General features: G+C 44.9%; 1 protein-coding gene across 1 annotated transcript; it reads right to left on the reverse strand.

The window, feature by feature from the left end:
- Positions 1-6,872: 6,872 nt before the first annotated feature.
- Positions 6,873-105,915, reverse strand: LOC147709274 (uncharacterized). Its single transcript, XM_086925921.1, has 6 exons — positions 105,544-105,915; positions 57,872-57,972; positions 55,889-56,196; positions 54,473-54,939; positions 7,109-7,161; positions 6,873-7,014 (listed from the first exon to the last, which is right to left on the reverse strand). Exons 1-6 carry the CDS (start codon positions 105,913-105,915, stop codon positions 6,873-6,875), a joined length of 1,443 nt encoding a protein of 480 aa, XP_086782047.1.
- Positions 105,916-144,179: the final 38,264 nt, after the last annotated feature.

The following is a 144,179-nucleotide window of genomic DNA, read 5'->3' on the forward strand; positions in this document are numbered from 1 at the left end:
GTAAAATGTAAAGAGGAAGGAGTGTGATGACGTGACTTGGTTCCATGACTTGGTTCCATGGGAGTGTTCCTGCTTGGAACCAAGTCAGTGGAATGTCGTCTATGTTCCAGCTTTGTCAGTTATTGCTGTGAGATGCTGGATGAGGTTGAATAATAAAGACCTCCTACTTAAACTATACAACTTCTAGTATGAGCTTTATTACACTAGGCTGCACCATATGTGTAATGCTTCATGCAGCACACGTGTAAGCAACAAATTGCCATTTTTAAAAAGAGGTTTGTTTATGTACCGGAAGGGACACCTTCCTCTACATAAAGAAACCTTGGCATTTTGCTTTTTCCAATAAAAAAGAACTCTGGATCAGGCTGCAGCTTTAGAGAAAGATATAACTTGGGAAGAAACGGAAGCTGCTATCCTTTCTCTTGCATTACGAAAAGCTATGGGACCTGATGGTATCCCATTATAATTTTTTAGGATATTCCGACATCTTTTGAAGGAAGATTTGTTGTTCACATTTCAAGAAGTACAGAAAGGCATGGCACCTGAATCCTGGAGGCTCTCAATAATTTTGGCCTTTTTGATGAAAGATAAGATACCCTCCCTACCGGCCTCTTATAGACCTATATCTTTAATTAATGCTGACAGCAAAAAAAATTCGAAGATTTTAGCCTCTCAGATATCAGACATAATTGCATCTATTGTTTCTAATTTCCAGCATGGATTTATACCTAACCGTGACACTACTGAGCATATCCGACGCTTAATTGCTCTTATGGACTGGGCTCAGATGACTAAGACGGCTATGGGATTTACCCTGTTGGATGCGGAGAAGGCATTCGACAGGGTAGCCTGGCCGTATTTATGGGATGTGATACATCAGAAGGGCTTTGGCCCAAATATGATCTTGGCGCCAAAGGCTTTGTATGTTTCCTCAACAGCCTCTGTTAAGTTAGCCGGTTAGGAATCCGCTTCTTTTTCTATTCTTGCCGTGGAACACGGCAAGGTTGTCCGTGTTCCCCGTTACTGTTTGCCCTTTATATTAATACATTTTTAAATAAATTGAATCATGCTGAGAATATTAAACCAGTTCAAGTTTCTCGGATGAATTAAGGGTATTCGCGTATGCGGATGATATAGTAGTAGTAACGACAGACATTCAGAGGGCAATCCCAATAATAGAAAATCTAGCAACCTAGTTTGGATCCTTCTCAGGATATAAATTGAACATATCAAAAACACAAATATTATATGTAGGCCAGGAGCCCCCCTCCCCAAATTAGAACCGTGACAGAAGCTACATATCTAGGTATTAAAATTGCACTACCATTATCCACCATTCCGGAATTGAATCTGAATATGGCTCTGAAAAAGCAAATTCAATGTTGGAGAGAATAGATCATCTTCATTTATCTTTATTAGGGCGGGCCAATGTTTTAAAAATGTCCGTTCTCCCCAAGTTTTTATAAATGTTCGTGCTATACCGTTTGAATTCCCTTCTAGGTGTTTTATACAGCTAGAGAGGATGTCAGCAAGGTTTCTATGGGGCTATAGGCAGCATAGGCGGGCATATAAAAAGATGATATTGTCTAAGGAAAGGGGAGGCTGGGGTATACAGTATTTTCTTTATTATTATTTGGCTTCTGTTTTACAGTGTATTACTCCTTTGGTGATTGGTGAAAGGGCAAGGATGTTGCCCAGCCATTCCCGATCTATTTATGAATTTGCATTGGGGGAGGAATGTCGGGGATGTCTGATTAAAGTGATTGACCCTAGCTATTTAAAAAAAAACAAATTTAAGATATTAAAATCAGCCTATATGGCATGGAGATTAATTAAGCGGCAACTAGGCATTTCACAAATAACTGTTTATACACCTTTTGCAGCACCAGGTACCCTTCCCCCAATATTTTATGATTCTGCAATGAATAGATGGTGTATGAATGGTATCCAATACTTGGGTGATGTAATTAGTGATGGTTGCCTTCTTTCCTTTTCTGACCTTCAAGATAAATTTAATTTACAAGGAACCGATTTTTATAAGTACCTGCAAATCCATAGCTATATTAATACACTAGGATCCCAGGTGGATTCACAATTGAGGAGAATTCCTCTTATCGACAGCACGTTTAGGAAAACATTGATTGGACAATATTATAAAATTCTTATGGTATCAGGTCCGGATGATATAGAGATATATATCAGAGTAAATGGTCAGCAAAGCTAGGACGGGACTCAATTAATATAGAGGAATCAATTAGATTAGCGAATAAAATCTTAATCACAGGGAGATCACGATAACAGCACTATATTTCTTTATTTGACCTTTATTATACGCCTGGTAAGATATCAAAATGGGGACAACGGTGGGCACGACGTGTAACAGATGTGAGGAATGTGCAGCCGATGCTCTACATATATTTTTTTGTGCCCAAAATTGATTAATCTATTTTCTTCTATTGAACAATTCTTGGTTATATTGTTGGGATCAGCAGTCATTATAACGGGGGAGATGGTATTGATCGGTGTAACGCCAGATATACTTTCTGAAGATAGGAAAAGCTTTTTGTTCATCTGTATGGCGTTAGCACGTTCTTGTAGCATGCGTGAGTGGATCAGTCCTGCTCCCCCGTCTTTCGAGACTTGGCGTGCTGTTTTTTTAGCTATGTACAATTTGGAAGTGGCTATATATAGAACCAAGGGCCGAAATAAAAGGACTATGGGAATGAAGATTTGGGCACCGGTTACGAATTGGATTCAAGCGGAAAGTGCATAATCATTCCTCTGTTCAGTTCTTTTCTGCTCTCTTTTCTCTTCTTATGTTTCCAATGTATTTACATGATACTGTATGCTAGTATGCTATTTTCTTTTGTCATATATGTTGCTATCTGCTCTGCTCGTCTTGCATAAAATGGGATAAATACCTAATAAAAATGTTTTTATCAACATCTGAATTATGAAAGATGTAGTTCATTAACCTCTGAAGAATGAAAGTCTGGATGAGTTTACCTGGACATTTAACCTGTGACCTCCAGTCAGATCCAATTTGGATTAATCCACCACTCAGTCTTGTTGGCTTACTAAAGAAGAAGAGAGCATCTCTAGTCAAACAGACCACAGTCCTAGCAACCTCTGCTCTACTGGGACGGACGTCGCAGTGCGTGGAGGAGCCACGCCTAGTAAGGGAATGCAGGACATGGGGCTACATCAGGTTGCTTCTACCCATGTCTTCCTGTAAACTGGTATGACCCCATCAGAATGTTAACGACGCCCCTGAGCAGTCTGCCCAAGGCGCTGACAGCGCCCTCAGATCTGTCACTCACAGCACCACCTGGTTCAACAGCCTCAACGCAGGTTACACCAGGTCACTGCGCCCAGCTCCCTCCCGGCAGCACACTGGAAGAGAAAACACAAGAAATGAACAGAGAAGGTCGAAATAAGATCTCTTGCCAAACCAGCAAGTAGGCAGAGAGAGTCTGAGTACAGTCATAATGTCATTTTCTTTTAATTTTCTTTATAGCATTACTTATAAACAATAGCAACATCAGGCTGCTTGCAACTGCTAAAACACAATTAGCACTCAATTATCAGGGGCATAGCTTCTGGGGGGTGTTTGGGGTGTTACACCCACCCTAATAAATGTATTTTCATTTGAATATTTGGATATGGTGCTTTCAGTCTCCCTTCCCACTGCCACTTAAGCCTCTCTCATGCACCCCTCTTGTCATATAATGTATTGAAGGTCGGGAAATCTTATACTCACCCTCCCCCGTCAACCTCACCCATTCTTACTGACAAAGCTACGGCCCTGTCAATTATTACTATCATACCTTCTCCAGATTCACTAAGGCTTTGTATTGGCTCAACAGAAAGCGACACAAGTCAGCACATGCTGGTTACAATTCAGCACATTATGGGGCATATGTACAAGCCCCTATTGCCACGGGAACCTCATTTTTTGTGACGCTCCCGTGCCGATAGGGGCCTTGCCTTAACCAGGGGCGTAACACAGGCCCTCACAGCCCCTGTGGTGTGGGGGGGCCCCAAGCTCCAGGGGCCCCCCTCGGCACTGCACTCTGGCCAGGGAGATCCTGATTGAGACCGGAGGGGGCCCCTCTATGTACTGTGCAGGGAGGCCCCCTCTATTTTCGTTACGCCAGTGGCCTTAACGTGGCTTAATGCTGCCTTGTATATAAGGCACCCTTTCACGCTATGTCTAGCGTGAAAGGCGCATGCAGTGGGTGTTGTGGTGGGCTTTCCACCACAACACCCATTGTATGTGACGCTGCCTCCTATGTACAAGGGTGGTGTACATAGGAGACAGCAGCAACATTATGACCAGGAAAAAAATCCTGGTCTTAAGTTGGTGAAAAGAGGAGAAATGCATTATTTCTCCTCGTTTTTGCTTTTTCCATGTGTGCTGCCTTGAGCAGCAAACATGGAAAAGCACAATGCCATGGTTTGTTTATGTACAGGAAGGTGCCCCTTTGCAGCACACATGCATTGCGTATGTGCTGCAGTTCACAACATACATCCAGTATGTGGGATTCTTCTGAGCTGGTCTACACAGGAATGTGTGCAAGCGTATGCTTCCACAACAAATCCTCTGCCATGGTGTGAGACTGCGCATCACGCAAGGCAGCCATGTTTGAGTGCTAGAGCGGGGGATGAAAGCAGAGCCAGGCCATTCTTACTAGCCATGGCTCTGAGCAGTGTCTACCTCCTTGTGCAATGCAGCACAGCAAATTTTGCTGTTTTGCTGTGTTGAGTTAAAAAATAGTAAATCTGGTCATTGATCTTTATACAGTGCAAAGCTAACAGCGGGAGAAACAAATCTCCATAAAGGAGAAAGAGCAACGGAACAGTGGTTAGGGCACAACGCAAATACCTTGCAGAAAGGTAGAGTCTGGGCCCAGAGTGGAGGCATGCTATCTTATTACGAGGCCAGGGCACTGGGATCCAGGTAGGATACGCCACATTTTGTGCTGAAATTACAACCACATGCCCATGGTGCGTAAGACATATCATATACAATTCTTTCTGCATACACCTCGGATGTGACCAATCTATTGTTGCTTTACTGCTGACTCTTCAATATATGTGATATCTTTTTTTATTTTTCACGGCATTAAGTAATTAGTTATAATGATCTGCTATCGCTAATAAAACTTTCTATTGTGTACATGCTGTCATTCTCTTAGGGGCATGCCACTCTGAACAGTGGGTATTTACCATTTTCCAAAAACCGTGGGCCTTATTTATGAAGGCCTTGCGCTGCCGGTGCGTCACTTTTAACATGGAAAAAAGTGACGCAGCGGCGGCGCAAGTCCTTCATAAATAAGGCCCCGTAACCCTAACAAACTAGGTCTTACATATGGATATATATATTTGGAGACATAATTTCCATGTGTCTCATTATGTTGTAAAACGTATGCATTGTGCCAAATGAAGTTTCAAACTGTTCAGCACTTGCTTCGATGTGACCCATCACTTTTAAATATAATGTAAGTTAACTGCTCGATTGGCCTCATGTCTCATTTTAAGGCTATGCATATTTCCGCACATCTATATTTAATTTGAATACACTCTCTAACTTTATCCAATGGCAAATGGAAATCTTTAAATGCCTTTCAAGCAGGAACCAGATAGGAATTAATTTCGGCTTAAAGGCAGAAAAAGAGGCAATGGAAGTATATACTGAGATGGGTTTTGTGAAGGGGGAGTGAGTATTGTCAAACCTAATATTATATTTGAATCTTAGTGGTGTGATTATTTTCTCTATTCAATGAAACTAATTCATCTCTACCGAAAAACATGTTTCAAATTTAACAAGAATAATTTGCAATAAACCTTCAGCAGGAATGACATGGTAAAGTCTGTATAGCTCGGTGTTTATAGATTTCAGCAGGTTTCAATCGATCTTCTAACACAAGAACCCTTTTCATAGGTGGATGTTCTGTCTTCAATGATTTAGAAAAAACATGTGAAATATTTACTCTTTACTTAAATTGCTGCATAATGTATATGTCATGTTTGTTCTAGCCTCTGAATCTTAGAGGATAGACCCTTTATTTGCCTGTATGTGGACATTTCAATAAATGTGGTGTGTGCTTGCAGGTGTGTGCTTGGCGAGCTGTAGTAGATTGAATAAAATTCTATTGGCACTGCACACCGGATGCAGCAATGTACAAGTCATATGTCAAAGCAGTTAAAGGCTACAACCTGATCTTAGTCCGACAACTAGTACACCAACATGCACAGCTCACTGATATGGTATCACTTAATGTTTGCTGGAAGGATGAGCACACTCTGCTAATAGGCTGAACTTTATAAATTGGTTAAACCAGCAAACATACTAATTGATGCTAGTACTATCATGAACCTTCGCTGTAAGTTATATATAGCATAACATAAAGCCATGGGGAGTTTGGTGATGGAGGAAAGGTATATTCATAAAGGCAACTTGCACTATAAAAGTTATGCATTCAGGATCTTATCTCAGACTAATTGAATGTGTCATTGATCAGGATTCTGAAAAACAGTATGTTTGTGGCAGAGAAGAAGTAGAGGTTAATCACAACAAGGGCGGCCTGACTGACCCAGAACCAGAGGCAATGAAATGTGTATAAACAGAAATGGTTCCAGGAAAGGGGTAGATGTTTCACAGTCAATACATATAAATGTAATAAAGTGAGGTGCCCACAGAAAGGTTAAAAAGGACAGTCAATTATTACTGTAAGCACATTTTACATATAACAAAAACACAACATAAACAATGCAATACATACGTTCTTGCTGCTCAACATATTACACAAACAAGTACTTAAGACAGTACACAGTGTAGTACAGATAAACAAACAATGGCAAAGAGGCCATCATTTTGTAGAATAGTCCAGAAATGAAAATGGAACATTGTAAGTTTTAATCTCTTCCCAAGTGCCAAAAGCCTCAACAGCATTTCGACCCCCAAAAGTCAAAGAGTCATCATCAGGACCAAAATGAGCAAAACCAAAGAATCTGAAAAAATATATATACAGAGAGCACCTTACTTAGAGTGAAAGATAAAGAAAGAAATAGAGCCAAGATCTAAAATAAGAACTATGTTACTTACATTAAGACCATCAATGAAATTAGACTAAAGGTTAGGCCCAGAGCCAGTCCTTCCTACAAAAGATCAAAAAGGTGAAAAAATTCATCTATATACCTAATCTGATTTAGGAAATTTATTTTGGATTATACATCGGATGCATGGATAATTGTCACCCCGCTGTTTCTTTGCCTTATTGGAAATGTTTAATCAATCAATGTTTAATCAATCAATAGATGATTCCATCTTTTTATTTTCTTACTACATGACTGTCACCCAGGCAAAGATGTTGCATAAGCAGGTGAGGGGAGGCGTGAGCCTCTGCTCCAAGCCTGCTCGATATTTAGCAGGGACCGGTCCTCCATGGGGTGAAGTGTACATGTCAGGTTGGACGAGTACCTTGCTCCGACCAGCCCTACATGCACACTTGAGCCATCGCCAGCATCTCTATCAATCAGTGTATTATAAGCACGCTACTCACCCGTGAGGGTTTCAAGGCGCGGGGGGACTCTGCAATGTAGGATCCAGGGGAATTGCTGCTGCAGCACACAAGACTCCAAATAGACATTGGCAGCTCCTGACCCAGCTAGTGGGTGGGTCAGAGGCTGCCAGCGCTCAGCCAATCCTTGCGCTGCTGGAATTGCGGGGGTGTGTTGGGACGGGAAGTCGACTGCATGTCTCTGGAGAGAGTGCTTCCCCTGCCTTATGCTAATCTCCAGGCAAGTCACTCAAAAGCTACTATATAGTTTCTAGATTTCTACCTCAGTGAGCATGACAATCATACATGTCCACTGAGGGTCTTCCTGTTTACATGGATTGAGACCCTAGAGCTTGGCTCTGAGGTCCAGGGGGCATGCCTAGTGCACCTCTATTTTTCAGAGAGTGGCTACTGCCCTCTCTACCCAGGCTGTGGTAGACTGACAACGGTGGCAGCAATAAATCTATAGTCAGGAGGGGTGAGCCAATAGCCACCCTCCTGAACAAGCCCCCAGTCTGGCGAATCTGTATGTTCATTCGTTCGAACAAAATCATGTACTGAACCAGACTAATCCTTTTATTGACAAATTAAAAACCTGGAAAAGGTACATCGACGACGTCTTTGTTGTGTGGCGAGGGTCGAGTGAGAGCTGCTTAGAATTCCTGGGGTGGCTCAACAGCAGAAATAATCACCTCAAATTTACCATCGAGATCGGTCAAATACAACTAGCATTCCTTGATCTTTTGATAACAGCAGGACCATATGGCCTACAATCAGAGCTTTACAGGAAGCCAACCGCAAGGAACTCCTTGCTGTTGTTTGACAGCAACCACCCACGAGCACTAAGGGAGAGCCTCCCCTTTAGCCAATTTTTACGGGTACAGAGGAACTGTTCCACAGGGACAGCTTTCGAGAAACACTCTAATGATCTAAGCAGGCAACTTGTGGCTCGTAAATATCCTCCTAAACTAGTGAAGAGGTCCATGAAAAGGGCTATGAATAACAACCGGGAAGCCCTATTGGAACCGAGACCTCCCAAACCGGACCTAGACCGCCTCACCTTTGTCCACACATTTGGTAGTCTTTCGAACGGCATTCAGAGTGCGGTCAAGAAGCACTGGCCTATATTGAACTCTGGGCGCCTTACGCTTCCCCGCCCCCTTGTCTCTTTCAAGAGGGGCCCAAATCTGAGGGACAGACTGGTGCACACCAGGCCACGCGAGGAGATGCCCAGAGCTGTGGGCACACTGTGGAACCTTCCCCCTGTTCAGGGGCATCATCCTTGTGGCAATTGCCAGGTCTGCGCACAGACTAAGAAATCACTGGAAATTGATATATGGACCACCAGACCATGGAAGCAAGTTAAGTTCACTAATTGCAATAGTGACCACGTGATCTACCTTATCACTTGTCCATGTGGTCACAAGTACGTGGGCATGACAACACGTAAGGTCCGCATACGGATATCTGAGCACAAGAGCACGATCCGTTGCGCGAGACAAGCCACCAAACTTACTGCCCATTTCCTGGAAGCTAAACACCTAGCCACTGAATTCCAATGGACTGTCCTCGAACAACCCTTCATACCCTCACACACTACTGACATAGCCAGCTATCTAATGAAAAAAGAACAGAGATGGGTCCTCAAATTGAAGACACACAAAGAGGGTCTGAATGACGAAATTCCATGGTCTTCTCTGTAACAATAGTACCATCACCTAATTACAGCTTTTTTCAATACTGCGTCACTGTTTGCCTCATTCATAGCAGGAGGGAGATAGGTACACTAGTCTCTTTGAGATAATTACATCATGCCCCCAGGCTCCCGTCCTAGCGGGTGAACCACCATCATGTGCCATATATTACTTGGCATTCAACCAATGGGCCGTAGGGTGGAACTCCATGTTAGCAGTTCATATTGGCCCTGCTGTGTCTCTAGCGTAACATCCACGTCCTACCCAGCAGGCACAGTACCCTGACTAAACTCCTTTGAGTGTACAGAGTATTCCACACGTTCTGCTAGATAGTGCTCTAAAATCACCAGCGTCTGTCACGCATGTCACTCACTTTATTTACTTTAGTTGTCAAAACCGTGCATCATCAGCACGTGTTAAATCCCCCTCCGTGTTTACCTACCCAGTTCGTTTATCCTCGTCGCTTTGGCAACCGAGGCAGACCCAGCACGAGCCACTAACACGGCCCCCAATAGGAGCGCAGCTCTGATATGCAGTTTATCCAATCGCAACACGCGCTGTGAACGCGTCACGTCACCGCGCTCCCAATAGCAGCGCTGGTTCTATTCAGCCTCCCACCTACCTGCAGCCGATCATGTTGACTCGGTTCGAACCAGCTTTGAAGGGCAGCGAGTGGCTGTTAATCAACACGGGGATATACGCCATTCCTGAAACGCTAGTAAGACGCCCCACGTGACCTCCCACCCAATGAGGACAGGGCTCATCTACACTCCCTCGCCAGCTGTCGGTACCTCCCCAGAAGGCCAGGACGCCGGCCAGGAGTACCGACGGTTAGGTAAGGCGAGCCTTCGCGCCCAGGCGCTTTTGCGAGCATATTTCCACCATGGTTATTTACTCATTTGGAGCTTCCTTTTTAAACATAACATCACTCTGACTGGTCTACTTGACCATGTATTTTCGGCTAATGGTAGTATAAGGAGCTTTGTTCTGTCACGTGCATTTTATGTGTTAATGTGTGTCCTACATGTTTTCTAGAGCGGTGCTTCATTCTTCCCCTGAGCCTCTGCCAGGTGGGGTGAGGCCAGCTAACCTTACAGATTGAGGTAAGAGCTCACTAACATTTGGTATCATAAATCTTTCCCCAAATGTATCTAAACTGCGTCTGCACTTAGTTAGTGCTTTTTCTGAACAACACCTTATGTGTTCTAGTCTAAATCATATTTGATGGTTTTACTATCTGGCCCATTTACTATTGAGAGCCTTATCTCCTCACTTTCTTTCCACAGTGATTTGCACAGACTGTAAGGACACCCGGAGCATACAGGTGACCGCGTGCACTTGTTTATGTTTCTTTGGTGTAACTTTTTTCTTGTGATTTACTTTTTCACCTGGTGTAGTAGCATTTATTTTAATTCTGGTCCTGAAGAAAGCAATGACAAAATTAGTCCTTTAATTGCTGAAACTAGTCGACCATATTGACCTGAGGCTGTCTACATAAACAGATAGTCAGCGGGTGCACTGTTTTTAACATTGGTATGTTAAGCACAACTGGAATAAATCTTTGTCTGGTGCTTTTTCTAAACCAATTTTAAACTCACTTTTCTTGGTTTCTTCCTTTCACACCTCCTTTTGCACTGCACACCCCAGTCCCACTTTTTCTGCCACTCACCAACATCGAGTGGTATACCACACCGTCGTCTCTTATACTCAGTGAGGATACCCCCTACCACCGGGTTGACCTCCTAGGAGAGTACCAATAATCTCTGACGGGTGGTACGGACAAAATCCCAAATGATGAAGGGCGGATCCGAATGGTGACTGATGGGTATTTTTCCTCATCCATGGAGAGCTCTCTGTGACATAACCTGGGGGCAAGGGTGAGTTCTTGGTTGGTTTTCTTTGTTTATGGGCACATTAATCTGAGACCCTCTGGTACCTTTGTTGTTTATTGCCATGCCTGTGGTCCTGTTGCCTTCGTCTACCTGACGTGTGTTTGAGAGTCCTTGAGAGCCCTTGGGTGTACTGGGGAAAAATGGTGAGTTGAGCCAGTGTGAGCAATGCGAGCTGTTCTGCTGGACATCCCAGCTAGCCCGTGCCCCCTCCCCATTTCCTTGGAGAGGGTTGGTGGGCTGGGGTAGACACTCACCTCTTATCTGAGTTTAGCTGCACTAACTTCACTAAGAGGACCCTCCCCCACTGGTCAGTGCCTCCTGGTCTGGAGTTAATTAAAATTCCTCTTTAGGGAATTGCACATGCTGGTACCAGGGAAGACTGTAGGCCATCTGTGCATACTTTAGCCATGCATTGAACATGCCATGAATGGTTTGTGATTGGAAGTGTATTCAGGAGGCAAAAGTAGCAGACCCTCTGATTGGATGAGCATATCAATCAGAGGTGATAAAAGTCTGGCCTGAGTGGTCAGCTGTTGTTCAAGACTGGTTTGATGACTGAAGAGGTGGCCACACCAGGTCCGTTGGAAGGTAGACAGGCGCGGCCCGCAGTGTAAAGGCAAGGGATAAGACACTTGCTCACTGCGTCTGGAACATAAGGAAGTTTTCTCTATGATGGATGAAGTCTGCCAAGAGTTCAATGAGAATCCAGGGCACCAGCAGCATGGGAGAAGACCAGCTGTTTCTGTGAGACTTGTGGAGTATGCGCTTTTGAACAAGGAAATTGCAGACAGCTGCCCAAGGTGTGGAAAGGAAGCTTACAGCCCATCAAGGGAGTTGGTGTGGAAAGGGAGCTTGTGGCCCATCAAGGAAGCTGGTGTGGAAAGGGAGCTTGCAGCACATCAAGTGAACCAGAGAGGGGGAATATTGATTCTAGTCCTTGAAGGTGAGATCAAATCCCTCTAAGCTCCTCCCCTGTGTTGTGGGAGCCTGAACAAGTAGTAGCTGGCATTCTGTCCAGCCACTACCCTCTGACAGCTAGCCAGTGGCTTTGGACTAGTGGGACTCCAGTAAACTGTGCCAAGACATCAGGCACCTGTGGTCAGATCCCTGACACCACTAAAGCAGTCTCCTCACTCAGGACTCACTTCTGTTGCTTTGGGTGGAGTTTATGGGGCTGATCAAGAACATTTGAATTCACATCATATGCTGAAACGATATTCTTTCCATCCAAAGATTGGTATCAAGGCTCTAGCGAATGAGAGAAGCCCTGTGAAATATGGTCTGTATTATGCATGCTAATTGTGTGTTTTCAAGTTAACTGTGTTTTTATAGTGCTTGGTGTCTAGCCACCATAACACTGTTTGGGGTCAGGACTCTGGCCCAGAGGTTTGTAGAGACATCTGGTTTTCACTGTTTATCCTAGTTTTATGTATAGAATAATTATCTTGTGTGTATTAAAGTACTTTTCTTTTATAAAATGTAAAGCACTGACTGGACATTGAGTTTATCACCTGGTGGTACGGTGTTCACTGTATTCTGAATGTCAACCCTACCTCACCTCCTTGAGTAAGCATTGGACTGCTCTGTCTCGCTACCCTGAGAGAGTCAAGTGCTGGAGAGAAGTACTTGGTTATCCAGTTTTAGGTCCACTAGTACTGAGGCCCCAGGACACCAATGGGGGAACACTCCAGTAGATGCGATTGGAGCGCAGTAACTCCTGAGTCCCCTGGTGCCCAGGAAGCTGGGTCTAACATGGTGGCAATCGGTATTAGATCAGAAGACTTCATTCTCAACAGACATTGAGGCCAGTTAATAAGTTCAGCAGATACCCATAAGCTATATGTAAAATGGCAGATAACATTGGAGAGGAATTGGAACTGCAGAACTTGACTGTGGAGTAATTAAAGCAAATGTGTGCTGACAGGGGGTGGAAAGTCCCAGGCTCTAAAGAACAGGGGGCACTTGATTAGCCACATGACAAAATGTTTGAGCAAGAGGTAACTGTTGTGCAGGATTTGTAGAGCAGTGTTATCACAAGCCTGCCACGTCAGTCAGTGCAGGCTTCGCCTATACCAGCCCCTAGGCTTTCTCCTAGGCTTTCCCCTAGGTTTTCCCCTAGACCTGCCCGTAGATTTTCATCTCCCCCTATCTCAAGGACTACATTTTCCCCTGTACCCGGATTCACCTCCTTGGGAGGGACTGAGCTAGCAGAGACCCTTAAACTGCAGCTGAAACTCCAGGAAGCTAAGGATTTAGCAGAGGAGAAAGCAAGGGATTTTGAGAGGGAGAAGCTAAGGATGGCCCGCCAGGCAGAAGAGGAGCAGCGAAGGGTCAGACACGAAGAGTGGGCTTGGAAGGAGAAGGGGAGGGAAAGGGAGAAGCTGGAGAAGGAGAGGGAGAGACAGGAGAAAGAGATGGATAGGGAATTGTAGAAAGAGTGGATAGCCCTGGAGAAAGAGAAGCTCAAGTTAGCAGCTGATAGAGGGCTACGAGCTGTGGCTGGTGAGTCAACTTCAAAGTCCCAGGGAAAAGAGAACACCCCCAAGGTACCAAAAGAATTGATACACATGTATGTGCCTGGCCCTGATATTCTCAGTTGGATGCATACCCTTCATCTAGCATGTACGGCTCAAGGTCTTAATGGTCAGTCCATAGCAGTGACTTTACTGAGTCGCCTTCCTCGGGAAGGGACTGAAGTAATTGAAAGGATGCCTGAGAAAGACAGTCTTACATATGAGTGCATGAAGGATGCTTTGATGAGGCGGTTTGGGTTGAAACCAGCCTAGTACTTGCAGAGGTTCCGCGAGAACAAGAAGGCAGATGGGGTTCCTTTTGAGAATTGGGTCCATGACATAGTGAGAGACTGGAGTGAGTGGGTGAGAGGGATGGAAGCAAATGATTACCAGTCCCTAAATCAGGTGATGATAGCAGAGCGTCTCTGGGAGGAGTGCTCTATTCTACTCAGACAGTATCTGTCTAACCTTCCTGAGAGGGATCCTGAGAAACTTACAGTGGTGGCAGCTAGGTGGCTTGGCAACAGAGTGAACAGGGGGCAGGGGCAACCCCTTTCCAAGCCCAAGGGAAAGAAGAACTCCCAGCAGGCTGGCCCTAAACCAGAGTGAAAGGGCCAGCACGGTTCCCAAGGCTCTCAGTCAGGACAAGAGTCTAAAGGGAAATGCGATAACCCCTGAGTGCCCTGGTGCCCAGGAAGCCGGTTCTAACAGGGAGGAACTCGGCCTGAGGTAGGTGAGCTGCACACCTGAGGAAGTGTTCTTTCCTGTGACGCCTGGCTAATGAGCTGTGTGTCATAAAACAAAGCCTGTCCCCCTGCCCTAGCTGAGGAGGACTAGGACTCCAGGGGAGCAAGAGCCCCTATACCTTGGGGCAGGAGGCTAAGCAGAGCCAGGAGAGTGGAGCATGGAGCCTGTGGCTGTTCCTCTGCTGTTGTTTGCTTAGTGAGACTGTAGACCCCAGGGGTTGTGAAGTGAGCTGTGTGGCCCCTTCCGAGCAATCACAACCCCACTGGCGTTCAAGGTTGCTCTTTAAAATCAATTACAGATGCTCTTAGTGACTGATTAAGTAGCTGTCCGCAGTGTTTGCTTTTAGGACGGCTGAATGGATGTTCATATGAAAAATGTGCTTCATGCCGAAAATCTTTGTATGTAAAAGGCTTTAAAGCATTAAGCTGCATTTGATATGACACGCTTTTGGGGAATGCAGAACAATCTTTGGTTGGATGAATAACAGCTCGTCCATGTGTCAGTGGCTTTAGTACTTAATTTGTGATAGGATGAGTGCCGGTGCCCACAGCTCTGCACAGACACTTGTGGTCTGTGCTTTGAAATGTCAATGTGCCTAATGCCAAGGATGGGTATAGACCTAAATTTATCTCATGGTTCTTCCATCCACTATCAGAATCTCCCTCATCCTCGCAGGTCCCTGTTTTCTCCCTTTGCAATGGTTCTCCCGTCTATCTCTTCCCTTTTCTTTCCACTTTGTGTGCTTTACCCTCTCTTGCTCACAGTCAGTGTTTGATGAGTAAAATAAGTGCCTGGAGGATGCCTTAGTCAGGAATTTAACAGACGTTAAATTCCTGCGTTAAGGCATACTTAACGCAATTTTATATATCACCAACCCTCCTTGGTAGCTTCGCGATAATATTCCAAGTTGTTTTCACAGCCACGCCTCCTTTGCATCTCATTATCAATGCGTGGCGAGGCGTGTGAAAAATGGGCGATAAGTCAAGGAATCACACGCTCTAAAGCGGCGATAGTATTTTTGTCACCCCTTGATGATATGCCCCTTAGACTCAACCTGCAGCATTACAGCGCTTCTAACCTTTTCCGTACAAGAGATGACGTGCACAAAGACACAAGCAGCGAACAAATCACACCCTGTGATCAAGAAAGCCTTTCTGCTGTCAATGCACGTGTCCCTGAGCTACCCTAAGTGATGTGTCCAGGATAGCAGTGCACTAATGTTTCCGTCTCTGACCCATTTCATCTCTCTCTCCAACACTTGCTTCCACTCTCCACCCTCTCCTGCACTCTCTCTTCCACTCTCCCTCCCTCGCTCAGACTCTCTTCGACTCACCCTCCCTCTCTCACACTCTCTTCCACTCCAAAAAAAAGAGAGAAAGGGGATAAGGGTGAGTAGCGGCTATTACAGTGGATTTTGTGAATCACGAAGAGATTAAGAGTGCATTAAAAAGTGTTTAAGACAGAAGTGATTTTAAAGCATAACCATAAAGGTATGATTTCAATGATATTGGCAAAACAGGGAGCTGTGTGAATACAGGACTATATACAGGCTGAATATGCTTCTTTGAACTGGCCAGTTGGAATATGAATGGCCTTCAAAGTACTAGGAATTGTAAATCATAAAATACAAAACTGTTGGATTTTGATCAGATAGTAGGTGGTTGAAATCAACTAGTGAGAATCAAAGCTAGAATCTTTGACAAGCTTTAGTACGATAGGCTACCATTACCTCTGCAGCCTTACATCAGGTGTGATTACATCTGCAGCCGGCTCATGACCTGCTGTGCATTCAACAATCTGCTGTGCCATAAAACTTTCTGCAAACTTCTGAAAATAGGCATCCACACTTTCTAAACATCCTTGTTACATAGACTTTATCGAATGCACTGTATTACAACAAATTAACACAGGCACATGCCCGGATAGCCACTAGTAGATAATCTATTGTCAACATAAGCTATGGTCTTTCTCACAGATTATTAAGAACAGGCTTTGGCTTTAAGCCACGACCCACTGTTAAATATGCCTCAGCAATCTACATTGGTGTGTTTACTCTTTATCTTGTTTCACATGGATTAATACTTACACCCCATTCTTTAGTGATTTATAAATGTTGCACCATATAACTTTTAAAGTGCACAATTAGCTTGCTTTTTTATCTCTCTGGAGTTTTAAATAGTGCAAACTTGACTGGAAGGTATTGAGTATCAGAGTACTTTACATGAGCACCAGTTGCATTACACAAGGACACATTCATTTTTGTTAGGCACAGGGAGATTAAGTGACTTGCCCAGAATCACAGGATGTTGAGCTTTGTTGTCGATACTCGCGCCCGGTTCCCCAGAATTAAGGTCAACCACCCTAGCCGTTAGGCTACATCCTCTCCCCATCCTGCTTCCAAGGCTTATTCCATTTCCATTTTATGGACCACGCATGTACACTCAGTAACTCTATATTACAAATGACTATGGTGTTATCAGTGATATCATCAATGATGTCATTTAACATGTGATGAGTGATGCAATATGTGAGGTCCTAAGTAGTGATTGACATACGCACGTTATAGTTAGTAGAGTAGAGTATAACTGGTCACACGTGCCCTGAATAACTATAGCTTTCACCCTCACCATACACTGTTGAGACCAGAAATATTACATTACTCATGACATCTTCTATGACAACATTGATAACATGACTGCAACATATGAAAATACATCATTGATGACAACACTATCCATGGTGGGGAGTGACTTATAGTTAATATAGGGTACAAGTTACAGTTACTTGAGATAACTATAACTGGTGAACTTCAGTGGTTTTGTTAGTTTAAAACAGTACATTTCAATGGACATTTTCACCTAACTATAACGCATCTTTAACCTTTGTTTTCATTGTGAAATATATATATATATAACTTTATAGTTAGCTGGCTATTACAGTGACAACATAATGTTTTAAATGTACAAAAGCACTGAAATTCACAAGTTATATTTATCTCTGTAACTAATAAGTCGTACCCTAAGGTAATTATAACTTGCGTCCCTGCCATGCACAGTTATCTCATCAATAGTTCATTGCAAATGTTGCAGAGATATTTTCAATGGTGTCATAGAAGATGTCATGAGTGATGTAATATGTAGATAATCAGCAACTGTCACCTAACTATACAGTTATGTTAATCTTTGTTTTTTGCAGTGAATTTCTAGGGATTTTTTAAACATAAAGTAATAGCTTGTTGCCATAACTAAAGTCAAATGCCCCCTACGCATGGCTGAAGGGGGCCCAGCACACATTGTGCACGAGCATTGCTTGTGTGTTAGATGAGATTGACCTCAGGGCCTGACTTACAAGCCAAGATCTGCGTCCAACCCCCCGGAGCCAACCACATGCTGGTGACAATCTTTTTTGCAAAAGGTGAGGCATATGGACTCCTCCCAGAGCCACTTCCGGTCTCGAGGTGCCCATCCGCTAGGGCCAAAAGATATTTGTAAAGTGGAGGGGTACCCCCAACAACTGGTGCAGTTATGTGGAGGGAGGGCCCCACACTCTCCACCCGAGCCAATAGTGGTCCACGGGACCCCATCCCCCTAGGCCACATGACACTAAAATTGAAAGGGGTCCGTGTGATTTCATAAGCAGAGCATTGCGGGGGTGCAAGTTATAGTTAGCTCAGCTAACTATAACTGCTGAATTTCTCTGGTTTTGTACAAGTGAAATGTCAGCCTAACTATAACATCTCTTTAACCTTTAGTTTTTTTCAGCGAATTTCCAAGGTTTTTTTCAAATTCTATTTCCTAAATATAACCTCCCTGTAACGTGACAACGTCGGGATCACTGAGGACACACAACGAATACCCCATGTGTTTGACGAAGTGTAAAACATATATGTAGACATACTTTACATAAAGTTCAGTTCTAGCTGTTTAGTAAGATATTCGTATTCCCCTTCGTATTCATTTGTTGAAAAAACTATATCGAAAATGCATTTTCCTTGATCACGGTGACACCGGAGGTCGCGATGACGTCTGTAGTAGCGAATACAAATGACAAAGTGTAAAACACATATATAGACAAATTTTGCATAAAGTTTGAGTCTAGTTGTTTAGTAACATATTGGTTTTATTTTATTTTAACAACGCATTTATAAATAACAGTTTTAAAAAACTACTTTCCTCAACAGTACTCGCAATCAGCACATTACTACCAACTAAAGAAATTTCCTTGGTGTACCCAGTTTCCTTTATGAAAAGACTTACACACCCATTTCTCCCTTCTTGAACTTTCCAGGTACTGGTTAGTGTGTTATAGGGCCTCACCCAAACTGATTTTGAAAATTGTGCTGGTTTTTAACTTTTGTTGGCTATTTCTACAAAAATAAAAAGGCATCAGAACAACAAGAGGAAGACCAACAGCTAGTTGTAGTTGTTGAATACCAGGAGGACTTAGCGACACATGAAAAGTCTTCTGATGAGGAACCAACAATGAAGAAACAAAGTGTATCTTGAGATTTTTAAACAATTCCATCTGGTAAATCGAAGACCCCAACTAAATAAATGAGGTGCACTATATGTGAGAACACATTATCTCGGGCACAGCAAAAAATATTCATGTGGTACAACAAACATGTTGTACCACTTGCAAGCATATCACAAGATGCAACTTAAAATTGCACAGAGATAAAACAAGGAGATTGATCATCAGTCTCCATACCTCCAGCCCCTGCTCCTGACAACAAATTCCAGCTTAAGTGGAGAGAAGATGCAGTGAAATGTCACCAGAACTAAAGAGTTTTCTGCATGAACTATAACACAATCGTAACAGCCGGGGAGCAGTCTGTGGATGTAATTTTGTAGAATGCGAAAAAACATACTTGTTAATTTCTTTTCCTTTTTTATTGCATCAGTTCAAGCACTGCGAAAAAATATAAAGAAAGAAAAATGTATTAGGATTTCGACAAGACAAAGCGTTCCTCTACAAAATAAGAACCCAGTAAACTTTTGCCAGTTATCATTATTTTCTTTTTCACTTTTTAAATACAAGTCAACAGTCCGTGTTTCAATCTTGCTAATTAATACAAATATACTTCCAAAGTAACCTAGGACGGTCCACCATGGCTGAGGGTGGAATTCATACATAAACGTTTAGCTAAAATTGAACTAAAAATGTGCATCAATTGTCCGGTTATAACTGTATTCATTTATCTCAGCTAACAGGGAGTAAGAATAGCTGGATGATTAGATAAGTGCATGACCAATGCCTCAATAATTCAATATATGCATAGATAATGGTTGGATGATTAAACAAGTGCAACTCCAGTGCCTCAATGATGGCATGAGTGCATAGATATTATTCAGGTGATTTATAGAGTGCAGGGATAGTGCATACATGATTGTTTAAGTGCATGAGTAGTGTTTCAATGATAGGATGAGTAAATGGCTGCTGCCCATATATTTTTGGTTGTGTGAACGGGTAGTGCCTGGTGCTTCGATAAGTATGTGGATAGTGCCTGGATAACTGAATGAGTGCTTCAGTAGTGTCTGGCTGATTAGATGAGTGCATGACTAGTGTTTAAGTGATTGCATGAGTCCATTGTTAAAGCTTGAGTGATTGGATGAAAGCAAGTGTACAGCTGGGGTGATTTTACTAGTGCAAGAGTGTTGCCTCAGTAATTGAATGACCGCATAGGTACTGGATGAGTGATAGGTTCACTGCAATGGTACTCCCCGCAGAATTAGATGAGCGCATGAGGAGTGCCTGAGTGTTTGGATGAGTGCATGGATTGTGCCTCAATATTTCAATGTGTGAGTGGGTTATAAGAGGGGGATTGGTGAGTTTATGGGTTGTGCCTGGGTGTATGAATGACTGTATAGGTACAGCCTTGGTGGTTGTATTAGTAAAGGGTTAGTGCCTGGGTGATTAGATGAATGCATGGGTAGTGCCTGGATGGTTCAATGACAACATAATTAGTGTTCTGCGTGATTGCAAGTGAGCATGTGTAGTGCCTGGGTAATTGAATAAGTGTGTGTATAGTTTGTGAGTGATTCGATGATTGCATGAGTGGTGGCTGGGTGATTGGATGAGGGCCTGAGTAGTGCCTGGCTGACTGTGAAAGTACCTCCATTGTTGTTAGATACATACAGTTGTGACTATAGCTATGACTCATTGTCTAAGTCATCTGACAGTACCAAACTACCTGTTTTAATGTATCTATCCTTTTCTACTGAGCTATGTTTGAGTGAAGTCTAGATATAACACTTAGGGGTCGATTCCGATTCGGGGAAAAAAACGTCCGTACGATTTGTATCCGGAGCCCTCTCCGTACGAATCGTACCCGTCCGTCCAAGTCGCGTAGTACGATCTGTATTCCGTGAATCCGTCGGAATCGTCGCTATCCGTACGTATTGCAAGGCTGAAACCGTGAACCGTACGACTTGTACACATGCCGTACGACTCGTACACCTGCCGTACGACCCAACGAGTATGATCCGGACTGGGGTATGAGGAGGTGATTCGTACGGTCCACGTCAGGTAAGGGCGAGTCGTACGGAAAAGCACAAACACATACACACCGTACGGTCCGTACCCCCCATGATCGCAGGTGTAAGGTGTGTACCCCTGCGATCATGGGGTGTACGAGCCGTACCCCATGTACAATGGGTGTACACCCATCATACATGGAGGGAGAAGTGTGGCTCACTGGTTAGAGGAGGCAGGCCTGGAAGCAGAGGTCAGCCCGGGACCAGGGTTCAATTCCCGGCTCGGCGGAGTCTTGAGTCCTAAAATGTTTATGGACTCGACAATTCGCGCTCCGGTGCCTACTCGATTCACGGGTTCACACTCTGTGACTCTGGGCAATAGCTTGCTTAATCTCCACAACGACCCCTCGCGGCGGGATGCCTGGCTTTCACCTTGTGGATACCCTGCCGGGGTTATCTCATAGGGGAATACCAGGACGGTTTCCCTAAGCAAGCGCTTAGAGACCGGTTGGTGATTTGCGCTATATAAATTCCTGTACATGGGGTACGGCTCGTACACCCATCGTACATGGGGTACGGCTCGTACACCCATCGTACATGGGATACGGCTCGTACACCCATCGTACATGGGGTACGGCTCGTACACCCCATGATCGCAGGGGTACGCACATACCCCTGTGATCATGGGGGGTACGGACCATACCCAGAGGGGCTGTTCTGTACCTGTTTCGGCGCGAACTCTGCTTTTACGGCTGTTTTCAGCTCCCGTAGAAAAAGGGTCATACGCTGCGTACCCGACATGTATCGTACTTGCCGGGTCGTAAAAACCAGCCGCGAACCGTACAGATGTCGCGTACAGCGGGTTCCGAGGGAGAATCATACGGGGATTAGAGTCGTACGGTCTCTGTACGACTCGTACGGAGTACGGCTCCTGGTACGAATCGTACTTCGTCGTACATATGGGGGACGTTGCAGGGTACGATTCGTACGGGAAAACGCTCCGAACGGCTATTCGGAGCAATTTTTCTCGAATCGGAATCGGCCCCTTAATATATAAATGGATACATGGCTTTCTAGGAGCATACATTGCTCTGTTACTCAGTGTAAACATGCATCAGTAATTCTAAAACTGAAAACAACAATTCTCACTTTTTCAAAGCACAAAACCTTTTCTTAATGGCAGATATACCTAATTCCTCATACACATTAAGTGAAGCTAGCACAAGAACTCTCAAGGGACATTCTGCACTAATAACCCTCCTCTATTTTAAAAACAGCATGTTTTTAAAATAGAGGAAATATACCAACCCCAACATATACAAGACATTTTCAACAGCCTTAAAGAACATAGATCACCTTGTAAACACATACGTGGTTTCAAAATAGATATATACCATCAGGCCATCTTTCAAAAAATATATAGTTGTCTATGTCTTTAAGTAAACTCAAGAGCCCCATCATACATATAACTATCTGCAATCAGAAAAACCATATCTCACCATCTAAACATATGTAAGCAGGTCATATAAGTTAAAAAACACATTGACAAACACTTCCTAATACATATCTAACAAGTATTACTACTTATAATTCATATGCAAGCACAGCACATTTTCTTATCTTTTATTTGTGACTACACTACTCCTGTTTAATAATTTGAATAAAATTGCTACAATTCCCCGAATGCAAATAACATAGATGTATCCATTCTGCACATAATGCTTAAACATTTAAAACATTCTAACCTGTAAATGCATTGTAACTTTCAACAATACTATACTGTTCTTTATCTATAAAGTACATCATGAAAAAAGGGGCACTAATTCATATTCCTAGAACTTCCCAAAACATTCGGTGGTAACATCTTAAACGCATACCTTCTGCCAGATAAAGTTCATCTGACATATTTTTTCATATCACTTTGATGTTCTGTTTAAGTAAACTCCCATATACATCGTCAAATTTAATGTAAATTTTTGAAATAATTGAAAAGTTATGTAGATACCAGTGAATTGAGTTTGTTGATTATTTTATTGTATTAACTCTTTTTGTATAGTTTTTAAGCTATAAAGATTCATAAAAACTAAGCACAAGAATGGTGCACCACTCCCTTACAAAGCAACTATAAAATGGCAACCTCTTCAACTTTCCACTCTACGATCATGAGAAAGGCAGCAAATTAAATCATGTCTTTCATTTCAAGCTACTCTACTTCCACCTGTGAATGGTTAGCACCTGTTAACCCTTTCCCTGTCTTTCAAAAAGAGATTACTCTCTATGCGATTTCTTTGCGATCATCACGGAGTAATCATGAAAAAGGGAGTCCAAACCTATACTTAGCTTCTGTTTTTTTAAATTTAAATACTGCACAGCAGTTTATTACATAGCCCTGATTTGGAAATTAAAGGTGATGATTACTTAAATTGTGTAGTAACTCAACTTAAAAAAAAATGCTCTGTCTCTTTAACACCCTTTCCCCCATACACTGTTAGCTCAGTGTATCAAGAAACCCGGAGGAACCAATAGGTCAGTTGTCAATCAAATATATATATATTTTAAACACCTCTATTTTAACTGCTTTTCTTTTGGGAAAATACCCCATTCAGCTCCAGCCTTCTACTGACTGCTATTGCTCCTTCTCTTCAAAACACTTAGAGTGTAGTTTGTTGGCCACAGCTACGTCTATTGGGCTAAAGAAGCTGTAAAAAAAACGAGGTATTAACAGGGACTTGGGGGCATATTATCAAGAACGGCGTTACAATTATCGCTGTTTTACCGGCAGGAAACTGCTGCTAAAGCGGCGATAATAGGCTTGATAATACGCCCTTGTGAATTCCTATAGCAGCCCGGGTTCACACCAGAACCTGGGCTACTATGGGAATTCACAAGGGCATATTATTAAGTCCATTATCGCCACCTTAGCGGCAGTTTCCTGCCGCTAAAGCGGCGATAATTGTAACACCATTCTTGATAATATGCCCCTTGGTTTTGCCAATGTGGAAATCTCTTGATTTGGCCAGAGAGGGTTAATTTTTTATCAGTCTGCTGGCTTTGGTTAAAACCACTGTGGATTGCTGAGCTCCTCCCCTCATGCTTATGCTCTGTGATGGCAATGACCTAGGCACATTGACTGGGGTAGGGCTAGATATCCTAATGAAGGATACCTTTGCAGAACTGATGTCGCTTTTCCCTCACACTATATTTGTATTCTCTAATATATGCCAAAGAAAGAAATTGAAGTGGTCAAATCAATTCTGTCCACAGATTGACAAAGCGAGGAACGATGTTAATAAAACTGTTTCTGCATTCCTCAGAAACCATAATATGGGCTCAATCGATTACAGCAACCTGTGTTTTGACATGTATGGAATTTATAGAAATGATGGAGTGCACTTTACAGACGAAGGCAACAGCGTGTTTTTAACTAACCTGAAACTCTGCATCCAGTCTTATGTATAGCAGTCATATACACACAATCCTGTCCAGAAAGGTAAGAGAGAGGGGAGAACATCAATATGAAACATTGGAATATCGTAAATACAGGAAACCTAGACCCTCCATGCCCATGTTTTGTCTTCAAGAGGACTCAGAATCTAAGAGATCTTCTAGTGCACACCAGACCACGACCCAACAAAACTTCCAAACAGACAACACTGTGGAATCTCTCTTCAGTGACAGGGCACTATCTGTGTGGCACATGCAATACATGTGCATCAACCAGGCTCACTAAAACACTGGATATCGGCAACTACACATGGACACATAAACAACACACTAATTGCAAGGCAAGTAATTGCATATATCTATTACATGTCTCTGTAAACTCAACTATATAGGAATAACCACAAGACCTATCAAGATCTGGATAGGGGAGCACAAAAGCACCATATGTTGCGGACGCAGCACTATTGTAATGTAAATGTAAATGTAAATTGATACTTGTATGGCCCACTACTCACCCGCAAGGGTCTCAAGGCGCTTGTACGAATACCGCTGTGGAACCCATCCTAGCTTTCCCTGTGAGGCGTCCACTCCTGGTCAGCCCCAACGTGGAGGCCAGGCATCCTTAGTGTTGTGGGGGCCGTTGTGGAGATTAAGAAAGCTATTGCCCAGAGTTGCAGAGTGGGACTTCATGATTGGAATAGGCACCGAGGCGAGAAATAGCAAGTCCGTGGAATTTTGAGCCCAAGACCCGCCGAGGCGGGGAATTGAACCCTGGTCCCGGGCTAGACCTCTGCATCAGGGTCTACCGCTCTAATCATTGAGCCACACTTCTCCTATTATTAAGATGTGCAACCATTCATTTAATCCAAACACTCACCAGAAGATGTTGCATGGACTATTTTAGAGGCCAATCCATCATGGGATGCCACAGAACTATTCAGAAAGATGCTAAGTTGGGTTTTTCGCCTCCAAATGCACATCCACGGATTGAATGATGAGGTTCCTTGGACGGAACTACAATGAAACCAGCCCGACTCTCTTGGCATACCTAGTTCAACACAACTCTTGTGTAACTGATCCATCCAACTAAGCTCCCTAACTTTATAAAACATCCAACATGGATATTGGCTATTTACTGTGAAACATACCTAATGCCCTCACATTAGGATATTCTTGTCGCAACATTTTAGTGTTGCTCACAGGATATACATCCCATGTATCAGTTTAATTGTCATGATATACACAAAATTCTTGAATAAGTGACTCAACAATGTCCCCTCAATCTAATAAGAACCAATATGTGTCATGGCAACCCAATATGAAACTAATTCACAATATGCACATTAGGATATGTGTACCACATGTTGGTGACATGACTACAAGAGATACATCCATGTACACACATGAAGGGCCTTCACATACCCCTCAAAGTTTATAAAGATACTATTGTTGATCTATATTACATCCAATTTATACTCTATCACCAGTCTTGACATCTCCGGACAACTACTATCACAATGTGGCTACACCTATGTAGGCGTGGGCGGAAAATCCGTTCCGCTCGCGGATTTTGCGGATTTTCGGGAAATCCGCAATCCGCGAGATTTGCGGATTTCCCGCAAAATCCGCAAATTCGCACGCAGCGGATTTTTTGGGCGGCGCGCGGCGTTGGTGATACAATTTTTGCGGCGCGCGGCGTTTATCATCGTTTGCCGAGTTGTTTTTTTCGATAGTTTGCGAGTGCTGCGCCATTTTGGATCTTGCTGTGTGATCCCGCGGGAATTGGCGAGCGCGATTACGTCATCGCGGCTTGCCAGCGATAGTTTGTCAACGCGAGTACGACGAGATCACGTCTCGCGGTACTTCGCAATTGCGAGATTTGAGATGCGGCGCGCGAAAATATAAATTTGCAATTCTGCACAAGAAATCCACCAGCAAGCAGCATAAACCTTCTAGAAATGATGATTTTTATGTGAATAACTCCTTAGTTTGACATTTGCCTGCACTTTTTTAGCGAGGAGTCCATTTTGGGGAGGGGGGCAGGGGGGTGGGAGGAAGGAAGTGCCCCATAGTCTTCAACTTCCTGTTCCTGTTCAGCAGGCTCCTCCCAGTGCTTTGTCCATCTCCTGGTCACTTTTCATTCGGATGTGGACCTGGAAGGATTACCTTTTGTGGATGCTGCTGGATCTTTGGATTTGAGGCCTTTTTGACTTTCTTTGGATCACTGTTGGATTAGAAATTTTACAAGTAAGTTTGTTTGGGGCATTACAGTTGCTGCAACTAAAATTTTGGGATTTTCGATTTTTGGGCTGTTTTGGGGCCTTTTCCCAAGGGTACTCAGTGGTGGGTGGACTGATTCTTTCTGTGGGTTGTCTTGAATTTAAACATCATGGAGGCCATAGATGAATTGGGATTGTGCTGATTTTTCTGTGTTTTTCGATTTTTTTTTGTTGTAAAATTTTGTGTTTTTCGATTTTTGACCTGTTGTTGGGGCCTTGACCAGGGGTAGTGAGTGGTGCATGGGGCCTAGTCTTTCTGTGGGCTGTCTTGAATTTAAACATCATGGATGGAATGGGATTGTGCTGATTTTGCAGTGTTTTTCGATTTTTGGGGGTGTTCATGGGGAGGGACATGCCATGTGGCTGGTGGCCATTTTGAGTGCAGCTACAGGCACTGGCCATGTGCTGGCAGGCAAGTGGCCATTTTGAATGCAGGCTTTGTTGTTAGGCCTCCAACCATTTTGCCTACTTTTCAACCTTTATTTATGCCAGGGGTAGTGAGTCTTGCATGGGCCTAGTATTTCTGTGGGTTGTCTTGAATTTAAACATCATGGAGGCCATGGATGGAATGGGATTGTGCTGATTTTGCAGTGTTTTTCGATTTTTGGGGGTGTTCATGGGGAGGGACATGCCATGTGGCTGGTGGCCATTTTGAGTGCAGCTACAGGCACTTGCCATGTGCTGGCAGGCAAGTGGCCATTTTGAATGCAGGCTTTGTTGTTAGGCCTCCAACCATTTTGCCTACTTTTTAACCTTTATTTATGCCAGGGGTAGTGAGTCTTGCATGGGCCTAGTATTTCTGTGGGTTGTCTTGAATTTAAACATCATGGAGGCCATGGATGGAATGGGATTGTGCTGATTTTGCAGTGTTTTTCGATTTTTGGGGGTGTTCATGGGGAGGGACATGCCATGTGGCTGGTGGCCATTTTGAGTGCAGCTACAGGCACTTGCCATGTGCTGGCAGGCAAGTGGCCATTTTGAATGCAGGCTTTGTTGTTAGGCCTCCAACCATTTTGCCTACTTTTCAACCTTTATTTATGCCAGGGGTAGTGAGTCTTGCATGGGCCTAGTATTTCTGTGGGTTGTCTTGAATTTAAACATCATGGAGGCCATGGATGGAATGGGATTGTGCTGATTTTGCAGTGTTTTTCGATTTTTGGGGGTGTTCATGGGGAGGGACATGCCATGTGGCTGGTGGCCATTTTGAGTGCAGCTACAGGCACTGGCCATGTGCTGGCAGGCAAGTGGCCATTTTGAATGCAGGCTTTGTTGTTAGGCCTCCAACCATTTTGCCTACTTTTCAACCTTTATTTATGCCAGGGGTAGTGAGTCTTGCATGGGCCTAGTATTTCTGTGGGTTGTCTTGAATTTAAACATCATGGAGGCCATAGATGAATTGGGATTGTGCTGATTTTTCTGTGTTTTTCGATTTTTTTTTTTTGTAAAATTTTGTGTTTTTCGATTTTTGACCTGTTGTTGGGGCCTTGACCAGGGGTAGTGAGTGGTGCATGGGGCCTAGTCTTTCTGTGGGCTGTCTTGAATTTAAACATCATGGATGGAATGGGATTGTGCTGATTTTGCAGTGTTTTTCGATTTTTGGGGGTGTTCATGGGGAGGGACATGCCATGTGGCTGGTGGCCATTTTGAGTGCAGCTACAGGCACTGGCCATGTGCTGGCAGGCAAGTGGCCATTTTGAATGCAGGCTTTGTTGTTAGGCCTCCAACCATTTTGCCTACTTTTCAACCTTTATTTATGCCAGGGGTAGTGAGTCTTGCATGGGCCTAGTATTTCTGTGGGTTGTCTTGAATTTAAACATCATGGAGGCCATGGATGGAATGGGATTGTGCTGATTTTGCAGTGTTTTTCGATTTTTGGGGGTGTTCATGGGGAGGGACATGCCATGTGGCTGGTGGCCATTTTGAGTGCAGCTACAGGCACTTGCCATGTGCTGGCAGGCAAGTGGCCATTTTGAATGCAGGCTTTGTTGTTAGGCCTCCAACCATTTTGCCTACTTTTCAACCTTTATTTATGCCAGGGGTAGTGAGTCTTGCATGGGCCTAGTATTTCTGTGGGTTGTCTTGAATTTAAACATCATGGAGGCCATGGATGGAATGGGATTGTGCTGATTTTGCAGTGTTTTTCGATTTTTGGGGGTGTTCATGGGGAGGGACATGCCATGTGGCTGGTGGCCATTTTGAGTGCAGCTACAGGCACTGGCCATGTGCTGGCAGGCAAGTGGCCATTTTGAATGCAGGCTTTGTTGTTAGGCCTCCAACCATTTTGCCTACTTTTCAACCTTTATTTATGCCAGGGGTAGTGAGTCTTGCATGGGCCTAGTATTTCTGTGGGTTGTCTTGAATTTAAACATCATGGAGGCCATAGATGAATTGGGATTGTGCTGATTTTTCTGTGTTTTTCGATTTTTTTTTTTTGTAAAATTTTGTGTTTTTCGATTTTTGACCTGTTGTTGGGGCCTTTTCACCAGGGGTATTTGAGTCTAGCATGGGCCTAGTCTTTCTGTGGGCTGTCTTGAATTTAAACATCATGGAGGCCATGGATGGAATAGGATTGTGCTGATTTTGCAGTGTTTTTCGATTTTTGGGGGTGTTCATGGGGAGGGACATGCCATGTGGCTGGTGGCCATTTTGAGTGCAGCTACAGGCACTGGCCATGTGCTTGGCAGGCAAGTGGCCATTTTGAATGCAGGCTTTGTTGTTAGGCCTCCAACCATTTTGCCTACTTTTCAACCTTTATTTATGCCCAGGGGTAGTGAGTCTTGCATGGGCCTAGTCTTTCTGTGGGTTGTCTTGAATTTAAACATTATGGAGGGCATGGATGGATTGGGATTGTGCTGATTTTGCAGTGTTTTTCGATTTTTTTGTGCTCTATAACTGAACTGATGTTCCTCTGTCTTCCATTTTTTTTAGGTGCACAAGACTCAAGAGAACCACCAGTGCCAGGAAGAAGTCCTGCAGCGGTGTGTGTGTGCAGCATAACGTCACGCGACGTCACGTCTGGCCTCAGACAACTCTACAATTCGTGCAACTGCGGCCTGCTGTCTGACCTGCTCTGAAGAAGATGGCCCCAAAGAAAGTTCTCCGTAGCTCCTCTAGCAAGAAAGTTGCTAGTAAGGAGCAGAAGAAGCAAGTTACCAAGGAGGCTGGTGTGCCACCCGCCACTTTTTTTGGGAGCAAAAAAAAAAGTACGCCTGCAGCAGCAGGATCTGCTGGGGACCAACCTGAGAGCAGCACCCCTGCTCCATTGGGTTCAGTGCCTCCACCACCACGCCAACTTAAGTCAAAGCCCTTGAGTGCTTCAGAGGCAGTCAGTGTACTTCTCCAATCACCATCGACCAGTGATGTTGGCTCATCGCAAGAAAGTAGCAGCAATGTCCCTGAATCAACACAGGTTGTTGTAACTCATCTGACAAGTGTTGAACAACCACAGCCGCAACAACAACACCATGTGCAAGTACACGCCCAAGTACATGTGGAAGGAGAGGCAGCAAAAGGAGATGCGCAAGCAAAGGTGCATGGACGTTCACAAGTGCCCACAATAGTTGTTCCTCCCGAAGTAGGGGCACATTTGGAAATCGACAATGAAGCTGAGGTATCATTGGAAGCCACTCCTCCTGATGATCATTCATTGTCTTCCACATCCCTAGCAAGGAAAAGATCAAGGGGGGTGTCTACATCTTCTTCAAGCCCACCTCGTTCTGGTGCAAGTGATCTGTCTTGGGAACCACGACAACTGCGGTCTGACAGTGAGGCAGAGGCACACCATGATCTGCCACCGGTACCTAAGCGTAAAAGGAAGGTCGTCCAAAAACTCAAACCTATGGAGTGTGATGAGGCTCAACAAGAAGTGACAGATACTGCTGGTGATGAAGCCTCTCACGATGACGACGAGGCAGTCATCACAAAGGTCACTGCAGCCCCACCGGGCATGCAGCAAAGAGACATTTTGACCCTATCCCGAGAAGCTGCTGAGCGTGATGATGATGTCGGCGAGGAGGCAATGGAAATGGAATCATTAGATTTGGAGTTAAGTAGTACACCAAAACCTACCGCTTCCATATTTCTTCCTCGCAAGAAGGTACCCACCTCGTCCTCGACCTCAATTCGTGGTGGTGAAAGTGCAAAACGTACTGAAGTTCGGCAATCCACATCCTCCACTTCATCTGTCATTAGCAGCAGGACCACCACCACCAGTATCGCCGCCTCCTCCGGCCCCCGAAGACATTTCAAGTCTCCAGTTTGGGACTTCTTTAGTGTTTGCCCAAAAAAGGAAAACGTAGCCATTTGTAGCCTTTGTAAGCTTCGATTTAGTCGTGGTAAGCTTGGTTCTAACTATGGTACCGGAGGCCAGAGAGGTCATCTTGAGAGAAGGCACCCTGTCCAATGGTTTCCGCACCTAGAGGCGGTCAAGAAAGCCGGAATTGCACGTAATGAAAACGTTGATTTCTCATCTGCTGATGACGAGGAGGTAGAAGACGATTCAAACACTTCACTTACACCCAGTTCCCATGTCAGCAGCACACCCCATGGGAGCCACACTAAGAGTGTGGGAGAGAGTGAGACATCAATGCGGAAAAGTTCATCAGCGAGCGTAACTGGGTCGAAGAGATCATCATCATCCCGTAAATCATTGGTCCAGGGCAACATTAAAAAGATGTTGTTTACAGAAGCGCAATATGAACGCAACCACCCAATGACCCGTCTGTATAACACTAAGCTGGCTAAAATGCTAGCTCTGGACCTTCTCCCTTTTTCTTTTGTAGAAGGGGTTGGTTTTCTAGAATTAGTGACAGCGCTCTGCCCTAAATGGAAGGTTCCTAGCCGGTTCTATTTTGCCCGAGTTGCGGTTCCAGCACTACATGAAGATGTTCTGAAGGTGATTGGGGCAGCTTTGCAGAAGAGTGCTGTTCACACTATACATCTGACAACAGACATGTGGACCAGTGGCGCAGGCGCTGATTACATGTGCATCACTGCACACTGGGTCTCTTTTTCAGGGGCTAAAGCAAAGCTAAACTCAGGTGTTGACACTAACATTGTTTTTAAAGGTGCTCGGAAACATGCAACACTAGCCATGTTTGGTTTGGAGAAACGTCACACAGCAGAAAACATTTTGGATGTCTTTAACACAAAGGTCCTTAACTGTCTGTCCCCACTAAAACGCAAGGTTGGTTATGTTTCCACAGACAATGGCTCCAATATAGTTAAGGCCATGAGGGACGGTTACTATTTCAGAGTGCCGTGTTTGGCGCACTGTATAAACCTGGTTGTCCAAAAATTCTTGGGTAATAAACGCAGTGCAGCGTACAGTGTATTGGAGAACTGCCGAAAAATTTGCAAGCATTTCAGGCATTCTTTTAAGGCCCGCAAGCAGCTGAGGAGCATGCTATATCAAAGTCAAATGCCAGTGAAAGCACTCATCCAGGAGGTGGTAACACGTTGGAACTCAACCTTCTACATGCTTGAGCGTCTGTATGAGCAGTATACGCAACTCGATCAATTTTTCTTGAAAGAGGGTATAGAGGAGCTGAGGATGGGTGGGCCGCAATGGAACATAGTTGAAAGCCTAACACGCATGCTTCGTCCTTTTGAGGTCTTCACACGTGCAGTCAGCAAGGAGGACTCTAATTTGGGAAAAGCTATCCCATTGTTGTACATGCTGGAGGACCAACTGAAGGAGGTGTGTTCTGTGTTTCGAAAAGATGACAAAAAGAAAGACTCTTTGCTTCTGGCTGAGAAATTATTAGAGCTCCTACAAGGTGATGAACGTCTTCAAAAGATCCACTCAGAACAGCATTACATTTGTGCTACTATTCTGGATCCACGCTACAAAAAGGCGCTGGCAGGCAGAGCATTCTTTCCTTTTGCTGATGAAGATGTTACAAAGTACAAACGTTGGCTAGCCTTGTCAGCCAAGAAGTTTGAAACAGAACGGCTGGAAATTGAAGGAAATGGCAGTACATCAGCAGGCCATCCCCAGTCAAAACAATCCACTTCTGCACCTGTGGCTGTGGCACAAGTGACCTCTCAGCCGTTAAAGACACCGGCAACCGCATCATCTGCACGAAAGACAGCAGAAACATTGGAGGCTGAAGAGGATTGGCTAGCTCTGCGTGGGTTTGGTTCTCAAAAGGCCAGAGGCACAGCAAGAGCTACGCAAAGTGGAGGAACCTTGGAGGAGGACCTTGAGTCGATGGTGAAGGACTATCTGAATGACTCCACAGAGGTCTATGTTAATTCTGACCCATTGGCGTATTGGCATGGGAAAAAAGAATTGTGGCCACAGCTCACCAACCTGGCTTTAAACTACTTGTCTTGCCCACTCGCAAGTGTGTCTTCTGAACGGGTTTTCAGTGCGGCTGGTGGGATTGTAACTCCCAAACGGAGCCGCCTCTCGCCCAAAAATGTGGAGAGGTTAACAATGATCAAGATGAATCAGCACCTCATACCACCAGATATAAGAGTACGAGAGAGCGTGCCGGATGAAGAGGAGGTGGCCAGCACCATAGATGAGGGAATTTCTACTCTGTCAGGTGGCACTGACCTCACCCGGGCTGAATTCGCAGAGTATGATGACGAAGCCTTATTCTTATTCCTGGACCGTGATTCCGACTTCGAGCCCTGAAAATGAGACAACGAATCAATAACTTTCTTTTTCATCCTTATTCACTTTTATTCCTGTGTGTCTGTCTTTCTTTGTTGTGCACAGTTAATATAATTCAAACTTTAATCAGATAATCACAAAGACAAGCCCATCAGCAGAACTGTCTTCACTTGTTTGCTAATTTATTTGAAGGTGCCGCAGTCTGCATTCCTCAGGTTCACAAGTTCAGAAGAACATGCTCCTCTATCCTCCTCCTCCAGACTCCTATTTCCATCAAAGCAGAGGGCTGGTTTACGCCCAATGAAGAAAGACTCAGCACTTGTGGGGGTGTTGTTCTACCTCTTTGCAGGTGAGTTGACGGGTCTGGGGCCATTGCTGGGAAGCACTAAAAGTGGTTTGTGCCAAATCCGAGGCGGAATTTTTTTTGTGTTTTTGATGACTTGCTTGCCTTTGAGGTGCTCTTAGGGGGGGTTCCGTCTGTTTGTGGGTGAGTTTCATGGTCTGAGAGCATTGCTGGGACACTCTAATCTTGATTGCATTTGCTTTTCAGGAAATCCGTCGTGCCAACCCCGACTTATGGCCCAGCTACGCAGCGCGTTTGGACCGAAGGCCCAGAAATATTGCAAGTATGAGAGTTTGCTTTTGGCCTGTTTGGGGGTGTTATACTTCTTGGCGGGTGGGTTGCCGGGTCTTGGGGCATTCCTGGGAAGGTCTAATACCGGGTAGAAGTGGTTGGGACTAAATCCAGGCCGATTTTTTTTTGGGCTATTTCTGACATTTTGCTCTATGTAGCGTTTTCGGGGGCCTGTTTGGGGGGCTTCCTGGTGTTTCTGGGTGAGTTTCGTGGTCTGGGAGCACTGCTGGGACACTCTAATCTTGATTGCATTTGCTTTTCAGGAAATCCGTCGTGCCAACCCCGACTTATGGCCCAGCTACGCAGCGCGTTTGGACCGAAGGCCCAGAAATATTGCAAGTATGAGAGTTTGCTTTTGGCCTGTTTGGGGGTGTTATACTTCTTGGCGGGTGGGTTGCCGGGTCTTGGGGCATTCCTGGGAAGGTCTAATACCGGGTAGAAGTGGTTGGGACTAAATCCAGGCCGATTTTTTTTTGGGCTATTTCTGACATTTTGCTCTATGTAGCGTTTTCGGGGGCCTGTTTGGGGGGCTTCCTGGTGTTTCTGGGTGAGTTTCGTGGTCTGGGAGCACTGCTGGGACACTCTAATCTTGATTGCATTTGCTTTTCAGGAAATCCGTCGTGCCAACCCCGACTTATGGCCCAGCTACGCAGCGCGTTTGGACCGAAGGCCCAGAAATATTGCAAGTATGAGAGTTTGCTTTTGGCCTGTTTGGGGGTGTTATACTTCTTGGCGGGTGGGTTGCCGGGTCTTGGGGCATTCCTGGGAAGGTCTAATACCGGGTAGAAGCGGTTGGGACTAAATCCAGGCCGATTTTTTTTTGGGCTATTTCTGACATTTTGCTCTATGTAGCGTTTTCGGGGGCCTGTTTGGGGGGCTTCCTGGTGTTTCTGGGTGAGTTTCGTGGTCTGGGAGCACTGCTGGGACACTCTAATCTTGATTGCATTTGCTTTTCAGGAAATCCGTCGTGCCAACCCCGACTTATGGCCTAGCTACGCAGCGCGTTTGGACCGAAGGACCAGAAATATTGCAAGTATGAGATTTTGCTTTTGGCCTGTTTGGGGGTGTTATGCTTCTTGGCGGGTGGGTTGCCGGGTCTTGGGGCATTCCTGGGAAGGTCTAATACCGGGTAGAAGTGGTTGGGACAAAATCCAGGCCGATTTTTTTTTGGGCTATTTCAGACATTTTGCTCTATGTAGCGTTTTCGGGGGCCTGTTTGGGGGGCTTCCTGGTGTTTGCGGGTGAGTTTCGTGGTGTGGGAGCACTGCTGGCTATATATACTTTACTTTGCAAGAGGTTTGAAGCAAATCCATGGTGGCTGAGGGGACTTAGGGCCTAGCTGCAGAGCGCGCGCGGAGTGATTTGGGAAATTTGTGAAAAAGTGACTAAGTCCCCATTTTTGTACTTTTGCTCTTTGGCTGTTTGGGGGTCTTCTACTCGTTTTCTCCTGGGTTGACGGCTCTGGGGCCATTGCTGGGAAGCTCTAATACCGGATAAAAGTGTTTTGGACCAAATCCCAGGCGGAATTTTTTTTGTGTTTTTGATGACTTGCTTGCCTTTGAGGTGCTCTTAGGGGGGGTTCCGTCTGTTTGCGGGTGAGTTTCGTGGTCTGGGAGCACTGCTGGGACACTCTAATCTTGATTGCATTTGCTTTTCAGGAAATCCGTCGTGCCAACCCCGACTTATGGCCTAGCTACGCAGCGCGTTTGGACCGAAGGCCCAGAAATATTGCAAGTATGAGATTTTGCTTTTGGCCTGTTTGGGGGTGTTACGCTTCTTGGCGGGTGGGTTGCCGGGTCTTGGGGCATTCCTGGGAAGGTCTAATACCGGGTAGAAGTGGTTGGGACAAAATCCGCGCGGAAAAGCCTTTAGTTTTGGCACTTTTTGTAACTTAGGGTTCGTTAGGGTTAGCCCTAGCAGCAGGATTGCATGTGTTTCGGGGTGTTCTAGATTTTTCAAACTGAGTTCTGGGGTCTTAGAGCACTCGTGAGAATGTGTAATTTTGGTTGCAAGTCATTTGAAGAAAATCCATGGTGGGAAAGGGGGGATTTGGCATAGTTAAAGAAAGCCTTTGCCACTATTCTTAACTTAGGGTTCGTTAGGGTTAGCAGTATTTCTATTGCATGTGTTTGAGTGGGGGGGATTTCGAGTCTTGGAGCGATGCTGGCTATGGCTGCTTTTGCTTGGTTGCTTGCAAGTGGTTTGAATGCAATCCACGGTGGGTAATGGGTAATTAGGGTACTTCGGCCTACTTTTACTTTCAAAGTAAGTTTTGTCACCAGTTTTCTGCTAGGCCTCGTTTTTTGAGATTTGATTGGGGGTCTTCTACATTTTTGCGACTGGCTTTAGTAAGGGTCTGGGTGGGAGCACTGCTAGGAAGATCTAATTTTGTTCTAAAACACAGTTTACAGTACACCTAGCTTGAGGGGCAAGATCCGATACATTAATTTGCCCATACATCCTTCAAAAGGTGACTCAGAGTACGCACTTTCAAAAACATTGTACTGTCTACTAGGAAAAACAAATTGTGACTTTTTGCACTCCACAGCCTACATGCCTTATATTTATTTATCAGTGGTGTTGTAATATTATATCACTTCCTGTTTTTCGTTGAATAATTACAGGCCGGGTTTCAGTCTCTGCAATGGGGAAAAAAGGATGGAGTCAGGCTTCACAGTAGCGAGCCACAATTCAGCATCAGGCAGGCAGTGGACAGGGTGTCTTCTGGTGACCAACATCGATGGACGAAGCGTCGGCTGCAATGGAGGAGTGCCGCTAATAGGAGGATTTTTTTTCTGCGGGCAACTTACTTACCACTTCCAACAGGACCACTACAACCACATAGATACAGTATCCCTTGCCTTTTTCTCTGACTGTGACTGCATTTCTTGGCTCTCTCTCTGCTTCTACATTGATCCCTTAACACATCACTTAGTCCACTCCACTATCACATCTGCACCACACATAGTCATTTGTAAGTGCTCCTACGTAATTCGCAAGTCGCAGCACGCCCCAGGCCGTAGAGGACTGGGATGGCCCCAATGATGAAGCATGTCACCAAGGGGCAACCCTGGTGAGTGAGGGGACACCTAGAAAAAAAGCAATTTCTCCTTTTCTATCTACTATACCTTCTGTCAGGTTACGCAGCCCCTAAGCGCCTACCGTACTATGAAACTACATTTCCCATGAGTAGGCGGGAGACTTGCAGACTATTTAGTGAGACTATATGAGAGTACCCTTGTATGTTAGGACAGCACTTCACTGATGCCTGTCTTGTCTTCTGTTACAGGTATCCTTTCCCTGCTGACCCTACCTTTACCCATCCCACATTTTTTATTTTAGTTTGTTATTTTTCTCCCCCGCCTAATGCCTCGAACACCCTGTGTTTACACTTCTGGGTGTTGGTGACATTTGGAAGTGGAACCATATTTGCATCGACTGGATCACGGGGAGTAAACCTGACACCTTCCAGACCAACCCCATTGAGTGTTGTTGTGAATGGATTTATAGTGACCAGCAAGGCTCTCAGGTATCTGGCTACAGAGACCTTATGTTGAATATAGTTATCAATATTTCCACCCACGCCCTGTACTGTCGCATTCTTTCTTCCACAGTTGTCGAAAGTACTAATTACTTTTAACTGACATGCATGCAGTTACAGTAGTGTATGCACTTTCAAAGATTGATGGATAGGTTTGTACCCAAAGATTTGTTTATGTTCACAATTGTTCGTCCATGCTGTGCTACTTTTTCTTGTCTCCCAAAACCTTTCCCAAAAACCCCCGTACCCATCCATTTTTCAAACCCTAACCCTCTTCCCCCGGGCTGTGTGGTTTTGATTGATGTGTGACTAAATTACAGCAATAAATCCACACACTTGCTGGGGAGGATAAGGTGATAGCAACAGGCTGGTGAAGAAATCCGAGGATATATTCTTACTCTGCTTGACAAAGACCCATGGCTAATGTCAAAGAACTTCAACCGAATTAGTTATACTTTAACATTTGTTAGGCTACAACGTGGCACTGTTCTAGTGTACTTCTGTCACCTGCTATATTCTGTATTGTACCTTTGTATTGCTCAGGAGGACAAACCAGATTTCATTTTCTTTTTTTCATAGGCAAGCAACTGCCACTGTGTCACACCACTAGTACCACCGCTATGAGGAAATTTTATCCGCCCAGGATTGCCAACCTTATTTGCTGTTTCCCGTGGAGCCAGCCCTGGGCCTAGCCCTACTTGCAAACAGAAATTACAGGTAAGATAGGCGTTTGGTTGGAGGTAGTATAATGGAGTATTAGGAGAGACGAGAGATTTGATTGACGGTAGTACTACTAAAGTCCTAGGACTATTCAGGAAAACAAACTTACTGTTATGTTAAACCCCCACCCACCAGACTCAAAAGCAGTAAAAAACAGGTATGGTCAGATAAAGTTTCAAAAAGTATATTTTTATAGCCCTAACAAAAGAATCTCCCGCAAGACCCTCCCTAACCCCAACGATTGTCCTTCAAAAGTCCCCAAAAATCACAACTCCCAATTCCCACCCCCCAAAAGTCTCTAAAAAAGGGGCAAGGGACACTATGGCAGGGTGCTGTTGGAATTAGCAGCCAGGGCATCATGCTCCTTGCGGAGGGTGGCAAGTTCGAAGCGGAGGCCCTCCACCACGTTCTTATAATTATGGACCTCCTGCTCCAGGTAGGACAGTCTGAGGGATAAGCGGCGCCGGTGTGCCTTGCAAATCCTGTGAGGGGCAGCTGCTTTCTTTGCTGCTGGGCGGTGGCGTTTGGCTTTGGTAGCCCGGCTCCGTACCGCTGGAGCACTGCGCTGGCTGGCAGCCCGCACGGAGGAGGAGGCAGCTGTCCCAGTGGACGTTGTTGTTGTTCCAGACTGCGTCTCCTCCTCCTCCAGGGCCACCAGCCGCCGATATTCAGCAACAGTGGCATCCAGCCTCCGTTGCCGGGCCATTCGAGCCTGCTCCTTCCTCCTTGATGGTGTCTTGGATTTGGAAGGAGCAACTACATGAAAAAAGAAAGACATAGTCTGTAACCAATGCTCCTTAAGATTAACACAAAATGATTGAGCAGAAAGTTGTCACAGTACAAGTAGCAAATTGAAAGCACAGTGCATAACTATTGAGGACAGTATCTATGTAACCTCCGACTTCTTCATCCTTGCTCTAACATTAGTGGGAGTTTAAGGAACAAATTCTACGAGCACTATGGACTTCTATTACAGTCGACTATGACAGTACACCACTCTTATTCTTCTTCTTCTCTCTTGTTTAGGAAAATTGGTACGTTATCTTATGCAAGCCGGCATAATGCCAGCGCAGTGAACTTGCACCCGAGAAAAACAGACGCACACCATGGTGAGTGAGACAGACTTGCGTTACTGTACCGGTCCAGTACATGCAGGTGGTGAAGCTCTTACTTTTCTATTACGGGTGGCACTGAGAATACTCTGTTAAAAGGGCTACTGCTTAATTAATTTAGCTTTCACCCTACAGTGCAAATGAGTATTAGAAAAGGAAAATGAAGAAGCTAAATTATCTGATTATCTATCACTTCACATGGGATGTATTTGATGACATATGGGATGACTTTAGGTGCTTTGCTTATTATTGAGTGAACAGTGATACCCCCACACATGAATGACGTACTACTACTAAACTAAAGTTATTAAGGGAGGTAGGGAGTGCCCACCGTAATAACTGGATATATGCTGTGCTTGCAGTTGCAATACAAACTACTGCTACTATTCATGGTAGTCTTTGGACAACGTTACAACTTCTTTTCCTTGCCTTTCCTACACTGGAACGGACGTGCGGGTGCGGTGTTACATGCTCTTCAAAGTAACACTTAGTTCATCCAGTGACCGTCTACTCTCTCTAGATTCACATATGCTATCTAAGAGTCAGATAGTACCATGAATGATCCAGGCATCCATCCATTCAAAGTATATTGCACACATACAGTTTCTGTCTCACCCACCCAGGCTGTTCTCCTTCCACCCATCCTTGCTTCATCATTCACCCAGCCATGCACCATACCATTTTCTTACCTTCCCAGCCACCTCGGGGACCAAGCAAACACATATCATTCTTCTTTGCCAGTCATCATTACATTTCTCGTGCTTCCACACTTACTTACACCCTTCTTTCGCTTTTCGTTCATCCCATCCATCAAGTTCACCTCAGATCTGATTGGGATTCTTCTCGCCAAAAACTTCACAGCTAAGTCGAAGTACATTTAGAGGAGGCTACTACCTGCTTTTTTTATAATACACCCGTGCAGAAAGCACACTCTGCAGTCTTCAATCTCAATGACTAAGGAATGTATAGCTTACCTCTGCCCGCCACCACCGTGTGAACCCTCACAGGCATGTCCTTTTCCGGCACTTGCACCGCCTCCTCCCCAGAGTTGTCCTCCTCGTCCAATGCCACCACCTCCGCGCTGGCCCCGTCTCCAGATGTTCCACCTACAAAGTACATTTAATAATGTTAGAATACACCACTCACTACTATATAATATTTGGTCTAGGAGGAAGAAAGAAATGTGAAAAAAAGTGTACAATTTAATAATTTTTGACTGTGTACTCTAGAGTAAAAATGTCCCTTTTTCCAGGGAAGGCTGTTGTCTTGCTGCACTTTTTGGCACAACTGATGAATGTTTGCTTTTTACTTTTTAACACGCACCACTTTTTCTCCTAACAGACAGAACCTTGACTTCTAAGAACACGAGCAGGATCAAGTTCAAACCAGGTGGGAGCTCGGCTCGACCACAAGAAATGTGTCCAATTAATCGTCAGCACTAAGCACTTTTCCATTTTCAGTTACACGTTCACTTTTATGACAAACTTGAATTTAATAAATGTGTTTACTTTTAATAAAGCTTTTAAACTTAAATAGACTCTGTGGTTTTTGGTCCTCCAGACTAGAGTGGATGAGCTAAAGGTTTTCGAATTTTTGCAAGCATGAGTCCGTGCCTCTGCCATCGGTGACTTTGGGAGCTAAATGACTCTGCCACACTATCTAGTCAGTAAGGAGATTGGGGGTTCAACTACAAAGTCTGTTATCACTGAGGTATGTGGAAAGTCTAACAGTTACAGCACCTATTATAATTGATAAGCTAAGCGATGCATTATTTAGTGTCCATAGTTCTGTTTGTGCAGATTTGTCCCTGCAACAGTAGTAGAATGGATTGTCCTATCCAAACCAAAAGTAAAGTAGTATCTTATTATTTCTTGGTGGTGGTCATTCACCTTTTTATTGTTGGCAATGGTCAAAGCATAAACATTTAGAATACTTGAAAAGACATTATGGACAATCCCAGAGGACTACACTCAGTGCATAGAGCTATTGCTGACTAGAATGGGAGTCCAATGGAAATGCCAAATGTGCAATCTTAGTTAGCTACACAGACAGACTAATAAGAATAATCTAGTAATACCACACGGAGTCATAGGGATAAGAATTTAGATCCTGTCTACAAGAAGATCAAAGACGATTTAGAAAAAATCGAATGAGGAACGCTAGGAAAAAATAAGTACTCTATATTAAAATTAAAACTTACTGGGGCCAGCAAAGGAGCCCTCGACTGCCCGGTCCTGGCCTGCATCGACAACAGCACCCTCCTCCTCCTCCTCCTGTGTCCTCCTCTTGCCCCTGGGGGAAGCTGATGAAAGAAAAACAGAAAACATGGATGATATTTATTTCTCAACCAAATCAAACATTTAAAAAAGAACTAACAAAGTAACAAAATATTTTTGCGAAATAGCAAATAGGGAACGACTCCACGGGATATATTATTGACCAATCTCATGTGGTCGACTACGTCATTACTTTAGTATTGCTTGATTTGCGGACCGTCGAATTGGAAACTACCCTATGTAACTCACTAAACAAAGTACTAAAAAGGTTTGCCTAGGATTGGCAGGCAGCAGTCCGCAGCACGCAAAGTGACAGCCAAAGTCCATCGTGATTGAAGATCAGCGACAACACTAAAGTTTCCTACTACATTCACCAGTCATTAAAATACTCAAACTATTAATCCACCACCACTATTTCTTCTTATCGCCATGTGTACAAAGGAAGGACTGGACTTGAGTCTGTAGGGGCTGATTTATAAGGCCCTTGCGGCTCTTTTGCTCCATTGTTGCGTGACTTTTGTGACGCAGCGACAGCACAAAAGAGGCGCAATGGTGCGGCGTATATTAACAACGTGACGCATCTGGGAGATGCATCACGTTGTAAAGCCCTGCGCCAATAGGGGTGTTCCGGCGCAAGGGAGGGCGTTCCTGCGCAGGAACGCATCCTAAAAGTGGCTGAGGGAAATCTACAAGATTTCAATCAGTCACTTTGAGGACAATGATGCGTGACTCAAACCCTGCGCCTGCTTGAAGCAGACGTACGGCTTGACGCAGCATTGGGGAGATAGGGCACCCCAGAGAATTGATGGAGCTGCACCATCGTTGCGACGCAACTCCAGCAATGCGCCACCTTTACGGCACAGATGCGTAACGCTTTGGTGACGTTTTGGGCCCATGGCGCGCCGCATTGTAATACGGCGCACCATGGGTGATGGTGGCGTGACGCACAATTACTGGCGCATCCCTGCAACTTTGCAGGGATGCGCCGGTAATTAAAAATCTGAACCTTAGTGTGTAGCATTGCGCAGTTCTTTCAACTACACTCATACATAATTTCACAGGCCAATGAAATGAACACAAAATCTAAAACAAATAAGCATAGTAGCAACACTACTGAGAAGGAGAGCAGTGTACCTGAAATGCACAGAAGATTTTGAAATAAAATGTACCTACAATGTAATGAGCAGCATTATTGCTCTTGGTAAAAAACAAAAATTTGCAATATAATAACACAGCAGGAGAAAACATAGTAGTAAAGACATAGCTACTACTACTCACCAAGCCCGGGGATCTCAAGGCCAAGGAGGTCGAGCAGATCTCGCTCACGGGTCAGGACATCCGTCCAGCGGTGGGTGGCCTGGTTGTAGGTGCGCCAGACCCGAGAGTGGTGGTAAATGGCCTGGCACACCTTCTCCCACCGCTTCCGGCGCTCCCGGGCCCCGTACCCGGCACTGATCTTGCCGCCTCCCATGATGGTCCTGGGGAGGCGGCGCTGAACATAAAAAATGAGTTGGGCCACCTCCTCCGGGGTAAAGATCTCCCGTGGCATCACTAGCTCCCCCCTCAAACGCCCGCACGGGAGCCGGACACGGGGTGCGGGACCCTTCCCCTTCTCGGGATGCTTCCCGGCTCCCTTCACCATGGTCTGGGCGGAAAGGAATAAAGAAAATAGAATAGGGAAGAGAAGAAAAGAAAAGAGTTTACAAAAGTAGTTTAAAATTAACCAAAAGTAGCAGTAAACACAAAAATATAGGGCTAGAAAAATAGAGGGATAGATAATAAGTAAAATAGATAAAAAAAAACTTCAAACAAGCAAAGGATGGCAGAGATTGACAGAGGATACAAAGACCATGCCCAGAACCATAGCAATGAATGAGAAACAAGATGGCCGCGCCCGTTCACGACCGCGCGGGTAAGTTCGCGCGAGATTTTCCTTGCGAACACGCGCGGGACTGTACTGGCAAACCGCGGACTTTGCGAGATTACACTTCGCGCCCGGAAACGGAAATACGTCAGGCAAACAAGATGGCTGCGCCCTTGAACGACCGCGAGGGTAACTTCGCGTCTTGCGCTACGAGCGGCTCGCAAAAACGCACAAAACCTTGCCAACTAACACGCCGCAAAAAAAACAAATTGCATATTCGCACGAATTTGCGGCTTCTGAATCCGATCTTGCGCGTGTTCGCACCCCGCGAACCCCGCGAAATTGCAGAAAAACGAGTTTTTCAAAAGTGAAAGCACTCGGCAGGGGCAAGAGTTCAAACTCATCATTAGTAACAATTCCCGGTAGTGCTTCCTGACTGGGGCCCCTCCAGAATTCAGTTGCTAGTTGCAACAATTGTATGACCCTGCTCTGACCCTCACAGCAGGCTCATACAATAGCTACAAGTAGGCCACAAAGAAGGTCCTGGGGAAAAAAAATGCACTGCAACAGAAAGCAAAATTACAGATAAGGAAGCAGGTGCCAGACTGGAATTTTAAAACAGTGACACGTTAATAAACTAACCCCAAATTAATTCATCTGAGTTGAAGCAGGGATGGTGTGCTTGCTTTTCCCCCCCATAATCTACAGTAATGATGAACCAGAGGGTGGCATTGATGTAACAGAGGGTTGCAGTGGTGAAACAGAGGGTGCTGGGAACCTGTGATGATGAACCAGACGTAGAAACAACATAATTCGCGACCGTTGCGCGACGAAATGTAAGTTCGCAATTGCGAACTGGTACGAAACCCTCGCGAACTGGCAGAAATCCTTGCGAACACAAAAAAAAAAAAAAATCCGCAAATTCGCAAGAATTCGCGGATTTTGCGGATTGCGAGTTCAAAAATCCGCAAATTCGCGAACGCGAGATCCGCAAAATTCGCCCATGCTTACACCTATGACATCTTTACTGTTTCAAGATGGTGGCCACTCATGCGCGATAGCTTCCTTCCAGCCCAGCCTGGAAAAAACACTGTGCGATGACAAGGCATGGATCAGACATTCAGACAGACGACAGGAAGACATAGTACCTGGCGAAACCATGAGTAACAGTATTCTGCTGATATTATCGCATACCCGGACATGCTAAAGAGAACCTATTTACAGATTCCTCTTTTTTCGTTTCCATCGTAGTGCGTGATTGAGTGCACCCTTTCAATCTGACACATGAAGTATATGTCCTGATTTCAAGAGGTAAGGCGATGGGGTGAATGCATTGCATGGGGATTACTTTATGATATACCTCAGAGTATGATACACGGGGTATGCGATCATGGTGCTGCTCTATCTCGATTTGACACACGAGATATGAATAACATGATAATTTAACACACAATACATAACAATATGTCTCCACTATGTTCTCTATGGAGATACTGGATTGAAGGCACCAGATTGAAGATACCGTAACCACATTGATGCTTGTGATGTTTCTAAATTGTTTTAACCATACTCTGCTCTATCTTTCAAATTAACACTTTCCAGTGACAAATCTAGCACCGGTAATTACTTAATGGCCCACACTAAGGGATCTTTTGGCCAACAAAAACTGCTATAGCCATACATGTGCCATATATATATATATTTATATATGAATGTTTGCATGCCGTACTCACTTTAATGTCTGATTGCGAGTGTGTGTGGTGTTCATTCGGTCCTGAGGCGGAAGCCGGGATCTGGATATTTTAACTTATTTCTGCTGCTACCTGGAATTTTAAAAGCACGATTCCACTTTAGATTTTAAATTTGTATTTTGCACATGAAGGGCTCTAACCCGAGCTAAATGGCCCCATTTTGGTCCCGCCATCTTTAGTGAGGACCGGGAGCTGGGCGAGCAGACTAGTGCTCCGCCCCTCCCGACCCTGCCTGCATAAAAACCCCACGTAAACGCTTCACCGCTGATTGCTAGTGTGTGTGGTGTTCATTCGGTCCTGAGGCGGAAGCCGGGATCTGGATATTTTAACTTATTTCTGCTGCTACCTGGAATTTTAAAGCACAATTCCACTTTAGATTTTAACTTTGTATTTTGCACATGAAGGGCTCGAACCCGAGCTAAATCGCCCCATTTTGGTCCCGCCATCTTTAGTGAGGACCGGGAGCTGGGCGAGCAGACTAGTGCTCCGCCCCTCCCGACCCTGCCTGCATAAAAACCCCGCGTAAACGCTTCACCGCTGATTGCGAGTGTGTGTGGTGTTCATTCGGTCCTGAGGCGGAAGCCGGGATCTGGATATTTTAACTTATTTCTGCTGCTACCTGGAATTTTAAAAGCACGATTCCACTTTAGATTTTAAATTTGTATTTTGCACATGAAGGGCTCGAACCCGAGCTAAATGGCCCCATTTTGGTCCCGCCATCTTTAGTGAGGACCGGGAGCTGGGCGAGCAGACTAGTGCTCCGCCCCTCCCGACCCTGCCTGCATAAAAACCCACGTAAACGCTTCACCGCTGATTGCGAGTGTGTGTGGTGTTCATTCGGTCCTGAGGCGGAAGCCGGGATCTGGATATTTTAACTTATTTCTGCTGCTACCTGGAATTTTAAAAGCACGATTCCACTTTAGTTTTTAACTTTGTATTTTGCACATGAAGGGCTCGAACCCGAGCTAAATCGCCCCATTTTGGTCCAGCCATCTTTACTGAGGACCAGGAGCTGGGCGAGCAGACTAGTGCTCCGCCCCTCCCGACCCTGCCTGCATAAAAACCCTGCATAAACGCTTCACCGCTGATTGCGAGTGTGTGTGGTGTTCATTCGGTCCTGAGGCGGAAGCCGGGATCGGGATATTTTAACTTATTTCTGCTGCTACCTGGAATTTTAAAAGCACGATTCCACTTTAGATTTTAACTTTGTATTTTGCACATGAAGGGCTCGAACCCGAGCTAAATCGCCCCATTTTGGTCCCGCCATCTTTAGTGAGGACTGGGAGCTGGGCGAGCAGAGTAGTGCTCCGCCCATCCCGACCCTGCCTGCATAAAATGGCACCCTGGCCAATGAAGCACAGCGGACGAGCGCAGCGGGCGCGCCGGCCGCGCGCCGTTAGGCGCGCCAAAGGCAAGCCCGTCTGTGCCCGTCCGCGCCGGACCCGCGCCCAGAGCCACGACCCCTGGTCCGATGCTTTTAAAATCAGCTACATGGTATTCCATGACCGTAATACCTGGTGGGCGCTGGGGGGCAATACCAGTACAACAGGATGTGTCTCTATGAAAATGGGGGAAGATGTGTCGACCAACCCTCATTACTGCGCAAACTGTAAGCAATCCCTGCCGAATCTACGCTGGCAACCCGTTATACTCCCCAGGGTTCTACATAATACTATTGAGAGGAAAGAGCATGCCACAGTGAAATGTCTGTTGCTAAACGCTAGATCCCTGGTGAAACACAGCATAGAACTGGCAGATCTAATACAGGACTCTAAAGTGATGATAGCATTCCTTACAGAGTCCTGGACAGACACAGCCTCGGGCCCAGATATCGTCAAAGCCACTCCCCCGGATTATGATTGTTTGACACAGAATAGAGAAAGGAAGAGAGGAGGAGGCCTGGTGATTATTTATCATAAATCAGTTAGAGGGTCCTTCCAGCCGGGAGCAACTAACCTAGACGAAGCACTAGTTTTACATTTTATATTATCTGATCACAAACCCTCAGAGGCTGCCTACTTTATAGGCCGCCGGGGGCTAAAGCACCATTTTTTACGGCTCTGAGTAGTCTGCTCGAAGAAGCGATATGTGCTAAGTCCTTTACACTACTAGGGGATTTTAACTTTCATCTAGAGTGCGGCAAAGACTCAGATACTCAGGATCTTATCGAACTGCTGCATGGGGTGGAGTTGAAGCAAAGGGTCCGTGGCCCGACACAAAAGGCAGGACACACCCTAGATGGGATTTTTTCCAATCATCCCAACCTAGAAGTCACAACAATACAGCCGGTCTCTTGGTCCGACCACGCCGCAGTCCACTTTAAAATCACTCTAGCCCCCCCTTCGAGATCTTGCAAGGTTAAAATTCCACCCAGAATGATTAGGAAATTGAAAAGCATAGAAGGTGAGGCGCAGGAAGGCATACTGAAAACCTCAATTACGCCCCCCTCAGAAAATGTGGAGGAGGCGGCTACAGCCTACACCATGTGGCTCGATGCAGCATGCATGCAACTGGCACCCCCTAAAATCTATCATTCTACGCGTGCAAAGCCTTCTGTCCCCTGGTTCTCTGAACAGATTAGGGATCACAAAGTTCTCTGCAAAAAGTTGGAAAGATCTTGGCGGATAAACTACAGGGAGGCGGACAAAAATCTACTCAATGCCGAACTGAGAGTTTATAAAGAGATGATCCGAATGGCCAAATGCGCGTTTTTCTCCAAACGTATCAAGGAAGCTAGCAATTCCTCAAAGGAACTATTCTGTAAATTGTCATCTCTAGCAACCCCCAAACTGGTGGAGATACCCCCAAGTCGTCAACTATGTGAAAACTTGGCCAAATTCTTTCTGGGAAAGGTGGAAAATATCTTCTACTCTCTGGACAATCAAGTCAGGAGTCAAGGCCCAGACACATACCCAGGGATTGATAGTAAAACGGAAAAACTTCTCAATTTCACCCCAATTAGTGAAGAGGAGGTGGCGTACCGGCTACAAAGGATAAAATCTGGCTCCCCCCATGACCCCTGCCCAGCCACGATTGCAAAATTAGCGCCATCCACCATTGCTGCCGGACTGACCCCACTGTTCAATATCATGCTCGACAGTGGGGAATTTCCCTCACGATGGAAACATGCATCCATTCTGCCCCTCCTAAAAAATCCAACCTTGATGTAACCGACCTGAACAATTATCGGCCTATCGCCAGGCTACCCCTCCCAGCCAAATCATGGAGGGTATATTAAACGCACAGCTGAGCTCCTTCCTGGGGATAGGAGAGTGTCTAGATCCATCTCAGCACGGATTCAGGGCGGGGCACAGCACGGAATCGGCGCTGATCAAGTCTGCTGAAGACATAAGAATGGTGATGGATGCAGGAGGCAGAGCCGCTCTGATCCTGCTGGACCTATCTGCGGCCTTCGATACGGTCCACCCTAAGCTTCTGGTGGACAGGTTGGGGGCCTGCGGGAATCAAGGAAAGGCACTCAAGATCTTGCAGGCTTTCCTATCCAGCAGGACCCAGACGGTGGCCTTGGGGGACTTTGAATCGGACCCATTCGCGCTCCTATGCGGAGTTCCCCAGGGGTCCTCCCTGAGTCCGACCCTTTTTAAGTCTCCACCCTGGCGCCAGTGATTCAATCCTTTGGTTTTAACCTTACATCGTATGCAGACGACACACATATTGTGGTGTCGCTGCTTCCGGGTGAATCAGAAAGCACAGCTGACAGATTTAGAGGTTGCATGCGGGAGGTCAGCAACTGGATGGCAGAAAACTGCCTTAAACTCAACTCATTTACAAAAAGTGAGCAACCCAAGTATACCCTTGGAAGTCAGATTGCAATTTTCTCTATACAGATCCCAATTGACTTCAGTCCTGAAGATGGTTTCCGTAATTAATTCACAGGAAACCGAAACGTCGACATTTCATCTTATCCCTGTCTTGTTTTATTCAGTGTGATTTGGGATAGGTGTTTTTTAGGTTCTGTTGAGTCACGTATTAATGTACTTATGTGTGTACCCACAGTCCTAATTTTCTGTTTGTTCACTTATCTGTATATGAAGTGATTTCTTTAAAAATTCTTTTGGATAAAATTATATTTTTCTAATACACCTTGTGTTGTTTTTTGTATGTTGTGTCTTGTTGAAACAAATTGTTTAAATTGAATTGAAATTCCACAGTTTTTGATTGATTCTTAACAAGGATCACTAACCGATCCTTCCTAAAATTAGTCTAAATAATCAAGTACGCATGAAATAAATTCCCTTGAAAGAATCTTCACCCATTCATTTAAACTCAACTCAGCAAAAACGGAAGTGCTGCTATTTGGGTCCAGAGACAACTTCTGGTCCCCACGATGGTGGCCAGAGGAAATGGGGACGCCCCCTGCGCCGGTGGCGAAGGTCAAAAACCTGGGGGTACTAATGGACGACTCTCTATCTTTCAGGCCACAAATTAACGCACTGTCCTCAGCAACCCAATTTTCGCTAAAAATTATTCAGAAAGTCTTGCCGATTCTGGCGGATGAACACAGGAAAACAGTCGTAACAGGACTGGTGATGTCCCGACTGGATTACTGCAACAGTCTCCTGTTGAACGCCCAACAGGGGCTGTTGAACAAACTCCAAATTCTGCAGAATGCAGCAGCCCGCCTGATCACGGGGACACCCAAGTTTGCTTCGGTAACACAGGACCTGGTGAAGCTACACTGGCTTCCAGTACGTAAAAGAATAGTTTTTAAAGCACTCTGCGTGATCTTCAAGGCACTGCATGGCCTAGGCCCCCATTGTATGAAGCAACTTTTTCAGTGGTACAAGCCTGCTAGATCCTTAAGGTCTGCTGAGCAGGGGCTGGTGGTAGTCCCTAGAGTCAGGAAAGCTCGCTGGGGCTGGGGGGGGCAGGAGCTTCTCCCTGGGTGCGGCAAAGTCCTGGAACGCGCTGCCGCTGAGCCTCAGACAGACCTCTGATCTTCTGCCATTCAGGGGAGCCCTTAAGACGTGGCTCTTTACACACTAAGGGTTCCATTAGGATGACGGGCGGTGGCACCACCGCGGTGGTGGCGGGGCGGAAAACCAGCAGTTACCGCCCGCGAGCTACGGAAATGACGACCGCAACATTAGGATAGGTAAACACAGGTCATTTTACATCCGCCTCTGTGTGCCGCGCACCGCCATCAAAGTGCGCCCGCCAGAACGGTGGAGGGAGCCAATCGAGACCCTACGCCGCGGCCGATGACGTCCGCCCCGCCCAACAAATTAGGATGGCGCAAACAAGCTGACGCACCTCTGCGGACACACCGCACACCTGAAGCAGTCGGAAAGTCGACAGTGGAGCACGAACGCCGAGACCCGACATGAACCCCATGGACCCAGCCCTCCACATGCATCCGGTCATGTACCTGCTGCAACACTATCGCCAGATGGGCCGCCGCAGACGCCACCGCAGGTACGCCACTACACATATGCACCACACAACACACATGCGGACACAGGCCCCAAGCACCACACAGGCATCCTGCTGGGGGGCACAACACATCCACATGGGCACCCACACATCACCCACCTCACAACAAGGAGCACCACATCATCCGGAACACCCAACGACCGCCAACCAGCATCGACGTCACTGTCACGGTGACGTCACCGCCGTGGTCAATACATGCGCACCATGCAGAAGGCAGGGCCACACCAAGGTATGGGCAGGGCACAAACACCACAGGCACAGACCACCCACAACCAGACTGCACCCCACCCGAGCCACTCACAGGCCATGTGCTTATCCCGTGCACCCCCATGCACACCAACAAGCACTCCAACAACAAGGCCAATACACACACACAGCAACACACAACACACACCCAGGGACCCAGGCACAGCAGGACTGGCAGACAAGGAACACACAACAGTTGTGCACTCCCACAGCCCACACAATTGTATACAACCATCCTCACAGGGAAAGACAAAACAAACAACAGGCATACAACTCCTGGCTGCTACATGTGTGTCTCACACTATACAGGGGCACACATGCATACACCACAAACTTACACCCTTCACACTGCACACCTCTGCTACACCCAACACCACACATGACATGTAAGCCATGCCACCATGACTAATGACCAACACAAGATGAATATACACATACACGCCTGGCCAGAAAGAAAGGAAAAGACACACAGCTCAAGACAACACAGCCAGCAACAAACCCACTGAACCGTAGCCCACCCTGTGCTGCCAGTGTCCCCCAACATGACCTGTGAACAGTGTATGCAACATTAGCAAATCACCAACAATAGAACTGCAGTCCTTCAAAATGCCCATCACAGAGTACAACATCAGTAGTGGCAGAATGGACTGAAGACCCAGACACCCCTGTTCACACATCAGATGGCTACAAAGAGCCTTGCAGGGTAGAAATGACCAATACATGTCACACAGTGAAGGCAATGCAAACAGGAAAATGACAGTAACCAGCAAGGAGACTGAGAAAACTACACACCAGAAGTAACTGTATTTATTCACAAATTGCACAGATGTAGCAATACAACATCAGTACACAACAGCAAGCCACAATAAAAGGTCCAAATGACATAGACTAAGGACAAGTGAAACACAAAGAAGAAGGACAGAGTCCATGGTAGGGGAGACAGCAAGTACATGAGAGGCTGCACAGGGGAGAGCACAGCATATCAGAGCAACAGGCCCAGAGTCCATGGCAGGGGAAAGCACAGCATATCAGAGCAACAGGCCCAGAGTCCATGGCAGGGGAGACAGCAAGTACATGAGAGGCTGCACAGGGGAGAGCACAGCATATCAGAGCAACAGGCCCAGAGTCCATGGCAGGGGAGAGCACAGCATATCAGAGCAACAGGCCCAGAGTCCATGGCAGGGGAGAGCACAGTATATCAGAGCAACAGGCCCAGAGTCCATGGCAGGGGAGAGCACAGCATATCAGAGCAACAGGTCCAGAGTCCATGGCAGGGGAGAGCACAGCATATCAGAGCAACAGGCCCAGAGTCCATGGCAGGGGAGACAGCAAGTACATGAGAGGCTGCACTGGGGAGAGCACAGCATATCATAGCAACAGGCCCAGAGCCCATGGCAGGGGAGACAGCAAGTACATGAGAGGCTGCACAGGGGAGAGCACAGCATAGCAGAGCAACAGGCCCAGAGTCCATGGCAGGGGAGACAGCAAGTACATGAGAGGCTGCACAGGGGAGAGCACAGCATATCAGAGCAACAGGCCCAGAGTCCATGGCAGGGGAGAGCACAGCATATCAGAGCAACAGGCCCAGAGTCCATGGCAGGGGAGAGCACAGCATATCAGAGCAACAGGCCCAGAGTCCATGGCAGGGGAGAGCACAGCATATCAGAGCAACAGGGCCAGCAACACACACAGGGCGCAAACAATGGACTGCACTAGCACACTTGTGTGGGGCACAGGCGTATGAGTGTGTTGACAACTCACTCCTGGCTGTCATGCGGACTGGGACCTGCCTGTGTTTTGGAAGCTTGTTTCCTTCCCAGTATAAGAATTGGCTTGATAGTTTGGTTTGCCCTGTTCCCATCATGCACTGGGACAGGAACAGACTAATTTGCATGTAGCCAGGTTCTGAGCTGGGATGGTGCAGTGAGCTAAAAAACGGTGATGGATCAAGCCCTGATCTTTGGACTGGGTAAGAGTGGTCTACTTAATTCAGACACTCTGTTCATCACCACCCCCTTTTCTGAATCATTTTGTCCACCATAAGCGTGGAAGGGTATACTCAGATGTGAGTCCCTTGCTCATTGCACCATCAGGATTCAAGCAAGCCGGGCCGACGACGACTGAAATGCCAGAAACCGGTCCCCGGAAGCTTGTTTCCTTCCCAGTATAAGAATTGGCTTGGTAGTTTGGTTTGCCCTGTTCCCATCATGCACTGGGAACGGAACAGACTAATTTGCATGTAGCCAGGTTCTGAGCTGGGATGGTGCAGTGAGCTAAAAAACGGTGATGGATCAAGCCCTGATCTTTGGACTGGGTAAGAGTGGTCTGCTTAATTCAGACACTCTGTTCATCACCACCCCCTTTTCTGAATCATTGTGTTTTGTGGACAGCAGGCCCACTTGACTGGGCTGAAAGAAGCCCATGTGATGTAGTAATTACAGAGGGCCTGCAAGGTGGAGGGCTGTGTGGACCAGGTGGCACAGTGGCACGTGGAGGTGGAGTCATGCACACCCCTGACACAGTGTGGGTGGGAGAAGTTGGAGGGGTGCCCTTCCACTTTTTTGGTACATGAAAAGGCTTACCTGTCTTGGGGTTGATGGGAAGTGGTGATGGCACAATAGGCACACACACCAACTGCCCCACATCAGGGACAGACACTGCCACTCCCTCTGGTGATGTGCTTGATCCTGCCGAACGCTTAGGCTGGCTACGCCTCCGGACCACCTTACCCTCTCCGGAAGGTGTACCCCCTACAGTGCCCACATCCCCACTACCCCCAGGTGTGGTGTTTACATTGCCCTCCTGTCCCTTCTTGCCAGAGCTGATCACAACACTGACCTCCTTTCCCTTGATGACTGGCCTGGACACAACACTGGCGTCCTTTCCCTTCACCACTCGCCTGGACCCATCACTGGCCTCCTTTCCCTTAATCACTGAGCTGGTCACAACAGGGCTACTCTCTGCCTCAATGACTGGGCTGGTCACTACAGGGCTCTCCTCTGCCTCAATGACTGGGCTTGTCACTACAGGGCTCACCTCTGCCTCAATGACTGGGCTGGTCACTACAGGGCTCTCCTCTGCCTCAATGACTGGGCTGGTCACTACAGGGCTCTCCTCTGCCTCAATGACTGGGCTGGTCACAACAGGGCTCCCCACCACCTTCATCGATGTACTGTGTTTTGGGGTTGATGTTGTGGGTGGTTGTGTCCCTGTGCTCCCCCCAGTAGTACCCATAACATGCCACACATCCTCTGTGGGCATTGGACAGTCAATTACTGGAGATGCCTCAGCATCAAATGAGCCTGATGTGTGGCACAAAGATCTCCTGGCATTGCTCTTCTGGGACTTTTCCTTGTCTGTGCATATTCGTGGGGCCCTGCTCTTCTTAGGGGATGGAGTCTCTGGACGTGATTGTTTTGTTTGCGACTGACGTGTGCTCCTAGTGTTGTATCTTGTAGGTGATGTAGTTGACAAGTGGGGACTGTGATCTGATGTGGCCACTGAATGGCTTGTCGTCACAGGCACATGAGCTGCAATGGGAGCATGTGCCTGTTGGAGGGCTGACGTGACTGTGGCTGACAATGCCTGTACTGTACGGTGTAGGCCACCCACGTCAGAGTGTATGCCCTCCATGAATGCAATCACCTGCCCTAATTTGTTGTCTTGTGCACTGAAGGCATTGAGCAGGGCGGTCTGGCCCACGCATATTTGGCGCAGTACCTCGACGCACTCTGCACTGAGGGCAGCAGGGGGGACAGGTGCAGGTGCAGCAGTGCCAGGTGTGAATGTCACTCTTCCCCTCCTAGTAACACGGACACGGCCAGCACCAGAGGAAGTGGATGGGAGGCTGGCCAGTGGCCGCTGGCTGTCAGATGCGGAAGCAGACTCCCCATCCCCTGTGCCTGCTAACATGGATGCCTCACTGCTGGCATCTGATGAAGGGGTACTCTGTCTCTCAGCCACGGATTCCTCCTGCATACTCCTGTCACCCACAGAAGCGCTGTTTATCTCACTGTCACTTGGCTCAGTCTCAGTAGGCTCTGCTGCCGATGTGGTGCTGGTCTCGCCGCCACTTGTCTCCGGATCATGTTCCGCCGTGGTGTCTTGCGAATCTGCATTGGTGAGAGTAACAGGGTTGTGTAAGTGTCATCATCTTGTTATACGATTACAGATCAATGCAGCACTGTACAGGCCTTGGCCCACATGCTAAACATCACACCCTGCAATCACTATTCCGCAACACACCATATAGTCCGCAACAGTGCCTGTCATGCCCACAAACTGCATGGAGTGAGTCATGTCGAGCCACCGCCGGAGGAAGATCCTTCTCCTACCTGGCAGCCAAGACTTGGAACTCCCTCCCCACCCACCTTCGGCGAACCCAACACCATCTCTCCTTCAGGAAGCAGTACAAGACCTGGCTGTTCGAGCAGTAACATACCCCTCTCCCCCAGCGCCTTGAGACCCTCCCGGGTGAGTAGCGCGCTTTACAAATGCGGTGATTGATTGAAACATCACAACACCCTGCCAGTGGATGGAGTGCCCCCACCCCACTTACACCTGCCCCATGGACATGATGTTGCCACTACACTCATCACCGCTGACAGCCATACATTGCACCACAGGGTAGCACACACACCTGTACTCAGTTAACATGGCACGATGCCAACCAGGCCACACCAAGCACCATGTGCCAATCTGTGTTCACATCGTCTTCGGATGTGTGGTCCTCACACCAAAAGGTGCATGCAAAGTAGACATACATGGAGTCACACTCATGAAGTGTACATTGCAGTTCGGCAAAGTATGCACTCACCACACCATCCCAATGAAGAGTGACCATGTGGCCATAATACATCTATCACGGATTGAGGACTGCAGGCAGGAGCAGCGCTGTTAGGCCATGGTGGGCCAATGTCACATGCAGGCACACATGGCAGTCGCCACTCACATCACACATCACAGCATTGCAACACACGCACATCACATGTGTCACCGATGCCACTGGCCCTGTACACATGCATCCACTCCCCCACATACTAGCCCTCCCCAGATACTCACCATCTCTGTCTTGCAGATGATGCCCCTTCAGACGTGCAGACAGGTCTGGATTGGTCACTGCCAGTATGCGTCCCATCTGCGGCGTCATGGTTCTCCGTGCCAAACGCCCTGTGCGTGGTAGCATCCTCAAGGTCAGCTCTGCCACTTGCTTAGCCAGCCGGCTGATGTCGTCCCACCTCTTGTGACAGTGTGTGTGTCGTCTGTTTGATACCCCCAGGGCTCGCACCTTTGCTGCTATGGCCCTCCACACAGACTTACGCTGGTGTGGCTTGAGCTGAAGGTATGGAAATAGAGAAGGCAAAAAGTGACTTTAATGACATGTGACAAATCAGCATCCATCAGTACAGCGGCCACACACTGTCTCAGGACTCACAGTAACCTCCCTCCCTCCATAACTGAGGGTACCCTCACAAGGGCACTCAGCTTGACATAAACATTAGTGATTGCATGCACACATTGTGGCTCTAAGTCTCAATGACCTTCACACAGATGCATGATACCTCAACCCAAATGCATCGGCAGCAGTGTGAACACCAGTAATTGTAGAGGGCACTAATGGGGCATATGTAATATTCAGCGTGCAGCTACAGTATCAGGTTAGTCTGTTGATGTACATCGACTGGCAGTGCTGCCACTGAACCTACTCTGTGGGTCACACTGACTCTGACTATAGGGGCACCCACTAATGTGCTCACAAGCATTCACTGTTCTTCCATCTAATGGGACAACAAGCGTTGCTTCTGTATGTGCGACAATGGAACACACCCCACTCACACATACAGGTACAGGGCTATAAAAGAGTTACATGGCAACACACACACTCCCACGAGGTGGATGCAGCTTGTCTGTCAGTGTCTGTCATCACCCCACATCCCCAATCATATTATGCTGCATCACCACTACACGTCCCACACAACCCTGCCCTACAGCTCACTTTCTGGTGACTTACCACAACATTGGGCCCACCGAACAGCCGTGGGTACTGTGCCAACACCTCATCCACAAGGACATCTAGCTCCTCAATCGTGAATCGACTGTCACGGATCTTATCTGTTCTTGACATCCCTGTGGAAATGGCAGACCTGTGGCGGAACTGAGTTGTGAGGGCTCCCAGACAGCAGGCTCTTGGGGCAGCAGCAGGATAGGCTTCCAGGCAGCAGGCTCTTGGGGCAGCAGCAGGATGGGCTCCCAGGCAGCAGGCTCTTGGGGCAGCAGCAGGATGGGCACCCAGGCAGCAGGCTCTTGGGGCAGCAGCAGGATAGGCTTCCAGGCAGCATGCACTGTGAGGAGTGGAAATGTGAGGCTCACACACACAGATTTATAGCCCCCTCGGGTCGTTTGGAAGGTCAAAAGCTGCAACAATTGGTTGTCCGGGTCTGAATCGTTCAAAAGCAACCAATGCCCGCCTCCGCGGTTGCGGAGCACACCTTCCGCGATTTTCAAATATGCATCATGCCAGCGCCATCAACGCTGCCATTGGCTGCATGCAATGCTCCATGGCTGTGACGCACCGCGGGTGCCCGTGGTGCGGTACCGCGATGGTGCATCATTCAAAAGCAACCAATGGCCGCCTCTGCGGTTGCGGAGCACACCTTCCGCGATTTTCAAATATGCATCATGCCACCGCCATCATCGCTGCCATTGGCCGCATGCAATGCTCCATGGCTATGACGCAACGCGGGTGCCCATGGTGCGATACCGCGATGGTGCATCATTCAAAAGCAACCAATGGCCGCCTCCGCGGTTGCGGAGCACACCTTCCGTGATTTTCAAATATGCATCATGCCACCGCCATCATCGCTGCCATTGGCCGCATGCAATGCTCCATGGCTGTGACGCACCGCGGGTGCCCGTGGTGCGGTACCGCGATGGTGCATCATTCAAAAGCAACCAATGGCCGCCTCCGCGGTTGCGGAGCACACCTTCCGTGATTTTCAAATATGCATCATGCCACCGCCATCATCGATGCCATTGGCCGCATACAATGCTCCATGGCTGTGACGCACCGCCGGGGCCCGGCGGTAGGTACTCCCATTTTCGTACCCATTGGTGTGTATGTCAATCAAGGACACTGTATCATCACCCTGCAGCAACATGGAGAAGTGGACATCATTGTACACATGATGCCACACAGCCATGTCATCCACAGGTGGACGCACGTTCAGTGTGAGTCACTTTGGATTGGGTTTCAGACATGTTAGTCACACATTTGTTAGCTGATGATGATTGTCAGACTTCAGCTGTTCAGATTCATGTCCTTCCGTACACTTACTTGATGGTCAATGCAGACCTTGACCTGGCTGGTGGCACCGCATTCAATGGGACAAGACTTCTGCTATCACAAATGGTCAGGAACACAATCGGAAGTGTTCCTGCTATTGTGATCATTCTGTTGATGACAGTTTACATGATGCCTTGAGGTCTGGGAGGTACAACTGATGTGTATGATTGACATTGTAAGTCTAAATACATTAGCGGGTCTTGCTGCACCTTGTCTGCACTTGTCAATTGGACATCCATTAAGTCCGCATTCACTGTCCCAGATGTGTGTGCTATAGTTGTGAATTGTCACTGGAGAGGCGTGCCGTCTGTTTGTAGCAATTACGAAGCCATGTAACCTGAAGTGTCATCCGTCTCTCGTGCAATGGTTGTATCCCCATGACATCATTGGTGTTTTGTGCTATACCCATCTCATGATGCTTGTCACTGACATTATCTTTTCACTTCTCAACTAGGAGGAGGCCGAATCTCCTACGTCACCTCACAGTGCTGGTGGACATGGAGAATGAGGCAATCATCAGGAAATTCAGGCTGGACAGACCAACATTGAAGTACCTGTGTGATCTATTGGAGCCCCACCTGCAGCCTCGCCATCACTATCCTACGGCATTTACACCCACCTACAAGGTGATGGCAGCACTCCACTTTTTTGCGACTGGTTCCTTCCAGGAGACCGTGGCTAACGCTGGGGAGATGTCGCAGCCCATGTTCAGCATGGTGCTGCGGGATGTGCTTGCGGCCATGATGATCTATTGCAATCGGTACATACATTTTCCCAGGGGACGTGAATTGGCTGCGGTGAAGGGTGACTTCTATCCCCTAGGGCACATCCCGAATGTAGTTGGTGCAATCGATTGCACCCATGTGGGTCTGTTGCCACCGATGGCGACGGAGCACATCTATCGGAACCGCAAACACTACCACTCCATGAATATGCAGGTGGTGTGCCTTGCGGACATGACCATCTCACATGTGTGTGCCAAGTATCCAGGTTCGGCACATGATTCCTACATCATGAGGAACAGCATGGTGCCACGCATGATGGCGAATCTGCAACCCGAACGGGCCTGGATTGTGGGTGAGTATCACTACTGCTATGGCGTGGTGTGTATCACTTGCTGCACTCTGGCTGTACAACATTGCAATGTGTGATTGTCAGAATATCCCAGTCGCCCATGGCTGTTGGGCCCACTCCGAAATCCCCAGACACCAGCAGGCATCCGCTACAATGAGGCACAGGGCAGGACACGACGGGTCATCAAGTGGATTTTCGGCCTGCTGAAGTCAAGGTTCAGGTGCCTTGACAGGACCGGAGGCGCACTGGCATACTCACCTGGGAAGGTGTGCAAGATATTTGTTGCATGCTGTATGCTGCACAACCTGGCCATCCACAGGGGTGTCCCCCTGCTCCTGGACGATGGTGATGAACCAGGGCCACAACCTGCTCAGGGACCTCAATCCAGTGATGAGGACAGTGGAGAGGATGAAGGAGTCGACCTGCGCCAACAGCTAATTGAACGCTACTTCTCTTGAGGTGGGTGACTAGGTACAATGTGTACATTGTCTGGTGTTGTTGCTCTTGTTATGACTGGATATGCGCAGATGTCACCGATTGGCACATGTTCTGGCAGCCATGTGTGTTCTTTGCGTAAATTACGTTCATTGCTGTGATGTACATTGCAATATATTTGTGCAGATCTGGTGGACATTGTGTAATATGCCTGTGGTGTATTGGTTATTTGCTGTGCTGTGGTGTGTGTGTTGCCACAATGAGACCAGTGACTGTTGTTCTGTTGTGTCTCCCTAAGTGCTACAGAGGGTTCCTGTCATGCATACTGTACATCATTTCTACACATCATGGACATTGCCGACAATGAAAATACTGGACTACATAAATCACTACACAGATTATTGTGCTTAAGGTATTTTATTTTGTGAGTGGACATGTGATTGGTGCGGTAATATTTACATGAAGGTGTGGAATGAGCAGTGAGTTGACAGTCCTGTTCAATGAGATGGTACAGTAGACACCACATGGATGTGGTGGCCCAGTCCAACTGAGAGGTGCCTTTGCAAGGGCAATGTGGGGAAGATAGTCCAAAAGGTGAATGCTGTTGGGAAGAGGGTTGTCTTCATGGCTGGCTCCGTGACTGGCGTGTCGTGGGTGCTTTGCCTCCAGTGACTCCGAGGCTTTTCTTCGGACGCCCCCTAGTTCTTTTTGGCGGTGGGGGGCCTGCTGAATGGCCAGTGGCGTCAGGGGAGTCGTCCCTCTCTGTTGGCACAGGGGAGGATGGTGCACTGCCATCCTGCGGTTCAACAGAAGGGGACGGAGGTGGTGGTTGGGACACAGGCCAGTCCCTCTGCAACACCACTTGCTGGCCCATGAGGTCCACCATATGTCCCAGGCGGTTATTGATGGACCTCATCAGCACGATCAGCTCCCTCATGAGTTCATCCGACCGTCCAGTTTGTCCCTGGACCTCTTGGTAGGCCTCCACAACTCGGGAGAAGTGGTCCAGGGATGGTGTCCACTCCTCCCGAGGTCTGGTGGTGGCCCTGGCCCTCCCATGTGCTCTGCTGCCACGGACCTCTTCACTCGCCACTGGGGGGACACGCACTCTATCCCTGCCCTCCACAGCTGTTGGTGTGGGATGGTCATCCCTGGGGACAGGGTGGGTGCTGCTGGTGGTACTGGTGGTCCTGGTGGTCCTGGTGGTGTTGGTGGCAGTGGTGGTGGTGGCTGTGGTGGTTGCGGTGGTAGAGGCCGTGCCTGCAGGGGTCTGCTGCGTTGTAGTGGCAGCAGAGGTGGTGGTGGTGAGGATGGGGGCCTGGGACCTCTGGGTCTGTGGCACACCAGATGTGCCGGGCTGGAGCTCATCATCCATACTGTCGTGGGAGTCCACATCGAGAGTCCATGTGCCGGGGGTGGAGACTGGCGCTGCTGGTCGTTGGTGTTGTCCTCAGCAGTGAGTTCTTCGTCACCTGTGGAGTAGATGGGGAGTGATCAGTGTTTCTGTCATTGGTGTTTCATCATCTGTCTGTACACTACTTACATATGCATTCATCAGTAGTACTTATCATGTAAACACCATGTAACTTTTAATAGTGCTGAGTCACATCATCGAGTCATACATGATGATTGTCAATGCTTTGGGTTCTATTGCTGTAGGTTGTGTGGCTGCAGGTCACACACACACACCATGCGGAGTAACAGTAGATACATGCCTGTTAGGTGACTGTGCAGGATGGAATGGCTGACACTTGCTCCTGGGTGGGGGAGGCCTCCATGCTGCTGGGGTGTGGGACAGGGGGGATGGTGGGAGTTGTGATACAACCCTCCCACCCGAAAACAGTGCTCCAATACAAGATGGCTACCAACCTGTGAGTCTGTTAGTTAAACAGTGCAATGGCTGATACATGCTGCTGGGTGGGGGAGGCCTCCATGATGCTGGGGTGTGGGACAGGGGGGACGGTGGGAGTTGTGATACAACCCTCCCACCCGGAGACAGTGCTCCAATACAAGATGGCTACCAACCTGTAGGTCTGTTTATCAAACAGTGCAATGGCTGACACATGCTCCTGGGTGGGGGAGTCCTCCATGCTGCTGGGGTGTGGGACAGGGGGGATGGTGGGAGTAGTAGTGCAGGCCTCCCTCCCTCCCTCCCACACCCTCTCAGTGTAGATGGCTACCAACCTGTAAGTCTGTTTGTGAAACGGTGCTATGGCTGACACTTGTTCCTGGGTGGGGGAGGCCTCCATGCTGCTGGGGTGTGGGACAGGGGGGATGGTGGGAGTTGTGATACAACCCTCCCTCCCGGAAACAGTGCTCCAATACAAGATGGCTACCAACCTGTGAGTCTGTTAGTTAAACAGTGCAATGGCTGACACATGCTGCTGGGTGGGGGAGGCCTCCATGATGCTGGGGTGTGGGACAGGGGGGACGGTGGGAGTTGTGATACAACCCTCCCTCCCGGAAACAGTTCTCCAATACAAGATGGCTACCAACCTGTAGGTCTGTTTATCAAACAGTGCAATGGCTGACACATGCTCCTGGGTGGGGGAGTCCTCCATGCTGCTGGGGTGTGGGACAGGGGGGATGGTGGGAGTAGTGGTGCAGGCCTCCCTCCCTCCCTCCCACACACTCCCAGTGAAGATGGCTACCAACCTGTAAGTCTGTTTGTGAAACGGTGCTATGGCTGACACTTGTTCCTGGGTGGGGGAGGCCTCCATGCTGCTGGGGTGTGGGACAGGGGGGATGGTGGGAGTTGTGATACAACCCTCCCTCCCGGAAACAGTGCTCCAATACAAGATGGCTACCAACCTGTGAGTCTGTTAGTTAAACAGTGCAATGGCTGACACATGCTGCTGGGTGGGGGAGGCCTCCATGATGCTGGGGTGTGGGACAGGGGGGACGGTGGGAGTTGTGATACAACCCTCCCTCCCGAAAACAGTGCTCCAATACAAGATGGCTACAAACCTGTAGGTCTGTTTATCAAACAGTGCAATGGCTGACACATGCTCCTGGGTGGGGGAGTCCTCCATGCTGCTGGGGTGTGGGACAGGGGGGATGGTGGGAGTAGTAGTGGAGGCCTCCCTCCCTCCGTCCCACACCCTCTCAGTGAATATGGCTACCAACCTGTAAGTCTGTTTGTGAAACGGTGCAATGGCTGACACTTGCTCCTGGGTGGGGGAGGCCTCCATGCTGCTGGGGTCGGGGCCAGGGGGAATTGTGGTAGTGGTAGTGCAGGCCTCCCTGCCTCTCTCCCTCCCACACCCTCTCAGTGAAGATGGCTACCAACCTGTAAGTCTGTTAGTTAAACAGTGCAATGGCTGACACATGCTGCTGGGTGGGGGAGGCCTCCATACTGCTCAGCTTTGATACAGGGGGTATGGTGTGAGTTGTTGTACAGACCTCCATTCCCCAGACAGGCCTCCTAAGCAGGGTGGCTGGCTACATGTTGGGTGGGGATGGACAGTAAAATGGTGTTTGGGTATTGCAAGGAGGTAATTCTCATTGTGGTGTTGGACATTTGTCTGTACTTACCAGCCTCCGCTCCCCCGGCTACTCCTGTGAGACTCTCAGGTAGAAGGATGGCAAACACCTTCTCCTCCCATGGTGTGAATGTCTTTTGTGGGATGGGAGGGCCACTGCCAGTCACGTTTGCCAGCGTCCAGTTCTTGCTCCTCTTCTCCTTGACAACCCTCTTCAGGTCATGCCACCGCTTCATGATATCCTTCTTGGATCTTGGGTTGGCCCCTACTGCATTCACCCTTTAGACTATCCTTTCCCACATTTGTGTCCTGGTGGCTGGCTAATGGTGTCTGTTGGACCAGGCTACCAAATAGTTGTGGCTCTACTCTTACAATCTCGTTGACCATGACTGTCAACTCACTCTCGGTGAATTTTGGCATTTTTTGTGATGTCATGGTGTGGGGGGGGGTTGAGGTGTTTGTGGGTGCAGGGGTGTGTGGGTGCAGGGGTGTGGTGATGATGTGTGTGGGGTGTTGTGTGGTGGGGGTTTGTTTGTGATGGTGTGATGGTGGTGGTGGTGGTGGTTGGTGGGTGGGTGTGCTGTGTTCTTTTGCCTCTCCTGTCAGATGTGGTGTATGGCCTTGTCTTCTGGAGTGATGCAAAGGATTGTCCGTCCAGCCTGAACTGCCCATCCATGCCTTCCCTGGACCGGAAACAAGCTTCCTGGATTAAAGCAAGCCTGGCTGAAGATGGCTGTAATGCCAGAAACCGGTCCTAGAAAACTTTTTTCCATCCAGGGAAGGCATGGCTTGGCAGTTGGGGCTGGACTGTTCCCATGAGGCACAGGGTCAGACTGATTTGCATATTGTAATGTCTGAACTGGGATGGCAGAGCGGGCTAAAGAACAGTGATGGATTAAACTCAGATCTCTTGACTGGGTGTGAGTGTTTGATTGGTTCAGATGCTCCGTCCATCACCACCCCCTTTTGTACTGCTTTGTTCGCCATAAGTTGGCAGGGTATGCTCAGACGTGAGTCCCTTGCTCACTTTGCCACGGGATTCAAGCAAGCCTGACTGAAGACGGCTGTACTGCCAGAAACCGGTCCTAGGTAGCTTGTTTCCGGTCCAGGGAAGGCATGGCTTGGCAGTTCGGGCTGGACTGTTTCCATGAGGCACAGGGTCAGACTGATTTGCATATGGCCATGTCTGAACTGGGGTGGCAGAGTGGGCTAAAGAACGGTGATGGATTAAATCCAGATCTGTTGACTGGGTGTGAGTGTTTGATTAGTTCAGATGCTCTGTCCATCACCACCCCCTTTTGCACCGCTTTGTTCGCCAGGGTATGCTCAGACGTGAGTCCCTTGCACACTTTGCCAATGGATTCAAGCAAGCCTGGCTGAAGACGGCTGTAATGCAGAAACGGGTCCTAGGAAGCTTGTTTCCGGTCCAGGGAAGGCATGGCTTGGCAGTTCAGGCTGGACTGTTCCCATGAGGCACAGGGTCAGACTGATTTGCATATGGCCATGTCTGAACTGGGGTGGCAGAGTGGGCTAAAGAACGGTGAAGGATTAAACCCAGATCTGTTGGCTGGGTGTGAGTGTTTGATTTATTCAGATGCTCCGTCCATCACCAACCCCTTTTGTACCTAGTAGAAGAATGAGCAAAGCATGCAGGTTGATGCAAAGAGAGCTATGGTGTAAGGAATGCCTTTAATGGTGGCATGAACCCAGTTAAGCTGCATCAACTCACGACAGAGAAAAACCCTAAGTGCTTGGATATCTTGGCTGTTTGCAGTAAAGCACCTGGAATGACTATAAAAGTAGGCTTTGTTAGCTGATAAACTGTCTTTGAACAGTATTACGACTTATTATCAATCTCTTGATAGTGTCCATTATACTTAAGGCTTCTCCCCAACAGCAACTCACAACACTGCTTGAAATTGTAGAAGATAAGAAGAAGCCAAACTTTCTGTCTGTATCAAGCTTTGGGAATGGTTCTCTTGTACTCTCAGGGATAAGGAGGCATCATATTGAAGAACCAGCTGACCAGTGGACTGGCCTATGCTTCAGGCCTAGCTGGATGGAGTATTTGAACCTGTCTCTCACCGCTAACCATCTAGTGGTTATTGCCACTATCATTCTAGGGTCTTTATGACTGACCAGGAGGAGGATATCTACCATCTGAATAATGTAGGACTCTTGTCTATAGTACTACAGAAAAAAAGATAGAGAAAAACTGTTTCCCCTGTGAATAAGGACACAGCAGGTCAGTGAGACTGGACTTTTGCTGTGGCCCTAAAGAAGAAGGGGTAGAGGCATCGTTCTGTCCTGTTTATCTGTAGCTGGAGTCCCCCAAAAAGAGTGGTAAAAAGATTGGAAGCATTTGAATCTACCAGCCTGACAGCTAATACCTTTTTTTGCTTCACTCGCGGCATCCCTGGGGCAAAACAGTGCTGGTTATTGCATTTTGGTTTAGGTGCAAGAATGGTCTATTGTTGTTTATTTTGGTAATGCTCATAGATTAACATAGGGCCTCGTTTAGATCTGGGCTCACAGGGTACTCTGTGATGATCTGTCTGCTCTATTCAGATTCCTGCCCTGCTACCCTTGCTGACTCTACAAGCATAACCTTATGAGGAAATATAAATTTTATGGTCAAGTAATGTTCCCTAACGTGTACCCCACCGTCTCCATGTACCAGCTTAAAGTGCATGTAACTTCCCTCCTGTGCCAGTTATGAAGACGCAAATACATTTGCGTCCAACGTTAACATGTCCTCTTTCAGACCCACCCTGAATGGGTTGAATGTTCCGTTTCTAAGTATGCTATGCCAACGTCTTTTTGTGGTGTACTTTACACGTTTTTCAGCTCTGGCGAAGTAGGCCCTGAATTCTGCCATCGAGCCTTTTCCTGCCTTCTGACTCTGAAAGCCTCAGCCCAGGCTGTCTCTGTACCCGTGACCTCTGCCTTACTTCCTGTGCGGCTAACGGCGCTTAGCTCAGCCTGCTGCCTGCCAAGACTGAATTCAACCTTCGAATTATCTGTTCCGCTCCTCGAAAACGCATTCCTACCCACTAGTTTAAGTAAACATCTCCCCAGCTGCAGAGCAAAGGGCCCGGCCTCACTGTCTCCGTGCAAGTAATTCATAGCTCTGTTACCATGGAAGGCCCATGCCCCTCGCATCTCATGCAGACACTTAGGCGCTTATACACGCACTCACAGTCAGTATAGAATAGCTTCTGCCCCAGAGACCTTTCCCTTCTAGATAATATGGTTCCCAAACATCAGATATCAGATATGATAGAAGTACGAGTTGATCTGACATGCCAGACTTCTGTCTCTTTCCGCCAGTGTAAATGTCAAGTCCCCTGCACCCTCCAGTTTCACGTCAATCACACGTCATGCAGCTGCGCGCGCATCCAGGCCTTACATTTCTGCTGACATTACAAGATTCTGCTTTGTTGCCACCCACTTGTGACACCTACCTATGACGTTTCTAGCACACACCTCTATGTTCACGCCTAGTTCACGCCTTCTGATTACGTATTACTAACACGTGGATGCTGTTATCTTGTTTCTCTCAGCTGTTACGCCTACTGTATTGGTTTCTATAATGTGAATTAAGTATATAAGCTATGTATTGTCAATAAAATATTGCTCTATCCCTTCCTACACCCCAGTGGTGGTAGGAACATGATATCCGGTCTGACCATTCCTTTTTAAGGAATAAAACCCCTAAGAACTCTAACACCACGGACTCTGCCTCTTTCTTTCCGATTGAGTTATTATTGACTAAGTACTTACCTGCATAGAAATTAGGACGGTAAATCAAATATTTACCACATTATTCTGGCGCCCGAATAGGGACCCCTCCCCCACCCCACGCGCCGGTTGGTGCGTTGCAAGCTCTGTCCCCTGCCATCAGTTAGACGGAACTACGCGTACTGGCAGGATTTCCTGTATCTCCCTCTGGCCCACGGAGGTGACGAAGACTGCGATCAGCACCCAGACGAGGCGGTGAGGAGTGCGGAGGATCCCGACCAGAGCCTAGCCGAAAGAAGCAAGGTCCGAGGTGTCAAGAGGCCCACCAGTTTCCGAAGTATCCACGTGTCGAGTCGAGTCCAGTCCGGTCCAAGTCCAGTCGAGTTTTCCGAGGCCTTCCGATTCCGTGCTTCCCGGTGAGTACCATTGCTGGGACGTATCTAGACGGGTGCATTATTATGTATCCGGTAAAGACGGGTTTGGGTACACAAATTCGGTCTGCACTGTTTTAGACAGTGTATCTGTACTGTTTAGCAGTATATCCGTTATTCCAGTTCTTGCGCTGTTTTTAGCAGTGTATCTGTGCTGTTTAGCAGTACATCCAGTATAGGGGGGTAGTCATATATGTCTCAAATGTCTTTCATGTGATTAATGTCGTGGTATGAGTGACTGTTTTTAATGTGCGTTATTGTGTTCTTGTGTAACTAGCTGTGTTCAGAATTAAGTAGCAAGGATTGAGCATTCAGTACTGAGTAAACAAGATGCCGTTTTTCAATAAGTTAAAGCAGATAGGAACTAGGAAAGGGATACTAGAGGAAGAAATTCCTATCCCCCCTAGGGACACTCCTGGAAATTTCATGTATCATAAGCATGGCTTAGATGCCATATTGTATCTAGATTTATGGGCCGATTATACTAAGCATCTAGACGAGAGACACAGATGGCCTGTTACCGGAACATGGGATGCTGAGTGCATCATGAAGGTAGAAGAAGCACTATGGAAAAAGAAAGCCAGACAATCTCAGAAAGACGCCATAGAATTTTGGCGTAAAGAATCACATAAACGTGCTGAAAAAGCACTGCGTAGAGAAGACAGACATAGAGAAGAGTCAGATAAAGCCCGAGAAAACGAATTAGTTACTGAAGGGATCCGAGTAAAAGCAGAACAAGTAGACCGCGCACGAAACAATCTCGTAAATGGCATGTATCTTGTGGCCGAGGGTTCGCCTGAAGCCACTTCAGAAATACCGAAAGATCTGCCGCCACCATTGGTTCCAACTAAAGTAAATCACAGGACTACTAAGGACATATTTCTGAATTCCTATCTAAACGATGTAGCACCCGCTTACACCAATCCACGTGCCCACGTCCCGCCTACTGACGGTGACGGAGATGGCAACCCGCCTCCAGACCATATCCCGCCATTACCGCAACAAGGTTTCCCCGTCCGACAGCCTGTCGTTCCTCCACCTCCACCACTTCCCGCACCTAAAATTAATATACCAAATCCGTTTCTACCTGATCCTACTAAAAGACAAGTTCAAGTACACATACAGACTCCACAGAAGGAAAATGCCCAAGCCTCCGCCTCAGGAGGTGCAACCGGGGGTTACCAGACCCCGCCAGCAACACACAGATTACACCTTAGGGACATGCAGAACCACCTTACACTCCAATCACCCCGTCTCGACAGACTCAAAGCACCGCTTTCAGTTTGCAGATATGATCCAGTACCCGGCAAAGACGATAGAATGTTGATAGCATCACTACGCTTGCGACAAGCTACAGATTACCTAATGTTATTCTCAGGGATGACCGATCACCTAGATAAAATATATCATTTTGTCCAGACTGGGGAAAATCTTGAAAGTATTAAGGAGGCCCTGGCACATCAGAAAGTTGACACTCAAGCATATATATTACGTTTTTTCATAAATTGCTTAATAAGAGAACGAGATAGACCTGAGACAGAACAGGATGAAATGGAAGCACTAAACAGGTGGGGCCATAATATATCCGAGGGAAAGCATGATAGACAGAATTGTATATCAAGCATGTACAAGAAAATAAGAAAAGCAGTAATAGACATACACGAAAAAGAAAAAGAAAAAGAGAATGACTCCTCCGAGGAGGAGGAAGGACCTGAAGAACCAGAAAAGACTACAGATACGATAGCATATGTAGGTAAGGGAACTTACCTTAGGAAAGGCATTCGTCCAGAAAGCAAGAGAGTTTTTCTCTCTGGCATAACAAAACCGAATTCTCCTGAACATCAGTTTCAAGACACTGATAAAATGCTTCGAGAACGAATGGGGTACCATGTACTCAATTCTATGGATGAACAAGAACTAGCCCGGTCAGCAGTACTATGGGCTGACAATCCTAACATATACAATGATGAAACAGTAGCACAGACATTCCTGAACCTATCCCCAGACGAGCAGAAATTAGCAGGTACCTATATGATTCAGCACCTCCTCACGTTATACAGAAATCAACATTCTGATCCAGGTCCCTTACACGATACATTAGAAGCACTACTCATGGATAGATGGAGAGGCCTAAGTACAAAGTTAATACAAATAATTCTAGAACAACGTCACAGATATAACACTTTCTTAAGCTCACAATACGTTCCCGCTCCGCCCCCAGAAAGAAAAATGTATCATATGGAGCGTCTTGAAAGACAGAACCCTTTACGAGAAGTACATCCAGTTATGGGTGCCGATAATGCTTTGAAACGTGTGTATGTACACACACCTCTGACCAAGTTAGAACTATTGGAAATGAAGAAACTAGTACCTTGTCACGATAAAGACCCTGCAGGTTTTCACAGAGAACTTAAAGACATGTTACTGATGGGAGATTACACATATGCAGATATCATGAAAATGTTAAAGGTACTGCTGCCCACCGGCATCTACGAGAAACTCAAGGAAAGAGAATGGGAGGTGGGAGACAAAAAGATTATATGGACAGAAATAGAAGACGAAGAGAAACTTCGTACCCCAGGGCTAGGCCTTGGGGAGAAAACTAAAGCATTACCAGGTTTGATAGTACAGGTTCTGCCAAGATTACTGACAACTAGAAAGGAAGACTGGGACGCAATCTCGGCCTGTAAACAGAAACACGATGAAGATACTAGTGACTTCTATTCAAGATTCGAGAAATGTTTCATTATTAATAGTGGTCTTAAACCAAGTAGCGAGTCGTACCCGCATCTTTTTGTATCAAAGTTAGTCGAGAATTCCCTGATAGCAGTTAAGAACCGTGTATATAAGGTTGAGAGTACATGGCAAGCAAATACGCCATCGCAGATGTTACAGATGTTACAATACCATCAGAACAGAATCAGAGAAGAACAGGATCATGAACAGAAACGCATGAAAGACACGAAAATGAAAATGTTAGTGGCCCAGTCGGTTCCAGCCGACGGCCAGAGAAAGGGTACGGCCCAGACAGGAAATGCAGCAGCTCCCGTTAAAGGGACATGCAACTATTGCAAGCAGCCAGGTCACTACGTACATGAATGCCCAGTCCTGAAACATAATATATCAACAGGTAAAACTAAGGAAAGACCGCGTCCACCTAGACAAGACCAGGTCCAGCAACAGACTTCACAGAATATACAGCCCATGCAGAACACACAGCCTATGCATGTTTGACCACATACAGCACAGACAGTAGCGGTACCACAGTCACAGCCACAGCCCATTGCCGCGACTCAGCAAGTTTCACAACAGATGTACCAGTATGCCCAATCTGATTACCCCGATTATCCACGATACACATGAAACAGCCTAGAGAGGGAGGGTGGCTTGCCTCTTATTGAGATTCCTGTAGATCAAGAGGGTCCTTATGTACACAGTCAAGTATTGGGAAAAGACAGAAAGTTTTTAATTGACACAGGGGCAAGTCGCACAACAATCAGCCATAATGAAGTCCCAGGGGCACCCCTCTCAGGCTCACAGAATGTTTCCCTTGGTTTTTCAGGACAACCTATTGTAAATGAGGTATCGAAACCCGTCCCCCTGGCTGTGGGTCCATTATCACGTGTTACAGACCTGTTACTTACGAAATCATGTCCAGAAAATCTGTTAGGTATCAAAACATTGAAGGCTCTAGGAGCAGTGATATGTTGTTCTCCGGAAGGAGTTAGACTTTTCTTGCGAGATTTTAAGGGTCACTATGTATTACGAGAGTTTGATGTCAGATTGAAAAATGTACCGGATCACTTGTGGGCACAAGGCCCAACCGATGTAGGCTGCATGCACATTACACCATACCGTGTTACACTGAAGCCAGGTGTTGTTTTACCCCGAATCAGACAATACAAGTTACCACCCGATGCTGTAGTGGCTTTACTGGAAATCATTGAAGAGCTCATTGCCCAAGGAGTGGTCGTAGAGACCGACTCCAATATCTGTAATTCCCCTATCATTCCGATTCTTAAACGTACTGATCCCAATGCACCGCCAGTATATCGGCTGGTGATTGATTTACGAGAACTGAATAAATGCATCGTTCCACAGTACCCTGTGGTTCCCGACATCTCTTCCCTATTGACTGCTATTGATTCTGAAGCAACGTTCTTTACTGTAATTGATCTCAAGAACGCCTTCTTTAGTGTACCTATCGATCCAGAGAGCCAATATCTCTTCGGATTCAGTTTAAATGGACGAAGTTTCAAATTTTCACGCGCACCTCAAGGATTCACAGAAAGCCCCAGCATCTATAGTCAAGCACTGAAAAGACAACTTGATTGTATTCAAATGCCAGTTAACACCGCTTTATTGCAATACGTCGATGATCTGTTGATCACCGCACGAAGTGAACCCGAATGTGAACAAGCATCACTGACAGTTTTACATTTTCTGGCCGACAAGGGACACAAGGTGTCTCCTTCGAAGCTACAATTCTGTGTTCAGCAAGTTGTGTACTTGGGTCACTTGCTGTCCAAAGTGGGGAGACAGCTCACTCCTGACCGTATCCAGTTAATTGTAAATATGCCACAACCCCAGACACAAAAGGAAGTGCGGGCTTTTATAGGCCTCACCTCGTACTGCAGACAATGGATTCCTCAGTATGCATTTCTAGCTAAACCACTCATTCAGTTGACAACACAGGAGGTAGCGACTTCGACTGTCCTTCCTTGGACTCAGGAACATACACAGGCCTTTGAGGAATTAAAGAAAGCTTTATGCCAAGCACCAGTCTTAGCGACACCATGTTATAGCAAACCTTTTACACTTTTTGTTACAGAACGTGATGGTACAGCGTTGTCTGTCCTCACTCAAGACCAAGCAGGTTCACATAAGCCTTGTGCTTATTTTTCAAGTACATTGGATTCAGTAGCCCAGGCACTCCCTGCGTGCTTGAAGTCAGTAGCAGCAACAGCACTAGCAATCAGACAGAGCGACTCAATTGTTTTAGGACATCCATTAACAGTTCAAGTTCCACATTCTGTAGAGGTTCTTTTAAACAGAACTCAGACTCAACACTTGACTATAGCACGATTGACAGGTTATGAATTGACGCTATTCCAGCCACACATAGAAATCAGACGCTGCAGCATTCTAAACCCCGCAACATTGTTACCTTCGATTATGACAGATCCAGCCCCGCATGATTGTATAGAGATCATTAATGCAGTAACAAAGCCCCGACGAGACTTAACAGATGTTCCATTGACAAATCCAGACCTGACACTTTACGTGGATGGTTCATGTATGAGAACAAGTACAGGAGAATTAGTGGCCGCGTATGCAGTGACCACTGAAACTGAAGTAAAAGAAACATATCGTATTGATACACTGTCCGCTCAAGCGGCAGAGCTCATTGCTCTGACCCGAGCTTGTATACTAGCCAAGAACAGAAATGTTAACATATACACTGATTCCCGTTATGCTTTCGGAGTCGTACACGACTTCGGAGTGTTATGGCAAGAACGAGGTTTTTTGACCTCTCACGGTGCCAAGATCCAACACGGTCCCCTCATTCAAGCACTGTTAGAAGCAATACATCTGCCTTCAGGCATATCCATCATGAAGTGTAAAGCACATACTAAAGTTACAGAGTCTGTTTCCCAGGGTAACGACCTGGCAGACCAGACAGCAAAACATACAGCATTGACTCACATCCAGACAACTGACGTGACAAAGACAATAGTACCGACACATTGTATGACAGTCAGGGATCCCACACTAGATGTAATTGATATTCAGACACATGCTACTGCAGACGAAATAAAGAAATGGACTGAACTAGGAGGGATTCAGACAGATCAAGGTTGGATGACGAAGGGAAAATCTACATGGTTTCTCCCCGACTCTATGGTTCAAGTCATAATAAATACAGCACATAGTCCAGCACATCTAGGAGAAAAAGCGATGTTAGACAGTTTACAGAATCTCTGGTACAAAAAACACTTACGAGCAGCAGCAAAACAGAAAGTACGTACTTGCATGATCTGTTGTCAGTTCAATCCAGGTAAAAGCGTCCCTGTAGAGCAAGGTGGATTTCATCCTCCCGATCACCCTTTTGAAGTCCTCCAGATGGATTATATCCAGATGGACCGTTGTCGAGGATTCAAATATGTCCTCGTAATTGTTTGTGCACTTTCCCGTTGGACCGAAGCATATCCAGTCCCAGATTACACTGCTCCGACCACTGCCAGGCAGCTGGTTCGAGAATTCTTCCCACGGTACGGCTTGCCTCGTGTCGTGTACTCAGATAACGGACAGCCATTCTCATCCGAGCTCATGAAGCAGGTTTCCCTTCTGCTAGGATATCAGTGGAGATTCCATTGTGTCCGACATCCCGAAGCCGCTGGCCTTGTAGAAAGGCATAACCAGACACTAAAAACCCGCCTTGCTAAAATCTGTAAAGAGAAAGGGGTCGACTGGATAGTCGCCCTGCCAGTTGCATTGTTCTATATGAGAATGGTCGCCCATTCGAGATCAGGACTATCCCCGTACGAAGTGGTCTTTGGCAGACCACCGAATATGTGGGGGACGCCCATGCCTAAGAAAATTACCGATGTTGATTGTAATATGCTGACAGATTACCTTGCCTCCTTGATGTCTGCACTCCAATCATGTCGTTCACAGGTTGCCGCAGCCTTTCCTGACAACACAGATGTAAAGCCACATGATGTCCGTCCTGGCGATACGGTGCTAATTAGGAACTTCGACAGGAAAAGTCCGCTGGAGCCCCGCTGGAAAGAACCGAAGATCGTCCTTCTTACGACGCGGACCGCTATCAAGGTGGAAGGACGAAAGGGGTGGATCCATACGAGTCATATTAAAAAATGTAATGAACTGTTGCCAGAAACTGACTCGTCCACCCCCACAAAGGACTGCCTCGATACTAAAGACTTTAAAGTTACCAAACAAGAGAAAACTCCCCAAGAGGAGTATCGATTGAAACTTCGATCTAGCAAGTCAGACAGTTTATTTGTTTAAGTCCTCCCCTAGGTGAATCGGTTAAATAGTTTCTGACATGTATCCCCTAGATCAAGATAGAGAGAGAGAGAGACAACTCAAGAAACGTACATATTGTAAATCACTACGCAGTCACTGTATAGTGACATTATTGATTATGTTTTTTCTAAGTCTTCTGATTATTGTTGCAAGTATATTGCTTCCCATATATTACCCTATCTTCAAGCGTGAACAATCTGCTTACAATGTCACTGCCGAACATTCTTTTAGTGAATTACCTCCCCACGAACTATCTTACAGACTCGCACTGCGCAACAACACATTCATTAGTATGTTACATCACTCCCATCAGACTAACAATGCTACAAACTGTTGGATATGTGGCCGACTCCCTCCCTACCAGAAATACAAGGGAGTTCTGCCCCTCTTTCCGTACCCGTTCACTCACAATGGCTCCTGTGGTGCATGGTTCAGAATAATTAATTCCTTAGATCCTGATGTTGCTGTTTTTAAAGGGAGCTGGGTTTGGGGAAACTTGAACTTAGTTCTGCTTAATGCCTGTTACCCTGACAAAAAGGGACTTCCCATTAGAATAGGAACTGATCTAGAAAATGAAGTATATGGATTAGGTAATTATACAATTAACCTTATGATTCTTACTGTCGAATCCGAAGCTGCACCAGTTCTCCCTGCTATGTCAGTATTACCAGTTACTGGTGAATTATGTGTCAGTAAGAAGGGTTCAGTACACTTAGGTCATAGTAAATGTACTACTGTGATCGAATTCAGTGATCAAGGCAAATCTTCCTTTAGAGCTACCCGTCATTCCTACTTTGTTTGTGGCCATACCGCATACATACGCCTACCTCCAGATTGGGATGGTACCTGTTACATTGCATTCCTTCTGCCACCCGTTTTTCTAGCCCCTCCTGATTATCACAGAAATACAAATCTAGTAAAGAATAGACTCCGAAGAGATCTCCCGATTGTCGACTATACTGAAACGGCATGGGAGCAATACACAGATTTCAATAAAGGATTCTTCTTCTTCACAGGCCCCGTCCAGAATAGTAAATTAATACGCAGATTAACTAGAACACTTGAAGCAGTAGTGAATGAAACTGCCTCCGCTCTAGGCAACTTAACAGAGGAGCAGTCCGCTATGCGGGTTGTTGTTCTTCAGAATCGTCTTGTTATTGACGTCATCTTGGCAGATAGAGGCGGAGCTTGTAAGGTCATCGGGTCAAGTTGCTGTGTTTTCATTCCAGAAAACGCGCCAACGGTATACCAAGCTATTACACGTCTTCACAAAATTGCAAACCTGATACATCAGAATCCAGGCACCTGGACTTGGTCCGGTTGGTTCTGGACAACGTTGACCGCTTGGGGATGGAAGATCCTATCCTTCCTAGGCATTGCCCTTGTTATAGTATTCAGTTGCTGCCTGTGCCTACAGTGTGGGCCAGCGATATGTGGACTGTGTGCCACATCGTGTATTGAACATTCCAGTTTTCTCTCAAAACGTGAGAGGAAGAAAGAAGAGCAAATGATGTTACAAGAACAGACTGATCGATTCATGAGGATCGATATATCATGAAGGGTCCATAGGGACCAAGGAGGGAATGAGGAAATATAAATTTTATGGTCAAGTAATGTTCCCTAACGTGTACCCCACCGTCTCCATGTACCAGCTTAAAGTGCATGTAACTTCCCTCCTGTGCCAGTTATGAAGACGCAAATACATTTGCGTCCAACGTTAACATGTCCTCTTTCAGACCCACCCTGAATGGGTTGAATGTTCCGTTTCTAAGTATGCTATGCCAACGTCTTTTTGTGGTGTACTTTACACGTTTTTCAGCTCTGGCGAAGTAGGCCCTGAATTCTGCCATCGAGCCTTTTCCTGCCTTCTGACTCTGAAAGCCTCAGCCCAGGCTGTCTCTGTACCCGTGACCTCTGCCTTACTTCCTGTGCGGCTAACGGCGCTTAGCTCAGCCTGCTGCCTGCCAAGACTAAATTCAACCTTCGAATTATCTGTTCCGCTCCTCGAAAACGCATTCCTACCCACTAGTTTAAGTAAACATCTCCCCAGCTGCAGAGCAAAGGGCCCGGCCTCACTGTCTCCGTGCAAGTAATTCATAGCTCTGTTACCATGGAAGGCCCATGCCCCTCGCATCTCATGCAGACACTTAGGCGCTTATACACGCACTCACAGTCAGTATAGAATAGCTTCTGCCCCAGAGACCTTTCCCTTCTAGATAATATGGTTCCCAAACATCAGATATCAGATATGATAGAAGTACGAGTTGATCTGACATGCCAGACTTCTGTCTCTTTCCGCCAGTGTAAATGTCAAGTCCCCTGCACCCTCCAGTTTCACGTCAATCACACGTCATGCAGCTGCGCGCGCATCCAGGCCTTAGATTTCTGCTGACATTACAAGATTCTGCTTTGTTGCCACCCACTTGTGACACCTACCTATGACGTTTCTAGCACACACCTCTATGTTCACGCCTAGTTCACGCCTTCTGATTACGTATTACTAACACGTGGATGCTGTTATCTTGTTTCTCTCAGCTGTTACGCCTACTGTATTGGTTTCTATAATGTGAATTAAGTATATAAGCTATGTATTGTCAATAAAATATTGCTCTATCCCTTCCTACACCCCAGTGGTGGTAGGAACATGATATCCGGTCTGACCATTCCTTTTTAAGGAATAAAACCCCTAAGAACTCTAACACCACGGACTCTGCCTCTTTCTTTCCGATTGAGTTATTATTGACTAAGTACTTACCTGCATAGAAATTAGGACGGTAAATCAATGTAATGCCAGAAACCGGTCCTAGAAAACTTTTTTTCATCCAGGGAAGGCATGGCTTGGCAGTTGGGGCTGGACTGTTCCCATGAGGCACAGGGTCAGACTGATTTGCATATTGTCATGTCTGAACTGGGGTGGCAGAGCGGGCTAAAGAACGGTGATGGATTAAACTCAGATCTCTTGACTGGGTGTGAGTATTTGATTGGTTCAGATGCTCCGTCCATCACCACCCCCTTTTGTACTGCTTTGTTCGCCATAAGTTGGCAGGGTATGCTCAGACGTGAGTCCCTTGCTCACTTTGCCACTGGATTCAAGCAAGCCTGACTGAAGACGGCTGTAATGCCAGAAACCGGTCCTAGGTAGCTTGTTTCCGGTCCAGGGAAGGCATGGCTTGGCAGTTCGGGCTGGACTGTTTCCATGAGGCACAGGGTCAGACTGATTTGCATATGGCCATGTCTGAACTGGGGTGGCAGAGTGGGCTAAAGAACGGTGATGGATTAAATCCAGATCTGTTGACTGGGTGTGAGTGTTTGATTAGTTCAGATGCTCCGTCCATCACCACCCCCTTTTGCACCGCTTTGTTCGCCAGGGTATGCTCAGACGTGAGTCCCTTGCACACTTTGCCAATGGATTCAAGCAAGCCTGGCTGAAGACGGCTGTAATGCAGAAACGGGTCCTAGGAAGCTTGTTTCCGGTCCAGGGAAGGCATGGCTTGGCAGTTCAGGCTGGACTGTTCCCATGAGGCACAGGGTCAGACTGATTTGCATATGGCCATGTCTGAACTGGGGTGGCAGAGTGGGCTAAAGAAAGGTGAAGGATTAAACCCAGATCTGTTGGCTGGGTGTGAGTGTTTGATTTATTCAGATGCTCCGTCCATCACCAACCCCTTTTGTACGTAGTAGAAGAATGAGCAAAGCATGCAGGTTGATGCAAAGAGAGCTATGGTGTAAGGAATGCCTTTAATGGTGGCATGAACCCAGTTAAGCTGCATCAACTCACGACAGAGAAAAACCCTAAGTGCTTGGATATCTTGGCTGTTTGCAGTAAAGCACCTGGAATGACTATAAAAATAGGCTTTGTTAGCTGATAAACTGTCTTTGAACAGTATTACGACTTATTATCAATCTCTTGATAGTGTCCATTATACTTAAGGCTTCTCCCCAACAGCAACTCACAACACTGCTTGAAATTGTAGAAGATAAGAAGAAGCCAAACTTTCTGTCTGTATCAAGCTTTGGGAATGGTTCTCTTGTACTCTCAGGGATAAGGAGGCATCATATTGAAGAACCAGCTGACCAGTGGACTGGCCTATGCTTCAGGCCTAGCTGGATGGAGTATTTGAACCTGTCTCTCACCGCTAACCATCTAGTGGTTATTGCCACTATCATTCTAGGGTCTTTATGACTGACCAGGAGGAGGATATCTACCATCTGAATAATGTAGGACTCTTGTCTATAGTACTACAGAAAAAAAGATAGAGAAAAACTGTTTCCCCAGTGAATAAGGACACAGCAGGTCAGTGAGACTGGACTTTTGCTGTGGCCCTAAAGAAGAAGGGGTAGAGGCATCGTTCTGTCCTGTTTATCTGTAGCTGGAGTCCCCCCAAAAGAGTGGTAAAAAGATTGGAAGCATTTGAATCTACCAGCCTGACAGCTAATACCTTTTTTTGCTTCACTCGCGGCATCCCTGGGGCAAGACAGTGCTGGTTATTGCATTTTGGTTTAGGTGCAAGAATGGTCTATTGTTGTTTATTTTGGTAATGCTCATAGATTAACATAGGGCCTCGTTTAGATCTGGGCTCACAGGGTACTCTGTGATGATCTGTCTGCTCTATTCAGATTCCTGCCCTGCTACCCTTGCTGACTCTACAAGCATAACCTTATACAGCTGATGGAGCACGATTTTAAAAATAATAATACATGGCACATTTATTAAATTAAAGACATGAAAGGCGAAAGTACATTTTGCACACGTTAGATACTGCAGCACACGAAACTAAGACAAGTGTAGCAGTAGCATCACAAAAGCATGCTTTAAAATGTGAGATGAGGAAAACATACGTACAAAATAATACGTGCACATATAAACACGTTGCACTAATGAATTTCTAATGGAAATGTTGTTTACCAATGTTTACTAATGGGAATGTGTTGTTAATAAAGTGACCTAGTTTTTCTAATGTCTGTTGCGAGAGTGCACCGTATAGAAATGTTGGTGCAAAAACATTTAGCAACTAGGTAATCGTGAAATTTCACATAATAATCATACATATTCCATAGTTTATGAAAAGTTGAAAGTCAATTTTGTACTATGAACTTAGAAAATGTTATATAATTGTTATATATGAATATTGATAAAAATTGTCATGGTAGGGTATTCCAAATGTTAGCTTTTTCCATGTAATAATGCCTGGTGAAAGTCCTACATATTCCTTATTTGAATTTAGTCTATTTCATTATATTTGCTATTGATTTAAAGTTTATTTAATTTAAATGTGTAATGCCAATTTAAAGGCTTTATGAAAATGCTTTCCCTCTAATGATGACCTTTCCACTGGCCTAATACAATGGGCCTCTTCACATCTAGAGAAATGTTGTTTGATCTGTTCAGTACATGTATTATTTTCAACATTCCTAAATGCCTTTTCAATGTCCACTGTGAATTATTCCTGTGGGAACCGGAGTTCAGCTGTCCGTATAGGTTCTTACTTTGTATTTCCTTTTCCACCAATGTCTGGCCTGTGTGGACTTTCAAATCTTTCATTTATCATGACTAGCTTGTGAAAGCATCTCACTGTTGCAAGTGTCCTAGCTGACTTTATGTGAATCTCAACACGATAGTCTTTTGATGGTGGTGTGATGCCACATCACGGGGATGATGTCAGAGACTTTACAAAAGATGAAACACCAAAGGAGGGGCACCGCCATTCTGATTTTTCTAACTTTAGACCTGGATGCTATGCTGATCTGAACTATCTTTTACTTTGGACTGCTTTACTGCTGCCACAGTCGGTAGCAGATGGACTGAAACCTTCTTTGCCAAGCCATTTGTTTCAATGTTTTGCTTATTTCTTTATTCTATGCTAATGGACTCGCTCTTAATGGACTATAAATCAGACCCTTTCCCTCACAGGATTTGAGCTGTTAGACAATGAACTATCCTTCTGCCTTAATGGCAGTGGGACTTTGTAACTCAGTAAACTGATTTCTAAAATAACTGCCGAAAGTAACCATGCTTAACTGTTGGGAGCTTAAATGAAAGCTGTGATATTCTGAAATGAAATTCTCAAAAGACTGCTTGTTGTTATAAACTTTGAGTCTTTAATATATTAATCAAAATGATCTAATACCAGTCTAAGTCTATTTGCTGAGTCTTGTTGGTTTCTTCCATGTAAACTGCTATTTCATTGAAGTATTAGGGGACTATTAGGATGGCAGGCGAATCGCCACTGCCCGTATGGCGGTGGCGATCCGCCCTCCATTTCCGTCTGCCCGCCTAACATTTCCCCGGCCATATTACAATGGCGGTGGGGACCCAGGCAGATGGAAAGACCATCTGCCAGTTTTCCGCCGGTAGGCAATCCGCCTGCTTGCCTACTTAGCGGAAAAGACCTGTAATGTGATGATGGCAGTCTCATGCCTTTCCATGGCGGCGACTTCGCCATGGAAATGCATGCGGAGAATGCCTTTGGGGGCCTGTTGCAGGCCCCCAGGGGGTTGGGGGGGTGGGTGGCTGCACTTGGAGGGTACCCATGGTACCCCTCGACATTTGCATGCACAAGGTGGCAGGCACCACGTGGTGCCTGTCAAATTGTGCATGCAAATGCACAACATGCCCTTTTAACATTGTGGCTGGTGCTGAATACAGCATTGCATGCCACAATGTTAAATATACAGGATGCGACCACCATGGTGGTGGTCGCATCCTAATAGGCACAGCGGGGTGCCGCACTACTGGCAGACGGTCCCAGCACAGCTAGGGTGGCGGGCGGACTGGAGTCTGTCCACCATCCTAATAGACCCCTAAATGTCTTGTAGGGAGACACTGTGTGCTCTGACAGAACATCAAGTATTACTTATTTTGTTCTTTGTTGCAGTTGCAGAACTTTTAGTCTGCATAATTCTAGTGAGGTTTAACTTTTTTAGGAGGTTGGGTCTTCCTGTTGCTATTCTTTATTTCTATGTTATGTTGTTATGTTATCATTTGATAGAGCGCAAAGAGGCGTCCCGGCGCTAAGGAACCACGGAAAATCCACAGAAGAAAAACCGCTGGGAGGCCTAAGGGGAGGGGAATAGGTGGGTTTTGACGGCTTTCCGGAAGGCAGACAGATTTTCCAATGAGCGGATGTTCACTGGCAGGGTGTTCCAAAGTTTGGCTCCTAGCACCCTGAAAGAACGTCCACCAGTACGGGCTAGTTTTGTACGGGGGACCGTCAGAAGGTGTTTGCCTAGAGAGCACAAGTTGCGCTGTGGCACATAAGGTGTGAGGAGTGGCCGGAGAAGTTCTGGGCGTCCAGTTTTAAGGATTTTATAGATCATGATGAGAGTTTTAAACTGAATTCGAGATTCGATGGGCAGCCAGTGCAGCTTTTGAATTGTGGCTACAGCTTGGTTTTGAGAGTTGTACCTAAATCTGATCTTTAATTTGTTAGTTAGCTGCCAATTATTGGTCCTCATTAGACAGCTAACCTGGTGTTTTTGCCACCCTAATTTCCACCCCTCCTATCGGCGGAGAATGATTCATCACAGGATCATTGCCTCTATGGTAAATGGAAATGCTGCAGATTGTCTAATCGTAAAAGGCCCAGTATGGTTAGAGGAGTAAGGTGAGTCAGAGTAAATACAAGTTTTACCACATGTGTGCTGCAACAACGGACAGCCTTTCTTTGTTTTAAAAAACTACGTCAGACCATCAAACCTATTTAGAGTGAACAGTTTACTGTACTTTTGTTTTCTATTCAGGACCACCAGGCAGAGCTGTAAAAAATAATATTACCTCAAACTCCCATTGTGTCAGCTTCAATCAATCAGGGAATTTTTAAGCACGCTACTCACCTGTGAGGGTCTCAAGGCGCTGGGGGGAGTGGGGGAGCAGCTCCAGTCAGTCAAAGAGCCAGGTCTTGAGGGCCTTCCTGAAGATGTGCAGGGTGGGGGAACGTCTGATGTCGAACGGGAGCTCGTTCCAGGTCTTGGCCACGATGAAGGAGAAAGTTCTTCCACCCATTCTTGCTCAGCGGATGCGTGGGAGTTTGGCGAGGGCGAGATCAGCGGATCTGAGGTTTCTCTTGGGGAACGTGGAAGGATATTCTATCATTTAGATATTGGACTCCGGTGTTGTGGAGGCATTTGTAGGCGTGGGTGAGTATTTTGAAAGTTACTCTCTTCTCAACGCGGAGCCAGTGGAGGTTACGCAGGTGTTGGGTGTTGTGTTTGTGTTGAGGGATGCCGAGGACGAGGATGCCGAGTATGAGTCTGGCTGCAGTTTTCTGTATGGTCTTGAGTTTGTGGAGCAGAGACTTTTTGATCCTGGTGTGGAGGGCGGCTCCGTAGTCCATTCTGCTGGTTATGAGTGTGTGGGTGGCGATCTTCCTTGATTCAGGAGGATCCATTTGAAGGTCTTTCAGAGGATGCGGAGGGTGTTGAAGCAGGTGGAGGTGGCGGCGTTGACCTGTCGGGTCATGAAGAGGGAGGAGTTGAGTACGATTCCAAGCTTTTGGGCGGATCCTATAGGGGTAGGAGGGGCTCCGAGGACTGTGGGCCACCAGGTGTTGCCCCATGTAGAGGGGGAGGGTCAGAGGACGAGGACCTCTGTCTTTTCTGAGCTGAGCTTTAGGCAGCTGTTGCTCATCCAGGATGCAACTTCCTTCATTCCTTCCTGGAAGCTGAATCTGGTGGTGATGGGGTACTTGGTGAGGGAGAGGATGAGCTGGGTGTCGTCGGCTTAGGATACTAGGCTGAGTCCGTCATTAGTATTTTGTGCTGAGGGTCATTCGTATTTTGTGTTACAAAAATATACTCCCACTTTGGTAGTTTGTTTCGTAAAACACAAAGGTTTGCACTTCGGCCCCTTGTAACTCCGAGACGCTCAGCAAAATCTTTGTGCCTTCAGAGTAGCTGCCGTGGCTGAGGTACCTTTGAAGACTCAGTGATCTTAGCTAGGTCATTGGAGATCTATGGTGGGCAACAGTCCAACAGGGTGTCAAGGTAATGACTCTTCTACTCTGCAAGACTGTGAGCCGCTCATCAATCTCTAAATAAGGCCCATAGACTTTTACACCCTCAATGTTCCTAGGTGTGTGTTCATTTTTTTTCTTCCAAAAATTCATGTTTCTTTAAACTTGTATTCAATTTTTGTTCCCAGAATTATTAGTTATGTTTACTAAAGTTGGATGGAAAGTATATTATTTGTGTTTGCTGCTTAAAAACACTAATTTTCTGGGGAAAACGCTTGCTCTTTGGTGCCATAGCTATTGTCGGTGAAGCCCAGTTTTTTTGACACTGAAACTGTGAGTTAACCTACCAAGATATTAGATTTCTAGCGTAGTCCGAGCCTTCCCTTCAACTAATACTCCCGCTTTTAAAGAACGTAGTCTGTAACCTGTTTCCTTGAGCTGTAACCATGCACATTGCACTCTTCCGACCTCTTAGATTGCCTCACAGCAGCATGAGGCGCCGTAAAGCACCTTAAAGAAGTTAGTCTGAGCAAACTGACCTATTCCATTACATCTGGTAGGTAGACCTAGCGTCACCGCACCCTGCTAAAAGCATGAGGCTATAATTGTGTTATCTCCTGAGGTCATGCGGTTTCAATACTCGTTCTTTCATGCCGCATATTTTCCTTTAGTTTAGCTGTTCGCCTCACGCCTGCTTCCATTTTGAGAAGTTCGATGGCATCTGCTCTTCTTCGTGGAAGGTTCTCAGTAGTGCTGCCAATGCTTTGTTCAGTACGCCATGACGCTCGCCCTTTGACCTCTTTGACGCATGAGCGTTTAGTTCTGCCAGTTGCAACCCGAGTTTTCCTGCCATAAAGGTACTTATCTGCATCATGTTCTTTATACTCCAGAGATACATGTGTTATTCATTACACATCTGTCAAAAAAATCTTATATGCTAAACAATTCTTCGATTCTCAATCCTGCCCTTAACACGTTTCTCCTTTCCTCAGATGTATAGTTCTAGCTCTGTTCTTACCCTGCCCGCAATGCATATTGAAATCGTATCTGCTTTCTTTCTGTTTTTATCCTTGTTTATTATTTTGCTCTTAATTCAGCGTCCATTGAGTGTCCTGTTTGCTGTTTTCATTTAGCACCCCTTTATTTCCTGGTTCGTTGTTTAGGCCCCTTAATTTAGTACCTCTTTATTTTCCGGTTTGTTGTTTAGGCCCCTTAATTTTGTACCCCTTTATTTTCCGGTTTGTTGTTTAGGCCCCTTAATTTTGTACCCCTTTATTTTCCTCTTTGTTGTTTAGGCCCCTTAATTTAGTACCTCTTTATTTTCCGGTTTGTTGTTTAGGCCCCTTAATTTAGTACCCCTATATTTTCCGGTTTGTTGTTTAGGCCCCTTAATTTTGTACCCCTTTATTTTCCTCTTTGTTGTTTAGGCCCCTAGATTTAGTACCCCTTTATTTTCTTGTTTGTTGTTCAGGTCCCTCAATTTAGTACCCCTTTATTTCCCGGTTCGTTGTTTAGGCTTCTTCAACCAGCACCTCTTTATTTTCCTGTTTTTTGTTTAGGCTCCTTCATTCAGCACCCCTTTATTTTCCTATTTGTTGATTATGCCCCTTAATTTAGTACCCCTTTATTTTCCTTTTTGTTGTTTAGGCACCTTGATTTAGCACCCCTTTATATTCATGTTTGTTGTTTATGCACCTTAATTTAGTACCCCTTTATTTTCTTGTTATTTGTTTAGGCTTCTTCATCTAGCATCTCTTTATTTTACTTTTTCTTGTTTAGCCCCTTTATCTTCCTGTTTGTTGTTTAGGCTCATTAATGTAATATCCCTTTTTTTTCCTGTATGTTGTTTAGGCTCATTAATTTAGCACCCCTTTATGTTTACAAATGCTCTTAAGCTCTAATTTGAATTTTAAATTTGGCCTGTTCAGTTTGTTGAATTTTGATGGACAACCTTATTGCTAGTGTGCCCAATTATTTTAAATAATTATTTTAAATAATAAAGGTTTATTCAACAAAATGAACATACATTGTTGTGCAATTCTACAGTTGACAGCGCTACGAGGCGAAACCATTGGAACACTGTGCACATTACAACATTATATAACATGGCAAATGATTATGTAGTTGACTGAATGTTGATCTTCGTCACTGACAATACAAAACAAAGCTATTAGAACTTGAGCGCGGCGTCCAATGAGAAAAGGATGCTCTGTTCTTCGGTTCCAGTGATTGGGCAGAAGCAGCACGCGCACTGCAGCCGCAGCCTCTGCCCCCGCGGTGTCCAGATGGGGAGAACTTCAGTTCCACGCACTCTGGCTCTGCCAGGATTTACAAATCAAACTCGACCCTGAGATTTACGAAGTGCGTGAAAGAGGAAACAACTGGACCTTGGATGCTATAAGCAGACTGTAAACAAAGGGAGCACTGTGTGTTCTTATGAGGCATTCCACTATATTGAGTAATAGTAACACTTGCTATTTACAGCGCACTGGAAGGCTGTAAAATGCATCTTAAGTTCTTTATTTCTTACCGAGCCCAGGATGATTTAAACCACCCCGAAAGGGGCCGAGTGATGGTGCAGGCGAAGGGGCAGCCAGACCACCTCTCGGATCGTCCAGTTTCGACGCATTCCTTTGTTTTTTCTGCTTTATCTGAAAAAATCGTAAAGCCTTTGGCAATGTATCACAGAGCTCGTATTTCCCCCACTCTTTCCAGGAAAGACACCCACAGCCCAGACACGGTATAAACGCGATTTTCCATGAAGGCGCAACGTATCAGGTTCTGTTCAGGGCTCTGCTGGCAGCTGGGGCTGAATTGAATCCAACAACGGAATTTGAGAAAAAACCGTGGAACTTCTCCCAAATCCGAGTTGTGGTCTAAAGAACACGGACAACTTTTCCCATTAAACAGAAGAATATCTTTAGTTATCGGGGAACCTGTGAATGCTCCTTTGCACCAGTTCATTTTATTATCTCCTCTTCGACTAAGGCGAATACAGAAATTCCAGTTAGTGCAGCACGTGGTTAGAAAGATTGTGGTAAAGGAGCCTCTTAGGCGTTATGGTAGGTTATCGTCTTCTTTAATGGGGCCTGCCCGATCATGGCTTCCCTCCTGCCAGCTGTGGAGCAACTGTCAGTGAGTGGAATCCACGCTCCCCAACACTCTACATACCGTACCCGTTATGCAGGAGATATGTCATAACACAGCCTCCCCACTGGCGTAACAAAACTTCAGGGGGGCCTCCATGCCAGGTACGTGGAGGGACACATTGAGGTCTCTGTGGGCAGAGTACTGTGGGGATCCTGGAACTTGGGGACCCCGAGCACCGCGGGGGCTGCAGGGGCCTGTGGTATGCCACACGATCTTCCCAATTACTGAACTAACGGCCAGATTCATCAAGCTTAATTGCGCTCGCAAAGGGCCAGATTCTGAGAATCTGGCCCTTTGCGAGTGCAATTTTTGCATTTGGGATTCCTCATCCCAAATGCAAAAATCGCTTAAAAAGAATTCGCACATTTGCGAGGAATTGAATTTAAGGAATCTCTATTTGAGATTCCTTAAATGCAATTCATGAACCATTTTAAAATTGCGAAATCGCAATTTTGGGCCGCTATTTACCGCGAGGTCAAACCTCGTGGTAAATAGCGAAAACTTAGAAAAATGCATTTAAATGCATTTTTCCAAGTTGCATGTTACACACACACATGTCCTTTGGACATGTGTGTGCGCAACACCAATGTAGATTACATTCCAGGGGTCCTACAGGGTGTCCTTTGGACACCCCTGGCACCCTTGAAATCGCATCCTTATTTGCGATTAGCAATTTCCTAATCGCAAATAAGGAATGTGTAGGAATCGCAATTTATTTAGCGATTCCTACATGAATCCCGTTTTGCAAGTCCTTAATAGCAATTCCTTAATAATCGCTATTAAGGACTCACAAAACGGGACTATGAAGAATCTAGCTGTAAGACAATGGAAAAAGAATCAAAGGCATAACAAAAAATAATGAAGGAACAAGCAAGACAGGACACTTCACAAAGTGCAATACAACTGGACACTTTGACTTAATTAAACACAATACAGACTGCAAGCTTTTAAACAAAACTGCACCATTTCCCCAATTGAGGTAAACTAGGAAATCATTTCACTACATAATCTGTGAGATAACAGGGAGGTTTACGAACTTTGAGAGCTCTATTTGCGACCTCCAGACACTCACCTCCATCCCTAACACTCCTGTCACCACCATTTCCCTTCTCCACCAATTCACTGTCATCCATCATCATGTATCTGCTAATACCTTTACTAAAAAAAAAGTGACAGTGACATATCACCTCCCTCCTGATAGAGGGCCACCCCCCTCTTGTTTCACCTGTCACCATTCTCAAGCACAACATGCCAGTCATAGATAGCCATAACCTTAAAGGGGCCCATAAATTTAGACAGCTGCACACCCACACATCCACTTTTGACCTTCACCCAATCCCCTACTGCTACCCTGTCACTCCAACACCTTCACCTCTATTCTTGAAAACATCATCACCCTTCAACACCAACCACGTGGGAAGAAGTGTGGCACAAGGCTTCCTTCCCCTCATGCATTCAAACAGAGAAATATTCAATGCACCACTAACAGTATTGCGATAGGCCCAAATTAACTCCTTCACCATTTTTTCAACCTCCTCCCCATTATTATTATTATTATTATATTTAAATATGAATGGCACGACAGCTACACAGAGGTTTCCCGGTGCCTACAGACACATGAATAAAAGAGGGGAGCAGCGGGTCAAAGCTCAGGCATTGAATAACCACGTTTTGATGCTTTTCCGAAATTTAACATAATTTTGTTCAAAACGCAATGAGGGTGGAAGCGAATTCCATAGAGACAGGGCCGAGTAGGCAAAAGACCGTCCGCCCATGCGGGCACGTCTAAACCTAGGGACTACAAACTTTGCCTGACTTGATGATCTAAGAAGGCGAGAGGGGGTATACGGTTGAACTAGTGCATTAAGGTAGTAAGGGGCAATACCGGCATTGATTCTGTACATATAACAAAGGGCTTTGAATTTAGACTGGTTTTCAATCTTTAGCCAGTGTAGATCCCTGAGAGACCCTGTGATGGGAGCAATTCGAGGTAAGTGACAAAGGAGTCTGGCCGCTGAGTTTTGGACCACTTAAAGCCTCCTGATTACATCCTTGTTGGCACCTAGATATAAAACATTACCGTAGTCCAATCTGGATACGATTAAGGCTTGAACCACAGTTTTTTGAGTCATAAGTGGCAGCATCCATAGGATATTTTTAAGCCACTTCAAAATTCAAAAGCAAGTAGATGCAACCTTGACCGCTTGTTGATGCATGGACAGTTGTTTGTCAACAATAATGCCAAGGTTGCGAACAGATTGCGAAGGTAGGGGAAGGGCACCCATTTGCAGAGGCCAGTGCTGCGGGCCCCAGAGACCTTTGTTTCCACTGAGAATTAAAAGCTCTGTTTTTCCTCCATTCAACTTTAACTTATTAGTATGCATCCATCCAGCAATTGCTTGAAAACCTGATTGAAGAGAAGAAACCTTCGAAGAGTCTTTGGTAGATAAAGAAAAGATAAGCTGGGTGTCATCAGCATAGGAATAAATAGTAAGCCCAGCTTCTTCTGCTAGAGACGCTAGAGGGCTGATGTAAATGTCGAAGAGTAGTGGGCTTAAAATAGAGCCCTGGGGCTCTCCATAGGGGGAGTTATGGGATCTGGAACTGGCTGTTGGGGAAAAAACCTGACACGTTTGGTTAGTAAGAACACTCACCAGCCAGTTCAAAGCAGAGCCAACAATGCCTTTAGATCGTAAGACTTGAAGAAGGGTCTCATGGGATACAGTGTCGAAACCGGCACTCAAATCTAATAATATGAGGGCCACTGTATCACCCTTATCCAATCGTTGGCGGAACGTTTCTGTGACTCCTAAGAGCGTCGATTCAGTGGAAAAGCCTGTTCTGAAGCCAGATTGGGATGGGTGCAGAATGTTTTGGGAGTCCAGAAATAGTGTCAATTGACGATTAATGTGTTTTTCTAGAACTTTGGAAAACGAGGGGAGCAGTGAAATAGGACGGAAGTTCGAGAGAACTTCTGGATCAGCATTTGCTTTCTTTAACAAAGGAAGGATCATAGCATGTTTCCAGGTGGCTGGCACTGCTGCTTCCAAAAGTGAGGCATTAAGAAGTTCCATAATAAGACTAAGAATATGGGGTCCATTTTTTTAAAACAGAGATAGGAAGAGGGTCCTTGGGGGAGCCAAATTTGATACTAGTTAATATATGTTTAAATTACACATTATGAAAGGGTAGCCAGCTATGAAGTAAACTCTCAGAATTAGCCTCTTTGTTCAGTATGACAGAAGGCAAGATGTAGTCAGATAATAAATTATTGGTCTTAGGAGGTTCATCTCCCTTAGTATCAAATTCCTAATACATTTTTTCAATTTTGTTCATGAAGAATATTGCTAGATCTTCACATTGAGTTTCGGTTAATTCTGGAGACAGGATCAAATTGATGGCCTGCCTTATAAGTAGGGCCAGAGTTATGTAAGATAACGTTTAAGGCAGCTAAGTCAGCTATTAAAGTGGAGCTAATAGAGCAGTTAGGATCATTAAGATACAGGTTTAAGTCACCTAAGATAGAAAAATGTGTATTTTCTAGTATGAGGGGAGCAATTAAATCTGGAAGTGCAGCTGCCAAAGCTCCAGCCGGACCCGGGGGAATAAATCAGCGTCCCTGGCAAGGTGAATTGTGACGTGAGAGCAAGTTTAAAAAGGCTGTCTTCACAATTATTAATGGGAAGCAATTCCCATTTGCATGTAAAAATCTTTAAAAAAATAATTCCTATGCCCCCTCCCATTTTATTCGCACGATCCAACCTAAAAATAGTGTAGTTGGGGGGTATAGCGGTGGCAATATCAGGTCCAGAACTGGCGTTAAGCCAGGTTTCGGTAAGAAAGGTGGCATCAGGCTGGGAAGTCAAAAGTAAATCATGAATATCTTCTTTATATTTAGGAAGGGACCTGCAGATAATACTGAAGAACAGGAATTATTTAGGTGGCGTTTCCTTTTTTTTAGCATCATAAGAAGTAGGAATATTAGGGGCCAATAAGGGGGATGAGTTATTGTGGGGTGCAGAGGAAGCAGAGAACCCACAACTATGGCAAGTAGAGGATAAATTATCAGGTGAGAAAGTTGTACAAATGTGTTGCGCATTCTGAAGAGCCATCAAAACGATGCCTTTCACCCACTGGTTGACCCACCCCACCAAACCATTCCCTTGCAGGTTGAACAGAGCAGTGCGTTTGCGCTTTGATAAGGAGTCTCGCATTTCTCCAGACATAAATTGAGTACCATTCTCCGTAAAGAGTAGTTTACGGTAACCCTCTTCTTGAAAAACCTTTTCCAACATAACAATAGTATTCCTAGTTGTGACCTCTTTCATAAACTTCACCACCAGCCATTTTGAATACACATCCATCATGACAAGTGCATACTTTATTTCAGCCTTCAATTTATTCATTGGTCTAATAAAATCCATACACACTGCATGCCAAGGCTCCCCCGGGCCTCCGATATGCCAGCACACCGATTTTCAACCTGTTTTAACCCTTGTTTCACAGTTTTTGCACTCCTGGCATCTCGTCACCCAACCAACAACATCCTCATCCATACCAGCTCACCAGAACGGTAAACAGACATAATATCGATTCCAAAATATCGTTTGGACAAAATATCGAGTAAAAAATATAGGCTAGCCAAAATATCGACCAGACATAATATAGACTACAAAAATATCGAGTAATATCGATATTAATAGCCAAAATATCGAATCAAAAATATAGACTAGACATAATATCGACTAGATAGAATATAGACAAAAAAAATCGATAAAAAAGGTAGTTATTAATAATTTTTAATAATTGTGTAATATAAATCTGTAGCGGGTTGTGGGTTTATAGGGGAATAGGGTGGGAAGTAATTTAATTATAATTAATTAATTATGTAAATTATTATTAATTGTTAATTAATTATTAATTGGTAAATAATTAAAATATAATTGGTAAAAAATAAAAAATAATTATTAATTAATTTTTAGTACATTATTTTCTGTAGCGGGTTGTGGGTTTATAGGGAAATAGGGTGGGAAGTAATTTTATTATAATTAATTAATTATGTAAATTAATAACAATTGTTAAATAATTATTAATTGGTAATTAATTAAAATATAATTGGTATTTAATTATAAATATTTAATTGATAAATAATTAATATTTAGTAATTTATTTTCTGTAGTGGGTTGTGAGTTTATAGGGGGATAGGGTGGGAAGTTAATTAATAATAATTAATTAATTATGTAAATTAATAAAAATTGTTAATTGTTAATTAATTAATAGTCATTTTAAGCCCTACGCTATCCAGCGCTTTCCCTACTGTTGCACCCATTGGAGTGGGAATAGTAATTTTAACCTCTACGCTATCCAACGCTTTCCCTACTGTTGCACCCACTGGAGTGGGAATAGCAATTTTAACCCTTACGCTATCCAGTGTTTTCCCTACTGTTGCACCCACTGGAGTGGGAATAGTAATTTTTACCCCTACGCTATCCTGCGTTTTTCTACTGTTGAATTCACTATAGTTGTTACAATAAATTTTAACCAATTTGCTATGCTACGGTAAAAATATTATATATGTTTAGTTAATAATATGTATTTATATATATATATATATATATGTTTATTAATTTTGTTTGTAATTTACATTAATTATTTATTAATATTATATTTATTTAATCATTTTAACTAAGTTTATATTAAATATATTTATTTTTATATTAGTTTTAACTTAATTTAAAGACATAAAAAAACGATATTTTGACAGTCTATATTATTTACAGTCGATATTTTAGAGTCGATATTTTTGTACTTGCCTGTATAAAGATAGAAACTCGATATTTTGTCCCTCGATATTTTCTCATCGATATTTTTGCAAGTTGATATTAATGGGCTCGATATTATTTCAGTGATCCCACCAGAACACCTCACATAACCTTTTCTTAGAGAGGGTTTGACCCAGGTGTCCTTCATAAACCAAAAAAAACAACCTGCATCTCCATGCATCTCAAACCCTGTGGTGGCACAAATTTGTTGTTTCTCATAATAATCTCCTATTCTGCTAAGGAAGGTTCCTCCAATACCTTTAACAATTGTCTCACAACCAACGCCAAGGAACTCTCATGTCTGGCACCCTTAACAAGCAAGGATTTCACTTTCTTCAATATTTCATCTAGACCCATTTCTCTCATCCAATCTTTCCTGGTAAACACGGTACCCCTGGCACCATCTTCAAACACAGTAACCCAAGCTACAGCACCCTCAAGTTCCTTCGACATGAAGGCCTTCCTATCTACTTCTTGCCAATCAACAGAAAGTCGAGATAGACAATCGGCTTGAGTGCTCCTCCAACCAGAAATGTATTCCACCCTAAACCTAATATCCTGCATCTTGCTGCCAGTTTCGCAGAGATTTTCCCAGCCCCTGCAGGCATCAACACCCAAAGCCTTGTGATCCGTATGGAGTACAAAACCCAAACCCCAGAGATAGGTGCGCAGATGTTCCACTGACAAAGCAGCCGCTAATGCCTCTTGTTCAATGACAGAATAGTGACATTACATTTCTGTCAAGGAACGGGAGGCAAAAGCCACAGTTCCTTCCAGCATGTTCTGCAACAGAGTAAGTACTGCCCCAATACCGGTGGCACTGGCATCCACAGTTAAAAAGTCTTAGTAGACGTTTCAAAAGGCACAGAAGATACCTGCATTGCAAATCTCTTTTTTAATACTGTGAAACACTTCTTCCTGCTCCTTACCCCACGTAAAATGACATCCCTTCCTCAAAAGAATTTGCAAAGCTTCCTCTTTCCAGCGAACTTGTCCACAAATTTAGCAAAGCACTCTAAGAGTCCCATGAACGACCTTAACGTGCCAGCGTGAGAAATGTTGCAGTCCGAACTGAAACTGAGTGAATGCACGTGCACACCTGAGCTCATGCCGCTTTCCAACAAATTTCAATTTGACAATGAAATAAATAAATAAATCACAGGAAAAACTCTGTCAGAGCTCAACGAACCAGTTCAGATGCGAGCATCCAAATATACTGGAGTACGTGCATATGTTGATTAACAAGCTGGCGCTACGCTGTACCATACCAGTTTCCTCAATCTTGCCTCTCCACATGGGTTTATAGCCACCCCGGCGGACTGTAGCTAACAGATCGTCACCAAATGTGGTAAAGGAACATCTCACACATCGTTATGGTAGGTTATCGTCTTCTTCAATGGGGCCTGCCAGATACGTGGCTTCCCCTTTTGCCAGCTGCAGAGTAACTTTCAGTGAGTGAAATCCGCGCTCCCCAACACTCTGGAGAATGTCCTGCTTATGCAGGAGATAAAAGTCGTAACACAAATCTTTTAGTTATTTGACCTGTTTTTTAAAATACCAGTTATACCACGTTTCTGTCATTCACAATGTTCCTCATGCAAACTTTGTAGTTATCCGTGACTGCTCCCCTTAGTTTCCACCAAACGTACTCTCTTAGCAGCCCCTAGGTATAAAACAGAAAAAACAAGAAGTGTATGATGTAAATAAATACGGGTTACGAAAGCCAAAAAATGTTTATGAGAGTGTGTCATGTAAATCTGGGATGCATGTGAAGCTATGGATTATGGGTTATGGAAAACCTTGGATAGGTGTCAAGATGTAGATTATGTATTGTTGAAACTGGGAAGTGTGACTACCCACTGACAATGTTTTATGGAAGCCTGGGAAATGTGTGAAGCTATGGATGATCTGTTAAGGAAACCTGTGAAGTTTGTTGAAACTATTGACAGTGAGTTCAAGAAACCTGTGAGGTGCGTGAAGCTATTGGCGATCTGAGAAGTGTGTGAAGCTATTGATGATGTGTAATGGAAACCTGGGAGGTGTGTGAAGCTATTGATGATGTGTTATGGAAACCTGGGAAGTGTGTGAAGCTATTGACGATGTGTAATGGAAACCTGGGAAGTGTGTGAAGCTATTGATGATGTGTTATGGAAACCTGGGAAGTATGTGAAGCTATTGCTAATGTGTTATGGAAACCTGGGAATTGTGTGAAGCAATTGACGATGTGTTATGGAAACATGGGAAGTGTGTGAAGCTATTGACAATGTGCTATGGAAACCTGGGAAGTATGTGAAGCTATTGATAATGTGTTATGAAAACCTGGGAAGTGTGTGAAGCTATTGGAAATGTGTTATGGAAACCTTGGAAGTATGTGAAGCTATTAATGATGTGTTATGGAAACCTGGGAAGTATGTGAAGCTATTGATAATGTGTTATGGAAATCTGGGAAGCTTGTGAAGCTATTGATGATGTGTTATGGAAACCTGGGAAGTGTGTGAAGCTATTGATGATGTGTTATGGGAACCTGGGAAGTATGTGAAGCTATTGATAATGTGTTATGGAAATCTTGGAAGTATGTGAAGCTATTGATAATGTGTTATGGAAACCTGGGAAGTGTGTGAAGCAATTGACAATGTTTTATGGAAATGTGGGAAGTGTGTGAAGCTACTGACGATGTGTTAAAGAAACCTAGGAAGTGTGTGAAGCTATTGGTGATGTGTTTTGGAAACCTGGGAAGTACGTGAAGCTATTGATGATGTGTTATGGAAACCTGGGAAGTGTGTGAAGCTATTGACAATATGTTATGGAAATATGGTAAGTGTGTGAAGCTATTGACGGTGTATTATGGAAACGTGGGAAGTGTGTGAAGCTATTGACGATGTGCTATGAAAAGCTGGCAAATGTGAATCAATCCAACTGGAGATCACCGCAGTCAGAGCAGATCTGAATACAGTCAACATCAGACTGACAGCGGCGGAGCAAAGCATCAGCGACTCGGAGGACGTGAACCAAAGCACAAGGAAGGAAGTGAAGGCACTCACAGCAGCACTGGCTCACTACAAAAAACAACAGCGGAGATGGAAGACAGGAACCAGAGGGGGAACATACGTATACTAGGGATTCCAGAAGGAGCAGAGCATGCGGCTGGATCTTGCGCCACTTTCCTTGAAGACCTAATACCTACGTTGACAAACCTAAAGTTCACCCGCCAATTTGAGCTGGATTAGGCCTACAGGGTATCTGCGTCCAAAATTACAACAGCGCAATTCGCTAGACCTATCATATGCAAGCCCCTCAGATCGCAACACACCAACTACATCTTCAACTTCACCCGCAGGAATCACCAGATCAACTGGAAAGGTCACAAAATTATTCTAACACCAGACTACTCAAAACCAACAGTGGACACCAGGAAAGGGTTCCTTGCCCAATGCCAGACGCTCAAGAACAAAGACATCCAATTCTCGTTTATGGCGCCAACCAAATTTAGAATAATGGACAAGGAGAAAACCCACTTCTTCACGGACACTCAGGTCCTGCACTGCTACCTACAGGGGCCACTGACACAAGCTATGGACACCTCGCTACACGGCACAGCAAAAAGAGGGCCCTCACCAGAACCGAACGACGAGGGAGCAGCAGAATGAAAAACCCAACCCGACCTCATCTGACAAAAAAAAAGACAATTCTATGCAACAGAAGCTACCTTTTAAGAAAGAGGGTCTGGTCCCCAAAAAAGCCAACAAGGCTTCCGCACAGCCACACGGAGAGCCCGGATAAACAAACCGACCAAAAGACACAAGTCAGGAAATCACAGAAAACTCAGGGAACACAGAGTATCCTTTTCCATGTAAACATATTTCCCACTTCTAAACGCACTCTTATACCTAATTAAAGGGAGATCTTACAGACAAGATGCTGGACTCAATATTTCTTCCACTAAGGCCTTTAAAGGCCTTAATAGGATTGGGGGAATACAGACTGTTTTATGTTTTAGAACCTACTAAGCTCCGGGGCGGAATAGCGATACTGCTGTCGCACCTTCCGTATTCTAATGCTGGGGAGGGGGCGGGGGGGAAGAAGCAAGGGGGAAAGGTAGGATCTCTCAGGAACCTAATCTCTTCATTTTCCATTCTATACTTATTCCAAATTCTATATAACATGAAGCGCGAAGGTTCACACTGCCGCAGATCCATGAATGTGGGGCACAGACAACTACCACCCGGGTCTTGAGTAATGACTAATAATAACACTATCTCACTGGCTGAGGACCTCAAGATAATCTCACTATACATCAAGGGCCTAAACCACTCCATTAAACGCAGGAAGATAGTAGAATACCTAGCACAGTCCAAAAGCAACATTATACTACTACAAGAAACAAATCTCGATGAGGAAGACCACAAGCTAGTCAGAGCCAACTGGATAGCACAGTGTGCGAGTTCACCCGTGAACAAAAAGAGAAAGGGGGTTATGACACTCGTCTCTAAAAGGTCGAAACTAACAATAGACTCCCACACACACGACAAGGAGGGCAGACTGCTGCTGGTCACAAACATCTCAAGGGGGGAGGAACAGTTCCACATAGCGAATCTATATGGCCCCAACTCAGACGACCCCTCCTACTGGGAGGAAGTAGCCAAAACACTAACAAAACTACCACAGGACGATCTCCTGAAGTAGCAGGAGACCTCAATATCCCACTAGACCCACTCATAAAAACGCAATCTTCCTGCCAATATCACCCCAACAACTCCTACGCAGCGCTGCGGAATATGTTCTCCAAATTCAATCATAAAGATGCATGGAGACTGCTACACCCAGACACGAGAGACTACACATTCTACCCAAACAATCACAAGTCACACACAAGAATAGACTACATTCTAATGTCAGGGAGCCACACACACATGATTGAAGAAGCCACGATTGAACCAAGGATGGTCTCAGACCACTCAGCAATCAATCTAAAACTGAGCGGCTGCCACAATGTAGCTATTCCCAGGAGGGGGCGGTTCAGAAATAACTCCATCACAGACCCGATCCACAAAAAAGAAGTGCAGGAAGCCATAGCAGATTATATAACTAATAATGATAACTAAGAGGTCAGCACCAGCACACTATGGGAGGCACTAAAAGCAACAATCAGGGGGAAGCTAATGGAAATTAAAGCAAGAATTATTAAGAGAATGAACCTAATAATAGCACAACTTGAGGAGAAGATCAAAAAGTTGGAACTCAAGCACATAAACAACAAACATGACAGCACAATACTACACAAACTAACAAACCACAAATATGAATACAACAAAATCATTAGCGAGAGAATGGTTCAACAAATGCAAAGCTTCAAACCTATGCAAATCCAATAGAGCAGGAAAACTCCTAGCCTCATATCAAAAACACAAGCGCAATCAGTTTGCGATATCACAGACCGGAACAACAAAACACACACAAGGCACAAGGAAATTCTTAGGACTTTCAAAGAATTTTACCCAGAACTATATAAAACAGGTAAGACACTGGACAAGGAAGTGTGCAAAAAATATCTAGAAAGACTGGGCCTTTTCAAACTAGACCATACAAACAGTACAGCACTAGGGCTAAAGAACAAGGCCCCCAGCCCAGACGGATACACGGCCGACTTCTACAAAGCCTTCCTACCCCAACTGGCCTCAACCATGAAAAAGGTCTTTAACCAAACAGCTTCTACTAGGAAGGTACCAATATCCATGGCAGAAGCAACAATAATAGTTGTCCCCAAAGAAGGTAAAGACCTCCAGCTTCCGAAAAACTATAGGCCCACATCACTCATTAACGTAGATTGCAAAATATTCGCCAAGATTCTAGCGGCCAGACTAAACAAGGTTCTACCAAAGCTAATAAGCAATACTCAAGTGGGCTTCATGAGAGGGAGAATGGCCAGTGACAACACGCACCTCTTATGCCTCGTACTAGAACAAACCTCAGTGAAATCGTCACCAGCGGTAGCCATAGCACTAGACGCAAAGAAGGCCTTTGATAAGGTAGCATGGACCTTCCTAGAACAATGCATGCACACATTAAACCTAGGAGAAGATTACATTAAGATGACAATGGCCCTGTACCAGTCCCCCTCGGCGCGTATCACGATAAACGGATCACTCTCTGACCCGTTCAAGCTCCAACAAGGAACCAGACAAGGGTGCCCACTCTCGCCCGCACTATTCCTCTTGGCCCTCAAACCCTAATTCAGAACATAACATGCAACGATAACATACAAGGGGTCAACATTAACGGAACGACAGTAAAAGTTGCGGCATACGCGGATGACATATTGATAATGACACAACAACCAAAGACCTCAATAGGGTCGCTAATGTCCACAATAAGAGAATACGCAGGAATATCAGGATACAAACTAAACAATGACATTTCTGAATGTAAGCCCTTAAATGTCCACTGCTCCAGAGAAATACTAGGTGAATTGGACTGACTTGGCAGACAGGGCACATTAAGTATCTTGGTATCCACTTTGGCACTGACCTGATAACCACCTTACGCCATAACGAGTAGCTACTACTAGAGAAAGTTAAGAAGCAACTGGAAGTCTGGTCACCCACATTCATGACATGGTGGGGAAGAATTGAAACACTAAAAATGATGATCACACCCCTGGGTAAACTACCTAACAGTCATGCTTCCAATCTTCCTAACAGATGAATTCCACCAAAACATAGATAAAATGTGCACCAAATTCCTATGGCGCGACAAGAAGGCGAGGATTAGCATTAAGAAACTAAGACTACCAAAGACACAAGGGGGCTTAACTTAGCGGACTTTAAGCTCTTCCAGCTTGCTTTCCTAGCTAAAAAAGGTACACACTGGATCGAGCAGACACCGGGGTACACACCAAAGTGGCTGCAGCTAGAAAAGGCTACTCTGAACAACCTAAACCTGCTAGCCTTACTCACAGCCAACGCACACTCACACACGAATAACACAATACTGAAAAACACCAAGATAGCACTCCTAAAACTAGACCAAAAATGGAGGTCAGCATTAAGGGGTCCAAATCAGAAGCACTGTTGGCAAATAGTAACATAAAATACAAAGGGAAAAGCCTCAAATTTGACACATGGATAGAAAAGGGCATCTCACACCCTCTCCAACTAGAAAAGGACGCTTCACCGCTGAAGTTTGCAGAACTGAAAGCGTCCAACCACCTAGAGGAAATAGACCTTTACAGATTCCTAAAGATAAAAACAGCCCTAGCAAAGTCCAAGATAGCAGATACCCATCCGACAATCTTCCAATGCATAACAAAAATAAATAAATTAGGGCACCAAGCTTCACACCTATACAAGATCCTGCGGCCACAAAAGTCCAAACTCAACAACAAAATGAATGACACTGGGATAGTTATACACAGCCCACGTTAAGCGAAAGAAAGTAGGACACCTTATGGTCATCCGCGACTCGTAACAAGATCACCCCGGTGCTAGCTCAAACTAAACTCTGGCTGCTCCACAAAACGTATTGTACCCCACACCGCCTACATACACTGGGCCTCAGGGACACCCCAACCTGCTGGAGCTGAACACGGACAAAGAGGATTTAGAACACCTCATCTTTCTGTGCCGACACTCAAGGGGTTTTGGGATAGGGTGTTTGACTTCATAGATAACACGTTCAAATGCAAAATTGTAAGAGATTTCCCTCACCACAGCATTCATCCGAACTGATCTCCCCTCAGAGGAGGACAGAGAGCTAATGGACCTACTCCTAACCGCGGCAATCAAACTAGTCCTTACGAACTGGAAGCGCTCCACCAAAGCTACATAAAAAGGATGGCTCAACTGGGTCACTCACCTTAGAGGAGCGGACAGTCTGGCGCTACAATACTCGCCCTGGAAAACAACCTCCAGGGGCCTGTGGGAAACCCTGAACAAAAACCTGATGCCGCATGAACCACCATAATGAACCCGACAACGCAAACTGGGATTTGGACCAAAGAGCGCGGCTGTTGAGACAGAACGGGCCCGGGCAACCCGAACTATATTGTTTGATTTACTCCTGTCCTATACTTCTCCTACACTTATTCCTTCTTTCTCTTTTCCTCCTCTCCTCGATCCTTTATGCTCCTCTATCATGGCGAAAATGTACACTATTAACTTCATACTTTGTACCCTCAGGGGCGGCGAACCCATATAACAACTTTTGTTTTTGATGTATGTATATAAAATCACAAAAATAAATAATAATAAAAAAAAGATGTCCTTCTCGAGTTAGATGAAAATACTTCAAATGTCTTTCACAATGACTTCTATGCAACATTTCCATAATCACTTTTGTTACTCTAATGAATTGGGCTTGTTTTATATTTGAAAAATAAATATGCCAGAGCTGGTTTATGCTGATGAATCAGTATTTCAAATTTCAATACATTTTTATGGAGCACTTGGGAGGACAACTTAGTATATATATAGTATATATATATGTACTAGCCGTCACTGGTAAATTCAAGTGCCTTCAACCTTATTGTTTCACAAAATATCAATTCTTTAAGTAGTTTCTAGGTGCTTTTCTCGAGTCATATTTAACTGCTTTAAACCTTTAAAAAGCTGCACTCCTTCTAATTTGTTACCAGGTGTTCCTCTTGAATTAGATTTAACTCCTCCAATTATCTTTCCCCAAGTTTTAGAGTGTGTTGTTTCATATAAATTTGCATATATATTATTACTATTTGAATGAAAGATCTGTGTTAATGATACTTAGATATACCAATGCTGGATGATGATGATGGCTCAATATATCCGCTGTGAATATATTTCTCGATTGTTATCGAAGTAAGCAGTGATACACTACCATACATAGGTACTAACAGTCCCTGGCAAATACAAGTGCCTTAAAATGTCCAACCTGATGGGGGATTATTTGTTACGTGGATGGATACATGTGCACAGGCCAAATGCAGCCAGTAAAGTGAAGACATTCAATGGCAGGAGTGGGCAGACTCATTGTCCTAAACTATGTACTGTGGTGAGGGGAAACATAATTTGAGTGACACTGGAGGAACCCAACAGACAGAGAGGGTTAAATAAAACTCATTCTATATGTCAGTTTTTAAATATGAGGGGGGAAATATGAGGTTAGCAGGCCAGGGGGTAGATGTATCAAGATTCCATTTTGCGATTTCTAAATAGCGATTTTTAAGGAATCGCTATTTAGAAATCGCAAAATGGAATGTATGTAGAAAATCGCTATTTTTTAGCGATTTCTTAGTCTTCCTTATTTGCGAATTCGCAATTTGCGAATTCGTAATTAAGGAATAATTTCCCATGCATTCCTATGGGTCAGGAGGCCCATAGGAATGATTGTGAAATATTTCTTAATTTGCGAATCGCAATTTGCGAATTCCCAAATTGAAAATTATTTCAAGGGTGCAGGGGTGTCTCAAAGACACCCTGCTGCACCCCTGAAATTACATGTGTGTGCAGATGGCGCACATACATGCCCTATGGGCATGTATGTGTGTCACATGCCACCTTCACAAATGCCAAATAGGGCATTTTTAAATGAAATCACAATTTACCACCAACTACAAGTTGGTGGTAATTTGCGATTTCTTAACCCAAATTCGCAATTTCTAAAACCCACATACATCGCATTTAAGGAATCGCAAAATTTGCGATTCCTTAAATGCTTAAGCAAAATAAGGAATCGCAAATTTTTGCGATTATTTATTTTGTGATTTTTGTGATACATTTCAAAACGTGCAAAAAAGCCTTTTGCGATTTGCAAAGGCCGAAAGGCTTGATACATCTACCCCTAGATGTGTTACACATGAAAGGACATTCAGGCCCTACCTTTTCTCAAATTTCACAGTTCCTTTTTTGTCTGAAGCAGTGCAAATCAAAATTGAGTCTTTACAGTAAAATAACAAATGTCCTTGATGATAGACCTCAAAAGTAGACATTTATATATTAGTATGTGCCATGGTTAATTTTGTTTTACATAGTGGATATCACTCATAGTCCTATTTCCTTTCCAAAAATACCTATATGGACATTGTTGTTTAAAACAATAGGTAGAGGTTGGCCACTTAAAAGAGTTTCCCATGTGCCAGTACAAGTATGATGCCTCTAAAATGTAAAAGCTAGTGAAATGTTTTGAGTTGTTTGAATATGTTGTATTACCATCCTTTGCATAGTCATGGCATCCATATATGTAGAAGAGGTGAGAGTTTATGGTCTAAACTTAACCATTCCGGTTTCTTCAGTACCTTCGGATGACACTACATAGAAACCATTGCATCAGCTTAACACTACTTGGACCAGTTATGCATATATTATAATTTGTCACTACCTAGACATCACTACATCATCAGTACAGATATATCTCCACATTATCATGGTCTTTTACCGTATAACTAGTTCTACCCCTAGGGCTTATCCTAAACCTAACCCAACCCTGATCATGCCCCTAACCCGTCTCAACACTTACCATAGCACTAGCAATCCTTCACGCGCCACTGGGAATGTGCAGTAAATACATACATCTGAAGTTGAATGTGATGAAAATACAGCACAGACATGGGGGTGTGTGGCGTTTTAAGAAAAGGTAAGGGACGGGAGAGGTCAGCACGGCGGAAAACTGGATTAAGCTGTCCCTGTTAAACTACATTGGTTACACAACTGGTGCTGAAAGATACAATCCGATGCAGCTCCTGGCCAATGACACATTATTACAGGGTATGCAAATGTGTGCAGTTGCTTTATTATAAATCATAGTTTGTGTGTGATGGGAAAAGCAACACGATTTGTTGCTGTAACACCATATATATTTAATCACTGTATGTATGGTGGTGAGAATGTTCTCTTTTCCTTGGTCTCAGCAGCTCTCGCAGGCACATCAGGAAGTTAACCATTAGATTACAGTTTCAATAGAGGGCACTCTCTTTGTTCATGTATTATAGCTTGTAATTGAAATCATTTAGAAAAGCTTAAAGCACGACTTGAAAAGTGATACCAAGATTATTTGCCTGCAGAAAAAGTGGTATGACACTGAGAAAGCATTAGGAAATGTTTGTGTATTTATCAAGACTGCTACAAAGACTACCTTTGGGCATGGCAAATGCTGAGTGCAATGCTGCTTAGGGCGAATCAAAATTGGGATGCTGATGTGTAATATTGCTTAGAATGGATCAAAACTGGGAATTTAGTGACATAAAATTGGCTAGTGAATTTGTACTGCGATTAAAATGAAAGTGATGTTACATTTCGGTAGTGGTTGCATTACAAAGCAGATGTTTAGTTTTTAATGGACATAAAATGCCCGAGCTTTCATTTGATAATATCTTAGTTTTAGACCTGATAGAAAAAATATGCCAAAGGGATTCATTCACATTGTAATAGTTTGATATTTCATAGCTAAGGTGTCAAATGCTAACTTTAGACTTCACTCAAGAACGAAATCGGGCATTTCTTGGGAAATAAAAGCATCTCATATCTTTAATAATTAATTGGAATACAATGTAATTGTTACAGCTACACATGTTCCTAGAGATATAATATTGGATTTTCAATGTGAGGGTAGTGGGCGATGCGCCACGTAAAGCAGCAAAGCTCTCCACTAAGTTGAATGCTGATTACTTGATTGTTAACCACCATTGTGGACAGGTTTAACTATAAAACAAACTACACTGAATTACTGTTATATGCTAAAAAAACTACTTAAACAATGTAGTAAATTAGCATTTTTCTTATGGCATACACCCAGATTTTTGCTGTAGAACTCTGTGCACTTTACCCCTGCTAACCAGTAATAGAATGCCTGGGCTCCCCCCCTTTAACATGGGTGAAGGAGCATACTCATAATAGGTGTCAGGCTCCACCGTTCGATCCTCAGGATGGTGCAGATGTAGTTTAAGAAGCCAACCTCTAGATTGCCCCAAATCTGGCTCGTGAACCAACAAAGACTTAGAGGGAATCAAGCGAGGGGCGCGGGGAGGGAAGGAGACAGCGGGGAGGGAGATCTTGTGGGAGACAAAAGAATGAAACAAACGTAAATACCACTCTACTAAGTACAGTATATACAATTAAAGTGTTACCGCGATTTATTCCTTCCCCTCACATGAAAAGCAAAATGCGTTGTGCTTTAACCATAGAAGAGAGAAGAGAGCAGTATAAGGCCGCTACACACACTATGGAGGCAACACAAAAGACAAAGAACACAATGTTACCCTCAGCTAACTATACAGGCATCACGCTTCAAGAATATCATACAGGGTGTGTGCATACCATAGTAACAGTGGTGCGTTGCTTAACCTTATCACTCCGTGAGTACTGGCCCCCCTACTCTCTCCTGTAATATATAAACAAAGAAAATGTTGGAGTCTTGTATCCCAAGAACACAAAGGTCAACATAAAGAAAGGCGTTCCAAGATAAGTGCACATCCAGTTGTACTCACATTGGCACGCATTACAGTTTTCGTGTTTTGACACAGTTCGTAACAAAATGATAACCAACAGTTATGGCCTTATCCCAGTGGGAAAGATTACACTGGAAAGCCTCTGAAGCAAATACCTCTTTGCTTAATACCCTCAGCTTCTCTGCACGAGACCGAGTTTCTGGTCTCATCCAACAAAGGAGTCTGATTCATGAACGAAGTTCCAGACCCGGTTCAACTCTGCATGAGACCGTTGGAAATCACAGTCTCCTCCAACAGAGGAAGCGGTCTGGACTCAAAGATATCCACAGTCGCCCAAAACACCGCTCTCGGAATACTCAGAGCGGGCAAAGAAACACCGAGTGATATCACCCGGCCGGAAGCGATCTTTTGGTTGGTGCAGGTGCACCCTTTCTGCCTCTCCGTGGTTCTACGATAGAGCCGCTGGCCGGAATCCGCCAGCAACACAGGTCTCCAGAGAATTATCGGCAATCTCCTCTCCGGTCGCCACCATGATATTGCGGCTGCGGAGATGACGCCGCTCACGTGCTGCGTGCCCCGCAAGGAGCCTGGGTAATGTAGTTCTACCTGTTCCCGTACTCCGACGGCAGACAGTGATTGTCGGTGACCGAAGCATGACAGAACATCCCTCTTCCGATATTCACTGTCTGCCAGAAGGCATGTCAGGGTGCAAGCGATGGAATCTAGCCAGAAACCGGGGAGCGTGAATAGCAGCCTGGGGCTCCCATGAGTCCTCCTCCGGGCCGTAGCCTTTCCAAGACACCAGGTACCAAACCTTCCCCCTCACCCTTTTGGAATCCAGGATCCCCTTCACCTCGTATTCCCTTTCATGCTGCATCCAGATAGGAACAGGGACTTTTTTCATTGGACGAGTAGAGGGTTTCAGCAGAGACACATGGAACACAGGATGTATTCGGAAATGGGCAGGCAATCGCAGTTTGACTGAAACAGGGTTGACTTGTTTTATCACTCTGTAGGGGCCAATGTACTTGGGGTTGAACACACTGTGTTTCTTAAACTTGATGTTTCTCGTGGACAACCACACCCAATCCCCCTGTTGGTATGCTTCCCCAGGCCTACGATGTTTGTCAGCCTGTGCTTCGTAGCCTGCCTTAGCCTTATCCAGATGCTTACGAGCCTCAGTAAAGGTTTTGCGCATCAACAGCAACCTGTTGCGCAATTCCGGAAGTCTGGTCACAGAGGAAGGTAGAAGAAAAGGAAGAAAACGTGGGTGGAAACCATAAGTGCAATAAAAGGGCGTGAGTTTAGTAGAGGTGTGGATCGCGTTGTTATAGGCTATCTCAGCTGTCCATAACCAATCAACCCAGGCATCAGTGGTGGTGTCCACAAAACATCTCAAGTATTGTTTGAGAGTTTAGTTCAACCTCTCGGTCTGACCATCAGTTTGGGGATGGAAGCTTGTAGAGAGGGAAGAAGTGATCTGCAAATTAGCGCACCAAGCCCTCCAAAACCCCGCAGTAAACTGAGCGCCCCTATCCGAAACAATGACTCTAGGGAGGCCATGGAGTTTAACAACATGGGTTAGAAGTATGTGTGCCAACTGGACGGAGGAAGGGGCCTGTGTACATGCAACAAAATGGCCCATCTTAGTCAGATAGTCTATAACCACTACGATAGCGGTCTTTCCTTGATCCCTAGGAAGTCCTACAACAAAATCCACAGAAAATCTTTCCCACGGCAATTCAGTAGTAGGCATGGTTTGTAACAGTCCCTGTGGCAGTCTATGGTCTGTTTTCATCTGCATGCAGGTGGTACAGTCTTTTACCCAAGTGGATACGTCCAAACGTATAGATGGCCACCAGAATTGTCTCAGCATGGTTTCCAGTGTCTTTGCGGTTCCCATATGGCCTGCACATGGAAGTGCATGTCACCAGGTTAAAGCTTGTTTCCTTAGGGCGTTATTGGCTAGAAGCACCTGTTTGCCTCTTATGGGAATGCCCCGATGAATGCGCCACTCCGGATGTTTCTTGAACCATTGTTTCCATTGGAAGGTTTGTATCCCTTTCTGTATCTTCCGAAGAAAGTCTTCGGTTAGGACCACTCCTAGCACTTTGCTGGGTTCAATGATGGCCCTCTCTGTAGGTATTCCGCAAGAAGCCCCCTGTTCCTGGCGCGTGAGTGCGTCCGTTTTTTTATTATCCGTTCCTGGACGAAAGGTGATAACAAAGCGGTATTCTGCGAAGAACAGCATCCATCTTAGCTGCCTCGGGGTTAGGTGTCGGGCTGCTCTCATATACTGAAGATTACGGTGGTCCGTAAAAACTGTGACTGGGTGCGACACCCCCATAAGCCAATGTCTCCATTCCAGGAAGGAATCCCTGATCGCCAATAGCTCCTTTTCAGCTATGGTATAATGTTGTTCTGATGTGTTCAACTTCCGGGACATAAAAGCGATAGGATGGAGATATCCTGTGGTAGCATGACGTTGGGAAAGCACAGCCCCTATTGCGATGTCGGAGGCATCCGCTTCCATGATGAATGGCAACATAGGATTGGCATGTACCAGGACAGGTGCCGTGGTGAAGGCTTCTTTTAGCTGTTTAAAAGCTTCCTGTACTTCCGTTGTCCATACAAAAGGAGTGTTCTTCCTGGTTAACCGGGTGAGAGGAGCTACTAGGTTGGAGAAATGTCCTATAAACCGCCAATAGAAATTGGCAAAGCCCAACAGGCTTTGGATGTCCTTGATGGTTTTGGGGCGAGGCCAGTCCAAGATTGCTTGCACCTTTCTCTCGGCCATGACTTGACCTGTGGGGGTGAGCATCACTCCTAGGAACTCTACCGTTTGGACGTGGAACTCGCACTTCGTGAGCTTGCAGAATAGATGGTGGTCTTGTAAGGCCTGCAGGACTCTCCTTACATGTGGAATATGGTCTTCTAATGAGTCCGAGTAGATAAGAATGTCATCTATGTATACGACTACGAAGATGTCCAGGAAGTCGTGCAGCACTTCATTTAGAAAGAATTGAAAAGCGGCTGGGGCATTACACAGCCCAAAGGGCATCACTAGATTTTCGAACAGCCCGTACCGCGTCTTGAAGGCCGTCTTCCATTCATCCCCCTTTCGCATGCGGACGAGATGGTAGGCCCCTCTGAGGTCAAGTTTGGTGTAAATGCATGCATGCCGTACGTGTTCCAGTAACACAGGAATTAAGGGGAGCGGGTATTGGTTCTTGATAGTAATCATATTCAATGCCCTAAAGTCGATGCAGCACCTCAATTCACCGTTAGCCTTTGGGATGAAAACGAGGGGCGATGCAGCGGGAGATCTTGACAGGCGTATGAACCCCAATTTCAGGAGCTTGTCTAAGTAGATTCGTAGATGTTGGTTCTCTGGTTGGGTCAAAGCGTATATCCTTCCGCAGGGTACCACAGCTCTAGGGACCAGCTCGATTCGGCAGTCATATTCTCTGTGAGGCGGAAGTACCTCTGCCTGGGTTTCGCTGAAGACCTTGTCAAAGCTGTGATAGTGGACTGGAAGTTCTACCTCCTTTTCTGCGGCTGTGGCTATATGCAATCTCGTAGCTAACACTACCGATGGTTGTATTATTTCCATATTACAGTTTGATTGGCAATAGCTCGATTGTAACCGCAGAGAGTGATCAGTCCAGTTGATCACCGGTTCGTGGTTTTTCAGCCAAGGCAGTCCTAAAATAACTCCATATAGAGGGGCCTGGATGATGTTAAACGAAAGTATTTCTCGGTGGTATCCTTCATAAATCAGCTCGTACTCCTGGGCCTGTTGACGAATGGGACCAGATTCCAACTCATGCCCATCGACAGCAAACACCTGTTCAGGTGTTGCTTTACACAGCAAACGTACCCCCAAACGTAAAGCATCTTTATTGTCCATGAAACAGCCCGTAGCCCCTGAATCCACCATGGCTCGAAGACTCTTAGTTTCTTGGTTGATACAGATCTCCATAGTGATGAAGAAATAATCAGGGTCCTGGAATTCTTTGGTGTCTACAGAAGGGATGATGCAAGTGCTTGAGCTGTTCCCTTCAGTCATACTCAAGCGTTGCAGTTTTCGCCCCCCCCGTCTCGACTACAGCCATCTGACCGGGACGGAATCGTCTGGTTTTGGGTTTCACTGGGCATTCCCTGAGAAAATGGCCTTTTTTGCCACAGTATAAACACAGTCCCTGTTTTCTACGGTGGTCTCTTTCTCTTAACGTGAGAGAAGCCCGAACCGTTCCTACCTCCATGGGTTCGGGTTTTCCATCCGATTTCTCTACGACATGTCCCTTATTGATAAAGGAGGGCTCGTTTCTTTTATGATCCCCTTTCCGTTCCCTGATTCGATGGTCCAGATGGAGAGCTAGGTCAATGAGGGCCGCACACGTCTGTGGCTGAGGGTCTACTTGCGCCAGGAAATCTTTCATGTCTTCCGTAAGACCCTGGTAAAACATCATGGATTGTTTAGCTTCAGGCCAACCCGTTTCGGTGACCAAACTCCGGAAATGGTTTAGGTAGGTAACCAAATCATTAGAACCTTGTCTGAGTTTTAACAGATCCTTGTCAGCAGAGAAGGTTTCGGCCCGACGATCAAAAGTCTTTTCAAAGGCAGCACGAAAGGTATCCCAGTCAAAGAGCATGGCGTCCTCTCCCCTAACAATAGGAACCTTCCATTGTGCTGCCTCGCCACCAAGATATGAAATAAGGAAGGCCACTGGGGCCTGGTTATTTAAAAAGAGTTTGGGTTTACACGTGAAGTGGAGCATGATCTGTGTCATGAATACTTGTACCTTCTTCTTATCCCCGTAAAACCGTTCTGGGGGGGCTGGAGGTACTTGGACAGGCATTTCCACAACCACTGATGGCGGGGGAGGAGGAGTGCCTGCATCAAAAGGGTTACGTTGCATCAAATCTACCCTTGTCTGCAGAACTGCGGTTTCTTGGCGGGAGGCTGCTAACTCTGTCTGTACCAATACCAAAGCTGCCAACATATAATCTAGGGTAGCCATCCTTAATATCACCATCACCGGGAGGAAATACGTTTCGTGGGCCGATAATTCTGTCAGGCTCCACCGTTCGATCCTCAGGATGGTGCAGATGTAGTTTAAGAAGCCCACCTCTAGATTGCCCCAAATCTGGCTCGTGAACCAACACAGACTTAGAGGGAATCAAGCGAGGGGCGCGGGGAGGGAAGGGGACAGCGGGGAGGGAGATCTTGTGGGAGACAAAAGAATGAAACAAACGTAAATACCACTCTACTAAGTACAGTATATACAATTATAGTGTTACCACGATTTATTCCTTCCCCTCACCTGAAAAGCAAAATACGTTGTGCTTTAACCATAGAAGAGAGAAGAGGGCAGTATAAGGCCACTACACACACTATGGAGGCAACACAAAAGACAAAGAACACAATGTTACCCTCAGCTAACTATACAGGCATTACGCTTCAAGAATATCATAAGGGGTGTGTGCATACCATAGTAACAGTGGTGCATTGCTTAACCTTATCACTCCGTGAGTACTGCCCCCCCCCTACTCTCTCCTGTAACATATAAACAAAGAAAATGTTGGAGTCTTGTATCCCAAGAACACAAAGGTCAACACGAAGAAAGGCGTTCCAAGACAAGTGCACATCCAGTTGTACTCACATAGGCACGTATTACAGTTTTCGTGTTTTGACACAGTTCATAACAAAATGGTAACCAATAGTTATGGCCTTATCCCAGTGGGAAAGATTACACTGGAAAGCCTCTGAAACAAATACCTCTTTGCTTAATAGCCTTCACTCAGCTTCTCTGCACGAGACCGAGTTTCTGGTCTCATCCAACAGAGGAGTCTGATTCATAAACGAAATTCCAGACCCGGTTCAACTCTGCATGAGACCGTTGGAAATCACGGTCTCCTCCAACAGAGGAAGCGGTCTGGACTCAAAGATATCCACAGTCGCCCAAAACACCGCTCTCGGAATACTCAGAGCGGGCAAAGAAACACAGAGTGACATCACCCGGTCGGAGGCGATCTTTTGGTTGGTGCAGGTGCACCCTTACCGCCTCTCCGTGGTTCTACGATAGAGCCGCTGGCCGGAATCTGCCAGCAACACAGATCTCCAGAGAATTATCGGCACTCTCCTCTCCGGTCACCGCCATGATATTGCGGCCACGGAGATGACGCCACTCACGTGCTGCGTGCCCCGCAAGGAGCCTGGGTAATGTAGTTCTACCTGTTCCCGTACTCCGACGGCAGACAGTGATTGCCGGTGACCGAAGCATGACAATTGGCATATTCAACGTACCTGTAAATGCCTAGTTTATGGTAAAGGGTGTACTTAGGACCTGTACAATAAATGCCCCTTTTGGACTGCAGCGCCTGTAGTGCCAGCCACAACAGTGGAAGTGTAAACAAGGCTTGGGCCTACCATTGTAGGTTGATTGGAGCTGTTCAAAAACTGTAGTTGACCTATCAAAATTAACCATTTTGGCAACTTTCTTTTCAATAGCAATAAGCCATCCCAAAGCAGAGCTTAGAGCCCACAAGGCAGGGTGCATTGTATTTTAAAGTAGGACAAGTAGAACCTTAATGGTAAACATGTCTATGCAGTCCCTAGCACCTAAAAGCTATTTTCATTCTAGCAAGGCTGGCTGTTCAATAGAGAAACACTTAAATGCACTATTACATTTAATAAAGTTATCTTTTGCTGGGAAACACCTAGAAACATCATACAAGAACACAATGTAATATTTATTAAAAGTCCAATCCAATAGTGAATTTTGATTATTTTTAAATATTAGGGAAAATGCACTTTTAGAAAGTTACCTTTTCCATGCCTAAAGCCTTTGGAGTAGAGGTCTTCAAACTTTTGTAGGTTAAGCCCCCCCCAGCTGATTTTTTTTAGATGTTGGGCCCCCCTAGCATTTGACAGAAATTTCTGAAATATGGTACACTACAACACGCATATTCCGGGCCATATCCAGCAAATAATGTTCAACACATTAAGAGTGTTTAGTAAACTGCACGGTTGTGAGTGGGTGTGGTGAAATGACAGAGGCTTATTACACAGCTCAAAACGCCATATTCCAAGATAAAATGTGGGCAAATTGTTTTTACTAGGATGCTTTGCTTTACACATGACATAGATTGATAATAACACCACCAACATAAATGTGACGGGTGTGCCTGTTTTTTGCCACAGAGACGGTCAATCTGGGATGGATTTTTGCTACTGCCATCCTCAGGTTATGCTCCGCATCCAGTCTTGAACGGTACTTAGTCTTTGATACCGCAAGTGCTGAGAACCCAATCTCACATAAATAGGACGAGCTGGAAGGCAAGAGAGTTTTTATAGCAGTTTCTCTCAAAGCTGAATATTTTGCAGATATTTTCAGCCAAAACAGGGACTGTGTGGGTGACAGTGTTGTCAGATTTTTCGAGCACTACCTAGCTCAGAGCTGGGACACGAGAAACAAATCTTCTCTAGAAATCATTATAATGGGATAATTGACACCAACCAGTTATGGATCTGAAGACAAAGTTGAAAGTCCACAGAGAGGGTGCTGAATGAACACCTGATTGAGAATTCCTTAGTGGTACGATAAGCTGCTTGCCTGAAGCAGTGGGGGTTTAGGACATGTCGGGCTTATGTTTACAAAAAATGGAACTAATAATAAATTAATGATATTGTCTATTTTACTTCAGAGCAATGTTGTCTGACAGACTTTGTGGTGGCAGGGGCATGTTAAGGATTTTGGGTGCCCTGGGCCAAAACTATTTTGGGGTCCCCTGTTCAGAACAGCTTTGAGCTTAAATGATTTACTTCCAGCTCTGCCATACCCTCTTTAGCCAGGCTACTAACTGTGCACTGGCACTATGGTCGAAATCCGAAAAGCGTTTACATCTAATATTCAGAGATAGATATGTGTTTTCACTGCTGTAACAAAGCAGCAGCCCACTCATTTTACAGCGAATAATATCGGTGATATCCTCCAATTTCTCATATGTGAGGATCCGCTTGGATCTAAAATAATTATGGTTGTTGCATGAAAGAAACACTTTTCTCTGCAAATATTAATAGACTCCCTCACATCAATCATATTATAAAGAAATTAAACAAAATAGCATTTAAAAGAATCTGTTTAGGAACTAGTCCAGGCAATCAGGGCAAAAACAGAGCTGTCTCTATCAAGGGCCCCCCTGGAGGCTGGATTGCAGTGCATGTAAATGTGTCCTTTTGTAATTTAGGATGAAAAGCTTGATGGGGCACAACATGCTCATACTTGTGTACAGGGACGCAACTAGACCTGAACGTTGGGTGGGGGCTAACACGCCCAGCCAGGGCTGGCCCTAGCACTTGTTGCACACCGTGCAACAGGCTTTGTTGGCGTCCCCTCCTCATTTCCTCCTTCTCCATGAATTTCCTTACTACCACTTACCAATGATGTACCTCATCTCTCTATAGCACCTTTCTGGCAAACATTTCATTTTTTTATAGCCCTCCTCAATGTTTACTCACACTCAGTTCAGTGATCTGCATGGTACACGTTCTTTGTAGCAGGCACATTAAACCTCTGCACTGTGTGGGTGGCAGGAGTGCCCATGTGAGTGCACGGTGAACCATGCAACAGTGTGAGAGTAGGGTAAGAGGAGTGACTGCAGGGTGAGTGAGGTGACCATATGAATTTGGGTGCAGATGTAAGTGCAGAGTGGGGCGAATAAATGTATGGTTAGTGGTGGCGTATTTGTGTGAGATTGCAGATTGAGTAGTGAGGGGGACAGGTGAGTGAAGTGTCACAGGAGTGCAGGTTGAGTAGTGTGCTCATGTGACTGTACGGTGAGGTACAGTGTGAACAGTACAAGTGCATTGTGAGTGCATAGTGATCACTGTGAGTGCAGGGTACGTGGGTGAATGGTGTGAGTGCATCAGGATCAGTGTGAGTGCATTGTGATCACTGTGAGTGCAGGGTGAGCGTGAAAAGTGAAGGACAAGAATGAGGAGCAAGTTGTCTGAATGCAAGGTGCAATCCCAGACACTTGAAGTAACTCAGTATGTTATTGACGGCAGCATAGGGTTTCAAATGTGTTAAACTATTGCTATTATGGCAGCAACCAGGGATCAGGGTGGTGGAAATAAATAATGTGCTGATCCTGCAACAAACTCCCAGTCTTGTGATTAGGGTTGGCAGCTCATTATTTTTATGTCCCAGGCGGTACAAAAATAAGCAGTCACCTAAAGCTGTATTTTCAGCACTTGTCTGCGCATACTTTGAACAGCAAATATAAATATAAATAACTTTTAATTGTGTTCTAGGGCTGCCTGAATGATCCATGACTGATAATAAAAGGGCACACAGACAGAAAAGTCACATTACAAATTAATACATACGTCTTTATTTATAACCATATTTAGTGTCAAGACAAGCACGCAATTTGTAGGCTGTTTAAACAACACATGGCTGGCTGGCATTTTGCGTTCCTGCCTGTGTAATTTTAAAAGAAACTTTGTTTCCTTTCTGGGAAGTGCTTACCTTCCCAGGAGTGGGTAAATTCATAGAGCTGAAATGCCTCAGCTGCAGTGGGAGGAAGGCCCTTAAACTTAAACTGAAAACAAACCAACAGGCAGTCATTTCAGCTGCTATGATATTGAATGTGAAGGAACAGGACTGTCTGTTTGCTTTCGGTTTTAGAAGAGTAGACTTCCTGCCTCTCACTTCAGCTGAAACATTTCAGCTCTTTGAATTAACCCCCTCCTAGGACGGTTAACAAGACAAAAGCATGGGCACGTCGTGTCCCAGGCATCGATTTCCCTTCCCTCCCCCCCCTCCAACCATACCGGAGTTCTCCAAGAAGTCTTGCAATGCAGAGAACAAAGGTAAGATTAGAGTGGAGTGCACGCCCCCCCCCCCCACCTGAGATGGTGTCATGCCCCCCCAGGGGGGTGCGCCCCACAGATTGAAGAACTCTGCTTTGGAGGCTGATTTGCATAAGCCTCCAGAGGCAGCCTCCTGAATGCTCCAGCCCCTAATCAATCTTGGACTTAGGCAGAGAAGGGTACTGTTGGAATATTTACAGTAGGGCACATAAGACATTCTGCAAAAGTGGGTACAGTAACTCCTGGGAAACTTTGCCCCATTGGTTAGGAAGGAGCCAGAAGTCACCCTCACCCACAAGTTGGTGTTAAACATAAAGGTGGCATCCCCACTACCATCCTCAGAACACTACTGGACCCGAGGAGGATCTAAAGAAGACTCGACCCACTGTCTGAGATCTGAGAGGAATCCTGAAGGACTGGACCTACTCCCTGTGTACCCAGGGTAAAGAAGTGGACTTTAAGGGTTATGAGGCAAATCTCCTGTTCAATCTACAGGGACACAAGCTACAAAAGACCTTTCCTGAAGATTCCCAGAGGACCAGTTCCAACTGGACCTGCCCTGGTCCCTGTTGGTGGCCTCTTATGGAGTGAGTCCTGACTTCCAAATGCTATACTTGAGGTCCTGGAACCATTGGCTGTGTCTGGTTGGACTTTCCCACCAGCCTTGAAAACCTGGGAGTTAGAAACATTTTTGCTTCAAAGTCCTTCAGAGAATGGGGCAAATCTACCAAGCCGGTCTGCCCAAGTTGCGTTGCCAATGGGTCGAAGAGTCCGGTTCCTCTCGCTTGGAGATTTAAAAATCATATCTGCTGTTCCACTTATTGGACCTTTGCCATTTTGTTTTCATTTTATTTATTTATGAAAATTTACGCTATATTTGCCTTAATTGGTTTGGGAATTTCTTATGTTGTGTTTTGACTTTATTACTTTTGGGTACAGCATCAATACTTTACACATTGTCAAGTTAAGCCTGTCTGCTCTTTGCCATAGCTACCATGAGGTGAGCCCAGGTTAATGTAGTTACTTTAGTAGTTCACCCTGAAAAGGGTTGTATTCCTAGAGATGGATATTGATCATTTTCAAATAATAATTCAATATATTACAAATAGCATTACTGCTAAAATGGAGTAAAGAGACTATGTAAATGGAGAGTAGCTAATATGAAGTAATGATAATGAATCACACTGCTTACAAATACATCTGAAGTATGTCAAGAGCAGGGATCTCCAAGGGGTATCTTGGGACCTACAGGCAGTTCACCAATACCCTATAAGTAGCGTCCTGTAGTGCAATTCAGAACAGTATGCAACTCAGAAGGTCAAGCCTTATTGAAAAGGCAGCACTACATACCTCCGTAGCCTTAGAGTGCCCTTCAGCCAACAATACAAAAAAAAAAAAACCCTGTCTCTCAGGCAAAAAAAATATATCTATTTCTTTCAGCAGGAAATATCTCCCATCTATTTCCTCTGCTACAACAGGCCCCTTTCGTTGCTATTTCCTATCTGGTAGTGTGTACAGTATTTTGCACCTTATTATTATACGAAAACCTTTTTCAATCGACACTCAGCAAGAACCATACCAATGTCTGAAAAAATAATTATTCAGTACATAAGCAACAGTGAAAAAAGTGCGGAGGACAAAATGACTCCTCACGGGCGCACCACCATCAGGGTAACTGGCAGGTACTCACCGGATTGGGCCCCTTTTCTCATCATGGGCAGTCATTTTTTGTCCCAGAAAAGAAAAGAATGAAGGAAAAGTGTCCAAACAAGGAAAGAATGTGTAAAGTGCAGCTGATTGATAAGTAATCACACTCCACTAGTGACAAAGAGTGATTAAAATAGGCAGACAAACCTCTCTCACAACTTTTATTCTTAATTCTTAGGTGTAATCTGTCGAATTAAAAAGGATGGTAGCTATCTTCGCATACCAATACCCACTGCTGTGGTACTGAAATTCTGGACCCGTGTTATAAACCTCATCGTATCAAGACGATTTTGATATCAGCAGACCGGAAATGACGAGTATACTATGCACAAGCATTTCCGTCACGATCGAGTGACGGAATCACCGTTAAATCAGCATTTCCGTTCCGAACCCTCGGGTTCCATTTTGTGAACGGCATCCATTTTGTGATTGCCCTTACATAGCCAAATGACTAAAACCAAAACCGGTCCGAAGGACACGTACACCTTAGCTGACTCCTCTGTGACCTAGGCAAGCTGACTCCACTGCCCGAAGCCAAACCTGTTCGGCCAGGTCCCTTCCCAGTGGCCGAGCTAGATTCGTATCAAGACACAACATATCATAAACCTTTCATCGCACACAAACCATGCCTAATCTTACACACACCTGTCCCTGTTTCTTGCTTTATGACTTACTTTACGAGGAGGAGGTGCCCGATTTTATTGGGGGTCCGTCGATATCTGATGAGAATACTGGGTCTTGCCGGGTAATCAATTACGGGCTGGTCAAACCAAAATATGTGCTTGTCATCATGAGTCTGCTTTTCCTTTGTAGTGAAAATATGTGTATGGTCTTACTGTAAAACAAGGAATTTATGCCCGAAGCTCATTATTTTGTATAAAAGACGAAGGCTGGCTTTGTAAGTTTGAGCAGTCTCCTGAGAACATACATGCCGTTGTACTTCTAGGATACCTGTTACTGACTGCAGCCAATAAATACGATCTTTGACTTCACCCAGAAGACTCTGTGTTTCTGTAGTCTGAAACAGGAAGGACTCGGAGTTTTCAGGTGTGTTCCCTGGCACCGACGGGTCCATAAAAACCCGGTACTCCAGTTGGCACCCAACGTGGGGCGGTATCAGCGGTACCGGTCCAAGCCAGAGGTTCGTGAGGAGCTTCGTGTGAAAATTCCGGAGGACGGCCAGCCACTTCAGCGACCCCTGTATGTCGACGTTGTCCGAAGGTCTTTGCTGCGAGGTTCCCCGCGTCCTGACGGCTATGAAGGACTGCTGCCCTGACTATCGCCCTGTTTTGGACCCTTGATGATTGGTAGAGCGAAACGATAGACGAGTCTTCTGGTGACGTCATCGATACCTCAGTTAAGTATAAGTGGAACGTCTCCCAGTCCTTAGTTTGATTCTTAGTTCTTGGTATCCTTCGAGATTATTTTGTATTGGAACTTGCAAGTGCCAAAATCGAAGGAGTCGTGTATTCACGAGACTATCGTATTCGATAATCCTTCGAAGTTTGAAGCTAGACTAGAGAGCGAAAGAGCCTGGTCTTAGCAGACTTGGAAATTTGTTTTGTCTTGGTTGTAATAAGGATTCCCGATTGGAGGACTCGTGTCCGGTTCCTCCGATTGGAACTCCAACATATGAACTCTATGTGAAACACGGCGTAGGTCCCATCGCATATAATGAAGTATGGATCCGATACACCATAAAGGATGGTGTTTTAAAATGGCCTTAATATGGTAGTTTTGACTCAGAGATTTTAGATAATCTAGAGGTTAAACTTTTTAAGAAAAAAAGCCCGTCCGGCAATGTTTGACTCTTTTCGCATATGGCGCAAAGAAGCCAAACAAAAAGAAATTAAATTAGCAAAGAAAAATAAACGAGGTATGTCAATGGTACAAGCTGCCGTTGCGTTCAGGGATAGTGAGGAAGAGCGAGAGAGTGAACAAACGCTTAGAAGTAAGAAGCTAGCGGTAGATAAGTGTTACCCAGTTTTGACACGTAAAGGACAAGAGTCAAAAGAGAAACTTGATCAGGATCCTTTAATGTCTCATCTACTTCACCACCTCCCTATGCACAGAATGCTACTGCACCCCAGCAACCTTTGGTTGTGAAACTACCCATTTGTTGGACCACAGGTTCTACCACAGCAACCAGCTCCTCTTCAGCTGGTTCCGACCCCTTCGGCGCTGCCCCCTCAAGGGCCGCCGCTTTTGCTACCTACTCCATCTATGTTCCCTCCGACTTCGTCTACTGCTCTGACTGTTTATCCTGATACTGCTCCTATATCTGTCTCCGTTTCTGCATTACCTCACCCTGTCTCTCCCCCTGTCTTTCCGACAGCTTCTCCTTCTGTTCGGCAGAGAGTGGCCAACACTGTTGCCGGTCTTTTCTCACCTTTCTTTGGGTCGCCTAAAACGACCCAAAGCACAGAACGAAGGCAGTTGCGTAGTCAGCTGCCTGACTATCAAGAGAGAGAATTACTGAATGAGTTAGCGCGTAAATGGGTTGTCGATACTGCAAGATATGATGAAGAGTCTATCATAGAAGTCTTCCGTCAATGGGAAGCATCGAAGCAGAGATATGTTTTTGAACAAATGTGTGTACTTCTCCGTGAAGATTTGGTAGGAAATGATCCGGAACATGACCTGTCTGAATTGTGCCGTGTGCGGTTCAAGTTCGCGGAGGGTATGATCATAGGCACCGATGTTGAAAAAGCGGTCGCAACATTGTTGTCGTATCGGAGTAAAGGGGGCACTTCTCGATCACTATATGAGTATGACGCACCCGGTAGGAAAAAGGCGCAACAGTACCCCATGAGAGAGGTTCCACAAGTTTGGAGGGAAGGGGACGCAAATGCTAATCCAGCCATTCCGCCGCATTTTCAGCGTGAATGGGTACATGTTCCGTGGAAGAGATCTGAAGTTTTGGCCCTGAAACAGACATTGCCTGATCCTCGTAAAAATCCTGCAGGGTATTATAAGGAATTGTCACAGACTGCAAGCTTGTGCATTTTGAACTTAGCCGATATAGACATGTTGTTTGGAAACGTGGTTCCACAGCCTTTATGGGGAAAGATTTGTCACACCGATCACGATCAGGAGTTAGGTGATACATGGGCTAATATTACCGCTGTAAATAATAGACTAGTTGGTGGTGCTAAACCCGAGCCTTTAATTGCAGAACTCCCTGGTAGAATAATTACTTACATGAAGACATTAATGCCTGAATTGCGCGTAAATTGGGACAAGTTGTCTGCGTGTAAGCAGAAGAAAGATGAAATGGTGTCCGATTTCTTCACACGATTTGAAGAAACTTTTGTAGATCATAGTGGTCAGGATATGGCTACTGAAGGAGGCCAGAGATTGTTCGTCGACAAATAAGTGCATAATTTACTTCCTGGAGTTGTGTGCTAAATTGAAGGATTCCGAGAGTGCTTGGGCTGTCTCAACGTCAGCGCGGATTTTAGCTACAGCCCAGTACTATGAAAATAGGCGCAAAGATGAGTTAGAGAATGCAGATAGAAAGACTAAAGAATTCAAAACTAAAGTTCTGCTGCAGCAAGTGTATCCACCCCGCACTAATAATCAGCGCGACTATCAGCAGCCTCAGCAATATTCGAGGAACTCGCAAAGAAACGAGTCTTCTCAACAGCATTTACCGTACGGTCCCAATCAGTGTGCGTATTGTAAAGAGGAAGGCCATTTTAAGAGTAGTTGTCCGGTTTTGTTACAACGCACGAATGGTGCTACCAGTGTGCGAGGCCGCGGTGTTCAACAAATGCGCAGAGGTAGGGGACGCGGTGCGTTCCCACAAAATGCACGTCCATTTCCACCGCAGAATTCAATGAACAGTTTTGACCAACAGAATAACGCGTCTGGTAGGACGACTCAGTACTATGCTGATGACTACTATACAGAGGATGAAAAAATGGTAGGTAATGATTGCTAGGACAGCCATGGACAAAGAGAGGGAGTTGTTTCAGTTCCAGTAGATCAGAGTGGACCTTATGTTGAGGTGATTACATCAGGTGTGGCAGATCCTTTTCTGTTGGATACTGGTGCAACAAAGAGTTCTATTATGCACTCAAAACTCCCTGGCGCACCTTTGTCTGGCGAAATGAATGTTTCAGTAGGTTTTTCTGGCGCCCCGGTTAGGAACCCGATTTCTAGTCCTATGTCTCTTTCTGTTGGACCTTGTGAATTCGAAGCACCCCTTATTCTTACAACAGGTTGCGGTGAAAATTTGTTGGGATTGGATCTGTTGAAAAGACTATATGCAACTTTGTACTGTTCCCCTTCAGGAGTACAACTCACACTAGGTAAAAGAGTGGTTTCTCCAATGTATCTATCGAAGGATAAACTACCGACAGAATTGTCTTCTCTTCCGGATACTATTTGGGCTACTGGTCCTAATGATGTGGGTCTTTTGGAAATATCACCATATGTCGTGACATTGAAAGCCAATGTTAAATTGCCACGCATTCCCCAATACAAAGTCTCTAGCGAAGGAGAACAGGCATTGTTAGCGATCATTTATGATTTGATTGAGAAAGATGTAATTGAAGAGACAAGAGGAAACGTTTGTAATAGTCCGGTTCTGCCTGTCTTGAAGCGTACTGATCCTTCCCAGCCACCTGTCTATAGGTTCGTGATTGATCTTAGGGAAGTGAATAAGATCGTTGTGCCACAGTTTCCAGTTGTACCCGACATCACTACCCTATTGACAATGATACCAGCTTCAGCCACTTGGTTCTCAGTGATTGACTTGAAGAATGCTTTCTTCAGCATCCCGATTGCAGAGGGCAGCAGAGATATTTTTGGCTTCAGTTTAGGAGGCCAAAGCTTCCGCTTCAAGCGCGCTCCTCAAGGCTAGTGCGAAAGTCCATCAATATACAGTCAGGCTTTGAAAAGACAGCTTGACACAATTGTTTTACCTGACGGCGCTACCCTTATTCAGTACGTCGACGATTTACTTGTAGCTGCAGATACTGAGGAGATTTGTAGAGAGACTACGTTGTCGTTGTTGCGTAATTTGTCTGATTTTCATCACAAAGTGTCTCTCTCTAAGTTACAATATTGCCGACAAGAAGTGACCTACTTAGGCCACCTCTTATCGAAGGAGGGAAGGAAACTGACCCCAGAAAGAATTCAGGCAATTGCAAAATTGAGTGTGCCAAGGACACAGAGAGAAGTGCGTGCTTTCTTGGGCATTACATCATATTGTAGGCAATGGATACCGAATTTCTCATTGTTGGCCAAACCTTTGGTGGCATTAACTTGTAAAGATACACCGAATCCCATTCCGTGGTCTGAAGATTGTCAGAAAAGTTTTTCCGAATTGCGCGACGCATTGTGTTCGGCTCCTGTGTTGGGTACTCCCGACTACAGTAAGCCCTTTACACTATATGTCCATATGTCCATGAGAAGGAAGGTTGTGCATTATCAGTATTGACACAGTCTTTTGGGGACAAGCAACGTCCATGCGCGTATTTCTCGTCGACTTTGGATCCGGTAGCTAGGGCACTGGCAAGTTGTTTAAGGGCCACAGCAGCAGCAGCTGTTTCTATCCGACAGTCTGCTGGTCTGGTGATGAATAATGTATTGATCGTACAAGTCCCGCATGCGATAGACACTTTGTTAAATAGAACCAAAACACAGCATTTAACTAGTGCTCGATTGTCAGGTTATGAGTTAACCTTACTAGCAAGCCATGTCCACATTACGAGATGCAACACACTAAACCCAGCTACGTTGTTGCCAATCCCAGTTGAGACAGAAGATGCTGAAAAGCAGCACAACTGTTTCTTTAGGACAGAAGAAGAAACGAAAGGGAGAGTAGACCTTAGGGACACTCCTCTTACAGAATGTGATGGTACTTTGTGGGTTGATGGTTCGTGTTTCAAGTTGCCGAATGGTGATACGACTGCGGCATATGCTGTTACAACTTTGCATACTATTGTTGAAACCGCACGTATCCCACATAATTCTGCGCAAGCAGCAGAGTTGATTGCACTTACGAGAGCATGTGTGTTGGTGAAAGGAAAGCGAGTGAATGTGCACACTGACAGTCAGTATGCCTTTGGTGTTGCCCATAGTTTTGGACGTTTGTGGCGTGAACGTGGTTTTCTGACTTCACATGGTACTAAGATTCAGCATGGTCAGTTGGTGAATGAGCTTCTCGAGTCACTGACCTTGCCATTGCAAGTGGCGATCGTGAAATGCAGTGCACACAAAATGATTACAGATGATGTTGGTCGTGGAAATGCGTTTGCGGATGAAGTCGCGAAAGAAACTGCAAGGAATATGATGAGTCGAATGTATGTTGCGGGTCCGACGAGATGGGTTACGGATAGAGGAATGTGTGAAGATACGATTGAAAGTGTGAAATCCATTCAATCTGAAGCTACAGAGAAAGAACTGAAGGTGTGGAGAGAAAGAACGGGTAAATTGGATGCGAATGGTTGTTGAGTTGAATTGTCGGAACATCAGCGTTGGTTGCTGCCCGATGCGTATGTACCTGCAGTGGTTACAATGGCACATGGGATGGCTCACATCAGTGTGAAAGGGATTTGCAAGTTGTTGGCTCCAGTATGGCAGAACGCTAGAATTCCCAAATATGCAGAGAATATAGTCAAGAACTGTATGGTGTGTCTGAAATACAACCCTGGTAGGGGAACCCCAACTCCAGCTGGTCATTTTGCTCCTCCTACGTACCCGTTCGAGGTTTTGCAGCTAGATTTCATCCACATGGAGAGGTGCAACAATCTGAAATACGTACTTGTTGTTGTTTGTGCCTTTTCAAGATGGATAGAAGCATACCCCCTGAAAGACAATAGTGCCTTATCGACAGCTAAAGCCCTTGTCAAAGAATTCTTCCCCAGATTCGGAATGCCGAGAATGGTCTGGAGTGATAAGGGGAGTGAATTTGTGGGACGAGTGATGAAGAGAGTATGTGAAGGGCTAGGCATTGATCAAAAGTTCCACGCTGCAAATCACCCCTAATCAGCTGGATTAGTAGAATGCCTTAACGGCACCCTGAAACTAAAACTGGCCAAAATCCAAGCGAGCACTGGTCTTACATGGCCTGACGCTCTACCCTTGGCACTCCTATCAACAAGAATGACTGCACACTCGCGAATGGGACTTAGTCCGTATGAGATTGTGTTCGGCCGTCCGGCTAACATATGGGGAGTGCCAAGGCCCACTAAATTCAGTGAGGTAGAACATCCTGTGCTGCTTGACTATTTGTATGAATTGACAGCTAAATTGCGTGTTTTACACCAACAGGTTCACAGTTCCCTACCGCCAGCTTCTGACGATCCAGGCCACGCTATTGAACCTGGCACCTGGGTCCTGGTGCGCAACTTCCAGCGAACCAAGAACGAGAAGCCTCGCTGGACGGGACCCCACCAGGTGCTGTTGGCAACCCGCACCGCAGTCCGAGTGCACGGCAAGAAGAACTGGGTGCACGGCGTCCATTGTAAAGGGGTTCCGTTGCCCTTGCCATATGACCGATGGGTCCAAGAGGGGATTTCTGACTCTGAGACTGAAAGCTTGCCTCGCCTCATGCTCTTTAGTGATGCACAGGTGAAAGGAACAAACTCTGCACGCGAGAGTGATGACATTCTACAAGGTTCTGTGCCACCGTCAATGCGATTGAACACTACAGAGCCTGAACCTTTGTTCCAGGACCAGACGACACCTCGAAGAACACATTACAATTTGAGGCCAAGAACTATGACTATGGACAAATAAAAATTGTTTTTTTCTATTTTTGAAAGTGCAGCTCTCTCTCCTCTCTGAGAAACTTGATTAATTTTGTTTTTTCGAACCGCCATCCGGGTTCTGCTGCTAGGGTCGCGGCTGCCCAAAGTCTTTGGGGTGCAGCCGAAGACGTTAGGTCGACGGTTCTGGTTGGTCTAAGGGAGTTGCCCTGGACTGACAGAAGCACTCATTAGCAGCAATTCTAGAGGATGGAGTTTTCCAAGATGGAGAGACCTGCCAAATCAATGAACTTTGAAACCAGAATATGCACTGTAATGGCAAGAACACGATTTGTGATAATATGCATTTTTATGTTGTGTAGTATAATTAAGTTTTTAATAGGCTATGCTTTATTCACTTTTCGAATGTCATTTGCACACACTACACAGCCCACACCTCCTCCTCTTGTTTCCCCGCATTCTTTTCACCCTCTGCCTGAACACGAGTCTGCCAGAAGGTTGGAGTTTGTAAATAATTCATTTGTTCAGCTCTTACACCAACACCAGTTGATAATGAACACAACTAATTGTTGGGTGTGTGGATTTATGCCACACACAACAGATAAAGGTATCCCATATTTTGTCCTGCCATTTAGCTACTATGGTTCTTTATGGGCATTTCAAACGATGTTCCTATTTGCCATCGAACCATATCCCCCACGTTCCACGAGAAGTAACTCAAGCAACAAGGCCTTAGTGGTAGGAATCACAAATATGAGCAGGGATATTGACATGTATAGAGGGACAGAAACTGCCCATTTAAAACTCACCGGCATACTTTGTGGTTGCGTTCACCAGCCCGTCCTGCATCCCCGGACCTGTGTGTGCTTCCCGCTCTCCCCCCGGCGCTGCAGACCAACAGCAGCTGACGAGTGAGGGAGAGTGAGAGGGAGCCTGACTACAACCCCCAGCTGCCCTTGCACCGGGACCGGAAGGGAGGAGGTCATCCAGCGCGCCAGGCGGCGTTTAAATTCAAGGCTCCACATCGGTGGAGCGAGGGACAGAAACTGCCCATTTAAAACTCACCGGCATACTTTGTGGTTGCGTTCACCAGCCCGTCCTGCATCCCCGGACCTGTGTGTGCTTCCCGCTCTCCCCCCGGCGCTGCAGACCAACAGCAGCTGACGAGTGAGGGAGAGTGAGAGGGAGACTGACTACAACCCCCAGCTGCCCTTGCACCGGGACCGGAAGGGAGGAGGTCATCCAGCGCGCCAGGCGGCGTTTAAATTCAAGGCTCCACATCGGTGGAGCGAGGGACAGAAACTGCCCATTTAAAACTCACCGGCATACTTTGTGGTTGCGTTCACCAGCCCGTCCTGCATCCCCGGACCTGTGTGTGCTTCCCGCTCTCCCCCCGGCGCTGCAGACCAACAGCAGCTGACGAGTGAGGGAGAGTGAGAGGGAGCCTGACTACAACCCCCAGCTGCCCTTGCACCGGGACCGGAAGGGAGGAGGTCATCCAGCGCGCCAGGCGGCGTTTAAATTCAAGGCTCCACATCGGTGGAGCGAGGGACAGAAACTGCCCATTTAAAACTCACCGGCATACTTTGTGGTTGCGTTCACCAGCCCGTCCTGCATCCCCGGACCTGTGTGTGCTTCCCGCTCTCCCCCCGGCGCTGCAGACCAACAGCAGCTGACGAGTGAGGGAGAGTGAGAGGGAGCCTGACTACAACCCCCAGCTGCCCTTGCACCGGGACCGGAAGGGAGGAGGTCATCCAGCGCGCCAGGCGGCGTTTAAATTCAAGGCTCCACATCGGTGGAGCGAGGGACAGAAACTGCCCATTTAAAACTCACCGGCATACTTTGTGGTTGCGTTCACCAGCCCGTCCTGCATCCCCGGACCTGTGTGTGCTTCCCGCTCTCCCCCCGGCGCTGCAGACCAACAGCAGCTGACGAGTGAGGGAGAGTGAGAGGGAGCCTGACTACAACCCCCAGCTGCCCTTGCACCGGGACCGGAAGGGAGGAGGTCATCCAGCGCGCCAGGCGGCGTTTAAATTCAAGGCTCCACATCCGCGTCGCGGGAGCGCGCGGGAGCGCCGGGCTAAGCCCGGGCAAAGGGCGGGCCCTCTGAGGTCCTCAGAGACCGCAGGAGACCGGACCGGGCCACCCCCCTGACATTTACCATTCCCGGCTTTCCTAAGGTATACAACCCATCTTTTGTGATTATATACAGTAAATATTGGGTAACAGGCCCGATGGAGGGCAAAAGCAAAAGTAGGGTGGCGGTCAAAAAAACACCTATGCACACTCGTTCAACTACAAGAAAACAAACCTTGGCGCCAACCCCTTTACCCACCCTAACTGCAATTGATAGGATGTTGCAACAAACAATTGGTGTTGTTGTTAACGCTATTGAAAGTACTGAAAGAAGATTATCATTACCAGCGAGTATGTGTTTAATAAATCAAACGTCACAAACTATTAACACACATGTTAGCGTTCCAAATGAAACAACAATATCACATGATTCACTTCTATTGGAATCATTTGCAGGTTTGCCAAGGTATGATATAATTCAACCTGATGTACCACAGCTTTTAGGACCCACTGTTCCTTGTACTAGAGAGTGTAGATTGTCTATAACACCTGACCTGTCAGCCAGCATATCACCACAGCCCCTAATGCCTAGTGTTGTGACTGTAACTAATGGGGATTTGGATGGCTGTGTTACTAATCTTGTCATTCCAACTGTACAAATCAGTGAAATTAGTTTGTTAAGTAGCGAAACTGACTGTGAGCCTGTACCCTTTAAAAGGAAACTAACCCAAAGTCGAAAAAGGTTAATAATAAATAAACAGACTAAAATACATAGAAGAAAAAAGAAGAGGGCCATACAAATTCTTGAAACCAACGAAAGTGAAGGTGAGATACAGCAGAACAGTGGAGGGAGACATGTAAAAGATATAAAATTACTGGAAATGCAAACTTTAAACAAAGCCGAGGCAGTCAAAGAATGTCTCGAGAAAATGGTAAAAACCTACATCGCACCAGTGATGGAATCTTTAGAAATTCTAAGTAAAAAAATAGAAAACCTAGAGAAACTGGGAATAGCTAACTTAGATGTCCTAGAACAACTGGGTTCACAAATTAGACCTCATTCAAATAAAGTAAATTCTGGGACCCAGAGTAATAGTAAATCAAGTGCAGAAAATCGCACTCCTAGTGTGCCCATTGTGATGGGAAACCCGGTACCCTCTACAAGTGGAAGGCAGAGGCCAATAACCATCACTCCCAAGGTAGCACATGGGCAAAAAGTAGATGAGGGCCAAAGAAACATCAATGAACCTGCCACCACCTATAAGAGCCTACCTGTACCGAGGTCCCATATTAATAATGTCATCCCAGCCACTATTAATCTGCCACCTGATTGCAGACCATTTGTAGCGATACTCGCGAATGTCCCCAAGCTGCTGCCTAACCAATTTGAAAATCAAGAAACCTTGAAAAATAAGACCCTATATTGGTTGGTGAAAAATTGTGGGTTCCCAATGCGAGGCGCGGATGAGATCATAACTACACAGAGGGTAGGTTGGGTAGGGCCTAATAAAAAGGAGATAGACGGGGACTGCATAATTATAAATTTCAGGACTACAGAATGGGCGAGAGATTCGATTTTACATGCACCTATGCCATCGAATCATGAATATAACATCACACTGTTCCCACTGGATTATTTTTATAGGAACCAGGCAGTAAGACAAATTACTACACATAACTTCCAGCATCCAAGAGCGGCTTTTATCAAATACCCTAATGTTGTATCTATTTGTCCCCCTCTACTGCCTAACCTGTATGACAACTTCTTGGTCCCAACCTCTAATAGATTCCAGTTGCTCAGCTCACTTGAGGAGAATGACTGACTGTGCGATCCATGCTTGACCCCGAGTTCTGGTAGTTCTGTAACAGGTGATACATTAACCTTAGAGAAAGAGCGGGGTGATGAAAGCTGTGCAAATAATATAACTGAGTCGCAATTAATTTCATCAAATACTGTACTATGTATAGGCAATGTTATAGACAATGAACCAACTGTAACAAATGATAATGCTATTGTTACCCCGATCGTAAGCTTTGAAGCTTCACTCTTGACTAATCACTCTGAAAGTATAGGATCTAGTAATGCTGATTCTCTTGTATTTAACAGCTGGAATATTGCCGGAATTGCCTCTAAATTATGTACCCCATTTTGGGATGACTTTATCATATGTGGCTATGACATTATTTGTTTACAAGAGACATGGCATACAGGACCAATAGAAGTTGAAGGTTACACCTCCTACAAAGTGGCAGCAGTAGCTTCCAAAGCTGGTAGAGCCAAGGGAGGCCTACTGACTTTGGTTTCAACTAAATTAACAGAATTTATTCTTGGGGAACACTCTATAGTTTGTCAGCATGCGTCTATATTGCGCCTAAAACATAGCCATGGTAGGGATCTAATTATTGTAAATTTTTATAATAATATTGTGGGCCCTAAACGTGATATGATTGTTCCCGATGTTGAACGTGCTATTGAAGCTGCAATCACTCTCTCCAAGAACAATTTTGTAATCCTGTGGGCAGGTGACTTTAACATCCAAGCTTGCAGATATGCCCGGAAGGGGATATGTGGTCACCGCGAGGATTATGTAGGGGGTGACAGTGTTTATGTTAATCATTTCCCACACAGTAATTATGGCAGCGCACTGAACAATTTAATAGCCAAGTTCAACTTGAAATTGCTTGATTGTACAAAAAACAAAAATAATGAAATTTGTCCAACTTTTAGGGGGAGAGATGCCCATTCCAATATCGATCATATTTTGGTGTCCAGCGGCTCAATTTTTACTAATGTTTGGGTAATAGAGCAGCCTGTGAGCGATCACAACAGCATCTCTGTGGAGTTAATGGGTTGGGGTCAAAAAACGGTTGTGAATGGCAAAGCTGTCCATGGGATCTCCGTTGAGAGACCTAATGGCACGAGAATTAAATGGATTAAAATTGACCCTAACAAACTAACAAAGGATATTATTTGTAAATGTACCAGAGAGGTTGAATACTGCCTTGCACCTAATGTGATAGCGCCCGATGTCCTCTCCAATTTTATGAAAATTACATGCACAGTTGAAAATTCCCTGTTAAAAAGAAACAGAAGGGTTAAAAGAAACAAAACTGTGTGGTTTGACAAACATTGTGCAGAGACTCTGAAAAGATTAAAAAGTGTACTTAATGCTAAACCTAGAAATAAAGAAAGAGTCAGAGAAGAACGTATTAATTATAAACTGGCCCTGTCAACCAGGAAAATGGAGCTACAGGACGAGGCCTGGAATAAACTTGATATGGCCGCTGTAACTAAAAACCATAAACTCTTTTGGGAAACGATAAATGGCCCATTCTTAAAGAATGAAAACATTCCTGAGGTCAGTTCGCATGTCAGCAGTCTTGCATGGATTGCACATTTCTCTGAGATTTTTAATTCTGATCTTAAATCTGATGGGTCTATTTTATGTTTTAATTGGAAGAAAATGCAGTTGTTTTTAACTTTAAATGAAGTGACAGACGCAATCACAAATAGTAAGGGTGGTAAAGCACCCGGGCCCGATGGGGTACCCATGGACTTTTATAAACATGAAATAACATTATGGGCCCCAATCCTAACTCGTTACTTTAATGCTGCGGTGGAAGATAATTTACCACTGACATGGGGCCAATCAATTATTATACCCCTTTATAAAAAAGGATCCAGGTCAGAGGCAAGGAATTATCGTCCAATCTCTCTTTTGGACTCGACAGTTAAAATCCTTAGTCGAGTCCTATTAGTGAGATTGGAAGCCTGGGCCGAGGAGAATACCATTCTGTCCCCAGTGCAGTATGGGTTTCGTAGGGGATTAAAAACAATGGAGCAGTGCGTGAACCTGGAACTCATAGTTGGCAAGTATACCAAAGCTAAATCTGGTAATCTTTATTTATGCTTTGCCGACTTGAGTTCCGCGTTCGACCTGGTGGAACACGCACTGCTCTGGCCCATACTACTAGCAATGGGCGCCCCCACTGAAATTATCCATCTGCTAGCTCGCTTGTATAGTAACTTATCAAGCAAAGTAAGGTTTGGAATAGATGGAGAGTGTACCCCTTTCTTTGAAGTTAAGCGAGGCATCCGTCAAGGATGCGTACTTGCCCCTTTACTATTTTCACTTTTTATCAACCATGTGGATACATTTCTGAAATTGATTAATGCAGATGCCCCAACTATAAATGGTAACCCCGTCCCAGTCCTCTTATATGCGGACGACGCGGTCCTCCTCTCTAGGACACATAATGGACTGCAACAATTAATTGATCAATTCCATATTTTTATTAAGAGTAGGAATTTGAAAATTAATAAAGGGAAAACGGTTACCATGGTTTGTGGTAAGAAACCTAGAAAACACAAACCCTTTTTTTTAGAAGGAGAGAAACTAGAATCTGTTAATAGCTTCTGCTATTTAGGCATCACCTTTTCGGGAAATGGGAAATGGATTAATGAACAAAACAGTGTCCTTTTCAAAATGTCCCGGAATACAAACTGTATATTTAGATTTGCCACTAAATTAGGGGATCGCAGAATTCGTGAAATGCTATCCCTTTTTAATGCTAGATGCGTCTCCTCAGCTATATATGGAGCTGGAGTATGGGGGTATGATGTACAGTGTGCTAAATCTATCCAGGTGAGGGAGAATGTGTTTTTAAAAAGATTAATTAGTGTTCCAGTCATGGCTTCAACGGAGCTAATACATAAGGAACTTGATATGTACTATATCAATGATCTAATTGCCCTTCGTCCTCTATCCTTATGGCGCTCAATATGGGCAAAGGAGGAAACCAAGTTTACGCAGGACGTAATAACAGATTGTATCAAACTTGATCGCCGATCAAACATCCCCTGGCTGAAGCATATACATCATTGGTACAAAACATTATATGGACTGGACATTTATAATGAACTAATAATGGACCCTATTTTATCAAAGCGGGAACTGAAAGTTTCGTTTATGAAATTTACAGAAGAGACTAGGATGGAAAAATATACCAAACAGAGTACATTCAATCTTTACCAACAACATAATATTAATGTAGGCTTCCAATCTTATTTTGTAATAGTTAGTATTCCCTCCCATCGATTTGTTTTAACCCGCCTCCGCCTAGGAATTGTACATCACCTTGTGGCTTTCCCTGTGCCTAAAAAACCTGGAACTTGTGTATGCCCGTGTGATGGCAAATCAAAACAGAGCACGTGTCACTTTATGTTGACTTGTACTTTTTATACTTTTTTAAGGAAATATTATTTGAAACCCATCTTTTTAAAATATAATACGCATCATCTACAAACAGCAATGACACTAGTGTTTAACCTAGAGTCCCCAGATGTTTGCTTTTATGTGGCTACTTATATTTTAAAATGTATCTCTGCAAGAAAATCAATTATTATATGAATTTCTTTAGCTGCTAAATGTACTATGCACTTTAAATTGATGCTGCTGAATTATGTATTTGTATTTTTGCACACATATGTTTGTTGGACTAATTGCTGCTACTGTACTAGATTTATCATAGGATTGGCTTACCACTTGCACTTTGTTTCATTTATTATTGTTTTTAATTAATAGCTAGTCTAGGTGCTGCTAATTGCATATGCACTTTAGAATTGCCAATTTGCACATATACTAATATAGAGACAATATTTAGCACTTTAAATTGCATCTTTGCACATAATTATAGGTCGCAGGATTGTTAAAATCTTAGCCAAACTTGAATGACCTAATGACTATGCACTATTGATACTGTAAATGTTTCTACAATGAGCGCTACTGTGTAAGACTGTTTTTTTTTTTTTTTTTTTTTTGACAGCTTAATTTAGTATTGTGTTAAATTTTATGTGTATGTTGCTATATGGTTGTATTTTTTTACAAACCGAATAAAGCACCTTTTGAATTGAATTGAATTGACATGTATAGAACGATTCCTAGGGATGAGTTGAAGGCTTACAGCAGATGGAACACCACGGGGTACAGAGTTGCCTTGAGTGAAAATATGCTAGCAAAGAAATCCTCCCCGATCTGGATCATACCCCATCAGGGTCACCTATGTCTGCAGGGAAATGGCAAGAACGCCAGAGCTCAGTTAGGGAAGAGTGTCTGTACTGAAACTTATGTCTTTTCGTCCCAGACCTCTCCTCCATTCTTAGCAACTAAGGGCACTTACTTCATCTGCCATGATAGAGCATATACATGGTTGCCCCCTGACTTCTCGGGCACATGTTTCATTTTGTTCCTGTTGCCTCCCACTTACACGGCCGCTGCAGATTACCATAGGACAAGGACAGTTAGAGGTGTCGTGAGTAAAGACGACACTACGGGTCAGGAGTTTGGTGACTTCGTAAAAGGTTTTCTGCCGTTTTGGGGGCCTATGGTGAACAGCAGGAACATTCGCCAATTGACGAGGGTAGTTGAATCTACGATAGTTGAAACTACCGATGCCCTTAGTAACTTGACTGCGGAGCTCCAGTCGGACCGCCTTATGACTCTTCAGAACAGAGCCGCATTAGACGTCATACTTGCAGACCGAGGTGGGGTATGTAAAGTGATCCAATCAAGTTGCTGCATCTTCATCCCAGATAATGCTCCAACAGTATACCAGGCCATCTCTAAACTACATAAAATCTCTGAATCAATTCATGTGGATAAAGGAGACTGGTCACTGATGGGGTGGTCTGGGAACTGATATCGGCCTGGGGATGGAAAATTCTGATAGTCATTGGGATGGCCTTAGCCATTCTTTTTCTGTTCTGCCTATGTGTACAGTGCGCTCCTGCAGTATGTGGCCTCTGTGCTACATCCTGTATAAGGAAGCTTGTATCAAGAAACGAGCTAAGTAATAGGATGATGCTACAGCAACATCTCAATGACTTTGTGAATATGGACCTAGACTCAGATTAGCATGAGTACCGGTTGTTTTTCCTATGTAAGGGCAAAAGAAGGGTCTGTGGTACTGAAATTCTGGACCCGTGTTATAAACCTCATTGTATCAAGACGATTTTGGTATCAGCAGACCGGAAATGACGAGTATACTATGCACAAGCATTTCTGTCACGATCGAGTGACGGAATCACCGTTAAATCAGCATTTCCGTTCCGAACCCTCGGGTTCCATTTTGTGAACTGCATCCATTTTGTGATTGCCCTCACATACCCAAATGACTAAAACCAAAACCTGGTCCGAAGGACACGTACACCTTAGCTGACTCCTCTGTGACCTGGCCAAACCTGTTCGGCCATGTCCCTTCCCAGTGGCCGAGCTAGATTCGTATCAAGACACAACATATCATAAACCTTTCATCGCACACAAACCATGCCTAATCTTACACACACCTGTCCCTGTTTCTTGCTTTATGACTTACTTTACGAGGAGGAGGTGCCCGATTTTATTGGGGGTCCGTCGATATCTGATGAGAATACTGGGTCTTGCCGGGTAATCAATTACGGGCTGGTCAAACCAAAATATGTGCTTGTCATCATGACTCTGCTTTTCCTTTGTAGTGAAAATATGTGTATGGTCTTACTGTAAAACAAGGAATTTATGCCAGAAGCTCATTATTTTGTATAAAAGACGAAGGCTTGCTTTGTAAGTTTGAGCAGTCTCCTGAGAACATACATGCCGTTGTACTTCTAGGATACCTGTTACTGGCTGCAGCCAATAAATACGATCTTTGACTTCACCCAGAAGACTCTGTGTTTCTGTAGTCTGAAACAGGAAGGACTCGGAGTTTTCAGGTGTGTTCCCTGGCACCGCCGGGTCCATAAAAACCCGGTACTCCACTGCCAACATGTTTCTCTGCCACAATAATTCCGGCAAATTCTTTAGGGCTCACAGCACCAATGTTGGACACTTAGTTCTTTAGGACTGTCAATTGAAAAGGTAACAGAAAACACACTCAATTAAAAAACATACTCACCCATTTCTACTTTTTTGTGCTTTGGATTATCTAGACCTTAATAGTTACCCTCTATCAGCTCATGCTTCTCATACCCGCTGGAGAGGATAGTGATTTAGTAGCGAACTCCTCATCTGAGTCCTCTTTTTGATTGACCATTCGATTGTTTTATCAATCTGAAACATACCCCAAAAAAGACATTATAAAATTTATTAGAACAAAAGGGGAGCGAGATATATGCAAAATGAAGGTTCTTTGAATACGGACCACAGTCCCTTTATATACAACACTGTCATAATGTCACTAAAGCGTTCACCCTTTCGTAAAGACGCAAGTCATGCCATAAGGTTCATGACATTCTGATGGTGATTTCATTCGGTTTGGTCACATATTGAACTTGATACAGGCAAAATACCCCGACCTACACACTAGGGGTAGTGCCGTTAACAATCAGCCTCTCAGTGCCTGCATAACAAACATGTGCCGGTATGCTATGTTCAAATTCGATCACGGTCTCTCCCATTTGAAAGGGTGCTTCCCTCTAGCTCTGTTTGACCATTATACCCTGGCTCCCCCACTGCTCACCGTATGAAGCCTCACGGAGCTCCTTGTCTCCTCCTGTAAGTTAACGCTCAGAAACCGCGAGTATAACAATAGCGGTGAGCGGACACATGACAGCGTGGCCGGCGTGAAACGCCGTTCCGCCATCTTTGATTGGGAACATTTCCTTTCTACAAATACCAAGGTCCTATATTATGTATATTTAGAACCCGGATCCCTGATAAAAAATCTTATTGTTACAAACCGGAATATGACAATAATTCACAACTTAATCAAAAAGGTATATGACAAATTTAGATATGTTCAAAAAGAAAAATGAAAAAATATTTTTGTTTCGTCAGTGTGCATTTAAAGGTGTGCATCTAAGAGGCTGTAATCGAATTTGCACATAATATACCGGCACATATTTGTTATGCAGGCACTGAGAGGCTGATTGTTAACAGCACTACCCCTAGTGTGTAGGTTGGGGTATGTTGCCTGTATCGAGCTCAATATGTTGCCAAAACGAATGAAATCACCATCAGAATTCCAGGAACCCTATGGCATGACTTGCGTATTTACGAAAGGGTGAACGCTTTGGTGACATTATGACAGTGTTGTATATAACGGGACTGTGGTCCGTCTTCAAAGAACCTTCATTTTGCATATATCTCGCTCCCCTTTTGTTCTAATACATTTTATAACATGTCTTTTTTGGGGTATGTTTCAGATTGATAAAACAATCGAATGGTCAATCAAAAAGAGGACTCACATGGGGAGTTTGCGACTAAATCACTATCCTCTCCAGCGGGTATGAGAAACATGAGCTGATAGAGGGTAACTATTATGGTCTAGATAATCCAAAGCACAAAAAAGTAGAAATGGGTGGGTATTTTTTTTTGTTGAGTGTGTTATCTGTTACCTTTTCAATTGACAGTCCTAAAGAACGAAGTGTTCACCATTGGTGCTGTGACAAAGTGTATAGCCCTGAAGAATTTGCCGGAATTTTTGTGGCAGAGAAACATATTGACAGTGGGTATTGGAATGCGAGGATAGCTACCATCCTTTTTAATTCGACAGATTACACCTAAGAATTAAGAATGAAAGTTGTGAGCGAGGTGTGTCTGCCGATTTTAATCACTCTTTGTCACTAGTGGAGTGTGATTGCTTATCACTCCGCTGCACTTTACACATTCTTTCCTTGTTTGGACATTTTTCTTTCATTCTTTTCTTTTCTGGGACAAAAAATGACTGCCTATGATGAGAAAAGGGTCCCAATCTGGTGAGTACCTGCCAGTTACCCCGATGGTGGTGCGCCCGTGAGGGGTCATTTTGTCCTCCACACTTTTTTCACTATTGCATATGTACTGAATAATTATTTTTTCAGACATTGGTATGGTTCTTGTTGACTGTCGATTGAAAAAGGTTTTCGTATTTTAATAAAGGGCAAAATACTGTACACACTACCACATAGGAAATAGCAACAAAGGGGTCCTGTTGTAGCAGAGGAAATAGATGGGAGATATTTCCTGCTGAAAGAAATAGATATATTTTTTTTGCCTGAGAGACAGGGTTTTTTGTTGTTGTACTGATGATTAATTAGTGGAGGGCAACCCTGCATCTCTTTTTCCATCTGGGCTCCTATTGAAATATATGTTATGTACGGCGGCACAGCCGTGAGGTCTTTTTTGAAGTTTTTATGAAAACACATTGTGCTGTTGCACTCGACATCCCACCCACGTATTTTTTTCCAAGTTTCGTTAAAAAGTTAGGCAAGTGTGTGTAAAGGTTCCTGTTTATATTATGTTAGTTTGAAAAGACACTCAACAGATAAACTAAATGGATAAAAACTGTCTTGCTTTCACTGACGAACAAATAGCGGCCATTTTAGCGGGCCCTTCGCTGTTTCCCGGAGCCCCCCTGCTAAGTAGTACTTCAGCTAGGGAGGAATGGGAAAAATTGAGCACCCTAAAAAAGAAACAAGTTAGAATTGCCCTAGATGGGGCTCCTATGACAGAGTATTATAGAGCAGGAGCGGCCCCTGCTAGCTTACTTGTAAGGATTGAGCCACGTATATTTTTGGATGATAGCAAATTCAGGTTAGACTGGAGTTTCATTGCTAATAAATGTACACAAGATAGGCTGATATTAATCATAAGCACCGCTCAGAGGTTAAGCGAAGACCTACTTAAAGAGATTCTGGAATTAGAGGAAAGTATAAGACAAGACACTACTCTGACGGACACCAAAGAGCACCTTCAAAGAATCCAAGAGGACCTGAGTGATTACAAAAATTATATGATCAACCAAAAAATAAAAGGTCTAATACGTAACCTTGAGAGATACACCCACGAGTGGGCATTCCCATATGTAAGTGATGAGTATTACCAATCAGGTTCTGAATATTAGAATCTAGGAGGACGTCAAAGGGGGAGAGGGGCGAGACAATATACTAGGCGCACCCCAAATAATTGGACGTTTGATAATACCTCCAGTGAGGAAGAAGAAGTGGGCCCACGAGGTAACAGGGTTAGGTTTAACCAACAAGACCGTAACAACGAAGATTTGGGAGTACTTCTAAGGTCTTTTTTAGGATGAGGACTAAGGACCAACAGAGGGGGAGGTCAGGCAGGAAGAGGCAGAGGGAGGGGCAACCAGCCTCCACGTGGCAATCCTTCTCCCCCAGAGTGACTCGCAGTCGGGGTCGGAATCAGACTTAAATACCAGCATTGTGGTCAATCTATCCTACCATGTTCTTACTAGCAGTCAAGAGAGAGTCTTAAATAAGGGCCTTGGCTTCATCCCTACTCCTACACATGATTCTTTCAAATGTAGGGTAGAATTACACAAGACCATGCACAAAATAAAATTAAGGACATTTTTTGCAAACAAAGAACAAGAAATACAAGGTTTTATGGTACTAATATGAAGAGACCTTCATCATTCTGCCCCCCCCCCCTGCTTCTGCAGTAGGCCCTGAAGTAGCAGTCTTCGAAAACAAAGTACTGCAAGACATTGTAAGATTTGAGACAGAAAAGGATTCCTTAAAATATAAAAATATGACGAAGGAAGATCGGAATACTGTTAAGAGTTTACAGGGCAATCGCTCCGTGAATATCAAGTCAGCCGACAAGGGTGGGGCGGTGGTTGTCCTGAACTCTAAAGATTATGATACTGAAGTCATGAGACTTTTGGGAGCACGTACCAACTACAGGCCCCTCAGCCGTGACCCGGTTCAGGAACTTCTTAAGATCATACGGGAGATGGTGGGAAGAGCAAAAGAGAACAAGTGGATCTCTGTGAAGGAGGCAGAGCTTCTGGTTAATGACACCCCCCGAAACTCGCGCACTGGGGGAACAAGAGTGGTTCTACGATGCTCCGCAATCTTTTGTGATGCAATGTGTCGAATTGGCCCTCACTAGGAAATATTTCAGTTACAAAGACCAACTGTACCTGCAAACCTCAGGGACATCAATGGGGGCCACTATGGCCCTCAGTCTGGCATGTATTTATGTCGGACAGTTTGATGAGCACGTCGTCTATCGTTCCACCAACCCCTTCCAGAGGAATCTGCGCCTCTGGAAGAAGTATATAGACGACGTGATCTGCATTTGGGCAGGAGAAGAGGAGCTCCTTTTGGAATTTCTCAATTGGCTCAATGCCCAGGACCCCAGCCTGAATTTTACGTGGTCCTACAGCCATAATACCGCTGTATATTTGGACCTGGTGATTGAAGCAAAGAATGAGGCCATAATCACACGTGCCCATCGAAAACCAACAAACAGGAATTCCCTGCTACTTTATAACTCCTATCACCCGATGGCATTGAGGGACAATCTCCCAGTGGGGCAGTTCCTCCGCTTCAGAAGGAATTGCTCCACCACTGAGACATACTTGGAACAGTCCCAGGGTTTGGTAGCCAAGTTAGAGCAGAGAAACTACCTGTCAAGATTAGTCAAACACGCTAAGAAAAGGGCCCTCAGTACTCCACGCAGTGTCCTCTTAGAGAAGAATGTGAGAAAGAGAGATGATTGTGTCCCGGTGGTCATGACCTTCGACCCAGTAGCAACTAGGATCAGACAATCGATCCATAAACATTGGCCTCTTTTATCAAGTAAGGATTTCCAAATGCCACCACTGAGGTTTGCTTTAAAGAGATCCAGCAACTTAAAAGATAAACTTGTACATACCCGTGAACCAACTGCGGCGCACACTAACGAAACCACTATTCCGAATGGGCATTTTCCGTGTGGTTCTTGTTCTGTCTGGCCGCTGACAAAGAAAACTACGAGCGTAATTTTAACCTCAGGAAAAGAGTGGTTTTTGAATCACTTCAGCAACTGTAACACTACTAACGTAGTGTACCGACTACTATGTGAATGCGGCCTTCAATATATAGGGCTCACATCCCGAAATATCAAGATTAGGATGCAAGAACACCTCAGCACCATAAGGGCTGGTAAACTTACCACCAAACACGTACAGCACTGTTTCACAGAAAAACATAGTTTTACCTGGGTAGCCCTTGAGAGAGTAATGGTCAGCACACAAAACATTGAAAAGGTGCTCCTTTCTAAGGAAGCACGTTGGATCTGCCAGGAAAAGAGTGATCAGTTTGGACTTAACGAAGTTATCGAATGGAACAGGGTTAATTAGAATCTCTTGTTCCCGTTTTGGTAGTCTTGCTCTTTGGTGTCTGCCAGAATTCCCCTTTCCGATGGATGTGCCGCTACTAATATTTGGGAAGGAACTCATGAAAGTACTTGAAAATTAAGAAATGTGTACGTTGTATCATCACTAGGGCACCCTTTGCAATGCATATTATTTAGGATATGGCTGAGCCTCTGCCTATTGGCATTGGCCAGTGTTTGCCCATCTGCTTGTGTGTCCTCCCATGCGTTACAACAAGGTTTAGAATGTGTCATGACTATGGCAGTTGTGGTTTATTGGCACCTATGGGGTTAATGCTGTTCCCCCCTGTGCTCCTTATAAATGCCGGGATGTGATTTAAAAGTCTCCCACAAATAAAACATATTGTTTAAGCTGAGTGAGGAAATGTGGTCGAACTTTTAGGTTACTGATTCTATATTTGGCCTAAATTGATTCACTATGGACTCCAGGGGGCCGGTATTATTATTGGAGAATTATGACCGCCTTTAAATGCACACTAACTAAACAAAAATATTTTTTCATTTTTCTTTTGGAACATATCTAAATTTGTCATATACCTTTTTGATTAAGTCGTGAATTATTGTCATATTCCGGTTTGTAACAATAAGATTTTTTAGCAGGGATCCGGGTTCTAAATATACATAAGATAGGACCTTGGTATTTGTAGCAGGGAAATGTTCCCAATCAAAGATGGCAGAACAGCATTTCACGCCGGCCACACTGTCACGTGTCCGCTCACCGCTATGGTTATACTCCCGGTTTTTGAGCGTTAACTTACAGGAGGAGACGAGGAGCTCTGTGAGGCTTCATACGGTGAGCAGTGGGGGAGCAGGGGTATAATGGTCAAACAGAGCTAGAGGGAAGCACCCTTTCAAATGGGAGAGGCCGTAATCGAATTTGCACATAGTATACCGGCACATATTTGTTATGCAGGCACTGAGAGGCTGATTGTTAACGGCACTACCCCTAGTGTGTAGGTCGGGGTATGTTGCCTGTATGGGACTCAATATGTGGCCAAACCGAATGAAATCACCATCAGAATTCCACGAACCTTATGGCATGACGGGCTTCTTTACGAAAGGGTGAACGCTTTAGTGACATTATGACAGTGTTGTATATAAAGGGACTGTGGTCCGTATTCAAAGAACCTTCATTTTTCATATATCTCGGTCCCCTTTTGTTCTAATAAATTTTATAACATGTCTTTTTTGGGGTATGTTTCAGATTGATAAAACAATCGAATGGTCAATCAAAAAGAGGACTCACATGAGCGTGTTTTCTGTTACCTTTTCAATTGACAGTTCTAAAGAACGAAGTGTCCAACATTGGTGCTGTGACAAGGTGTCTAGCCCTGAAGAATTTGCCAGAATTTTTGTGGCAGAGAAACATGTTGGCAGTGGGTATTGGTATGCGAGGATAGCTACCATCCTTTTTAGTTCTTGAAAGGTGAGATTCTATTAACAGCACTCCAAAATCTATTTTGAATTATTTTAGTCTTTATGTGCGTATTGCACGGATAAGAGATTGAACTATTGTCACCAGTATAGTTGGTAAAGCAACATAGGATTCACACGAAATAAGGATAAACAGTGATCCAATATAGAATCAAAAAGAGGTCCTCTTCAAATAGCGTTAGTTTTGTTTATTCTTCTTTATTCAAAGTTAATTAAAAACAGTTTTTTCCCAGCATACACATCGCCAACACGTGTTTCGTCTCCCACAGAGACTTCATCAAGGCATAAATAGTAGTAGGAAGGTATTTAAGGGTGAGGTAACCACGTAACTGGTTTCACTTCAATAGGAGAATGAGTATAGTATTCCTGACAATCATATCCTTATTATTAGTACGAAGATGTATCATGTGCGATAAAATATAAAGGCATGGACGCTGTCAGAATCCCGAATTGTACAAAAGATGCAGTGGCACGAGTCACACAGTAGTTTTGACCGGACTCCCTGGAGAGTATAGTAAATCCGAATACGCAACCCTGATAAGTTGCAATTTAAAGCTGCCAAGAGGCAGCAGCACTAGAATGACACCTCATCGCCAGCAATAGCTAGATACATCTTCGTACTAATAATAAGGATACAATTGTCAGGAATACTATACTCATTCTCCTGTTGAAGTGAAACCAGTTACGTGGTTACCTCACCCTTAATTTGTGATATTCCACTATCAAAACTTTCAGCGCTGTGTCCTCACTTCGTGGATGGAAATTTAAATACCTTCCTACTAAAATAATTCAAAATAGGTTTTGGAGTGCTGTTAATAGAATCTCACCTTTCAAGCATTGTTTTTGGTTGTACAATTTTGTGCACCGATATAGCACCTTTAGGTAGTAGGTGCTTTGAGTTCCTTAAGCACCCAGTGTATATTATTTTGACCATGTTTACTTATAACTCATAATTACTCATTGAAATATATTGTTCTTTATGAATGTTGCTGACTTTTCCAGTTTTGGACACTACTAACTTCTCTTATTGATCCTTTTTAATTCGACAGATTATACCTAAGAATTAAGAATTAAAAGTTGTGAGAGAGGTGTGTCTGCTGATTTTAATCACTCTTTGTCACTAGTAGAGTGTGATTGCTTATCCCTCCGCTGCACTTTACACATTCTTTCCTTGTTTGGACACTTTTCTTTCATTCTTTTCTTTTCTGGGACAAAAAATGACTGCCTATGATGAGAAAAGGGTCCCAATCTGGTGAGTACCTGCCAGTTACCCCGATGGTGGTGCGCCCGTGAGGGGTCATTTTGTCCTTCACACTTTTTTCACTGTTGCATATGTACTGAATAATTATTTTTTCAGACATTGGTATGGTTCTTGTTGACTGTCGATTGAAAAAAGTTTTCGTATTTTAATAAAGGGCAAAATACTGTACACACTACCAGATAGGAAATAGCAACGAAAGGGTACTGTTGTGGCAGAGGAAATAGATGGGAGATTTTTCTTGCTGAAAGAAATAGATATATTTTTTTTGCCTGAGAGAGAGGTTTTTTTTGTTGTATTGATGATTCATGAGTGGAGGGCAACCCTGCATCTCTTTTTCCTTCTAGGCTCCTATTGAAATATATGCCCTTCAGTCAAACCAATGGCAAGGGGAGACGCTCACACATAAACACACTGTGACAGTCTAAAGTACCAGTACCAGTCACATGACTATCTGTCTCCACTCTATCTATCATAAATCGCAAGTGAAACTGAGAGAGAAAGAAGTGTCAGAAAAAGTCAAAGTGGTGTGGCTAGACACCAAACTTAGGCAAATCTGTGGCTAAGAAGAGTAAAGGCTGGATTGTGAGTGGAGACAGGTAGTGTCCGTGTTTGTTTCAGACAGTGAGAGTAGCATGTGTATGTATATAAGGGTATTTGCTTAAATATTTCTGTGTGCAAGTGTGCACGGATCTATGACAGAATTTCGACAGACAGAATTTCGACCTACACAAATATCGGCGTAATTATATCGATAGCAAAAATATCGACGCCCTATGTACAACATGGTAAGTACCAAAATATCGAAAATTTAATATCGATGTAAAATAATAATACATATTTAATAAAAAAAAAAAAATCATATATAATATATAATTACTTAACAATAATTACTATTCCCACTCCAGTGGGTGCAACAGTAGCGAAAACTGACCCTGAACACTAAAAATACCCCTTTACCCAAAAACCTAAAACTGACCCTGAACCCTAAAAATACCCCTTTACCCATAAACTGAAAACTGACCTGAACCCTAAAAATACCCCTTTACCCAAAAACTGAAAACTGACCCTGAACCCTAAAAATACCCCTTTACCCAAAAACTGAAAACTGACCCTGAACCCTAAAAATACCCCTTTACCCAAAAACTGAAAACTGACCATGAACCCTAAAAATACCCCTTTACCCAAAAACTGAAAACTGACCCTGAACCCTAAAAATACCCCTTTACCCAAAAACCTAAAACTGACCCTGAACCCTAAAAATACCCCTTTACCCATAAACTGAAAACTGACCCTGAACCCTAAAAATACCCCTTTACCCAAAAACTGAAAACTGACCCTGAACCCTAAAAATACCCCTTTACCCAAAAACTGAAAACTGACCCTGAACCCTAAAAATACCCCTTTACCCAAAAACTGAAAACTGACCCTAAACCCTAAAAATACCCCTTTACCCATAAACTGAAAACTGACCCTGAACCCTAAAAATACCCCTTTACCCAAAATTAATTAATATTACAAATAAATTACTTCCCACCCTATTCCCCTATAAACCCACAACCCGCTCCAGTAGTAAAACATATAATTTAGTTAAAAATACACATAAATTATCAATTAATTAATCAATTAATCAATTAAAATAAATCATTGCCAATTAATATTAAATTGCAAAATAAATTAATAATTGAAAAATAATTATTTAATTACAAATAAATTACTTCCCACCCTATTCCCCTATAAACCCACAACCCGCTGTGGTAGTAAAACATAATTTAGTTAAAAATATACATAAATTATCAATTAATTAATCAATTAATCAATTTAAATAAATAATTGCCAATTAATACTTAATTGCAAAATAAATTAATCATTGAAAAATTAATTATTTAATTACAAATAAATTACTTCCCACCCTATTCCCCTATAAACCCACAACCCGCTGTGGTAGTAAAACATATTATTTACTCTTATATATTTTTAAATTATAAAAACATATTAAACACATATTATAACAATTAATTTAAATACTTAACTTATATTTCTAACACATATTAGTAAATCGAAATTACTTACATCGATATATATGCTATCGATATTAGTAATTTCGATATTACTTACCTTAGGGTCGATATTCTGGCCATCGATATTCTGGACATCGATATTCTGTCCCATCGATATTAGCAACTCGATATAAGTGTAGGTCGAAATTAAAAACTCGATATTTTGACTGTTTACCAGTGTGCACATAGG

This window comes from Lissotriton vulgaris, chromosome 6, assembly GCF_964263255.1.
Source record: "Lissotriton vulgaris chromosome 6, aLisVul1.2, whole genome shotgun sequence".
NCBI lineage: Eukaryota > Metazoa > Chordata > Amphibia > Caudata > Salamandridae > Lissotriton > Lissotriton vulgaris.

Bases quoted from the DNA above. Each gene is read 5' to 3' on its own strand.
- LOC147709274 (XM_086925921.1), bottom strand. From the start codon at position 105,915: ATGCGCAAAACCTTTACTGAGGCTCGTAAGCATCTGGATAAGGCTAAG. The intron at 57,973-105,543 runs GTGAGGGGGAAG...ATGTTGCTGCAG, and splicing joins GGATCCTGGATTCCAAAAGG to GGTGATGATACAGTGTCCTT. The intron at 54,940-55,888 runs GTGAGTATCTGG...TCACCAATGCAG, and splicing joins TCATCTGCAAGACAGAGATG to ATTCGCAAGACACCACGGCG.